Source organism: Urocitellus parryii, chromosome 5 (assembly GCF_045843805.1).
Source record: "Urocitellus parryii isolate mUroPar1 chromosome 5, mUroPar1.hap1, whole genome shotgun sequence".
NCBI lineage: Eukaryota > Metazoa > Chordata > Mammalia > Rodentia > Sciuridae > Urocitellus > Urocitellus parryii.
Window position 1 is genome coordinate 174,154,404 of NC_135535.1, and position 126,877 is coordinate 174,281,280.

General features: G+C 39.4%; 1 protein-coding gene and 1 pseudogene across 4 annotated transcripts; both read right to left on the minus strand.

Annotated features, from left to right (window-relative positions):
- Positions 1–21,377: 21,377 nt before the first annotated feature.
- Slc16a12 (solute carrier family 16 member 12) lies at positions 21,378–101,611 on the minus strand. Of its 4 annotated transcripts, none has more exons than XM_026415234.2 (7): positions 101,562–101,611; positions 39,002–39,249; positions 34,924–35,027; positions 31,619–31,762; positions 29,457–30,036; positions 27,074–27,333; positions 21,378–23,349 (listed from the first exon to the last, which is right to left on the minus strand). In XM_026415234.2, the coding sequence occupies exons 2-7, from the start codon at positions 39,109–39,111 to the stop codon at positions 23,087–23,089; spliced, it is 1,461 nt and encodes a 486-aa protein (XP_026271019.2). In that variant the 5' UTR covers positions 39,112–39,249; positions 101,562–101,611; the 3' UTR covers positions 21,378–23,086. The 4 variants fall into 4 exon arrangements, with proteins under 4 accessions (XP_026271019.2, XP_026271018.2, XP_077655067.1 ...); XM_026415233.2 differs by lacking the exon at positions 101,562–101,611 and adding an exon at positions 101,514–101,538; XM_077798941.1 differs by lacking the exon at positions 101,562–101,611 and adding an exon at positions 101,327–101,346.
- A 570-nt stretch (positions 101,612–102,181) lies between these two features.
- LOC113201470 (heat shock factor-binding protein 1 pseudogene) lies at positions 102,182–111,438 on the minus strand (annotated as a pseudogene).
- Between the last annotated feature and the right edge of the window lie 15,439 nt (positions 111,439–126,877).

Sequence of the window (126,877 nt, forward strand, 5' to 3'; positions counted from 1 at the left end):
AATTTTTATTAATAGGCAGGGTTGCCTCACACTGGGGAAGAAAGACCAGCTTGAGTGGAAGTCCGCAGTGTTTTGATTTTGTTTGTGTTTGAATGCAACAACCAGCTCACAGTTTCCAAGTGGAAAAATATTCAGTAGCATCATGTAATTGTACTATAGGTAAAAGCTTAAAATGAACATTATCAATCATGGCATCCACAAATAAGCCACCTGACACATTAATTAATTCATTCCATCAAAAGAACTTAAACTAGAGAAGTCAGCCCACTTTATGAAAAGCAATTTTCCACATGCTAGGCAAGCCCTCCACTACTTCTTTCAATATTACCCAAGCTGTACTCATACTTGTGATCATCCTACCTCAGCCTACTGAGTAATGGGGTTATAGGTGTGTAGTGCCATGCCTGACCCACACATGCCATTTTAAGGTACCTCTTTCACATCCTGTACCTGAGCTGTATCCGAGTTGGGTTTTTTAAAATGTTTTGTCTTTTGGTTGCATTCAGGGCTTCAATTCATATGATCCCATAGCTCTAAAAAGTTGTTCAGAAAAAGCTTGTTTACAAAATACTGTTCATTACAAAAAACATAAAACCAAATTTAAACTGGCTTTAAAACAATAACAAAAGTAAATCTTGTTTTCAGTCAGGACTTGATCCAAGTGTAACCAAGATATAATTGCTCTCCACTCTCAAAGTCCTTATTTATCTAACTTGACTTCATTCTGAATTGGTTTTGTGGTCCTAAGATGACTATCATATGCTTGCATGTTCCTTTCCATTGGAAAAGAGCATATCTACTCTCATAACCACGTAGGAAGTACAGGTGTGACAGAATAATCTTAGATAACCTTCCCCTTCTTAAATCGGCCATCATGTCCTGTAGGGCAGAGAAAGTATCATACTGCTAAGAGCCACAGCCAAGTAATATGATGCATGGCATTTTTGGTTGAAAGGTGACGCCAGCTAGCCATTGAGATGATATGATTATGTTAAGATTTGAATTCATATGGATATTGGACTCCTGCTGTTCACCTCGGCCTGCTACGGGACTCCTGGAGAGTTCCCATTGGTTGGGGAAGTACAGTAGGAGGGAATTCCGGGGGAGGAACTTGTTCTGGGGTTGCGGGAGAACGCCGTGTGTGTGTGTGTGTGTGTGTGTGTGTGTGTGTGTGTGTGTGTGTGTGTGTGTGGATCGGCTTCTTCCCGGACATGTACGGGGTATTGGCGACAGTTTCAAAAATAAAGTTTGTTCCTGCTTAAGTGGCTTGTGATTTTGTGCCCAGCCAGACTGCGGCATTATACTTATCAGTTAAATCACACAAGAAAGCCAAGAATGGAAAGTTGACTTCTCTAGAACATGCTGCAAGGTACAGAAGTGAACTCACCAAGATATTAGTGTTTGATATTGGCTGCCCAAAATACCAACGACCTGTAGATTGAAATAAAAAAAAAAAAAGGCTTTTCCTTTCTTCCACACTTCTCTCTCCCACAAGTATCTTAAATAGGAGAGCCAGAATTGTAGCTCAGTGGTAGAGAGCTTGCCTAGCATACACAAGGCCCTGGGTTCAATCCCTGACACAGGGAAAACAAACAAAAAAAGCTCAAGTCCTTAACATTGAAGCCCCCAATAAACTTTCTGCTGGAATTTCAGGTATTCTCAGTCAGGTCCTATTTCTGTCCACTTAAGCATGATAGAGGGTGCATCAAGGTTGGTTCCTGGAAGGTCGGGCAAGAAAAGCAGTTATATTTACAGTGTAGCTATGGCTGCCAACTATGATTCAGACAACTTAAAAAAATGAGTGAAACAACCAGAAGCATTTAGCATGTGAATGTGAGTCTGAAGTACTAATGATGGCTGTGTGCCTGAAGTTATGACATATATGCAATAAAATTGGGAAGCCATCACCAACTTATCCACCAGCTTTTTGAAGTCCACAGTCCTTGGACAAAATCAGTCCAAATTCAAGGTGACAAAAAAATGGTTGATAAAAGTAGGCATAGGAAGACTTGGACATCAAGGGACTAAACCTAGTTACCCATGTGTTGAACTTGTGTGCATGATATTCTCTCTCTCTCTCTCTCTCTCAACACACACAGAAATACACGTACTATTATAAAAGGACCACTCTGATACCATCATAGGGTAATGTTTTGCATTTTTCATTTACTAAGTTAGGCACTTTTAAATGTTAATCTTATTTAAATGTCTCAACACTGCAAATGAATAGAGCAAAGCTGAGAGAGGTTAAGTAACATTCTCAAAATCACATAGCTACTGAGTGGTGGGCCTAGGATTTAAAATCAGATTTGACCTAATTTTCAGTCCACTTTTCATTGTATCAGTGGTTCCTAAATCTAACTATAAATTGGAATCATTGGAGTCTTTTTAAAAATCAGATTTTTCCAGGGCTGAGGGGTAGCTGTTGTAAGGCATATATTTAGCATTACTAGGCCCTTGGTTCTATCCCCAGTACCAGCATCCAAAATAAAATTTTCAGGTCCTACCACCACAAACCTAAATCAGAACCTTGGGGTAGGTCCTAGGAGTGGGGGGATGGGAAGGATGGTGAAATGAGAGACATTACTACCCTCTGTACATGTATGATTGCATGAACAGCGTGACTCTGCATGTGTGTAGCCAGAGAAATAAGAAGTTGTGCTCCATTTGTGTACAATGAGTTGAAATACATTCTGCTATCATGTATAACTAATTAAAACAAATTAAAAATTAAAAAGGGAAAGAGAACCAAATAAAATAAAACAGCAATGAAGAGTCAGAGGCTTGAAGATCTTACCTCAGAGTAAGGCCTGACTTATAGCTCTGGAGCCACATAACTGAAATAGAATGAGCTAACCCAGGATTACCTTCCCAAAATTCTACTTCATCAATTCTTTGAGTAATCTTTTTTTTTTTTTTTTTAATTTATCAGAGTTTCCAGGGGCAGTGGTACATATCCATAATCCCAGCAGCTTGGGAGGCTGAGGCAGGAGAATGACAAGTTTGAAGCCAGCCTCAGGAACTTAGTGAGGCCCTAAGCAATTTAGTGAGACCCTGTCTCAAAAAGTAAAAAGGGCTGGGGATGTAGCTTAGTGTTAAAGTGCCCCTGGATTTAATCGCCAGTTCAAAAAAAAAAAAGCATTTATAAAAAAAAAAATTACCAGGGGCTGGAGTTGTGGCTCAGTGGTGGTGCACTTGCCTAGCATGTGCGAGGCACTGGGTTCGATTCTCAGCACCACATTTATAAGTAAAATAAAGGTCCATTGACAACTAAAAAAAAAAAAAAATTACCAGTTTCCCACCGAAAGATCAGTAACTCCCTCATAACGTGTGCACCCACACTGAGCACCATAGCCTTTTACATTACAAAATTGCATTTTTCAGAATCAACTCTCCCTTTCTCCCACAACACCTTTTTCTGTGGCCTTATGATTACACAGCTGCTTTTTTACTTTACCTTAAAGTACATAGTAATGCCAATGCATTCCACATAATTCAGAAGACTCTGATCAGGCCAGATTCAGACAGTGAATCAGAAGGTGATATGCTTCATCAATTACCTAGTTTTTAGAAATCTGCAGATGAGCTATGCTCATAGACAGAACAAATATTTGGGAAACATGGTCTGTATACCATAGCAATTCTCAAACTTTAGTGTTCTTGCAAATCATGTGACAGTCTTATTAAAAGATAGATTCTGAGTCAGTAGGTATCACAGAGGCCTGAGGTTCTGTACTTTAAACAAGCTCCCACTGATGATGATGATGTTCTTTTGACTACATTTTGAATGGTAAGAGTGTACAACATTGCTCCTCAAACTGCACACTGGAATCACCTGAGAAGCTAAAAAACAAAAAATGAAACATTCATGTCTGGGTTCCCTACCCCCAGGAATGACTTAATAGGCATAGGGTGTGATCCAAGCATCATGATTTTTAACTTTCTGAGGTAACACTCTTGTGCAGCAAAGTTTGAGATACTAGGATCTACAAGGGGAGAAAAAACATAATAAAAGTCACTGAGCTAACAGGCTTAAACAGATACTCCTTGCTCTTGAGTATTTGTTTGGTAATTCAGTCCTTCATGGCACTGGGTATACAATAGGTGTACTTAAAGTTTTCTGAGTTGCACTGCACAGTATACTGCCCTACCTCAGAAATCTGCTCTTACCAATTGATTCAAAGCCCCTGAGTCCAAATCCCAGTAAGGTAAATTCATCCTGTCAAGCCTCATAAAGTCCCATGATGTGGGACCAAGTTCTTTTCCTTGCCTATTAGACCGGCCTGCCCAGGGAAGTAGCTGCAGTTGCCCTTCAGGAAAAGAATTTGTCCAAATTGTGAAAGTGCTCTTGGAAAATATTTCTTTGAGCACTAAAACTGAGAAGTCCTTTCAACAAATGATAAATCAGCCAGCAGAAAATGGCTTCAGAGTAAGGAGTAATGGAACTAATGGAGCTCTTGAAGTTATTTGCTGTCCTCTGTGCAGAGCCAGTGTTAGCAGTTGATCATGTGAATCAGTTTCAAAGACAATGTAGGACTAGGGCTGTAGCTCAGTGGCAAAGTGCTTGCCTCACATGTGAGAGGCACTGGGTTCTATCCTCAGCACTACATAAAAATAAATATACTGTGTGTTCATCTACAACTGAAAAAAAAAATTTAAAAAAACACTTTAGAAAAAAAGAGGGACTGGGGTTGTGGCTCAGTGGTAGTGTGCTTGCCTAGCATGTGTGAGGCACTGGGTTCAATTCTCAGCACCACATACAAATAAATAAAATAAAGGTCTATCAACAACTAAAAAATATTTTTTTAAAAAAGACAATCCACACAGTTACTGTTTCTAGATTGATGTTAGATGAAAATTATCACCATTCAAAAACAACATTATAGATCTATGGAACATTAGAACCAACAGCACCCTAAGGAAATGCCTTCTCCAACCAATTTTATGGATATGAAAATCCAGATTTGGACTGGTGATGTGACTTATTAAGACTTCACGGTAGCAGAATACAACAGTTACTATCATGGCATTATGTAAAAATGTGGATGTGTAACCGATGTGATTCTGCAATCTTTGTAATGTTTTGAATAACCAATAAAAAAAAAAAAAAAAAAAGACTTGGGAGAAGCCGGGGTTCTTGGCAGCCGAAACAGGTACCATGGCGGAGAGGCAGGTGATCGGCGACTTGTCTTCGGCCTCTGACAGTAAATCAGATAAAACCTCCAAGGTCGCCGCAGAGTCCCTAGACTCCCGGGACTACGACAGCAACTGCTTGTTCTGTCGGATTGCAAGGTAGCAGGAGACCAGCACCGAACTCCTGCCCTGTGAGAATGAAGACCTTGTTTGCTTCAAAGATATAAAACCAGCAGCACCTCATCATTATCTTGTAGTGCCAAAGAAGCATATTAGAAATTGCAGTGATCTAAAGAGAGAACAAATAGAATTGGTGGAAAACATGGTAACTGTTGGAAAGACCATTCTTAAAAATAACAATTTCACTGACTTTTCAAATATGAGGATGGGTTTCCATGTGCCACCATTCTGTTCCATTTCCCACTTGCACCTTCATGTTCTGGCACCAGTCAGTCAGTTGGGCTTCTTATCCAAGTTGGTTTATAGAATAAATTCCTATTGGTTTATCACAACTGATTATTTGATTGAAAAACTAAGAATATGAAAATACCAACAATGGAAGACTTTCCTAATCTTGGCTCAGTATGAACTAATATTTTGATTTCTAATTTCAATTTTAAGGTTTGTTGGGTTTTACCAGAGGCTGTTGCTGAGTAGCCTTAAAATCTTTTCTGAATGTCTGTTTTCTAAGGTCTATGATATAGTTATGTGAATATTTTTGTCACTAACTTTTTCTGTTGTAATGGATGTCTAAGGATTTTGTGCATCAAATACTGTAGATAAAATTCCTTTAAAATCAAATTATTAATCAAGGGCTCTGTATTTTTTAAAAAGCTCAAGTAATTTCATTTCTCAGTAGTCTTAATAGTGATTTATTTATGCAGATTAAACTGATATAGAAAGTAATTTATTGGAACGTTTATTAGTATGAGGGAAAAAAAGAAATTAGCTATTTCTTGATCATTCTGCATAAATTTTCAAAATAAAGAATACCATACTACCCAGTAATCTCTGCTTGAGGAGGAAACACTTATGTATGTGTTACTTTTTACTCAAATTTTAAATAATATGTTCCAAGACCCTCACTGGGTACCTGAAACCCAAGGTAGAACCAAACCATATATATATATTATTATTATTTTCCTATACATACACATCTGTGATAAAATGTAAATTATTAAGCAAATTAAGAGTTAACATAACTAATAATAAAATAGAATAATTGTAACAATATGTTTTAATATAATCACAGAATCACTATTGTCCTTGGGGCCATTATTAAGTAAAATAAAGATTACTTAAATTCTGTGAAACTAGGAGAATCTGATAACTGAGATTGTTATTAAGTGACTAACAGTGACTAATCATCCATGCATTGTGTACTGCATGGATGATTTGCATCCCAGGTTGGATGGAGCAGGACAGTATGAGATTTTATTATGCTACTCAAAATGGCTGACAATTTAAAATGTATGAGGTATGTATTTCTGGAATTTTTATTTAAAAATTTCAGACTACTGTTGACAGTGGGTGACTGAAACTGTGGAAAGTAAAACCTCAGATGGGGGGGCTAATATAATGTGATTTCTAACAGGGATTTACAATAATAAGCAATTTGGTTATATAACAATCCACTATAGTAGAATACCTATAAGAACATAAAAGAGGAAGAAGCATAAAATATTGTATTAAAACTGGCAGAAACTGTTGCTTTTTATGTCATGCTTTTTGTACCAAAGGAGAATTAGAACAAAAAGTGGTTAGACCTACTTGTATTATAAAAAGGACCTGATTTGAAAACAGAAAGAGAAAGGCTTATATGAGAAATTTTATTTGAATAATGATGTTAATATTATTGTATATCATTTCACAAAGCATGTTTCCTTAGGAATGGTCTTTGGTGCTAATCTATGGTCACATTAGTGAATGTGAATGAAAAAATGAAATAGGCACTGAAAGATAATCCCTAGTGGCTATTGATACCATGTACATGAAAAGAAATGAATATAAAGATTAATGTATTGCTGGAATACTAGTTTTCACTCCTTGTTTTGGCATATTAAACATAGTTTTAAGTAATAAAATACCTATTACAATGCTTAGTTATAACATCTGGAGTCAATTTTGTTAAGTTTGTTCATTAATTTATTTAGCAAACATTTATTGGGCATTTTCCATGTATCAGACACTGCCAGGATCAGGGAATAAAGAAACGAGAAAGGACAGTCTGCATTTAATTGCTTATATAGGAGCCTGACAAAAATCAGTCAGTAGAATTTGGTGTGTTGGGTGTCATGAGGTTTAGAGAAGAGGCTGTGGAGGGGCAACCACTTCTGAGAACAGGTAGTAGTAAAAAAGAGTATTCAAGACTCATTCTTTGGGAGGTAGACAGTGGATTTTAGACTGAGAAAACCACATATTGTTTTTCATGACGTTTACATTCACTATTAATTTACAATTGGCATGAATGTTCTAATTTCAGCTTATTTGCTGAAGGTGGAAAGTGGGATTTGCAGGGATTATGGGTTCCCAAAATTGTATGTTTGTCAGTATTGTTTTGTGAAATAGCTGAACATTTGTATTTATAATAATAGTTACAAGCTTCTATAAATCAGTTATAAAATATGATTAGCTTCAGGGAAGAAATTTTAACATGTGCAGGCTTTGAATGTTTTATTATGTGAACTGGCAATGATATACTTGAGATTATTATGACAATAACATGATAGATATTTAAGGAATTCTAAAATGCTTTATGGATCTCCAAAAATGTGAATAGCCAAGTGACTCCATTTATATAGCTTTACAACCTTGCATAAATTTTCTTTGTTGGAAAACCTTTGGAAATTCTCTTTACTTGGTAAAATTAATAATCAAATGACTACAAATAAAATTAACTTAGCCTTTTTTTGGGGGAGAGGGTAGTCTGAGCATTTAACTCCTTACCTGTCTATAAACATTAATTCAAAGCAACGTTAAGTCATAACCTGTCTTAAAAATGTTTAGTATAGAGAATATGTATATGCATGTTGTGATGTTATTCATATAGTTATGGAATAATAAAATTATTATAATGAACTACTTCAAACTGTGCTTACTTACAAGAAAATGAAATAAAAAATAGAAAAATACTGTGTCAGGGGCTGGGGATGTGGCTCAAGCAGTAGCGCGCTCACCTGGCATGCGTGCAGCCCGGGTTCGATCCTCAGCACCACATACCAACAAAGATGTTGTGTCCGCTGAAAACTAAAAAAAAAAATAAATATTAAAAATTCTCTCTCTCTCTCTCTCTCTCTCTCTCTCTCTCTCTCTCTCTCTCCTCTCTCACTCTCTCTTAAAAAAAAAATACTGTGTCAAAAAAAAAAAAAGACTTCACAACTAATTTATAGGCTGTAGTTTCTGCTCTTGGTTCCTGGGTCAGTAGCACTCTTCCATGATCGACAAGTGTTTGTATCTGTAATCAGTAATATTTATTATACCAGGTTAAACCTTAGTTGACAGTTGATCTGGCCATGAAGTGACCATGCATACATGACATCAACTACAACACAGAACTATTCTGCAAGAATAGTTCTTTTGTGGAATGTTTACTATGGAGGATAAAAAACATAACACATACAAGATGAATTAACATGTAGCATGCTTTTTTATATTTGGTGAATTATAAGAAATTGGAATCCATTTGGCCTTGATGATTAGAGCAGTCTCCTTTGAAGAGTTCAGAGGTAATAATGTTTTTACCCTAATGTAGTGGTCATGAGAAATACCTCTCAGCTCTTCAAATAGAGGAATTATAATTTACCGAGAGTCTCATCTGCAGCACACTGAATCTGTCATTACATTTACATTCTGACAATGCTTCCCAGTGTGGTACAGATGCTAAGGCCCTTTGTTGGGGAGGCAGGACTCCTCTGACAAGCAGCTGGGGCTCCAGGATTCCCTCAGCCTTGTCATATTTTCCTTAAAACTATACCGTTATCTTAGATACTTCTAACTTCTTTTCCTTCTCTGTCTCCTACTTTGAGGACAGGCCTGCATCATGGCTAAGCTGCTTTCCCAGCCTTACTCTGCTCTTGCCCATTTTAACTTATAGGTGTTTCTCCTAATAAATTTCTCACATGTTCAATCCGATCTTAGCTCAAACTGATACCCCTAGTGAGAGAAATGCAATCAGGGCTCTGGCTGTAGGGTAAATCATGTTTACAGAGTCAAAACACCATTTGCTATTTTTCAACTTTGGAGGTCAGTGATTTCGATTAAAAAAAATAAAAGCATAAATTTCTCCGACCTTGATAATATTTGAATTGGAAAACAAAAGAGGAAAAAGAAGTAAGGGAATATGTCTGTCTCTAGGGGTCCCTGGGGTGTGTGTGGACTGTTGTTGCGCATAGTAGCCTCCTGAGGGGGTAAGTCTGGCACTGGGAATCTCCCATGGCACCCCACTCAGGGATTGATAGGGGAATGGCATGCAGGTGAACTTCCCCCTCAAGCTCTGCCAAAGATCACACACAGCACCTGAGAAGGGTGTGACCTGCCAAGATGTCAATCAACCTGCTGACCATCAGGAAGCAAGACTCCGCCCTTGAAACTTTATCCCTGCCTTTGGTGTAGCCCCTTTAATAAACCACAGGAGCCATTTTGTTCTTCATCTAGTTCCAGAACCTATGTGGACTAGATCTATCAGGGGCTTCAGTTTCTGTAAATATTTCTGAGTATTTGGGCTTTGTTATTTACTAATTATTCGAAATTGTAAGTCTTAGGGTGGCTTGGATTATCCTGGGCAGGAAGAAGGACCCCTTAATGAGACACTGGCCATTATTCCCCCAATATATGTCTGAGTCCATTTTGTGCTGCAAAACAGAATACCTGAGATGGATTTCTAAAGAAGAGAAATTTATTTCTCACAGTTCTGAAGGCTGGGAAGTCCAAGATCAAGGCAAGGAAGATTTAATGACACTGATCTCTGCTTCTCCTCCAGAGGAGAGGCTCTCCGTTCCTCACATGACAAGAGAGCCGAAGAGAGAAAGAACCCACGGTTGTGAGCCCCCCCACTTTATTTTTTGTTCTACTTAGTTGTGTGTGACAGCAGAATGCATTTCAATTCATCACCCACAAATGGAGTTCAACATTCAATTCTCTGGTTGTACACAGTGTAGAGATGTACCATTTGTGCAATCATACATGTACATAGGGTATTAATGTCCATTCATTCCACCATCTTTCCTATCCTCATAACCCATCCTCTCCCTCCCCTTTGTCCAATCCAAAGTTCCTCTATTCTACCCATGCCTCCCCCTCAAGAATACATGCAAAAGTAAGTGTTGGAGAGGGCTAGGGTTGTGGCTCAGTGGTAGTGCACTCACCTGGCACGCACGGGGGGCACTGGGTTCAATCCTTAGCACCACATAAAAATAAAAAATAAAGGTATTGTGTCCAATTACAACTAAAATAAAGTATAAAAAAAGTGTTGGAGAGGATGCGGGGAAAAAGGTACACTCATACATTGCTGGTGGGGCTGCAAATTGGTGCAAACACTTTGAAAAGCATAGAGATTCCTCAGAAAACTTGGAATGGAACCACCATTTGACCCAGCTATCCCACTCCTTGGTCTATTTTAAGTCCCAAAGGACTTAAAATCAACATACATTCGGCCTTTAGTTTTGGGGATTGGCTTACTTTGCTTAGCATAATATTCTCCAGGTCCATCCACTTACCTGCAAATGCCATAATTTTATTCTCTTTTAAAGTTGAGTAATATTTCATTATATATATATGTGTGTGTGTGTGTGTGTGTGTGTGTGTGTGTGTGTATACTATCTCACAGTTTTTTTTTTCATTCATCTATTGATGGTCATCTAAGTTGGTTCCACAGTTTAGTTGTTGTGAATTGTGCTGCTATACCATTGGTGTGGCTATGTCACTGTTATGCGGATTTTTAAATCCTTTGGGACTTAAAATAGACCAAGGAGTGGAATAACTGGGTCAGATGGTGGTTCCATTCCAAGTTTGGTGCAGGGTCTCTGGTCTAATTCCTAGGTCCTTGATCCACTTTGAGTTGAGTTTTGTACATGGTGAGAGATAGAAGTTTAATTTCATTTTGCTACATATGGATTTCCAGTTTTCCTAGTACCATTTGATGAAGAGGCTATTCTTTCTCCAATGTATGTTTTTAGCACCTTTGTCTAGTATGACATAACTGTATTTATATGGGTTAATCTCTGTGTCTTCTATTCTGTACCATTAGTCTACAGATCTAGTTTAGTGCCAATACCATGCTGTTTTTGTTACTATACCATGCTATTTTTGTATAGATTAAGGTCTGGTATTGTGATGCCTCCTGCTTCACTTTTCTTGTTAAGGATTGCTTCGGCTATTCTGGGTCTCTTATTTTTCCATATGAATTTCATGATTGCTTTTTTGAGTTCTATGAAGAATGACATTGGGATTTTAATAGGAATCACATTAAATCTGTATAAATTTTGGTAGTATGGCCATTTTAACAATAGTAACTGTGAACCCAAGAGCATAGGAGATGTTTCCATCTTCTAAGGGCCTCTTCAATTTCTTTTTTTTTTTTTTTAAGAGAGTGAGACAGGGAGAGAGAGAGAGAGAGAGAGAGAGAGAGAGAGAGAGAGAGAGAGAGAGAGAGAGAATTTTAATATTTATTTATTTATTTTTTAGTTCTCGGCGGACACAACATCTTTGTTTGTATGTGGTGCTGAGGATCGAACCCGGGCCGCACACATGCGAGGCGAGTGTGCTACCACTTGAGCCACATCCCCAGCCCTTCAATTTCCTTCTTTAGTGTTCCATAGTTTTCATTTTAGAGGCCTTTCACCACTTTAGTTAGGTTGATTCCTAAGTATTTTATATTTTTTAAGACTATTTTGAATGGAGTAATTTTTCTAATTTCTTTTTCAGTGGATTTATCACTTATGTATAGAAATGCATTTGATTTATGAGTATTGATTTTATATCTTGCTACTTTGCTGAATTTATTTATTAGTTCTAGAATTTTCTGGATCAGTGAGATGTGATTTCCTATCCTTAACTTTTTCTTTTCCTGAGATCAAACTACACACACCCAATCCTATCCCAACTACAACCACCTCCTTTTCTGGCAGCTTCCTATTTACTAAGACAAATTTGTTCATTAGACATATTATTTATTTCACTTTAACAAAGACAAAACAGCATCTAATTGTGAGACACATGCATAGAAATGCCATGTATATGTTCCCATTTTCTCTGAACTGAGAGGCTCCTCTACAAAGTGATGAACTAGAATTCTCAATATCCTTTTTCTTATGATGACACCTAAGCAGGGTAACCAAAGAAATAAGAAAGGTGAGAAGTGTAAGCTTTGGGAAAGCCATACCCTGGGAGAACTCAGAGACCTCACAGGCAAGCATGGATTGATACAGGGGATTGGACTCTGAGGACAGTGTACATGATCTAGACTCTAGAGACACATGGAAAAATCACAGCTAACTCTGTAGGTGCTGTCAAAGGGCAGTAGGTGTATCATGCTAATAAAATACATATGAAATCACCAAAACAGGCATATTTATTATTTCCTTTTGCAAATCAGTACTTTGAAATTTAGAGACATTAAATAAGCCGAAAGTCACATACCTAATAAGAAGTAGGAAAGGATTTAAACCCTGGATGTCTGACTCTAGGATCTAGTACTTAACCACTCTATAGTACTTGCTAAATAGTCTTCAACTTTGAGGTGGAGCACAAGGGCAGACAGAATCATATATTTTCAGAGACATAGGTGATTCTAGAGGACGATTCAGAGCTCTGACATTCTACAATCATAGGTCACCAGACACTATTTTACCCAAGGCCCCAAAAACTTCCTGGAAGGAATTGTGAGATGGAATTAGTCATTTGTAATGCTGGGGTTCAAATATGCTCTGAAGCCCCTGAGAGAATGGCCTAAAAAATCAAGGGACTAGATCTAGTGAAGAACTAGATGTTGAAATTCAGAGATTTGTAATAAATTCTTAAAAAAAAAAATCTACTGTGGAAAGCTAAAGAATCATAAACTCTCAGAAGCCAGGACACCTAGTCCTTTGCTCTTGGGAGGAAAGATGCATCCCTGTGCACACACCAACCCTATCAGACCTCTCCCAGGGTAGAGAGCAGTATAAGACATCAGGGAGATGTCAAAACAACATACTTCAAAACATGTTACACATGATAAATGAAGATTCATATTTTTCCCTTAAAAAGAAGGAAGAAAGGGAGAGAGAAAGGAAGAGGGAAAGGGAAGAAGGAAGGAAGGAGGCAGAGTGCTGTAATATATGCAACAACCAGAATTTGCCCCTTAATATCCCTGGGCCTGCCTTGAGCCTCTAGGACTCAACTCTGGAAAGTGGCTCTGAGACCCTAGGGTCTACCACTAAATTTAATTTGACTTGAGAGGGACTTGCTCTCTCTCCAAGCTTTCCTTTTTGCATAGTACATTAACAGTTTCATCAAACGAATAAACAATATAAAAACTAAATCAAACACCAAAACTAAAAACTGTTTGCAGACCATTGTGTATAAAAACACTTTACTTAGAAGGTTTCAGTAGGCAGGAAACCTACAACTTAAAACTTAATATTAGATAATCTCTGGCTTTTAAAAAATATTTTGTTTTAGTTGTAGTTGTACACAATACCTTGATTTTATTTTTATGTGATGCTGAGGATCGAACTCAGTGTCCCGCACATGCTAGGTGAGCGCTCTAACACTGAGCCACAACACCAGCCCCTAATCTCTGTTTTTTTACAGGAGAAAAAGAGGTAGCAGGATAGGGAATTGAGGAAAAGGGAAAGAAAGAAAGAAGGAAACGAAGGAAAAACAGGATGGAGAGAGGAGGGGGAAGAAGTAAAGATTTTTGACCATTTATTGATATTCCTGCTTCTTTCCATGACTCTGGGCCTAGCCTGATTCCCTATGCCTATTCTTCTCCCTCGGAAACAAGAAACATCTATTTTTCTTAAACAGAACAATTTCATTTTTTCTCCTATCCTTATACTCAAGCCACAGACCCACCCATGCATAGCCAAGTTCAGCAAGTTGTTTCATTCAACAGAAAGATATTTCACTTTACATGATCCACTTTTGCTGAGAGCCATTAGCCATGTAGGTATGACAATTTCCTTGCCAGCGTACCCCATGTTGCTTAGAGGAAGGACTCGTGGAAATGGACTTGCCTTGGACATTTGCAGTGACATTGCATGTATGTTTGAGTAAGGTGACCTTGCTCAAGAACCAGGGCGGATCCGGGTTTAGGGCGGATCAGGTTTTAGGGAGTATCCCGCTCCTTGGGTTTAGGGCGGTTCCAGGTTTAAGGTGTACCCTGCCGGGAATAGGGCGTATCCTGCTGATTAGAGCCTGGTGGAGTGTGGATTTGGCCCAGGACGTGAATTTCCCCAAAACGTGTTTGTAGAGGGCCGGTGTGAGTTCGGGAATAAAGAATTGCTGTTTGAATCTACAAGTCTGTGAGTGGCTCATGATTTTGTGCCCAGCCAGACTGTGGCACACTTTCCTTTAAATGGAATTGTAATTACAAATAAACAGCAGAACCCTCCCCCCATTTGGTAGGAATACACATTTTAAAGTAAATTTAATCGCTAAAATTGTCATAATATGAGTATGGTATAATAAGCCTGATGTTTTACATTTCCAAATAGACCCAGAATCACTCTCCTATCACTCAATTTCAACATTTTCTGAAATTAGACTTCTGATATATATTTGAGATTCTGCATTTCACACTTTAACTTAATCCTTTATCAATGCACACCAAATCCATCAACATGTTTGTAGGGCTCATCATAGGGAATAAAAAGGGGTACCCAGGATTGAAATCTGGGTTCTCAAGAAGGGAAGAGCAGGGGCTGGGGATGTGGCTCAAGCAGTAGCGCGCTCGCCTGGCATGCGTGTGGCCGGGAGTTCGATCCTCAGCACCACATACCAACAAAGATGTTGTGTCCGCCGAGAACTAAAAAATAAATATTAAAAATTCTCAAAAAAAAAAAGAAGGGAAGAGGGGTTCCAAAAGTTTATTTACATGAAAGAATTTAGTGGCCACCCCTAGTCATGATTCGTCATTCATATTAACTTTGTTGCTTCACATAGGCAATCAAAATACTGAAAAATTCATCACAATATATTTTTTTTTGTGATACAGGTTATTGAACCCAGGGTCTCGTGCATGCTAGGCAAGTGTTCTACCACTAAGCTATATCTCCAGCCTCTTTAAACATTTTGAGTCAAGGGCTTGCTAAATTGAGGAGGCTGGTCTTGAACACATGATCTTGCTGCCTCAGCCTCCCAGATAACCTGGGATTACAATCATGTGCCTTCGCAGGAGTAAAAGGCTTTGTGTGGAGTGGACAGCGAGCAGGGGATGGGGCTGGAAGAGGAAAAAATAAAAATGTTTGTGCTTAGGCCAGCCTTGCTGAGGTGAACAATTGGACACACCTGCAACTTCTAGAAAGCATTCTCACTAAGTCCAGCAGATGGCAGTGCTGCATAACATCTGTTTTCAAAAGCTTTTCTATCTTTCTGCAGCTCTGGACCCTGTGAGAGAGGGCTAACAAATGATTCCTTTTTAGAGTAGAGAGATGAATATTGAAGTATGACCCAATGCCTTGAAAATTTATCCTTTTAACCTAGAGAAGCCAAATGCAATGCCCCAATCCCACCAACACAAGACAGACACCTTTATGTCAGCTTGTTCTTGGTTCTGCCCTGGCCTCAGATGTCTGGTGGAACTTCTCAGCTTATCATACAAAGTGACTGCCCACCATCATTTCCCCACTCCCAGTCTCTTCCTGAAAAGAGTTGGGGCTGATTCTAACCCCTGCATTTTAGAATTCCCTAGGACCTTTTTAAAATTTCTCTAGCCCATAATGAATCTGTCCTCTCCTAATCTCTAGAGTGTGTTACACCCTCATCAATTAATAACCAACACCAGTAAGAAGCTAAGAAACTGAGTTGATTTCACTTTACCAATTAGACCGTAAACTTGGAGGGGGTGTTGTGTATTTTTAATTCCCCACTGTGTATAACATAGTACCAGCCTGCAAAAAAGTGTTTAATAAAAGTAGTTGTTGGTTTATGTAACTTCGCTCAACAACTCTTAAAAATGCCTGCCAGCATGCTAATTTTCAGTAATGTCCTATTAAATTAGGGGACAGCTAGCTACGGGTCTGGGAAAAAGACTCCAGTCAGGGACTACTTCTATACTGGCCCAAACTGTGGAATAGAGATTTCACGTAGAACATAAACACAAAAACAGCTGTGCAATGCCTATAAACAAAACCCTATCCTTTCATGTTGTGTCATGTGTGAAGATACTTTTCCCAGTGTTCCAAAACTCTCTGTGAGCAGTGCCCCTTCCCAGGGGTTCTACTTATTTGTGCATAACAGAGCTATTTAACTAAATCTGTGTTGAACATTGTAGTATCATTTTTACATTCAGGCCTCAAAAGTTTTAGTTATTTAGTATCTTTCTACCAACTCTTCTTTTTACCACTTTATTCCCTTTCCCAAACCTGAACTGCAATACTCAATGCTCTGGACCTCCTGCTGTTTATGTGACACCTCTCACAAGGTGTTCTCTTTACCGTTGAATTACGAACATCTACTATATTGTTTCTGTTCCAGGTTCAAGAGCAAATTCAGAGCTGAGGTTGTGGCTCAGCACTAGAGTGCTCACCTAGCATGTGTGAGGTGCTAGGTTCAATCCTCAGCATCACATAAAAATAAATAAAATAAAATAAAAAGGTATTGTGTCCAACTACAACTAAAAAAAATATTTTAAAAAAGAACAACTTCAAACAAATGCACCCCAGACTTTTGCTCAGCCCTACCCTTGTTTGTGTCACATTTTCTGCAGCATGTTTTCATTCATTCTTCTTTTCCTTTGTTCATGTGTTCTTTCATTTATTTATTCATTCACTAAGCATTTATTGAGTGCCTACTATGTGTCAGACACAGGACTTAATGGTGAATAAGTCAATATGCTTTCCATTCTCAGCTTGTGGGGTTTCTCTGGAAAGAGTGGAGGATAGAATATTAAAATAAAAACACAAATATATAATTATGACTAACATGTTCTTTGAAGAACATGAGAAAAAATAATGCAGGTGGAGGATATGTAACAGATACGGGCAGTGATTAAAGATTCTCTAGAGAAGTGGCTTTGAAGCTCTGGCTCAAAAGATAAGAAGTGAGCTGGACCAGGCAGCACATGCTTATAATTCCAGTGACTTGGGAGGCTGAGACAATGAGGATTGGAAGTTCTAGGCCAACTGTAGCAATTTAGAGATCCTGTCTCAAAATAAAAGAGGCTAGAGACAGAGCTCAGTGGTAGAGCACCTCTGGGTCCAGCCACCAGTACTGCAAGAAAAAAAAATAGTGAGTGTACATAGGGATCAACATACAAAATGCCCCCAGTCAGAGCTTGGTAATTAGAGGAACTGGTAGACTGAGTGCTGAAGTATGCAGAGAGGTCAGGGATGTAGCCCAACAGGGGATGCACACTCCATGCTACCTTGTAAATAATTGTTTTGGTTTGGATATAAGGTCTCCCCTAAAATCTCATGTGTTAGGTTATGCAGGAATATTCAGAGGTGAAATGATTAGATTATGAGAGCTGTAAGATAACTGACATGTTAATCCATTTGGTGGATTAATAATTTGAATGGTGTTTTAATCAACTCTGCATCACTATGAACAAGACCTGACAAGAACAATGTAAAGGAGGAAACATGGTTTTGGCTCATTGTTTCAGAGATTCAGACCATGGTTGGTCAACTCCATAGCTGTGGGCCCAATATGAGGCAGAGCATCAAGGCAAAAGGGTATGACAGAGGAAGGCAGTTCAGGACATGGCAGCCAGGAAGCAGAGAGAGGGCTTTACTTGCCATGGACAAAATATAAACCCCAAAGTCACACCCTCAATGACCTACTTCCTTCAGTCACATCCTACCTGCTGACAATTATATCCCAGTTAATCCATAAATGGATTGAACCACTGCTTACATGTCACTCTCATAATCAAATCACTTCCCCTTATTTCCCCTTTGAAGATCCTGCATTGTCTCACACATGAGCTCTTGGGAGAAACCTCATATCTAAACCATAACACATAGATTAAAGGATGGTAATTGTAGGCAGGTGGGGCATGACTGGAGGAAGCAGGCCACTGGAGGTGTGCCCTTGGGATTCATATCTTGTCCTTGGCTCCTCACTGTCGCTCTCTTTTCCCCAGCTGCCATGAGTTGAGCAGCTTCCCTCCATGATGTTCTGCCTCACCTCAGGTCACAGAGTCAGCTGACTATGAACTGCACCTCTGAAGCTGTGAGCCCAAATTAGCTTTTCCTTCTCTAAGTTGTTCTTCTAGGTATCTTTGTCACAGCGACAAAAAGCTGACTAACACAGTCATATTCCAGTGTGGGTATTGAATGGTCATACCAAACCTACAAATACTGGGATTTTGAAAAAGGCTTTCCCCTCTCCTGTTTGAACTTTATTTTGCAGTTTTGTTTATTTAGGTACCAGGAATTGAACCCAGAGCCACATCCCGGCCTTTTTTAGTTTTTAGGGTCTCACAAAGTTGCTTAGGGGCTTGCTAATTTGCTGAGTCTGGCCTTGAACTTTCGATCCTCCTACCTCTGCCTCCCAAACTGCTGGGACGACAGGTGTGCATCACCTCACCTGGTCCCTATTTGAACTTTAGATACTAAAGTTAGGTATCTGATTTTTTTCCTATCTCTGTGTGAGCAGGAATCGACACATTTAGAGACACAGAGATCTCTGGTGTCTGCTGGAACAAAGAGGCTTCCCCATTCCATCCCCTCATTTCCAGATTCTTCCCAAGACACACACTTAGACCCTGCTCTGACCCAGTTGCAAAAACAAACTCTCCTGGAATGAGAATAAGTCTTCTTCCTAGGATCATGAGCTCTACCTCTTCCATCATTAGATCCTTTGGTGTGAGAAGACCATACTTGCCATCACAAAAGTAACACTTTTAGGGGAAAGCTTTAAAAGGACTGCATTTATAATGCCACATTAATTCTTTTTAGTGTCAAAACCTTGAACATAGAGTAATTTTCTTTGATTTTAGGCCAATCTTAGGTCCCAGGCCCCTCAAAGAGATCCTAGACTCTTAATCAATTAAGAACAATGAGAGAAATAATGACCTCGAGTGCACTTTCTCCTTATTGTCATCCTAGGCCTCGGGTATATAAGCCTGCAAGAGGGATATAGAGTAGTGGAGGAAGTTTTAACCCTCAATTCAGATTCCAAGTCCATAGCAAAAAAGGGTTCCCAGTCTGCTTTGTGAGCAATGGAGCCCATTAATAGGTGACAGTATACCAACCACCCATGCCCTCTGCTGGTATGAAAAGTTGTTCTTGCCAAGTTCCATTATTCTGGGCAGCAAGTTCAGTTATTCTGGAAGGCATATTCTACCAACATGTTAATATATTCCAACTTATTTCTTTGAAGGGGAGGAATTGTAGGAATTGTAGCTTCTGTGGGATGGGCGCATGGAATTCATTTAAATTTTTTTTTTTTTTTTACTTTTGTACATGTCTGGAATGTTCGTTAGTATTCTATTTTAAATGTCATTCTTTTGTCATTATTTAATACCCAATCCTGCCACCAAATACTTCTGTGTACTATGAGACAGAATCACAATTACTGTCACGGACGGACTTTTAGCGCTCTGGTAACAGGTATAAAAATATATATTCTGGTGGAGTTAAAAAAATTAAAAAGACTCAAACTTTGAAGCATGAGAAGAGAAACTCTGATATCTATCCTGAATTCATACTATTTCATTTCAATAAATACTTTCAGAATTAGATCTATCAGGACCAGGAAGGTGAGTGCCAAATAGACACCGACTATGGCGCAGGCACTTCAGAAAGAACTCACTGCTGACGGGGAAAGCATGCCTTAGATCACTCAGAAGGTGGAACTCACTTTGGGGAAAAAGTATGCTCCCCAATATCTCCATCCCCCAACTCCCAAAGAAAAGCCTGGGTCAGTCACCAGCAAATTAGCTGGAAGTAGTGTCTTTGATGAGATCTCTTGGGAAAAGTCTTGGAAATTTCCAATCTAAAATCTTCCCTTCTGTGCTGGTTGGAAAGTTGAAGCATAATGCAAAGGATTTTTATCTGCCCAAAGGGAGAGCCTACTTCATAATGGCTTCTTGAACTCACAAAAGATGATCCGAGTAGGCACCAAAGGTTCCAGCATTGAACAGTACTCCAATGTTACAGGATCTGGTGCTTCAGTTACCATATCTACAAAACTGTAATGATATAGGTTAGTAGGGATTAAATGAGACAATGCATAGGAAGCACCTAGTAGAGTAGCTAGCACAGCAGAAGTACTCAATAAAGGGTTTGAATTTTGTAGATCGCCTACCTACATCTTAGCATTACCAGAGAAACTCATTCACCATCCTGTCTAAACCCTTTGTCCAAGGAAAAAATTGTTCCAAGCATATGACTATAAACTCATTTTATTTGAAATAGGAAAATATTAGCATACATATCTAATTTATTAGTGAAATTATAATCTGAACAAAGGGCCCAAAAGTAGAGCACAACTATAAAAGTAGGTAATTTTTTCAGCTTTTCTACTCAGTCAATTCCAAAGTAAAATTTACAATGATATAAAGAAATATTCAAGATGTAGAATCATTCTACTACAGTTTTGTTCTTGATCCCATAAAATACATCATTCCCATGAATTCTTCAGTTTTGAAATAAACCATATAAATATATGGAACATTAACAGTAAAATTCTGAGCAGATGGCAATATTGTGGATCTACATTTTTCTGACTGGCTTTCTGAAAATTCTGCTCCAGGAGAGAAAGTAAAATGCAAATTTTATGCATGTACAAAGTCACAATATCCCAAATCATTTTATACAAATCTTTAAAACCTCTCATTATGCTCATTTTTCATAAATACTTTAGAGAAATTATATTATAGAAGCACATAAACAAAAACTTTACTGTGATCACTATGAAAAAATATGTATGAGTATTTATAGCTACTTAAATTTTAAAAAATATTTGGCTTAAAGATTAAAGAAATGATATTTAAGGTAAAGTGCTATTCCAAACATATATAACTTCATTTTAACTTTGATTTTTTTTTTACAGATTTTTTCAAAATATTTTTTAAAATTTCAAATGACAAATTCCATGGATTCAAAAACTCAATTCTCAAACTGTGGAAAGAGATAACAGACAACATTCATATTTCTTTTTGGAAAACAATTATGAAATATTAAATCAAGCCAGTATCTCATTCTGCAGGCAATAAACTAACAATTAATTTGGTGAAATAATCCAGTTCCAAGCAAGGACTCTTCAGCCAACTTCAAATCTTCCCCCTTTCTTTGTTTTAATTCCTGTAACCCTGGCAGGTCATTGGAGAGGCCTCTTGAGGGATAGTGGGCTAAATGGTCTTTGGGGTCAAAATATTTTTTTGAAGTTTGGATTTTAAATTCTTTAATAATTAACCTCACACCCCCACCCCCATTGTAATTATACAACTCATCTGTGTTTATAGATCTGACATGACTTGGGACTTGAGATTACAACTCTGTGAATTTCAAACAGCTAGAGATAAACCGGGGGACCTAGCCTTTCTCGTCTCTCTCCAAAACCTTCCTCTTGGATCTGAAAACTCAGAAATGATCCCAAAACACTGGAAAGTGGGGTATCTGGGGGATGAATAAACTAGTATAATCCAGTGGGTTAGGTTTCTAGTTATTATCCATAAAGAGATGAAAAGCACTAGGCGTTGCACCAAGAACGAACACAGGATCTCACCTTCAGAATATCTCTAGGGTAATATTTTTCAGTTCAAATCCCCCAAGTGCTCTTCTGGGTAATGATGAATCTAATGTCTGATCTGCAAAGAAAATGCTCACCAGAGACCTGCTGATTCAAGAATTCAATTCCTGCTCAGTTGGAATACTGCCAACATTTGTCTGTTCCTAGCAGAAATGTGTCTGCAGTTTAAATGAGCGTTGTTTTTTTTCCCCCTCACTCTGAAGAAAAAAAGTGGGAAATTTTGGCATCATTAATATTTTAGAAAAGATAGAAAGGCTGCCCTTGTGACTTGACAGGTCCTCCTGAATTTACAGTTAGTATGTGATAGTAACAGAGGTGTGTGCCTGGGACAGTCTTAGGAAAGGAGCTTTCCATTTCAAGCAATTTCAAACAGATCTTACCAGCTACCCTTTAAGATGCCATTCCAACCATGGCATTTCATGGATTCTCAAAGTGATATCTACCCATTGGCAGAAGCAAGGGCTAGCTGGAAGACTAAGAAAGGGGTATGGGGACGGGGGTCTCTTTTTATATTAATCATTACCTTTGCAAGAATCTCAAGTATGCTTTAACCACCCTGTTGAAAACCCTAATGAGGAACTCCACCTTGGAAAAGGATTGGCATTTTCACACTCTGCCAGCACACCCAAGATGACCCCCCTCACTTCTGCAAACTGCATAGGATAAGCAATCCCACGTGTCAGTGTTTCTGTTTGCCTTCTGAGGGGGGATGAAGGGGGTGGAGATGGGAGCAGAGTGTTGGGGATTACAGTGCTGCTGCCAGGTCACTTGCTTTGGCTATGCCTTGGAACTACCCTTAATCACAGCCAACACTATCAACTCCTTCCATTCCCCAAAGAGCAATATTACAAGTCCAAATTACAAACGAAGAAACTCTAGGCTAGTCCAGCTTTCTTTATTTTTTTTCTATTTTCCCTTATAAATATGTTAACAAAACAATAATAATGATTTCCCTAGAAGGCAATACTTCTGCCAAAATAAAATGCTTCAGAAATATGCCCAGTCTGGTGGCCTTTCTTCCATCAGCCCCAAAGATTCCCAGGCTGAAGGCCATTGGTCATGTGAGGTTGTAACCAGGAGCTGCTGTAGCCACAGAAGCCCCATCTTTCTGATCTAATTCTCTTGCTACAGAATAAGCCACTGATCCATTGGTCCAAAGCTGCAGCTTGGGATCAGATTCTTTGGCAAGGAATGGCAGCTGGGTTCTTTTCATCCTCTTTACAAGTCTAGCAAAGCCAAGCAACACAGAACTAAAGATCATTGAAAATCCACAGAGAAGGAACGCTGCAGTGTAGCTGCCAGTCGTATCCACCAGCCATCCTGCAACAAACAGCAGCAAAATTACATCCTTAAGTTGAAAATTCAATCACTGCTCTTACCCACTCGCAAATCGAATAATCTGTAAGGATAATAACAATAGATCGCTAGTGCTAACATGACAATTTTGAGACAAAAAGCAGACCGCCTAAAAATATTGTGCATCAACTGAGAAATGCATTCTATTTTTTAGGGCAACTTCTAAAAACAAATTGATTGTCGTTATTAAGTGAGATATTTGGAATGGTGCTGTGTACTTAGTAATCACACAGTAAGAATTAGTTATTAGTAAACCCAGGAAATCTGGTAGAAAAGATAAAAACTTAAGTTTTTATTGTGTATCCTGTGACTTTCAACATCATTCAGATTATTGAAGCTGGGATAATTCAGGGGGTTAAGAAAATATTATCACATTAAGTGTTAGTGGTATTCCCAGCTCCCACGACTATCTTAAATAATATAATAGGCTGTGGAGCAATGTCCAAATCTTAATTTGGATCCAGTTTGAAAATTATACTATATCCCATCCAGTTTGAAAATCAGAATTTCAGACCATCATAGATGTTGCAAAAGCATACTTCTGAAGGTGTACACTTGTAAGCACAGTTTTTACTTCCTTTATCTCTTGTTGCAACAAATTAATCTCAACATCTATCCTGGTTTAAATTTTGAGGAAAACCAGGTGTATGATATGCAAAATATGGACTAAAATGATCAGAGAATAAGTGTGATAAAATTGAACTGTGGTAGATAATTACTTTGTGATTAACAAAAAGTTTTTTTTAATTCCTCCAAATTTGGCTTACATGCCAAGAAATCTACCAGAGAAGTATTTGGTTTCTCCTTTTGCCCATCTCAAATCTACTAGTCAAAAATGGCATTTGTAGAAATTGTTTTATGTCCTATAAAGTTTTCTACAATTCAGCTATTCTCAAACATTTTAGTTATCACCTGATTTACACATGTATTTCTGAAGTACCAAATAGAGACTGAGTGGAGAGTTCTCATTTAAAGATAAATAAACAAGAAAATTATTATGACAGGAACTCACATCTTAATCCTTTAACTTCCATTAATGTGTATAATATCTGATTTGCCAGAATTTGGGGAAAAAGGTCCAGGAATACCAATTTCATTTGGGTTTTGTGATATGTAGCAGAATTATACTGTTCCTAAATGTTGGTAAGCCCTGTAATTAGCTTTGGAGAGAGGACATGGGAATATGTGGAGGGCCGTTTCCAAAAATGAAGACTAAACTCGGAATCCCATATTGTGGAGTTTAGACTGATAAGGAACTTTCACCTGGGGTTTGGAAATAACCTTAAACTGTGCATTCATAATAGCAGCAAATAGCAGAAATCCTGCCTTCCTCAAGAAACTCCCTTCTTCCTAGGCAAGTATTTGGGTCCTTTTCCTCTTGCCTATCTTGTTCACTCTTGGTTTTAATTTAGACAGATAATAATCTAGACCGTTTACTTTCAATCTTTAGTGTGCATGAACATCATAAGAAAGCTGGTTGGAAATGCAGATTCTTGGAATTTACCCCCAAAGATTCAGATCTTAGGTGAAAAGTTCAAAGAATCTGCAACAAATTAATCTGCAACAAATTTTGGCAAAGGTATTAGGAAATTTGGATGCAGGATTCCCAGAATCACTGGTCTACACCATGTGCTCCAGAAAGAAGAAATAGGTTCTGACCTGTTTGTTACTGAATCACCAGTGCCAAACACCATGCTGGTTATAAAAGCAATAAATATTTGTTGGATTACTTGTTTAATGCATGCAGTAAATGTTTGTGGAATTATTTGTTTGATCATGCTCCCAGTTTCTATAGCATTTCACAGATTTTTATTGTTGTTGTACCAGGGATTGAACCTAGAGGTGCTTAACCACTGAGCCACATCCCCAGCCCTTTTCAAAAAATTTTTATTTTGAGACAGGATCTTGCTAAGTTGCTTAGTGTCTCACTAAGTTGCTGAGGCTGGCTTTGAATTTGCTATCTTCCTGCCTCAGTCTCCCAAGCCCCTAGGATTACAGGCATGCGCCACTATACCTGGCTAGCATTTTACAGCTAGATCCTTTACTTGATGACTCCCAAATCTGTATATCCAAATCTCTTCACTCCCTAAAGTACATATTTTATTTGAATAACTCCTTTGAGTATTTTCACCTGTTTATTTCAGATATCTCAATACATCTCAACTTTAAATTTGTTATTTTTCAGACAAAGCCACTGTCTCCAATTTCCCTATGACTTTCAATCATGACATTATTTTCTAAGTCATCTTTCACTTCCTTCTCTCCCCTTCATCCTCCTATGCTGAATTCAGTTTATGTTTTTTCAAATCTCCTCCTTGTCCCCAGAGTTAATTTCCACTTCTCCTGCATCAACCCTAGTTTAAGCCTCTATCAATTGATTCCTGAACTATTACAATGGAATCTGAACTGCCTCTATCCTAAATCACTGGATTAATTGCTAGATCACATCTTTCTAAAATATCCTTTTAAAAATTTATTTCTTTATTCTGATTTGTTATATATGACAATGGAATGTATTACAATTCATATTACATATATAGAACACAATTTTTCATACCTCTGGTTGTGTACAAAGTATATTCACACCATTCATGTCTTCATACATGAACTTTGGATAATGATGTCCATCACATTCCACCATCAATTCTAACCCCATGCCCCCTCCCTTCCCCTCCCACCCCTTTGCCCTATCTGGAATTCCTCTATTCCTCTCATGCTCCTCCTTCCTACCCCACTATGAAATAGCTTGATGCTGGTTGTTTTAATGAATCATAATAATGGCCATTATTTATCAGGTTATAAATATTTAGTATATAAGTATTTATAAAAACTTAGTATGTGCCCAATACTGTTAAAATACTTCATGAACTAGATTTCTTTTTTAAAGTCATGTTTGTTGAGATATAATTTATATATGGTACAATTTGCCCTATTTAGTTTAAAGTAATATGAATTTTGATACCATAAATATAAAAAATGACAACATATAAATATGGATATATAGTACTACTGTGAAGATACAGAATATGTTATCTTGGTACTCCTTTACTTCTTTCTCTCTTTTAAACAAATAGAGAAATTGATTTTAATATATTTTCATTTAACCCAGTGGATTATCAATATAATTTGCAAAGAAAATAATTGTTAGTAAGATATTTCATGTTCATTTTCTTTGTCCTAGTAATTATTTGGAACCTAGTGTCATATCCTTTTTACCATTACCCCCGTGCACAAAAACGTTAATACTCTCCACAGTCTCTGAAGGACATAGAGCCCAGCTTCTTTGCCTGTCACTCAAAACACCCCACTATGCCACCAGCACTTTCTCATTTCATCCTCACTGCCCCCTGTTGGAACCCTATCCTCCCACCAGGTTTCCTTCTGAATGTGCTCTACTCACTTAGAAATCTGAACAGCTGCTCCATTCCATTGCTCCCATGATTAGTGTGGAATGGAACGGAGATGCTAATTTGGGACTTTTTTCTTTCCAGGAAGGCTAAAGTTCCCATATGGTTGGAAAAAACAAGAATGTGGGTAAGATCATGATGTTCTGGGGTGGCTCTTGCATCCTGTTCTCTTTCATTCTTCCTCAACTCTCTTAAAATCTTCATCGTGTATGTCTATGAAGAGGGATTCACTCTTTGCAATCAATAGGACAAAAGTGGTTGGGGGATCTCTGAACACTTACCTGCAATGGGTGGGCTCACCAAGTAGGGCACTGCATGAAGGAAGTACACCACACCCAGCGCTGATGACAAAGAGGTGGTCCCTACTATTTCAGCAGTCACTACTGGGATCAAGGTCACGTAGGCTCCATCAAAATAGCCAAAGGTACAAGAGAAAGGCACCAGGAGGGGGAGACTTCGAAGCATTGGAAGGCAGAGATAGCAGAGCCCATCTAGGCCCACAGCAAAGAGGTAGCAAACATACCGGTAATTCTTCAGACACCTGTGGATTTGAAAAACAGGAATGAGTGCAGGATGCACAGTTGCTATACAGAAGCTTTAAAACCATGGCCATGCAGCAGTAAGCATTGCAATTATTTATAGGGATGGCTCCCCCATTACACATTCCTGTCTTTTTTTGGCATATGCAAATACAGTACTCTATCTTCCCAGGAAGCACAGTATGGTAGAAAGAATATGTGCTATAAAATAAGGAAGGTGGAAGATGGAAATCAGTTCTATCATCTACTCTGCCTACTTTGAACTTCAAATTCTTTCACTCTAAAATGAGAAGGCTACCAATTTCAGACTTACTCTAAAGGTAGCTGTGAAATATGCAGAGTGTCAGGATATTAATACTTTTTAGCCATCTACCATATTGAATCCTTTAGATATGTTACCTATTGGTATCTGCATATAACTCAAGTGGCTATACAAAGGGGAAACTGAAATATGAAGACATTAAAATGAATTGCCAGAGATGACAAAGGCCTTGTACTACAACTAAGTCTTATTTTAAAACTTTCCCAGTGAGTGGAACTTCCATTTTACTTTTCCTCTGTAACTCCAAACCCATCTACAACACCAATTATTTCAGAAACTCTTACAATGTCAACTCTAGCAGCTTGTTTTATAAACACTTTTCTCTTCCTAGCTTATTTGAGCCTCACAAAATGGTATCAGGTTGACCAGTAAACATTGCACTGATCTATTTGACATGTGAAGACCCTTGAGCATCTGAGGGTTAGATGATTTTCCCTGGGTCACAGGACTAATCAAGGGCAGAGCAGGCACAAGAACTTATGTCTTACGTGTCTCAGACTAGAGATCCTCCTGCAGACCTACAATAAGCTGCTTCTCACTGAATTGCTGTTTATAGATTTCCCTTCCTCCGCCCTTTCCTCCTTAGTTAAAAATGTGGAGAGGCTGGAGGTGCAGCTCAGTGATAGAGCACTTGCTTAGCATGTACAAGGTCTTGGTTCGATTTCCAGCACCACACACACAAAAAAAAACTGGAATTACTCCTAAATATTGTATTCATAACACTGGAGAATGGCATTTGGAACCTGATTAATTACCAAAGACATAACTTATAAGAACCTTCATGACATAGCTCTCCCAAGTCATAATTTAAGTATAAAGAGTCCTTCATTTAGGAGACATGAGTAACCTACACACTTCAATCCAAACAGATGAGCATTTGCTGAAGACACTACTTGGTAGTTTTCTTATCATTTTGGTTTCTAAGTCTACTTAGAACTACTTACTATTTTCACTGTCAAACATAAATATGTGGCTACAGATAATGGATTATTATGGTATCTGGCCCTCCTGCCTGGATTCTGCTCTTCTTCCCATTGCAAGTCAATCTCTGGGGTACTTTTTTTTTAATATTTATTTTTTAGTTCTCGGCGGATACAACATCTTTGTTTGTATGTGGTGCTGAGGATCGAACCTGGGCCACACACATGCCAGGTGAGTGCGCTACCACTTGAGCCACATTCCCAGCCCCTCTCTGGGGTACTTAAAAAGAAATTAAACCCATAACACCAGCCAGAAGTTGTCTTGCTTGAGGACAACATTTACTTGGGATGGAATTAAATATGTTGCAAGAACTTGTAGTTACCCTTGGCTTCTGCAACTTAGACTCAACATTGTAAACCATCTAGAACAAGGGTAGGCAAATTTTGGCTAGGTCCAGCCTGCCACCTGTTTTTGGACTACCTGTGAACCCAGAATGACTTTTTTTCATTTAAAAATAATTGGAAAAAATCAAAAGAATGATATGTGGTGACATGTAAAAATCATGAGAATTCTAAATTCAGTGTGCATAAATAAAGTCTCAACAGAACACAGCTACTCTTATTTGTTAACGCGTTGTCTGTGGCTGCTACAACACCATATTAGGTAGCTGTGCTAAAGACCACAAACCTAAAAGATGTTTACTCTCTGTTGCTTTACATAAAAACCTTGCTAACCCATGATCTAGGGAGTGGCCCTCAGAGACCAAGGACCTGCTAAACTTCTTCAGATGTAGGTATTCTATAGTGTCAGGGGTTGAGAGGAAGTTCAAGACTCAAGGTCCCCTAGTGGGGAACTGATTGATTGTGTTTTCATGGATTTTACCTTCTGTCGGTTAGCCATCCAAATGTGATATTGCCAATAATGTCAATCACCCCAAGTATGGACATAAGAAAAGCAGCTTGCTGGTGACTCACTCCGACACTCAAAGCATAAGGCACCAAGTACACAAAGAGAGGGCTGCAGCCGTAAGCCATAAACAGAACAGAGACGGCTAACACAACAAAGTCTGGCATCAGCAAAAAACTGTATTCCTGCTGCAAAGAGCAACACAGGCAGGTCTGCGCCCATTCTTTGGTCAAAGGTGAATAGGGAGCTGCCCGCTTACAGTCTTCTTTCTGAGTTCGACAGTCACATTTCTGCTCTGGACTTGAATGGTCCTCTTTAAGAGTAATTGGCCGCATCAAGGCACCACAAACACAGAGATTCAAAACGAAGCCCCCGAGAATGAGGAGTGCTCCCCTCCAGGAAAACTGTTCAATAAGGAGCTGAACCACAGGAGCCAGGACAAAGGTGCCAATGCCACTCCCTGACATGGCAATCCCATAAGCAAGGGCTTTCCGTCTGCTGAAATACTTGCCAACCATGGCAATCGCAGGAGAGTAACAAAGTGCAAATCCAAGACCTGGGAAAAAGAGAACTCTGTGAGTGCTGGAACATCATGAGCAGCCAGTGGAAGAAGCCATCTCAGAAGATCTGGATTATAGAAAGCCACACCTTCTGCAAAATCCTTTAAAAGCTGTTTTGTAAACCAAGCTGAAAATGAGTCTCCCCTCACCAGTCACCCATAATTTTCAAAATACAGAATATGTGTGACTTTCTTCTTAGAAAAATATAATTTCTTAAGCAACTTTAAATGAAGAAGTTAAAAATCATCATACATACTAAACTGGAATTTATTAGAAAATCTGGATGGTGCCATAAATTATCTGTAATCTTCACTGCCTATGAAGATGTAACACTGATAATATGGACCACTCTGGAGTTAGGATTGAAATAACATATATGACTGCATCATATAGTCAGGAAACATTATGCCAACTTTATTTATGAACATAGCAATCTGCAAATATCCCTTAAGGTCAGCAAAAAAATGTTGACAGTCCACAGATTTCTAAAGGTTTTCAGCTTCTGTTACTTTTTAAATTAAGATCCGGACTTGATTGGTCCTCCTTAAGAGTAATTGGCCACATCAAGGCATCACAAACAGAGTTTCAAAACAAAGCCCCTGAGAATGAGTAGTGCTTTAAGCCTAGATTTCATGGCCTCTAGAATGTCAGAGAAGGGAAAGAAGAAAACCCCTCAGATCTATTTCCATCTACAGTGCAGGGTGGTCAGCAATCTAGAGTTGCCTGGACTTAGGGGTTTCTGGATATGGGACTTTCAGAGCTAAAACCAGGACAGTCCCTGGTAAAAGATTTCTGACCACTTAGTGGTCAGGCCCTTCAGGTTACTAGGGGTGGATATATTTTCTTAAGCTTGATTTACAGCCTCCTGTGAAGGTTACATCCTTCATTGGCCTGATCCATGCACAGTACCCAGATAAGACTGGGTGCTACTCTCCACATTCTTCTGAATGATGAGCAAACTGCTATTCCAATTCCACCAACCAACGCCATCTTGATCTGACACAGTCCCTTAAGTGTGATTTATGGAAAGTACATGTGATGCTTCTCTTTGCATGGAATTCATTATGATTCTCTGAAGCAATGCTTGTATAACATTGAGAATGGTGCTATAAATTATCTGTAATGTAAATTATGTGTAATGTAGGAATGTTCACAAGGGGCTATCTTTTTTAAATTGGCAATTCCTACTTACTAGATAATGATATTCATCATAAAACAAGGGAAACTCAGATTAAACACAGATAGTATTTTAATGTCTTGGCAAAGAAATTAGGAGAATGACCATTGCTGAAAACTTATATCGTGCTGAGTGAAATCTCGTTTCTTCTGAATACAGAACCTCAGCCATATATTAATGCTGAAGAGAAAAGTAATAGTTACTTTTATCCTATGAATGAATTAAGGTGGTGATACATTTTCATTAGGGTAGTGCAATAGCATTTGCAACTCTGTTTAACTGCTAGGTAGGCAGACATAACCTATGTCAGCTAAACTGTGCATTAAAAATCACTGCTCTGTTGTATGCTTGGCAATACCTGAGTGGAAGAGGGTGAGATGAGTGGCACAAAGTGCCCTTACCTGTAAGAACTCCCAGAGTGAGGTAGAGATGCTTCAGGCTGGTGGCAAATGAGCCCAGGATGAAACCAGTAGATGCAAGCAAGCCACCCAGCATGATTCCCACTTGACAGGATAAGTGGTTACTGACAGCACTCCCAAGTGGAGCTTCAAAAATAATTTAAAAAAAAGAGGTTCAACAGAAATGTCTTGTGGACCCTGTGAGAAGGCTGTGGTATTGCATTGGCAGGGCAGAGAACAATTAACCTTTGTTTGTTTACTTATTTTTAAGCAGATACAACATTTTTAGGCCTTTATTTTATATACTTTTATGTGGTACTGAGGATTGAACCCAGTACCTCACACATTCTAGACAGGAACTCTACCACTTGGCTACAACCACAACCCTAACAATCAACCATTAAAGTACCAAGCCCACCTCACTGATTTTACAGCTTTGGAAACTGAGGCCCAGAGAGAAGTGACCTGTCCATGACCGGACAGAGAATAAGCAGCAGAGCCAGTATAAAACTCACGCGGCCCACCTTGCATTTCAGTACCTCTTCCTTATCTTCATTCCATTACAGCCACGGTCCCAGGGCCATAGGGTGTTTTTTAAATAGTGGATCAACTCTTTACTTAAATTACATGTCACTTGAACAAGGATCTTTGATGTACTATTGGCATACACCATCAGCAATGTTGATGACAGTTAATTGATGGAGAAAGAAAGTGGGCAGCCCTGTGCCACCAGCAATGTCATGCAGCAGAAGACCAGGTTGAAAATGCAAGATAAATCCCTCCATCGGGCACTGCATGCAGGCTTGCCATCATGTGGATGAGAGATCAAAGCCTAGAAAATTCTAAGGAAATTGTTTTACATGCATGGTGACATTCTGGTTGGCTTCACTTCATCTGCTATTTACCAGTAAATCTGAATTATGTTGGCCTCAAGGCTTATAGAATATTAGTTAAAGCTGCATGTGGCCAGAAAAGAGGTATATAGCTGCCTGTGGTCACCAAGAAGTACAGCTTAGGGCAACTGACGCTAAGTATGGGGTTATTTCATCTTATAACTCCTTGGTCTCCCAGACAATGGCAAGATTGATGGGTAGGAAAGCTGGGTGGTTTGTTTCCTGAAGAAAAATTCATGCAGACACCAGTACTCTAAGAATAAAATCAGAAAAGCTGATGCTTTGGGCAGCTGTATAATATGATCATTTCTGTACCGAGCAGGTTTAAAATGGAGGTGGACTGCAATGTTCATGTAGACTCAGACATCAGCTATATATATAACCCTTGGAGAAGAGGAATGAGTGAATCTCTGAAGAACATACAGAATTCTCAAGGTTGTCCTACTATGTTTGTTGGAAAGTGACAAAATTTATATCAAAATTTACACACACACACACACACACACCCTCAATGAATAAGGTTCACTTCTCTGTTCATCATATGGCAAATTTTGTCCAGCGGGTGTCCCAGATGTGATTCAGCAGTCTCTTGTCCATACTCTAAACTCTAATGTTCTAGTATTATCTGACCTAGTGAGCAGGTAAGAATATATAATTGGGTATAACAACAGCTCTGGCATTCTGTTTTTAAAAAAAATTCTTTGTTCTTTTTAGTTATATATGGCAGTAGAATGTATTTAGACATATCATATATACATGGAGTATAACTTCCCACTTTTGTGGTCAGACATGATGTGGAGTTACTTAGCTTGTATTCATATATGGGCTCTCACATTCCTGCACAGAGCTTAAATACACTGCTTCTGACATGACCCTCAAAGTCTCACATAGTCATCGGTCACTTAAAGCCATTTACCCCTCTTTGGGGGATTACAAATATTCTCCAAAAGATAACAGTGAGGGAAATGAGTCACCCATATCCTCTGAGAAAGACAGACAGCCTCTTGGCGAGCTGATACAAATGCTGTGACTAACAACATGACCCTCAAATCAAGTGATAGCTGAAGAGGGAAAAAAAAAATGTCAGGCTCCAAAGCCAAAATATATTATTTTTTGGTCTCCTAAGACCTTTTATTAGTTGAAAAAGTCAAATTGGTTTTCTCATGAAATCTGTTTTTAGTTCTACAATTGCTCTCAACTTCTTCCCAAGAAATACATTTCAGCACAATTCAATTGACTCCTGAGAATATACATTTTTTCCTAAAAATAAATATGAGTCAGAAACTAGAATGGAATCAATGAAGATATGAGTTTTTGAATATTACAATATTTCTCTTTTGCCACTGAGACATGACTTGAAGAAATAAGTTTTCTAGAGTACTAGAAACTCTTCTAAGTGAAAGGATTAAGTGAGTCTAGGCCATACACAGATTGTTCCAATTTAATCCGATCTTAGAAACTTTAACAATTGCTAATTGTGATTGAAATTTATAAAAAGAAAAACATCAAAGTTTGTTTTCTCCTTCTATACCAATGCAATGTTGGTTTCCATGAATTTTTAGAACACTCTACATCCTTTAAAAAGAACCTCTGAGGTTTCTTGAATGAAATTATAGCCACAGTGAATGAATATTTTTAGCTCCTGATTATATAATCTTATCCTTCCCCAACACTTTACTAAGCAAGAAGATTTATGCATGAAAAGATAAAATCTGAGAGACAAATTCTGAACCCTCTGGGAAGGGAATGGGATGCAAACCAAGACTTGAGATGTAATGGCAACACTCTTGCCTCTCACTTAGGAGAGCATATAGAAATGACTCATGGTGCTATTCAGTGACTGTTTACTGGATTGGAGAAAAAGGATGCTATGGCATTTGTAAAACAAAAGTCAAGCATGTACAATGTGGTAAACTGCTCCCCAAATCAGGACAAGTTCTATGATGATCAGCATCCTACCTCTTTATGTGGAAGAACCAGGTGATATGTGCCTTTTTCTGTGTATTAATTATTTCTCCCATCTAGCATCAGCCAAAACTATTAATTCCAAAAGCAAGTCTGGTTAGGTTGGCTATAGGTAGGATTGATCTTTTCTTTTAATATAGTCTTAGCCAACATTTTTTTCTTTTTCTTTTTTTTTTTTTTTTTTGGTGGGGGCTGGGGGTGGGTGGGTAGAGAGCTGCTGACACACACCTGTAATTGCAGATACTCCAGAGGCTGGGGCAAGAGCATCACAAGTTCAAGGCCAACTTGGGAAACGTTAATGAGACTCTATCTCAAGGTACAATTTTTAACATAATCCTTACACTTAGAAAAACTGGTAATCAAAGTCATTTTCTCTAATCTGGTCAGAGGTCATGGGCATGACAGTTCAAGGGTATCTGGGAATTGTCTATCCCAATATGTGATACTCACCACAAAGCATAGTCACACAGTCTACAATGGAATGGATCCATGCTGTTTGTGCATAATCCTGAGCAAAATATGTCTGGAACTCCACAAAAAAAACTGAGATACATCTGAAAAATACAAGGCAGGCATATTATACAAAAAGCAAATAAACATGGAATTGACCCAGAACTTTAAAATTTTGATTCAATCAGTTTTTTCAATTTCCAAGAGTTTTACTGACTGATGAATAGCAAGTAGAAATTCAGATGTGAACCGTTTGGGTCATTCTGGAGAACTAAAACAACAAGCATTCAACCCACAGAGGGACTCCTGAAGACAAGTAGATGTGAAGACCCTTGCTCTAGAGAAGGATTTATAGAAAAGACAGCAGGCCAAGAATAACATTATTCATTTTAATACTGTGTTAACATCTACTGCTGCTGCTGCTGCTGCTTCTCTGTTTTGTTGGTTTCCTGTTTTTGGTACAGGGGACCAGACCCAAGGGTGCTTAATTACTGAGCTACATCCCCAGCCCTACTCCTTTTTAAAATTTTGAGATAGGGTCTCACTAAGTTGCCCAGGCTGGCCTCAAACTTGTGGTGCTCTTGCCCCAGCCTCTGGAATATCCAGAATTACAGGTGTGTGCCAGCAGGCCCAACTATCCATAACTCTAAAAGGTGGTTATACAACTTAAAATTTTAAAAATAAAAAGCAATTTATAAAAACAAAACCCAGGGGGCTGGGTTGTGGCTCAGTGGTAGAGCACTTGCCTAGCACGTGCAAGGCCCTGAGTTCGATCCTCAACACCACATATATAAATAAGTAAATTAAATAAAGATATTGTAAAACAAAACAAAACAAAAAACCCAGCAGTTTCACTTCTAGGATTCATACAAAGGTAATAATCAGATCATGATGATGATAATAATAATAGATATACATAAAAGGATATATTTTGGAGAACTATTTATTGTAGCCAAATACTGTAACCAAACTAACTGTTCAAAGAAGGACTGGTTAAACAGATTATGGCATATAAATTAAATACTGTATTATTAAGTATTAAAATGATGGTTCTGATCTGTATGCACTGATTGCCATTCTAACTGGAGTGAGATGGAATCTCAGTGTAGTTTTGATTTGCATTTCTCTAATTGCCAGAGAGGTTGGACATTTTTTCCTATATTTGTTGATCATTTGTGTTTCTTCATCTGTTAAGTGTCTGTTCAGTTTGGCTTAGGTCATATATTGCAACACTTTTTGTAACAGCAAAACCAGAAAAACAATATAAATGCTCAATCAATAAAAATGTGTTAAATAATTATGGATACATTCATATGGTGGAATTGTAAGCAGCTATTATTCAGTGAGGTACAGCCATGTGTGCTAATACAAAAAGATTTCTAAGAGATATTACTAAGTGAGGGGGGGAAAGCACAAAACAGTGTATATAATATGATCCCATTTGATATAAATGAAAAGGACATGCATTCCATGTTCATATAAGGTTGGGAGATTTTGTTTTGTCTTATTTTGGGGCCAACCTTAAGAAACTATTGATGAGGTTAGCTTTAGGCAATGAAACTGGGATTTGGAAAGTGAGGAGAAAAAGACATTTTATTCTATATATTTCCAAATTTTTAAAATTTGGATTGCATGATATTTAGGTTTTAAGTAAATTTAAAAAAAAATTTTTTTAAAGTTGTTTTCCCAGTAGGCACTGATTCTCTGACTGAATGAATCACACTTGGATTACCTACTTGTTTCCCTTGCCAGTTCTCATGGCTGCTTCCTGGTTCAGGACATTTAGAGTCCAATGCTGGCCACACAGTCACACTTTTGTCTTTTAGCCTCATTCAGCTCAGGCATCCTCCTCTCTATATATCCTGATAACCTCTCTTTTTTTACCAAATGCAAACTTCTTTTCTGATTTTTGGCTCAATCTTTGGTAGTTCAGGAAGGGAATCTGTTCTCCATGGCCACCAAATGAGTGACAGGTGAAGCGCATGGCACTGATGTGGCTTGAAACATCTTTGTCTGCCATTTCTGCTGGGCCAAATACTTCTCATTCTTTGAGACCAAACTCCAAAGCCAACTTCTCTAGAAAGCCTGCTCTGAACTTACAGCTCAGAACTTATCTTTCAGTATTATTTTACATTTCATTTTTACTTAAGCACATTTTTATTTTTATTTTATTTATGTCTGAGTTTACCGTATGGTGTCCAACATCTCTGGGATTTGGGAAGCACCTAGCACAGAGCCTCATCCTCAATGAATGCATGGTACATATTGGTGGGATTGGTACCAACTGAAGTTGAAACAAAATTATAATCTAAAAATCTCTTAATGTGTAGTTGTTTCTACATGGATTGGGGATAATATTACCTATGGCCAATTACCAATAGGACACAGGGCAGAAGGTCTCTGTAAGAGGAATTTGGAGAAAACTGTCCCCTTGGCACTATGACAGGACAATTTTGGGGGGGTGGGGTTTCGTGCCTTTATTGATGATGCCTTCAAATAAAGTTATTAATGCAAATGAGTTTCTTCTACTGTCAAAAATGTGTTGCCAGAGAAGAAGCAGAGTACTATTGGGGAGGAAAAAGCACCTGATAGGAAAGAGTTAACATATGCAGATCTCAAGTATTTATTCCAAATAAAAATGAAATGAAATGAGTTGCAATGTATACCCATCTAACTTAAGCAAAGCAAACACCATACTTTTAGAGAGAGAGAAAGAAATGAGCAAATGAGAATGAGAGAATTCCTGTATTTATGTTGTTCCCCTTCTTCAACCTCAAACTCAGCCTCTATCACCACAGACAAAATGTAAAATGAAATTTAAAAAATCAGAATTCCAGGTTGTGAGATTCAAAGGACTCAGTACCTGTTGAACCAAAGGGTTCCCAACTTACATGCTTTTTCTTTCAGGGGTGAATATAGTTTCTAACCCTGCATAAGAGTAACTCCATATGCTATGCTCACAAATTTACTGTAAGCATTATAATCACACTTTTTGTCACTTGGCATTCTTTTTCCTCATCCCTAGATTCAAAGACACATGTTATACCATTATGATCACTTGTCATAGTGCTTTTTGATTTATGAATTAGGAACCACACACCCAATTAGCTTTCCACTTCCACTATTAAATCTTAATGATTAAGATTTATCTTAAGTAACATTTATCATGAATATGACAGATAAGAAAATTCTGGAAAAATGAACTTGCAGAAATCATCTTGCACATTTCTGAAACCATGTCAGCTTATATATTCTAACACATATCAGATATTATCTTAGCTTCTTGGGTGTGGATTTATCAATTCTTTAAAATCTCTAGAATAGTAATTTCATTTTGAAAATACCTTGGAACAAATTCCTCCTCTAATGTGCAAATTTAGACATGACCCATGTTATCTCATGTTTAAATATTTCATATTAATGATAAAGGAAGATAGAGGGCAAAAAGAATTATATCATATACTTTAACATCTTCTAGAGCTGCTGATGAAAATGAATGCTGGTGTGCCATTACTTTTGGTCTAAAAATATCCTAACACTACTAAATATTCTAACACATATCAGATATTATAGAAGAGACCACTCTCCCAAACTCTTGAATATCAGAACTTGCAAAGAAAAAAAATCTGTGCAAAGGAAATACACACACACACACACACACACACACACACACACACACACACACTTTCACAATGATAGTTTCAGAAATAGAATGAAGCATATTTAGAAGAAAAGACAAACCAGGTCTTCTTAACAAACTAAGAATAAAATCCCAGGCAGAGATGATAGCTATTGTCCCAGTATTTGAGAGGGTGAGGTAGGAGAATCCCTTGAGTCCAGGAGTTCAAGATCAGCCTGGGCAGGAAAGGAAGGAAGGAAGGAAGGAAGGGAGGGAGGGAGGGAGGGAGAAGAGAGAGAGAGAGAGAGAGAGAGAGAGAGAGAGAGAGAGAGAGAGAGAGAAAAGAAAGAAAGAAAGAAAGAAAGAAAGAAAGAAAGAAAGAAAGAAAGAAAGAAAGAAAGAAAGAAAGAAAGAAAGAAAGAAAGAAAGAAAGAAGAAAATAAGAAAATCTCCACTTACCTGGTGACCGCCCGGGTGCAGATGGTAACAAGGAAACAGCCAGCCACGATCATCCAGCCCCATCCTCCATCTGGAGGGGAGGTAGACCCAGGTCTATTTACTTTTGCCATGGTTCCAATTCCTTTTTCTTCTTTTCTAAGTTATTCCAACAGCAAGTTATGATCTACGAAGAGTTTGCTGCTCAGCGGCTTCCTGTTGTTATTCAAGGTCGGCATAGAATGCTACCTGGCACATGGGTTACTGGCCATCTACAAACAAAAATGGGGACATATTTGTATTTTATTGCCCTGTCCAAAGGTGGGTTTTTTCATTTGGTAAGAAGTGATTGTTCCTTTCCTGTTTGTACCCTGGCCTTCCCACTGGCCTGGTAGAAACCTGCTACCATGTTGCCTACTGCCCATGGACAGCCACTTGGCAGGAACTGTCATCTAACAGAAGGGGGAAAAAAAAAACTTGATGGATCTTAGAGGTTTTTTTTTTGTTTGTTTGTTTGTTTTGTTTTGTTTTTTGCTGTTGTTGTTGTTGTTTTTATTTTTGCTAACATCCCAAGTGAACTTGGAAGCTGATTTTTCCCTAGTTAAGAACATAGACTAGCTGACACCTTGGCTGAAGCTTTGTGAGGTCCTTGGGGAAAGACCCCACTAAGCTGTGCCTGGATTCTGGCCCCATAGAAAATGCAAGGAAATAAGTTCCTTAAGGCACTCTTCAGCCTCCTTAACTATAGTTAAGGACAAATTTTTTAAGAGGCAAAATAAGAGTTTTGACAGGTACACTTTTTAGTGGATGGAGCAAATAACTCAGTTGTTGATACAATTTCATTATGATTGCAAGTAGAAGTATTAACATCAATTAAACGAAAGATTGTTTCAAGCATGACAAAGTGTGCATTATCAGGTGAACATAGACTATGTACCACCTGGTAAATTATAGGCAAACCAAACTGCATAATAAGCTATGTGTTAATATAAGAAAATGGCTCACAACAGAATTTTGCATGAGTACATCTTTGAAGCCACTGGAACAAACTGTTTGCCGGTGAATTCTGTGAGCAAATACAGAGCATAGGTAGTGAAGCGGAGGCAACAACGGTAATTCCACATACACCACTCAAGATGGCTCACTCTGAAGCCAGGTGCCTCCTCTTTATCTTATTAGCCATCCTGTGAATGTGGGAAGGCTGACAAAGGAGAGCAAGTAGACAGCTGAAAAGTATTAGACATTCATCAAAAATATTGGAAGACCAATATTGATACTAAACCTACTGATTAAAGAAAATAAAAATCATTATTGGAAATAATAATATTAATAACTGGCCTAGGGATTAATAGTCAAAAATACCAGTGTCAGGGCTTGTGAAAACAATGATATAGAGCTACCATTTATAGAATACTTTCCATAAGCCAAAATGCTATTCCACAGCCTCAGAGACAGAATAACCAAAAGTTAACGCTTATAACAACCCAAAGAAAGTAGGTAAGAAACTAGGCTAGAGAGCTTAATTTTCCCAATTACTATTATCACTATTAAGCAGCAGAAGTGGGACATGAACTGGTCTGATTATAAGGCCACTATTCCTAACCCATGCCCCAGCATGGTTTCCATCACATGTCCTTATTCTGTGGTAGAAATTCATAAACATTTTTGCCTGATCCTACACATACAACTCTTGCTGATGACACACTCAAAGGATGAAGTAAAATGCAGGCTGAGGCAGCTATAAATGCATTTTTTTAAAAAATGGTACCATTGCTATTTCCCTGAAAGGTGTCTGTAGATCACTGGCTTCATCAGCCATGGAATTATCTCCAAATTCAAAGCAAAACCAGTCCTCTAAAGGAATTTCTAACACTCTGGAGCTTCAGGATCCATCCCTCCAAAATATAAATCTGTGCTGCAGATAAGTAGCTTTAATAGCCTATTACTTTTTTCCCTCAAATTAAACACTCAGAGATAAGACTAACTTAAAAGAGCTACTATATTCATAGTTTTCACAGACACAGACTACTGTAGCAGGCAGTTGGCTGCCCACTCAAAATCCATAGTTTACCCATTCTCCATTCTATCCTCTCCCTGGTTTTGCTCAGGTAGGTATTTACCAGCTCTTTCCAGTGGCCACATGCTTCAGGGAGTGCTGATCCAATTCCCTGTTTCTGGGAATGGGTTGTGGCTGATCTCCCTCCCTCTGTCAGTGAATGACAAGGGATGAAATGTACAGCAATTCTAGCCAATGGACTTTGGGGGAAATCCTCCAGGAAATGTTTCCTTGTTCTTAAGACACAGGAAAGAAACAAGCCCTTCTTCATCCTGTAAGCATTCTGAATCTGGACCTGATACCTGGGACTACCACAGCCATCCCTTAACCATGAAGGAAGCTAGCCCAGGGACAGAGTCAATAAGCCAAGGCAGCAGAGCAGAACAATGAAAAGAACTGGGACCTCAGTGATGTCCCTGAGCTGCTGAGTTAACTACTTCTGGAGCCACTCGCTCTAGCTTATTAAGTAACAGTACATCTTACTTATTGTTATAACTAGTTGGAATTTTTGTTACTTACTCCAGAAGAATCCAAACTGGTCTAGTCCCTCAGACACTAAGGTTCCAGAGCCAGCCCCAACTGCATGTCCTCTCCATGCTGTGTTCAGTCATCTTGAGGAGTTGAAATTGGCCATAACCATGATATTTATACCACGGAAATCATAAATTGGCAAACTACTCATCAAAGCCTTTATATCCTACCAGAGAACTAGTTGTTACGCATTTACCAGCACACCACTGCAACCTCAGAGTAACATAAGGTGCAACAGCAGTAAACATTTCTAAGAATCATTAAGTAAAGATAAATAACTAAGACAGAATTTAAACATCTACTATGATCTAGGAACTTACCCCAGTTGAGTGGGTAATTTCCCTGTCTTCTAGGGCAGCAACTGAAAAACTATAGCCCTCAAGAAAAATGTGGCTCCTGGAACCCAGCCATACACACTTATGTACATTTGTCTTGGGTAGCTTCAATACTTGCAATGGAGAATGTGTGACTCACAAAATCTAAAACATTTAATATCTGGCCTTTCACAGAGAAAGCGTGTAGGCCGTTGTTCTAGGGTGTTATGTTGCTTTGAAATGATTCCAAATACATAGTTTATTACATAAAGTTTTTCTTTTGGAGTTTGCATTTTTTTTTGTTTTGATGTTTTGTTTAAGAATACAACATCTTATCAGACCCTCATATGTGGGAGCAAACTCCCTCTTCCTTCAGGAATGTTACATTAAACCTCATCAGACCCCCATGTGTGAGTTATTAACCTCAATTACTATGTTTGTCAGCTTTCCATCACTATAACAAATTCCTGACATAATCAATTTATATTATTTTGGCTCACAGTTTTGGAGTTTCCAATTCATGATTGGGCAAATACATTATATTCTGCCTGGGGGGCCTAAAACAATGTAGCACATCATGGCAGGAGTATGTAGCAGAGCAAAACCCCTTGCTTCATGGCCATGAAGCAAAACAGACAAAGAAACCAGAGTCCCCCAATCCCCTTCCAGTGTATGTTCCCAATAATCTGAAGACTTTCCACTAGGACCTACTTCTTAAAGGACTCTCCCAGTAACACCACAAGCTGGGAACCAAGCTTTTAACATGTGGACCTTTGCACAACACTCGAGACCCAAACCATAGCAACTACAGAACTTCAAGATATATATAATCTCAAGGGTTTGACTGACACTTTAAGAACTTAGGCCACGGCAGAACTACACTCTGCTGGCTGCTTCTCCAAAGACTTGAGAACTCAGGCTGTAACAGGGTGACACTATGCTGGCTTCCAAGCTTTGAACACTCACTTGCCCACCAACACCGGCACCACCCTCAAGCACCAGGGCACCTCATGTGACACTGCAGATCTCTGCTGCAATGGTAGAGCCAGTTCCTCCAAAAACTGCTTGTATAAAGATACACCTCAAACTTTAATTACATTTTCCTTTCTACAGAGGTCTGCTCCTGAGTAACTGGACTTCAATAAATTTGGAACTCACTATGTGCTTAATGTACATCTAATGTACTCCCTGTGAGACTGTTCCCATTATTCCCCTCCTCCTTAAGCATTATGAACCTAAGCAAAAATTTTCTTTGTATGGCAATAAACCAGGTAATTCATAGAATAATACTTTGATCACCTCTGTATTTCCCCCACATGCAGCATAGGAAGAGGTGATGCAAGATAAAATGTCCGGGTTTGGGAGAATAGGGTGGACAATATCAATATTATAACTATGTGGCAGAGTTGTAATATTGATATTGTTAGATATCCTACAGAGTAGGATAGAGAAAGGAATCAGCAATCCAAGGAGGATCTGGGTTCTGGCCTGAAGTCTCTACTTCTAAAATGCATGAACTCAGGGCAACTTACTGAGCGTCAGCTTGCTTTACTACAAAATAATATTATTAACTCTCTCAAAATGTTGTCAAATTAAAATGAGATAAATAATGAGGAATATTTGGCACAGAAATGTAGACATTGTTTGACGTGTGACTTAACTTCATTTCATTTGTTCATCATTCATTCATTCAATCAATATTTCTCCAAGTGTCCACATGCTCCAGAAATGATTCCAGGAGCTGGGTTGTGAGCAGTGAAGGAAATGGCTTCATGAAGCTTACGTCACCAGGGGACAGGCAGTGCACAAACGGTGGGACAATCAGTTCTGGGCCTCAGCTTGTTTGTAACAAAAAAATACCCTCTTCTGCCTGCTTCACTGGATTGCAGTTAGAGTCCAATGAAAGCAATCTCAAACTGGCAGCAGTGACCAAACTGAACGTTAGGGCATTTTTGTTGCATCCAGAATGACATTTACTAATTAGTAAAAATGTCAATGACTATATTAACTACTACATGTACATATCAGAAGATTTATCTAAAACCTAAAGATCCAAACATCCAAATACTCCTAAAAAAAATAGAAGCACTAAAGTTTCTACGTTGCAAGGAGTGAAGGGAAAGGGGAAGCCCTGAGGACCGAAATGGAGCAAACTCTATTACATGCCTTTGTGGACATGCCCAAATGAACCCCACCCCGCTTTCATGTATAACTATAATGCACTAATTAAACACTTTTTATAAAAGTCGTCAGCTGGGACCAAGTGGTAGTGTCCCAATTCAGGTAAGATCTGTACTCCCACTTCACCTGTCCCTGATGGCCCAGACTGTCCAACCCCATGCTATTTCACTCATAGACAACTCCTCAGGACCCCGAAGGCAATACAATTTTCAACTTCTGCCTGTATCATGTTGGCATAAATCAAAGCTTTTTAAACAGTCATATGTGAATCACATTTATATTACGCTTTATGTCTAGCATGCTCTCTCTCTCTCTTTCAGTTCCAATAGGGTCGGCATTCAAGATTTGGCTTACACCTGCATACAAATGCAAATAATGGAATAAATAATCAGTTAAGCCAATGCAGTTAGCTTCAGTGTGTCATGAAATGATAGAATTAATTTTACAGTCAAAAAGTCAAAACTTAGAAACCACTGCATTAAGGGCTGGGGTTGTGGCTCAGTGGTAGAGTGCTTGCCTAGCATGTGTGAAGCACTGGGTTTGATTCTCAGCACTGCATATAAATAAAATTAAGGTCATTGACAACTAAAAAATATTTTAAAAAGAAACCTCTGCATTGGTTTGGTCCTAGTCTCAGGTTTTCCATTTAAATAACCTCCTACACTAAGATGTTTTCCAGTGGAAGGGTAAATCTACCTACTCATAAATGTACTGTATGAGAACCACCTTCAGTGGCATTGCCGATTGTTATTAAACACTGAAACAGTGCCATGCAACAGACCCGGAGAGCAGTGTAGTGTTGTGGATCAAGAATCAGAAAATGATTCATATTCATTGAACTGCAATTCTATTTCTGCAAAATGATTCTGAGAAAACAATTTTAGGGAAGCAAACACTAAGAGCAAAAACATTAGAACTGCTTTATGAATAATACATAACACAAAAACAATTTAAATGCTCAACAAATGGAAAGTGTTTAGAGAATTACGATCCAGTAAATAAATGGAATACTATGTAATCCTTTAAACTTACAAACAAGAAGATAATATTCCAATATGGAAAGCATTTATGATGCAACATGAAAGCAAGAATATTCTGAAAGTGTATATACCTTCTGTGGGAAGCGAGGTGAAATTTATGTAGAAATTGTATGCAAGATTATGCAAAGAGGAGCCCTGCGTGGTGGCACACGCCTGTAATCTCAGAGACTCCAGAGGCTGAGGCAGGAGGATCACCAGTTCAAAGCGAGCATCAGTAACTTAGCAAGGCCCTAAGCAATTTAGTGAGATCCTATCTCAAAAATTAAAAAGGGCTGGGGATGTAGCTAAGTGGCAAAGTACCCCTGGATTCAATCTCTGGTACAAAACAAAACAAAACAAGAATATGCAAAGATGAATATAGTTTGAATATAGTTGGACTGGCATGATTAAGTTATTATTAATCTTCAAAACTGTATGTGTGTAAGTATGTGTGTGCGCGCGTGCATGCGTGCATGCATATGTGTGTGTGTGTGTGTGTGTGTGTGTGTATAATGTGTATATACAATTGTATAATAACCCCCAATTTTCTTGAATAATTATTTCAGGTCCACTATAGTATAAAATGTGAGTACAAAAATCTCTTTTATATGGCTTCTCAAAGACTAAAAATAACCATACCATTTGTTGATACTTCACATTAAAAACAAGTTATTACTCAATAAATGACACACAGTAAACACCAAGCTCCTGATGAAATAGAATGTTTCCTTTCTTTACAAGAATATTAAGCATTATATTCTGCCTCTGCTAACCCCAAATGTGTCTCTTTTCATTTGTTTTGATGGAATACTCCCTCTTTGGCATCCTCACAATTATAAGAACTGATTTATGAGGAAATCTCAAAAATTACAATTGTAATTGTAACTGATTTATGAGGAAATCTCAAAAATTACAAATGCAAACAAAAATTTTAAGTAACAATTCCAGTGTTGCTATAGCAACAGCATGATGAACAAAGGACTGTTATAAGGCAGCGTCGACCTAGGTGAAGCCACAGAGCAGGCGACGTCCTCCCTGAACACGTGTGTGTGTGCTGAACTGCAACTCACAGTTGCCTGTGAATACTCACCCTTGAGCCTCACAACCCTCACAGATGACGCTATTTTCATAATGGTGAAACCAAAGCTCAGGGAAGGGAAGGGCCTCTCCTGACAACACTGCATCTGAGCATAGAGGCCAACAAGTAGCTCTGGCTGGCTTTGAGGGGTGCATGGGTCCATCTACACTTAAGATTTCAAAAATTGCTACTGGAATTTCTGTCAACAAGATGTCCAAGCGATGCTAAAGTTTCAGTGCCTATTCATATGGGCAATCACGACAAAAGGAAGAAGGGGCAGCCTGCAGGGTTGGCACAAGGGTAGACTGCTGCTCACAAAACAGCCCAAGTGAGTTTCTCTCAAAAATGTCCAGCAGATGGGGCTGAGATTGTGGCTCACCTGTAGAGCATTTGCCTAGCACGGGCGGAACCCGGGTTCGATCCTCAGCACCACATAAAAATAAAGGTATTGTGTCGTGTCCATCTACACCTAAAAAATAAATATTTAAAAAAATGTCTAGCAGATTTGTATGTATTCTGAAGAAATGTGCAGGTTAGACAAGGTGAATCTCAATTCCCAGAGACTTGGAAGCAGCCTGACAGTCTCCCTGCAACACTGACCTGGGCATCCTTGTAAATAATTAACCCACCTGATATTAGACAAATACATTAGGAAAGGCTACTCTGAGTTAGTAGTGTACTTAAAATTGCAAATTATGGGAGCATTTACCATCAAACAGTTCTTCATTTCACTAATGAACATCCAATTTATTGTATTTTGACACCAATCACTAAAAAGTAATTGCATTCTGATTCTTATTTTGGCTTCAGAAAAATTTTCTGAAGCAACAACAACAAAATACTGTTTACTCTGTTGCTCTACTAAGGTTATTCCTTATAGTACAAATTGGGATGTAGTCTCATTTTACTTTTTCCTTCTTATTTTAAAAAAGATCTAGTCATTCCTAAAGAATTCTTGCTAACACTCAATAACCCTCCTGTAAAACACTCCATTTGTGGGGAAACTCTTTCATGTTGCCCTCAGTGAATTTTTCCAAAGCGATCCCCTTTCTCAGTAGAAAACCTACAAACTTCTTACATCATTCAGTAAGCAGTTAGGTAAAAGGAAAGAGTGGACCTGAATCCCCTTGTTTTTGGAAGGCTTCCAACAAGGAATTTCCTTCCCCAATCCCTTCTATTTCCAGCCTCTTAACCTTTCGCTGTACTTTTCCTTTATGAATCAGTTTGAGCCACAAAAGAGGTAAAGGGGTGTGACAGGAAAACACCCAGAGTGGAAATCAAGATGGCTGGGTCCAAGTGACCCTACTCCTTGGTAAGATGCTGTGTGAGTCACTTCCTCTCTGCCGCTCTTTCCTGATTCATCAGGCTGCTGAATTGCTGGTGTCACCCACCACCCCAACCCAGGTGGCTGATAATCCAGTGTACCTTCCCTGTCATTGAGGTCATCTGGTAGAATAAGCACTCCCAGTCAATCAAATTGGCTTTGCTCTCTGTTATCACTGAAGAGCGGTGAAGTTTACCAGTCTGTTCCTTTTTTATGGCATTTCTAAAAATTCCTGTACTAACAAATCAAAACAAAACAAAACCCTGTACTGCCTCTTGCCTCTTTAGTCATTAAGGCTACGACAAGGAACTTGCAGCTATAGGGAATGAGGTTAGTTCTGCAAGTCAAGGAACCACAGATTGTGTTGTAGGGAAGTGCTCACCATGCAGAAAGGAAAGTAGAAGCCCATTCTGGGAAGAAAGGGAAAGGTTGTTTTTGTTTTTGCTTTTGTTTTAAAGAAAGAGTGATGACCTGCCCAAGTTTCCCAGGGATACATCTTTCACTCCCTGAGTCTGACCAGGGCAGGTATGTGGTACAGTGAAGAGAGTGCTCCCAAGCTCGCCTGTTGATGGAGAAGCTGTCCCAAGGAGGTCACGGGTGAAGATGCAGCTTCACGGAGCCACTGATGAAGACATTTCTCCCATGTTCTCAGTGGAGACACAGAAGATGACCAAGAGCTGAGAGGGCTGTGGCAAAAGGGAAAGTGACTTTCTGGCAAGTAAAGTAGGCCCAGTGGGAATGACAGCTGGTCCTTAAGAAGAACTTAGCAAGAAAGCTGGGGGATTTCTCCAGGCCCTGAGGAAAGTACTTTCATACAGAAAGTACAAACTACAGGTTGTGCCAACAGCAGACAATTCAGCACAACACACCATGAGGATGGAAGTCAACACCTGGACACCAGCAAGATGAGTTTCACTGTATTACGAGGTCCAGGAGATCAGCAGGGGTCCCACTGACCAATACGAGGGGGAATTCTGCACAGGCTCATGAGATCTTAGTGAATAACCAGCAACCTGTATGACAACCACCGTCTCTGCCATTGCCACAGGGCTTCATGTGCTGTCCCCAGACCAGACACTTCTAAAGGGGGAAGTCCCAGAGGGGAGAAACAATGCTCATAAGGAGATTAACCTGGGATTTGACTAAGTAATCTGCAGAAAAGACTGTGCTTAGCTGAAAAAGATTAAATTTGTAAAGACGGCTAAAAACTTTTAAAATCGAGGCACAGTTGATATACAACAAAACACACTATTTTAAAATTACATTTCAATACATTTGACAAATGTATACACTCTTGTGACCACAACCACCACAATCAAGACTGAACATTTTCATCACCCACAAATGCTCCATCAGGCTTCCTTGCCATCAGTCCTTACCAATCCCAGGACCAGGCTACCACTGGTTTACTTTCTGTTAATATGGATTAGTCTTATCTGCCAAGAATTTTATAAAAATGGAATCACATGATGTGGGCTATTTTGTTTCTGACTTCTTTTGCTGATTGTGTGTGTGTGTGTGTGTGTGTGTGTGTCCACACACATGCTAGGGATTGGCTACCCACAGCCTAGCATGTGCTGAACACAGGCTCTACCAGAGTTATCACCCTTTTCCCTCCTGATGATATTCTGAGATTCATCCAGTTTGTTGTATCTAGTTAGTTCCTTTTTTAATACTGAATATAGTAGTCTGTGTTATGGATGTACTAAAATTTGTTTATTCATTCATCTGTTGACGAACATTAGCGTTGCTTCCAGTTTTAAACCATTATGAAAAAACTTCTGTGATCATCTATACACAAGCCTCTTTGTGGACATATGTTTATTCTCTTGAGTAAACATCAAGGAATGAAAGTGCTGAGTCATATGGTAAGTGTATATTTAACTTTAGAAGAACATGCCAAATTGTTTTAAGGTGGTTATATGATATTACTAGTAACTTACTAGAGTTCCAGTTGCCCCAAAACCTGAACAATACTTAGTAGATAATGGTATCTCATTACTGTTTTAATTTGTACTTGCCTGATGACTAATGGTGTCAACCATTTTTCCACATAATCATTAATTATCCATAAATCTTCTTTTATGAATGTCTATTCAGATATTATGCCCATATTTTATTGGATTATCTTTTTATTGTTGAGATTGAAGAATTTATTATATTCCACATACAAATCCTTTGTAGGTGTATGTACTGCAGGTATTTTCTGCCATTATGTGATTGTCTGTTCATTACTTAGTGATATATTTTGAAATGCATAGCTATTAATTGTGGTTAAATGAAATTTGTGATTTTTTTCCTCTTATAGTCAATTGCATTTTTTCGGTATTAGTGGTAAACAATTATAAAATTAGAATTTAAAATATCACTTTGTAGTAGCATGAAAAATATGAAATGCCTGGGAATAAATTTAACATAATATGTACATTACTTATAGACTAAAAACTATAAAACAGCAATGAGATAAATTTATGAAGGAAAGAGAGAGGGGGAGAGAGAGAGAGAGACACTAAGAGACAGAGACCATGTTCATGGATTAGAAAACTTGGAAAATATCATATCTATTCAAGTTGACTGACAGTTTTGATGAAATCTCAACCTACATTCTCTTTTTAATAGAAAATTACAAGCTGATTCTAAAATTTATATGAAAATGCAAAAGGCCTAGAAAAAAACAAAGTCATTTTTAAGAGCAAGAATAGAATAAAGGATAAAAACTTATATCAATTGATTTCTATACTTACCCTAAAACCAAAGTAATCAAGATAGTATGATATTGGCACATTAGATCAATGAAACAGAACAGAGCCCAGATATAGATCTGTGCATTTGTTTGTGTGGGAAAAAATGAATTTTGAGTCTTATATCACAATATACACAAAAACTAACTTAAAGTGGGTCATAGATATAAACATAAAAGCAAAAACTATAAAACTACTAGAAGAAAACAAAGGAGAAAGATCTTCATAATCTGTGGATAGACAGTTTCCTTAGGACACAAACTGCAAAATGAACACCCTAGTTTTGCCTTCATTTAAAATGGAGGCTTATGAAAAAGTTTAGATTTATTATAGCAACCAAAAATTGTGAGATTTCCAAATGGACCCTTCCCTACTGGAAGGACCCTCTGCAGTGGGGCAGTATTCTTTCAGGATACATTATTTGTAGCCCTTAGGGAATCTCATTTGAAACTTGTCTATGTAGACACTCTTGTCTCTGTAGTAGCAAGAAGGAAACAAAAACACTATTTGTGATCATGGAAACTCAATGTCCTCAGACAGCATCTACTGAGCGCATTGCCTGGTCCTCAAAGTCCACAGTAGAAACTAGATTCAACCATATGCACAACCACTCCTTTACCAAATATCAACCTCATTTCCAGCCCACCACATCTGCCCTCACCTACTTATGATATTATAAATTTTTTGCAACTCACTAAAAATATCAGGCTTCATATCTTTTACAAGCTGTTCTTTTTACCTTCAAATTCCTTCCTTCTCCACTTCCCCATCTGACTTTTCTATCACTCCTGTTTCAACTGCATCCACACCTCAAAGCAGGTATCTTCCGTATCCAGGCTCTTAGAGACCTTTGCCCATGCCTGCTTCTTGCACTACCAAGGACATCATTGTTATCTACTTACCTTGATCTATCTCTATCGCTAGACTCTTTAACTCCGCTGAACAGAAACTATCTTCAGACATATTTCCCCCTCAATTCTCCTCACCACCCCCAAACTGCATGTCTGTCTGTCTGTCTGTCTATCTCTCTCTCTCAAACACACACACACACACACACTCACATACACCACTCTTATACACACTCACACAGAGCCTGGTACACAGTAAGAGCTTAATTAATGCCTAATAAATGAATAAAAAGACTTCTGCCTTCACTGAGGAACCCCCCCCCACACACACACTCAAGTCATTAAAAAATAAACTAATCTCCAGACATAAAGCAAGAAAAACATCCATTATAACTAGAAGATGAAGACTACTTAACACAACCAGCTTGTCTCTAAGTAGAGCACACTGAAGCACAGTGTTCTCGTCAGAGAGGCATCGCCAGCTCTTCGAGCTCATCTCTGACTCCTAGGCCAGGGACAAAGTCACAAAATAATAATGATACCAACAGTTACTATTTAGGGCACTTAAACCACTAGGCTCTGAATTCACTGCTATAAATGTTATTCCAGCTTCCATTCATCCCAACCCCATGAAGCAGGTATTATAATCTCCACTTCACAAATAAAGCAAGCAATGTCCTACCAAGATCCCACCTCAGGTCTGACTTCAGACTTGCGCTCTTCATCAAGGCACACTGCTGTTTCTCCATGGCCTCTGTGCTCCATCACGGTGGGGGCCACACCTGTTATGTTTTCCACACTGTGTCCCCATCGTATAGAGCAGTGCCTGGCATATATATTTGCTAAACGTTGTGGATTATAAACCCCTGTGGATATTCATGGAGGATAACTTGCTGCCCAGTCTCTTGACATTGTATTATCCCCTCTTACCAAGAATTAAATGTATGATTCTTCCCCAACCCAGGACTCTAGGCCCCATCTAGCATCCCGATCTCTGACTAGGAAACACAGAGGGACCATGTGTGTAAAGGATGTGGAAGGACAGTTTTCCAAGTATGCTGTGAGGGAATTTCAGCAACTACCTGCAAAGCCCTTATGCCAGAACAGCAAAGAATTCCAGCTTTATAGACTCCTATCCTGGGGGCAAAGTCAGTTTCCAGGAGGGTCTAACGTGAGAGGAAGTTAGGGAAGCCCCGCTCTGCTCAAGTTGTACACTCTGATCCAGGGATCAAGGTCTGGGTCGTAGGATGTCTTTAACTGCATATGGATTTACTTTTGTTGCTCAAAAACACTGCCCATAGGTTCTTTGATGAAGAAAGACTAATGATTCACTTTTTATTTTTTTCTTTTCTGCTTCTCTTTGCTTTGTCCTCCAACAAATCCTGGTAACAGGGGAGTAAATAATTACTGACTTCAACCATAAATTTTTGGATGCCTGTCAGGGACCTTTGGGCACTAAACTGAAACATTGACCTTTGCTAAGAAAGCTACCAAAGTTTCTACACTGTGTGTGATATTTTGAGGATAAGAATACTTTACATAAGACCCAGAATAAACAGCAAAGTGATTTATATGGTATTTGGTCTACAGAAAGGAAGGAAAAGATACAACTCGTGATTCACATTAAAGGCGGAATGTAGAAAGCAAAATTCTCTTCTACCCTTTCAGTTCCTGATACACAGAGCCACGGATTCTAGGCAACATCAGTTTATAACCAGGAACTTGCCTCCAATTTCCATTTTCTGTAGTCATGAAATCTTTTCTCTTATTTGAAAGTAAAATAAGTGATAGGCCTGAGCTGTAGCCCTGATTGATTTTAAAAATATACATATGAAATAAAAAAATACACATGTATGTGTGTATCTTATGACATATATAGATATATCATACAATCGAGTAACCGAGCACCTAGCAAATTATCTGGTACAGAATTCATTCTCAATATTTACGTGGCGTAATGAATAAATTTTTCTGTCTAACTTGGTGCCCTTTGTGGAATTCTTTAATTCTAATTTTGCACTCTTACAGAATGTGGAATTATTAAGTCAGATTATGTGATGTTCAAAGCTTCTTGGCTGCAGAGGAGAACCTGGGAATTTGAGGCACATTTGACAGAGTCTTTTTGTTAGTCAACAGAGAACCTATTATTGAAGAACGGTACAGCCAGTCTAAACCACAACATTTGCCACACTCTGTAATCACTGCCCTCCACCATGTTGTTGAAACAGGAGAGGTAAGGAGTCAAAAATTTTCAGTTGGTTAGAAGTTAACCCTTTATATCATGGAGCATCATGGAAAACTGGTGTTTGAAAGAGAATGCAGGCAGAAGGACACACATCTGTGTGACAGTGTAAGCTCCCTCACAGCAGGGGACACTATGGTTCCCATTTGCTCAGTCTACCTCCAGGATAGCACCTGGAAGAGAAGAGATGCTCAAAAAGTATTTCGTGAATGAACTTCCTCAACTCTCTAGTTCCAAAGATTTTTCTCAAATCACATGGGAGTTGGTACAAGGAGCTTTAGGAATGGGGGCAATAAATCACCAGTGTTTTCTTTGTTCTTTTATCCACTATAACCAGCCTAGCCAGCATTTGGCTCATAAAGCCCTAGGTGAGCAGAGCTCCCTGGGTACACGGGGGCATGTCCAGGCCTGACCCCAGACCAGTCCAAACCTGGAAACAGAGCTTTACTGCCAGGTTCGCTCTTCTTGCTTTTGCGGAGTGGCTAAGAAGGAGTGTGGGCCGCGGGAGGGCTTACCTACAGAGCCTGGCCTGAGGCCCACTGTCTGCCCCACATTACACAGGCCATCAAATTCCACAGGCCCTCAGAGATGTTTATTTTTGTGTTCTGTAGACTCTGCTCACTGCTTGAGCCACAGCAGGTCACACAAAGGACAAGGTGTTGCCAAGGCCGAGAATGTGGTGTGCTCTTTTTTCTGTAAGAGACGGAGGGCCTGACTTTCTTCCTTGAAATGAAAGTTAGAAATACAAAAATTCCCCTAGATGTGGTTGGTTGTCCTTGTTCTTATCCTGATAGAAATAGTTATGACTGAGCCAGTTCATTCCACCTCCTTCTAGTTAGGGACCCAAACAAGTTGGGCGAACTTTGAACGACAAGGGCCCTGAAACTAGTTCTCAATATTTTTTTTGCATGTTTGTGCAATCTATAAGCTTAAAAATATGCCTTTAGCTAAGCCTGGTAATAAGTTGTATTGTTAATATTAAGTTATCTGTTGTTTAAAAAAACATAGGAAGAGAAGAGATAAAATGAACTTCATAATATTTTCAAATAATTTTTATTTTATTTTGTGACTCACTAAGACACTTATGCGCATTTTTAAAAATCATGGCAATTGTGTAGGATATTCTTCAAGCCACTGAGAATACTGCCTGTAATGTGAATTTGCACATGTACTAATTCTGTCATCCCAGGTCTAAGTCCCACAGAATAGAAGCCCCTCTGTTTACTACAGGTAAGACTAGTGCCTTAGAAAACATGATTCTCTTCTGGTTTTCAGGGTGTATTATTCAAGGCCCAGGAGTAACTTGGAAATGGAAGAGACTTCAACAAAGACATTATTTCTAAAGGAAATAGCAATGTTAATAAAATCCAACACAAGAAGTGAAGTCTCCCAGGACGGTAGCAATTGCAAGCCATTACACTTGTAGGACTGAAGGGGCAAAGGGAGAGAAAGCAGTTACTAGAACCTTGGAAAGTTGCTGTAGAAGGTTTTGGGTGAAGGGAAACGTTCCGGCATAGGATCTGATAGTAAAGGAGGCAAGGGAATGCAAACACCAACCTCATGCTCCTTCTGCCTTCTAAGCAGCAGGGGCAGAGGAGGCACTATTGGACCTAACGGGAGTCTAGTTGATGATATGCATTGAGGTCAGCTTCCTAGGGTAGAGAATAGGGCGGAAATTGGATGACAGAACCTGGAGAGACAAACAGAAACTGCGGTAGGTTGGTGTCACCTGTAAGCTTGCTCTGCAGTGTGTTAGGGTCATGGTCAAGTCCTGGGAGATGCAGGCCTTGCTTTTAAACTAGATCAAATCTCTGAAGGTATCAACTCAAATCTTTTGGTATTTCAAATATAAAACTCATTTATAAAGCTTTTTATTTATTTATTTTTTTTTAATATTTATTTTTCAGTTCTCGGCGGACACAACATCTTTGTTGGCATGTGGTGCTGAGGATCGAACCCGGGCCGCACGCATGCCAGGCGAGCGCGCTACCGCTTGAGCCACATCCCCAGCCCCTATAAAGCTTTTTAGACTTGAGTACTCCCTTAGATTCAGCCAGCAATCTCCTTGAAATGGACAACTAAAATCTAAAAATCTCTGCTTCCAATCTTTCTTCCAAGTTGCAGACTTAAATTTCCAGTCAACTATAAGGTACCTCAAAAACACATGTCCAAGAAAGCACTGACTATTCATTTCTGGAGTCACTTTTTTTTTTTTAAATGTTTTCATTCTTTCTAAACTAGGTATGCTAGAAAAATACAGGTGATTTTGATCCCTTCCCAACTCTCACAACAAGACCAACCATTATCACTCTCTCTCACTCTTTTTTTTTTTTTTTAACTCCTCTTGCATCTTCCCTCCCTTTCTAAATTTCCCAGTGCCTTGTACCTGAGCCAAGTCTAAGGCTGTCCTGGGCTGCCTTATTAAATCCTGACTCCATGTTTTATGTATTCAGTGACCTTATTTAGACTTCTCTGCTACTTACCAAGTGAGCTCCTATTCAGGGTCTTGGTACCTCTGTTTCCTTATCTGTAGGATAAGGCCATGTAGAGTACCTGCAACTGGGGACAGACCTCCTTTCCCCATGATTCCATGTGGCAGAACCACAGTAGAGTTAACACTCCTGGACTTCCTCCCTTTTCTCCATAAGAGGAGTTAATTCAGTGATTCATTGGAAGAAACAATTGTGCATGATCCCCTTGGCCCTTCCTCTGGTTTTTTTTTTCCATGTAGGATCTTCCTGTAAGTAGAGAACATTTATGCTTCTCAGGAGTTCCATACTATAAATGAAAAAGGGTCAAATATTCTTGTAAGGAGGTCTGTGGTTGTTTAGGAGCTGCCAGTGATTGAGACTTGAGTAAGTCTTTTTCATGGTCAAAGTACTTGCAACCTTATTTGGCTGGTAGTTTTAAGCCTCACTCCCCAGTCATTGGTAATATTAGCAATTAATAGTGATATTTTGATCTTAATCTGTTTGACACCTGGTTCTACCTCTAAATTAGTTTGGAACTTAGGGGAAAGGTGAATGCTTTTTATTGATCCTTCCTAATCCCAATTCCTATACCTCATGGATTTGTGGAAATGAAATGAGATGACTCACATCATATCATGAAGCACAGGACATGCATGTAGTAAATGTTCAAATATATTTTAGCTATAATACTAGTGTTATTGTTATTTATTGATACCAGAAGTCTAATGGAAGAGATAAGAAAGTTAAATTTTCCATATCGTATGATTACTGTATTTTTAAATCAGGAGAGCATTGGAGAATGATAATTATATTGATTAGAACTTCATAAACTACAAAAGAAGATCATTCACCATTCCCTATGCACAGACTTCATGTAAAGGCATTTACATGTGTCCTGAAGTTGGGTGTGAAAAATATTCTGAATAAGTATTTCTTTGACAAGGGCTTATAAGAGACCCTTAGGCTGCGGTACAATTGCAAATAATAATAGACCTTGGCTCAGAAAGATTTTTAAAAAGAAAAGGAAATCTACATCTCAATAGATGCAGAGAAGCCTTCAACAAAATTCAGCACCCATTCATGATAAAAAACACTGAAGAAATTAGTGATATAAGAAAACTACCTCAACATCATAAAAAAAAACCTAAAGTCAACATCATAATAAATGAAGGAAAAACTGAAAGCATTTCCTTTAAAACCTAGAACCAAAGATGTCCACTCTTACCACTTCTATTCAATATAGTTTTAGAAATTCTAGCCAGAGCAATTAAGCAAGAGAAGGAAATAAAAGGGATAAAAGTAGGAAAGAAAGAAATCAAATTATCACTGCAGATGCAATGATTCTAATCTTAGAAGATCCAAAAAGCTCCACCTGAATTCTGCTAGCGCTAATAAACAAATTCAGCAAAGTAGCAGGTTATAAAATCAGCATATAAAAATCTATAGCTTTCCTAACGTACCAATAATGAATCTGCTGAGAAAGAAATGAAGAAAACAGTCCTGTTCACAATGGCCTAATAATAAAATACCTAGACTGTGTCTAACCAGAGAGGTGAAAGACCTCCAAAAAGAAAACTACAGAACATTGAAGAAAGAAATTTAAGATCTCAGAAGATGGAAAGATCTCCTATGTTCATGGATAGGCAGAATTAATATTGTTAAAATGGCCATACTACTGAAAGCAATATACAGATTTAGTGCAAACCTTATCCAAAGACCAATGACATTCTTCACAGAACTGGAAAAAAAGTCTTAAAATTTAGTTTAAAGAATAAAACATGCAGAATAGCCAAAGCAATTCTAAGCCAAAAAAATCAATGCTGAAAGAATCACCATACCTGACTTCAAATTATACTACAGAGCCATAGTAACAAAAACTGCATGATACTGGCATTATAACAGACACACAGACCAATAGAACAGACTAAGAGAACCAGAGACAAACACACAGATTCAGTCATCTGACCTGTGACAAATAAGTCAAAAACATACACCGAAGAAAAGCCTTTTTAAGAAAAGGTGCTGGAAAAAATGGTTATTTATATGTAGAAGAATGAAATTAGATTCCTAGATCTCACCCTACACAAAAGTCAACTCATGATGGATCAAAAACATAGGAATTAGATCAGAAATTGTGTAACCCCTAAAAGAAAATGTAGAGTCAACACTCCAACATATAGGGGCAGGCAGTCACTTTCTCAATCAAACCCCAAAAGCTCAGAAAATAATGCCCAGTTAATAAAGTATCAAATTTAAAAAATTTCTGCACAACAAAAGAAATAATTAAGAACGTGAAGAAAGAATCTACAGGCTGGGAGAAAATCTTTGCTAGCTACTCTCTGACAGAAGATAATATTTGGAATATTCAAATAACTAAAAAAAATTAACACCAAAACCCCCACAAACTAATAAGTGAGCAAATGAAATAAACAGATACTTCCTAGAAAGAAAGAGAAAGAGTAAAGAAAGAAAGAAAGGCCAACAAATATGTGGGGGAAAAGTGTTCAACACTGTTAGCAAGTAGGGAATGCAGATTAAAACTACATTGAGATATCATCTTACTCCAATTAGAATGACAGCCATCAAGGATACAAACAATAACAATTGCTGGAGAGAATATGGAGAAAAAGCAACACTTTTACACTGTTTCTGGAATTGTAAATTAGTGCAACCACTATGTATATCAGTATGAGGGCTCCTCAAAAGACTAGGCATGGGAGCTCCATATGACCCAGCTATACCACTTCTTGGTATTTATCCTAAAGAATTAAAATCAGCATACTATAGTAATATGTATATGAGCCATGATTATAGCAACACAATTCACAACAGCCAAACTATGGAACCAGCCTGGGTATCTATCATAGATAAGGAAAATATAATAAATAGTATTAGTAATAGGGCACAGTGGCACCTGCCTGTAATCCCAGTGGCTCTAAAGGGTAAGGCAAGAGGATCATAAGTGCCAAGCCAGCCTCAGCAACTTAGTGAGAACCTGTCTCTAAATAAAATATAAAAAGGGCTGGGGATGTGGTTCAGTGGTTAAGCACCTTTGGGTTCAATCCCTGTACCAAAAGAGAGAGAGAAGAGAGAGAGAGAGAGAGAGAGAGAGAGAGAGAGAGAGAGAGAAGTAAATATATACACAATGGAGTTTTATTCAGTCATAGAGAAGAATGAAATTATATCATTTGTAGGAAAATGGGTGGAACTTGAGTACATTATGTTAAGTGAAATAAGCCAAATGCAGACAGTAAAGAGTCATGTTTTCTCTTACATGTGGAAGCTAAAGAGGAAAAAGAGAGGGAAAAAAAAAGAATGGGAGATCTCATGAAAATCAAAGGGAGATCAGTACAGGAAAGGGAACAGAGGGAAGGAAGAGGGGAGGGAAAAGGGAAACACTGGGGAGTGATATTGGCCAAATTATATTGTTGTATGGTGTGCATGTGTGAATAGATAAGAATGAATCCACCATTATGTGCAACTACAATGCACCAATAAAAATATGGAAAAAAATTTTAAAAGAAAAAGAAACCCACATTCCTCTCTAAATAATTCTAAGGACTTTCTTCCCCTCGGTTATAAAACTGCTCACTGAGGCCTTTAAAAATTTGCTACCAATATGAATACGTATATTACATTTTTAAGCCCATTGGAACAGGGCCTTAGGAGCCCTGGGAGGCACTGTCCAACTCAGTAACTAGTATATATCTTGACTTGCAACTTGGTTTTCTGAATCTCTCCTGTTGTGTATTTTGGAATAAACAGTTCTTTAATGGGCTTAAATTACAATTAAATGTCAAAATACAAGGAAAAGCATCTGACACATATTAAAATAGTCACATTAACAAATGTCAATTTCATTCCCTATAATAAACAGATACACTTTTCATCTTAATTTGCTCCTTTCAATAATTTTCCAAATTAAAAAGTAATAGATTTTATATTCTATCCTGACAGCTACATGGTAACAGAGTTGGTACCCCAAAAAATGCTCAGCTAGGGTCTGGGGATGTAGCTCAGTGGTAGAGTCCCCGCCTCGCATGTGCAAGGACCTGAGTTTGATTCCCAGCAACACCAAAAACAAAACAAACAAAAAAAAAAAAAAACCTTAACTAAGTTAAGAATATTTAACTAAGTTAAACTCATTCCCATTGCTAAATCAGAGACATAGTTAGAAAAATTATTAGTACATAAATATCTTTGGTACTATTTACTAATCATAATTACTAGGAAATAAAAATAGCCAAAAACACATATGTATTTCTTGTAGTCCAACAGGAAAAACTATCAACAGAGACCCATGTCTCCATATTTCCATGTCAATTTTCCACTATGATATGGAGACAACAGCAACAAAAAAGCTAAATATTGAATGAGGGAGACTAGCACAGGGAAAATAAGAGCGAAAACTATAAATCCAAAAAATATCATGTCCCTTGAACATTTAAACTAATTTTTTTCTTCACTGTAGCTTGTAGTTAATTCTCTCTTTAGAACAGCGCGCTGAAATCTTTCAGTCAAATTGGACACCAAATGCATGATCCTATACTCTCTTCCCTTTTTAAATGTTTGTCCTAAGTTGCACACAGATGTGTCCAATCCATGGACTATAATAAATCCTTACAAATGACAATCACAAGGACTGACACAGCACACAGAAATGCCTATGTAGAGCTCCTAACTCAAAATCAGAACACCAATATATGTGATATGGACACAACTGTAGAAACACACACATACACTCACACATACTCACAAAGAGAGGAGAAGTGAACACACAAAAGTGGAAAACAGTTGTTTGAGAAAAGTAAGCTTATGAATGTCCTGTTCCTGCCTTTTCTGAATTTCTTAGACTGTCTTTTTATAAAAAATCATAAAAACTACTTTTAAATGGTTGTAACTAAGTGTGTGCAAACTGTTTCACTTTTTTTCCCCATACAACATCAATTCACATGTGTTTTTCTAACTCTTTGGCAACTGACAGTTCTATTCATATATTTATCATTTTATGTTTGCCCTCTTTTTTTAAACTAATCAAGACTGTACCCTCCCACTAGTACTTGAGAGGGTTTTGGGTTGAGATATTCTTTCATATGTGGAAATGTTCTCTTTAATTCTTGTCTGCCCAACTAGTTGAAATAAGTGAAATAAAGAAAAAGGATCTATTTGTGGAATAAACTTTTTTATCATATTTTAAGGTTGGCTATAATTTACTTGAGTTTTTCATACATGTGAGTGTATACGTGTAAAATAAGAACTTATTCCAGCCTGAACTTTTGCTAAAATTTTCAAAATTGTTTTCCTCTTACAAAATGAAGTGAAGCAATATTTGATGAGTAAATAGCACAGAGTGGAAAAGTCCATTCTAGAACAACTGTGCTGGACAGAAGCAGAATGTAGTGTTCTTCGTGCTTTTTAGGTGCACACAAGGAGATCATTTTCTTTCCTTTGATAAACTCCTTGAGAAAATACTGACAATGACAAAATGTCCTCACAGGGGCTTAGGAGAAGAATGAATCATTGTTTTCAAGATAAAAGTTAAAACTTCAATTATACTGAATTCTTTTGGAATCTTTAAATGAAGTGGTCTGAACAGAGAAAATAGACATTTTGATTTCTGCCAAATAATCAATCATCTATAAAATTGAAAATTATAGTTTAATCTGTACTTAATCATTCACATTTTAAATGCACGCTCCTCTAAGAGTGTCATATTCAGTTTCATTTGGTGTCTCATTTCTCAAGAACACACACATACACACACACAGGTTGATGAATGGTGATGGTATCTGCTAAAAAATTCCTCTACTTTACTATGAAGAGCATTCCAAATGTCAGTGCAGTCCATGTATTTTTATTGGGCATTCTACACTAAGTTTGATTTTACAGGTTTTAGACCCACCAATGACGATCAAAAGTTATTTATCCCAGTGTGGGAGGAAAGAGTATCACTGTCAAATCTGTAACCAAGTGTGACAAGTCACAGGTGAGAATCTAACAGCAGTACAGTAGAGAAAGGAAAAAAAGAAAGGGAAGGAGGGAAAGAAAAAAGAAAAAGCCTAGAAAATTCATCAGCTTGAAATCATTTTTTTGCAGAGAGACACATCTATCTGCTTTCTTACAGGACTCCTGACTGCTAAACTGGGCTACAGGGGTGATGTGAAGCTGCATTAGTCCACACATGCTGCTGTAACAAAACACCACACTGGCTGGCCCAAACAACACAAACGTATGTTCTCACGGTTCTGGAGGTGAGATGTCCATTCAGCTTCTGGTGAGAGCGCTCTTCCAGGTTTGGGGATGGCCACCTGCTTGCTAGGTGTTCACATGGCATTCCTTAGTGCGTATGCATGGGAGAAATAAAGCTGGAGTTCTTTGGCATCTCTCTTTATAAGGTGCTATGGTTTTAATATGGTTTCTCCTCCTTGAAACTCATGTTGAAATTTAATCCCCATCATAAGGTATTAAGAGGTGGGACCAGTTGGGACCCTTAAGGGGAGATTAGGGCTCTGCCTTCAGGAATGGACTAATCCATTCATAGAATTAGTGGATTAATGAGTTTAATCTCTAAAGTGTGTTTGCTATAAAAACCAGTTTGACTAGATCACTCTCAAACTCCTTGTCTCCACCTGAGGACTCTGCCTTCAAGGCCATCATCAGATGTGGCTCCTCCACATTGGGCCAGAACCATAAGCCAAAATGAACCTTTTTTCTTTATAATATATCCAGTCTGTGACATTGTGTTTATTATTAACAACAAAAAACAAAGACATAAGGACACTAATCCAATCAGGGACCACCCTTATGACCCTTAATTTATGGGGTTTAATGTTTAACCTTATTTTTTTTTCCCCTTGGAGGCCCTACCTCCAAGTTCAGTCCCACTGGAAGTTAGGGCTTCCCCCTTTGAATTTGGGAGGACACAGATATTCAGTTTATGGCAGACCCCCTCAGCTTACAGGGCAGTTGGGCAGAATCCCTGGTGGCCATGGCCCAGTTGCCAGGGCCAGCCACAGCCACAAGATCAACTCTAGTGTAGCTTAGGAGATTTTTGAGGGGCCTCCCTGAGAGAGATTGGGAATCCCTGCCTTAAAGAACCAAATACATCACTGCACTGTCAAATGCTATGATAATAAATCATGATGACCTCTTAGAATACAGAAAATCACAATCACTAAATAGCACTCACAATGTGCCCGCCCTGCTCTGCAAGCTTTTTATACCAGTCAGTCCTCAAAAGGGCCCTCTGAAGAATGAAGAATTGTAACACCGTGGCCAAGAGCAGTCCTCTGTGACATCAAAATGACTGCATTCAATTCTCAGCTTCTGCCCTTGTATAATCTTAGTCAATTGACTCAGTCTCTATGAACCCATTTTCCTAAACTATAAGATGAAGATAAATATGCAAATGTACAATTCAAAAAGTTCTGCAAACAAAAATTTTTCAAATATTAGCAGCTCACTTATTTGGTGGCAAGATCTTTACTATTTAGAGTTTCTAAGCATCTCTCTTCAGGGAATATCCTTATGTCTTAGGGTACAGTCATTGGTGCTTATTTACAGGCATTCATTCCCTAAGACCCCGCTGGAGGAGTACAAATCCTGCTCTATTTACCATTTCAAAAATCTGATCCTAAGGATTTCTGGAAAAACTTTAAACTCACAGTTGTGAGAATTACACAGTTTAATTAACCCGCTTAAAACAATGCCTGGTGCATCTGTTAAGTGATGTATCATTACTGCCATTTTGTAGATAAGGAAACCCAGACAATGAGAGATCAAATAATCTGTCCATGTCACAGTTGGCACATGGTACATGAAAGGAAACCCAGATAGTCTGTCTCCAAAGCCTGTGTTCTCAACCGACTGCTTTATACCATCTCCACAATTATACATGTTCCATTTATGTACAATATGATGTTTAAAAAACTGATAATTTTAAAAAATATTTTTAGAATTTTTCCCATCTAAATTGGAACTCTTAATCGATGAATAGAGAACAAACAGCTACGAGGGAAATTCAGCTCCACAGGATGATTCTTGTCTTGGAGGACTCCCCAGTTCTGCTAATTGGACCAGGAGTCCACACCTCATTTCAAAGAACCAATCCAAAGCCTGAATATCAAATACTGATTCTTTATCTTTGGAGCTAGGAATTGGGAAATGGAGCCACAGAGTAGGGCTGGTGCTGGGAGGTTCTGGGGAGCCAGTTTCTGCTGTATTTGCAGAAGAACCAAGAACAGAACAGAAAACAATTTCATATGCACCAGTGGTTCTCTACCAGGGACAATTTGGCTCCACGAGGAACATTTGGCAAAGTCTACAGACGTTTTTGGCTGTCATAATTGTGGTCTGCTGTTGGCATCTGGAAGGCAGAGGCCAGGGATGTTGCTAACTATCCTACATGAAGTCCACTGGCTCTTCCTGCCCCGGGTTCCCTGAGGTACTTTAGGACTAATGGGTCACTTATTATCTTATTTAAAAGAAGAGAAGAAAGGAAGATAGGATGGAAGAGAGGGAGAGAGGAGTTAGGAAATAAGGAAAGACGAGGGAGGGTAGAAGAAGGACCCATAAAGACTGAGAAATGAGTCCTCCTCCCTTACCTCAGTCAGGGAAGGGGATTTGGGATTCATAAAAATATCATTAAATTTAGAGTCAAGATGAAGCCCACCACCTATAAGATGCCTAGAGGTAGGTTTTGGCCTATGCAATCCCTGCCAAGATATCACTCCAGATTCTCTCTGGAATCATCAATCTGCTTCCTCACCCTAGAGTAGAACTGAATACATGCACAGGTTCCCAGAGCAGGGGAAAGAGGGCTTCCCATTATCCATGTTGGTAGAGTTTGATGAAAAGTGCATCTCTGGAGTTAATTATTACTATTTGTCCAAGAGTTTGGAGAACACTGGTTTAAAAAGCATTTTCATGATTGACAAAACACTAACTCATTTATGGTCATCTACCCCTGTGAGAAGGTTAAAGCAGTGTATTATGTAGCATGCATGTTATGTAACACAAAATAAAATGGAAAAAAAATTAGCAAATTGAATGCATAAGTAAATTATGTGACTGGGGCATGTGATAGAACAAATCTAGAAACAAAGAGAGACCCGAAATGAATAGTATGGAAATAGGGGCCTCTTGGATGCCTTATTTCTCTCTTTTCTTTTCTCCTTTGTTTCCTAAGATAACGTTAACTCTTTGAAGGAAAAAAAAATATGTTTGTAGTTAGCACTTCAAAGATAAGGAAGGACACAGTAAATAAGTATGTTCCAGAAGAGAGATGTGTGGTTTAGTGGTACTGAATTGATTCTTGCAGATTAAAAGACACTCAAGGATGATATCTAAAACTACAGGATGGAACACAGACCCCTCACTGCCAAGGGGCAGTGCTTCAAAAGGTTGGGGGCCAGCCACCAGGATTCCTTTTCGAAACCCACTGGGAAGGAAGCCCTGGGCTCTGTAGAGACTGTACAAAGGGTCAGATTCCTCTGGATGAGCAAGATCATCCTGGGACAAAGTAATCTCTAAGGCAAAATAACATCTAACTGCATAAGTGAGAATTTAAAGGAAATATCTAGAATGATGTGGCGAAAAATATAACCCAGTGTTTTAATTCTGTAGGTCAACATTATCATAGGAGCAACTATGACTTTTTGACACCTATTTGTGGCCAGTGTTCAGAGTCGGACACGCTATAGTGAGAAGAGAACCAGAGGGTTAGCTTTTCAGCAGCTTGGCAGCCAGGGACCCCAGCCTCCCAGAATGTCCCTTTCCTTTCTGAATTAATTCTGCACCTATAAGAGTGCTAATGAAGACTTGGGAATCATAGCCTCTCACCTTCAAATTGATGGGCTGTGTGAGAGGCTCGTGAGATTTTAAATAAGTTAGCTTTAATATGCTGGGGCTTGTCGATGCCCAGGTCTGGGTTAACAGCACCATCAGCAACAAACCAACATGGTGACAGCGCCTACCAAATGATGCCTTAGAAACCTATGGATGCTCCTTTTTGGGCAGTTTGGGGGACTCCCAGAGAACAACACGTTTCTTTTGTAAAAGAATTTGGGAGAAGAATATGGCCTAGGATGCAGAGACCTCAAGGTGAAGTGAGATATAAGCTTCACACAGAAATATTGAAATCTGGTTGACGTTATTCTGCACAATTATCATGGTGAGTTGAAGTCTGATGTGCCAAGGGACAAGAGGAGATCTGATGTATATGGAAAGTGACTGGGGGTGGAGTATTGGCACTAATTACTTTGCAGTCTCAGGTACGAGCCTTCCTGAGGAAAGAAGCAATATCAAAATTTTTAAATATTGTTTAGTTGTCAAAGGACCCTTATTTTATTTCTATGTGGTGCTGAGAATTGAACCCAGTGCCTCACACATGCTAGGCAAGCGCTCCACCACTGAGCCCTAGCCCCAGCCCCCAAGAAGCAATATCAATGTAAGCATAAATATACTCAAGAAAAGTTTAGATCAATTCATGGATAATATCAAAATAGGTTACCAAGAGAAGGAATATTTGAAAGATGTCACATCTTGAAGCTGACATATGTCTGAGTCCTCCTTTTGTTTTCTTTTGTTTGTGTTGTCATACTTACAAACAAACAAAAGATCAATTTCAAAGTTTTAAAGCTATCTTTATCTTACCTGACCATCACAATGCATACCAAGATATAACTAATAATCTCCCATGGTTATTTCATTGGCCAAGGCATGTTAAACAAGACTCTATAAATGTGATGATAAATGTATATAAATTATCCACTAAAAGTTATTATTGCTCGCTCTTTGAAATTATCCTATTTTTCATGGGTTGACACAGAGCAATTTTAAGAAAAAGAATGTAGATGACCCGTTCATGATCAAAAGGATTTCCAAAAATTAACTGTAAATAGTTTATTTTGTTACGTTTATTACTAAGTTATAAGTGAATATCCATAAAAGTTTATATTCACAAATATTACTGTATTTAAGCCTCAGGACAATCAAGTGAGCAAAGCAGAGAAGGTTAATGGTCATTTCTTGCCTTTGTCTGACCACTATCATCCTGTTTCCTTTAAGCAACAGCATCTCAGTTTTCCTTTGGGAATTTACCCATTCTTTTTTATGTGCCTTGAATCTACATGCACCTGAAGAGGCCTGGCCAATGAGAGACACAAGGACTCATTCAGATAATTAGGAACCAAGCTGGACCAATCAGTCCTGAGACATTTACTGGAACAACTGGGAAGGAGTACCTCCTTCGCATGGGGTTCCCAGGTCACAGAATACAAGCCCAGAACTGCTGGTGGCCATTTTTGTCTTCGTTAAGCCAACCCAGGAAAGAACAGGAGTGAGAAGTAGAGAAATACATATTCTGAAATTGTTTAAGCATCTGAACTTTGTTCTATCTGAATATTGTCTTTGAGGTTCTCTTTAAGTGAATAAATGAAGTAGCTTTGTGGTTTTTGTCACCCTGAGTTTGATTTCTATCACTTTCACCTTTAAGTCCTGAGATTATTATTTTTGTCTTATAAATATGGCTCAGAGCTTCTGTGATTGTCCAAGCTCAGCAAAAATATGTGGCTGAGCCAGAATTCGGACTCTGAGCTATCAACGCCCAGTCCCTGGCTCTGACCATTTCTCAGCTGCTTCTCCGTTCCACATAGTTACACTACCAATGTTTCACAGGTCTAAACACTTTTATCTCTTTTTGCACAAACACTCAACTAATCAGATGGGCCAGTATTCATGTCAGAAGCCTGGCGATAGGAGTTTGTACCATCAAGCAGACAGAGGGTTCCCCCAAGGTAATCTTGTCAAAGCAGACTATAACAAGATCATCAGCTCCTCTAATGTTTAAAGTTCTGGTAAAACTTGAAATTGAAAGCAACCTATGAAATTGGAGGACTGTTAGTCAGAAGAACACAGCAAAAATACAGAAAATCCAAATAATTATATTAGCTCTATTTTATTGACAAATTAATTTAATCACTTGCACACAGCATCTTTTTTTTTTTCCGGAAGAACTGTAATACAATAATGTTTAATATCAAGTTTTGAGCTATCTAATAAAAAATCCTAAAAGATTACAAAATACAGGAAGTGTTTTAAATCAAGCAAAAAAATCTATTGATCCAGCATCACTGAGGACATGTAGCTAACTCACTAATAAAAACTTGTGTTCTACTCATACACACTGTTGATAAGAACATTAATTCATTCAACTTTTTTGAGTGACATTTGGTAGTATCCATCAAAACTTTTAAATGTACTTAACTTCTGACCCAATGCTCCTACATTTAGGAATTTAACAGGAACTTTCCCCCAAACGTTTAGATACATTTGTATAAGAGTGCATAGGCATCATTTGTAACTGCAAAACATTAGCATAATTCTCTATTAGCAGGGAATTAGTTAAATACCTTGTGATACATGCAGCTTCCATTTAATGTAGCAGATTGAACACATGGGTTTATCTCTGCTGTCTCCTAAAATGCCCCAATAGTAATGGAATAAAAGGGAAATAAGCCACAAGGTTAAAGAGAACAGGAGAGAAGTCGACAGTAGACCAAAGATGTCAAACAAATTTTGGAAGCTGGGAAGTGAATGAACAGATGGTATGTGACTTAGCAAAACACAGATCACTGAAACCTAATCCAGCAGGAAAGTTAGAAGTAAGTCAACTTGCAGAGCCCCCAAAAGACCCAGAAATGAAGGAATAAAGAATTTCTAAAGACAGTAAAAATGGGATAAAGTTAAAAATAAAGTTGATGGTAAGTATTTAAAAGCTCCTGTCCCCTCAGACAATCAGGCCTCCCTTTGGAAAGAAAGCTAATGCTGTATTTACTCTGTGGAAATGCTACATACTGTGTTTGGAGTCACAGGTGGTGCTGGTGGGGGAAGGTGAGCACCATGCCCGAATAGGTGGCTTATCAGAGCAAATGGTGAAATGCCCCATCCAATCTCCCCAGCCCCATTTGACTTCAAATACACTAGCAACCAGTTTCCTGGTTTCTGGGGGTGAAAAAAATTCTTTGGAGAAACTGATCAGGCAAAGAGAAAAAGGACTATGGCTTGGAAGTGTTACTCAGGAACCACACCCAATAGCTGTCTGGAGGGCCGCCCACTCTAGAATGTAACTTGCCAACTTAAGTTACTCAAGCCCTTCCTCCCAAGTGGCTCTATAGTGTCTCATTCTGAGACTAATAAACAACCAAATGTTGCCATGTAATTATTAATTATTATGATAAAATGGGATAGTCGATTCGGGAAGGAAAAAAAATGAATCAGAGAAAACAATGACAATCCAGGGCAAGAGAGGACAGATAAGGCTCTGAAAGAAAAAAGTTCAAGAAAAAGAAAATCTATATAGTTAATATCTTCAAAGAGAAAAGGAAAAGATAATGCATAAGTGAAACAAGAATAGAATGCTATGAAGAAAAAAATATTTTGAGAACCAAAAACAAACCCTTGGAATTAAGAATATAATAATAATTGAAGGATTAGAAGATAAGGTCAAAGAAATATCCCATAAAATAAGTAAGAACATGAAGATATAGAATATTAAGAAGACTAAGAAAGTTTATGCATTAGTTTGGGAGATCCAACTTTCTATTAATAGAGTCCCGTACCCAAGAATAACAAGGAGAAATAGGTGGGGAAATGCTATAAAAATATATCCCACATCTGAGTGCTCAATAAAATTAATGTAAAAACCCACAGCCCCCAATCTCACACCATTCACACAAAATTCATTTTCAGGTTTATTATACAACCAAAGATGTAAGGCAATATAATTAAACTTTAAAAAGATAATTCAGGGGGCTGGGATTGTGGCTCAGTGGTAGAGCACTCGCCTAGCACAAGGCGGGACCCAGGTTTGATCCTCAGCACCACATAAAAATAAAGGCATTGTGCTGTGTCCATCTACACCTAAAAAATAAATATTAAAAAAAGAAAAGTTTTTTTTTTTAAAAAAAAAAAAAGATAATTCAGTAGACTCCCCATACCCATATTCTTGTTTTGGTTTTGCCCATTTGGGTTACCCACATCAACCATGGCTCAAAAATGTTAATGGAAAATCCCCCAAATAAGCAATTCCCAAGTTTAAAATCTCCATTTTGAGGAGCATAATAAAACCTCATGCTGTCTTTTTCTGTCCCCACTGCAGGACATGAGTCAGCCCTCTAGCCAGCCTATCTGTGCCACCTGGCCCATGATAACTGAGAAAAAGAAAGACCACAGTCCCGTAACTTTTACTGCAGAATAATGTTATAATCATTTTACTTTGTTATTAGTTAGTATTGTTAATCTCTTGCTGTTCCTAACTGAAAAATTAAACTTCATCCTAAGTATGCATATATAGGAAAAAACACAGTGTATCTAAGTTTCAGTACTGTCCAGTTTCAGGCATCCAGTGGGGTTTTGAAAGTCTCCCCTGCAGATAAGGGGACTACCCTGTCTTCAGGATTTGGAGGTAGGGAAAGAATTCAAAAGTGTGGCTCAAAAAGCTCCGGCTATAAAGGACACATTGTTACATTTGACCACATTAAAATTGGTAACTTGTGCCCATCGAAAGACAGTAGGAAAATAATAAAAAGATAAGACCAAGTAAGGAAGAATATACTTGCAACATATATTACCAACAAAGGGTTCCTATCAAGAATAATCAATATAAAAAAAATAAAGTTAAAAAAAAAAAAGGTTAAGGGGCTGGAGATGTGGCTCAAGCGGTAGCGCGCTCGCCTGGCATGTGTGCGGCCCGGGTTCGATCCTCAGCACCACATACAAAGATGTTGTGTCCGCCAAAAACTAAAAAAGAAATATTAAAAAAAAAAGGTTAAAATAAAGTTGATGGTAAGTATTTAAAAGCCTCTGTCCCCTCAGACAATCAGGCTTCCCTTTGGAAAGAAAGCTAATGCTGTATTTACTCTGTGGAAATCCTACATACTGTGTTTGGAGACACAGTTGGTGCCGGTAGGAAAAGGTGAAGCACCATGCCCAAATAGGTGGCTTATCAGAGCAAATGGTGAAATGTCCTTTATCAATTTTAACCATTAGAAAAAGGATTTGAACAGTCAGTCCACACAAAGGAAAATCTAGTGGTCAATGAATATATGAAAAGCTGCTCAATTTCATTTCTAATCAAAGAAATTAAAACAAAAAGCATCAGAAGTATATATCCCAACCTAAACTATGGGCTTTAGTTAATAATCATGTGTCATTTTGGGTTCATCAATTGTAACTAATGTATCACACCAATGCAAGACATTAGGGGAAACTGTGAGGGGACAGAAAGAAAGAGTAGGTGGAAACTCTGCATTTCCTGTTTGAATTTTTTTTTTTTTTTGTAGTTGTAGATGGACAGAAGGCCTTTATTTTTTATTTTTCTGTGGTGCAAAGGATTGAACCCAGTGCCTCACACGAGCTAGGCAAGCGCTCTGCCACTGAGCTACAGCCCCAGCCCTCTGTTTGATTTTTCTGTAAACTTAAAATGGTTCTAAGAAACAGTCTATTAATTAAATATATACACTCACGATGATATATCACTATATACACATCAGATTGATTTTTTTTTTAATTAAGGATTGGGATTTGAAGTGCTGGCAAGAATGTGGGCAAGTGAACTCTCCTAAGCTATTAGCAGAAGTGAAACTTGATGTGATTATCTTGGAAAACTCTTAGCATGTAAAATAGTTGAAGGCAGCATTCTGTGTGTCCTCTCCTAAATCTGTGGCAACAGAAATGCACATACCAGTGCACCCGAGCTCATGTGTGAGAATGTTTGTTCAGGCATCCCTTGGAAAAACCCAAACTGGAAAAGCCCAAAGGGGCCCAACATTAGTAATTCAAACATGCATTATTTTTTTTTTATTAGGGAAACAGAAGCCATAAGTCACTGGCTTATTCAAGGTCACACAGATGTTTAACCCTGCCTGCAGGGCTGCAGCAGTCAGGTTCCCTACGAATTCCACTGAAGGCTGGAATTCAGAGTAATTCTTAACCACTGCATTACCTTCTTAACTCCTCATCGAAGACCTACGTGAGGTAGAATAACACCTTCCATAATGTTCTTACAATAGATACATTGACATGTTTTGGAGGGCTTTTTAGATTGCACTATAAATGTGAAGTTGGTAGAAGGCAGCACTATTCATCAGACTACATCACTCCACTGCTTAAAACCCTCTAATTGTTTCCACATTGCCTGAGAACACCTGACATCAGTATGGCCTGTAATGCCGTAAAGAATCTAACCCGCTTCACATCTTCAAATTTCACCTGCTACCACAGTTACCCTTGCTCATAATGGACAAACTTCCCAGAATGCTAAACTTGTTTCTATCTCAGGGCCTTTGCACTTGCTCTTACCTGCCTGGAATACTTTAACCTGTCTTCACCAAGCTTGCTCCTTCAAATCATTCAGGTCTCACCTCACATATCTCTTCTAAGATATACTTTCCCCACAGAAAAAATTTTATAATGACTCTGTCACCCCCATTCCTTAATAATGCTTTATTAAATTAGTTTTTTTTTTATTTACTTCATAGTACATTTGTCTCTATTTAAGTTGTTTCATTAATTTGTTCATTGTTTGTCTTCATTATGAACGTGTAAACTCCAGGAGTTGAGGAACTTCTGCCAATCTTATTTGCTGTGGGATTCCCAGAACCTAGAACATGCATAACATACAAAGGTGCCCCAATAAATGTTTATTAAAACTGAAAGTGAATTGAAGACAATGTGATCTTTACTGTGTTGTTTGTCTGTTCATTTCTTTTATAGTGGTAGGGGCATAACTCGGGGCCTCATGCATGCTAGGCAAGTGCTCTACCACTGACCAATATTCCCAGCCCTTCTGGGTTTTTTGTTTTGTTTTGTATTGTTTTGAGACAAGGTCTCAATATGTATCCCTTGGCCTCGAACTTGTGATCCTCCTGCCTCAGCCTCTAGAGTAGCTGACATTACAGGCCTGTGCCACTGTACCATGCTACTGTGTTGCTTTTAATTTATCTACATGGTGACTACTCACAGATCCCCAGTTTTACAACAGCCTAAGTCCCTTGTCTCATTAAGGGGAGTGTAGGGTGATATATGCTACAGTGACCATTTGATGCTGGAATTCAAGCAAAGGTGAGGCTCAGAGAAATATTGGTAAACTGAGAATAAAGTTCTGCCTGCACTCGCCAGCTAATGGATAATATTCCTGAGCAGAATTCAGCCTAGAAGTTTGCAGCATTTCAGAGCAAACTCTCACTGGAGAGTTATCAAAAATGTGTCAAGTGCCTTGATCCCTTAGGATTAGAGAAGCAAATAAACAGTCATCTTGCCTGCATGCGTGCCAGGCATCGCTAATGTCAGTGCCCTTCCATAAGGAGTGTGCATGTAAGTTTCCAGCTGCCAAATCATATTGATTGCCACAGACTGAGGCCACGGGATTCTTATAAATATTAACTTGGCAGAGGATCAGGAATTTCCTGACTTTATATCAACGAGACCTTCATCTGTCCAAAGAAGTTAGCAGTCTGTTTTCCCTTCTCTCTTCACCAAAGATTGAAAAGATGATCAACAAGGATCATCAAAGCTGGCAGGAAACATGTGATTAATTCATTATCAAAACTACAGTCTGACATCAGGATCAGATGGTTCCTGTTTGGTGATAAGTACACCTTGTCAAAACAGACAGGCACTTAGTTCATCTCTCTCTGGTAAATACTCAAAAGCAGCCCCACATCATGAAAACGAATGGACATTAAAGAAAATAAAGTGACGTTCTCTTTGCATATAACAAGTCTTATTATATTACATCAGGAAGATGGATTTCTCATGTAATAAGAAATTCGACCATATCTCTTTTACCTTATTTTCCTTTTACATTGAATATACAGTACTAAAGTGGGAGGTCCTTGATTAACATCACTATTTAAATGTAGCCATGTTTTATTTGGGGAAAAAATTAGGAGGCAACTCACTTAGGAAAGAAAAGAAAACTCACAAATTAGTGTAATGCCATTTAATCCATAGTTGCTATTCCAATCCCGCTCAGAATTATAAAAGGTCCCTACAAAATCCCATTCATTTGCCAAAGTCCTCTCTCTTAATGGCTCTTTGCTTTCACTGTGGGGACACACAGCATGATGCAGCACAGGAGTGATTTCACACAGTGAGGGTAGGGAGGAAAGGGAAAGTCCAGTAAGGCTAGAACATGGTGCCTCGGGAGGTGGGGATTCTAAATATATCTAACTAAAGAGACATGGACAGATGCATCGTAGCCAATGACCTGAAAAAGGGTCAGGTGGGTAAAGACAGGTGTGCCTGTTCACAATATAGATGCTTCTCTACTTACCAGGAGTCAACATATACCCAGATAAACTCAACAGAAAGTTGAAAGTGTGAATTGTAGGGTTGGAGTAGAGCACCTGCCTAGCATGCACAAGACCCCAGGTTCTATCCTCAGAACAACAACAACAAAAAAAGAAGAAGGAGGAGGAGGAGGAGGAGGAAGGGAGGAAGGAAGGAAGGAAGGAAGAAAGAAAGAAAGAAAGAAAGAAAGAAAGAAAGAAAGAGAGAGAGAAAGAAAGAAAGAAAGACCATAAATCAAAAATGCATTTATCCAGGCATAGTGGCACATGCCTGTAAACCCAGCAACTCAGGAGATTGAGGCAGGAGGATCATAAGTTCCAGAGCAGCCTCAGCAACTTAGCAAGATTCTTCCCTCCCTCCCCCCGAAAAAAAAATCAGAAGGGCTGGGGATGTACTTCAGTGGTAAAGCACCCCTGGGTTCAGTGGGGAGTACTACACTGAAGAGTACCACAAACACACAACATAAAAATGCATTTATAACACACCTAACCTACCAAACATCATAGCTGCTTAGCCTAGCCTACCTTGAATGTGCTCAGAATACATACATTAGCCTACAGTTAGGCAAAGCCTATTTTATAACAAAGTGCTCAAAATAATGAAGTGTGTGTGTACACACAGATACGGGCATTTTGCAAACACAATGGGATGCAAACCCATAAAACACAATATCCCAAAACACAGATAACATAATACATTGGGGAGCATGAGTTGTCCCCTCCAATGATATCATAACCAACTCAGAGCTAGGCTTTCTGCCACTGCTCAGCATCACAAGAGTATCTAACTGACATTGCTAGCTCAGAAAAAGAACAAAATTTGAAATTCAAACTACAATTTCTTCTGAATGCATATGGCTGCCGCATCACCTTAAAGCTGAAAATCTTAAGTTGATCATGGTCACAAGTTGGGGACCCGCTGTAATTGGGGAGGACAAGTTCACAATAAAATTGAGAAGAGACTGGGAAGAAAGATACTGTGGGTAGAGTCTACAATTGTCCCCATTCAAATTTGTTGTCCCCACTAGGGCTTGGGCAACTGTGAGCGAAAGGAACCAGGAGCCTGAGAAGAGGATATGGAGGAAGATGAGCGAGCTTCCGTACCAGAAGGCTGGAAGCTAGGGAGGAAGGTGACAGAAAGCCAAAGGACTCCATTTTATTTCTCCTTTGAGAAGTCTGTGAGAAATCTGAGCACAAGGAAGAAATGTTGAGGGAAAGAAACTGTGACCTTATTCAGATGTAGAGTGATGAGGAAATGGAGTTACTCTTGTACTTCCCCATGCACGATTCATTCTCAGCTTCAACTCCTTCTGGCACTAAGTATCCTCAATTTAATCATCTCACCTCCCGTCTCTGTCCTGTATGTGCACAAACCAAGCATGGTCCTAACAGCTCAAGTGCAGGCAGCTCTAACAGTTTCTTTTCTTCTGCTTCAAATCTTTGGCCTTCAAACTAGGCAGCCAGAATCATCATGACAGAACCAAACAAAGAACAAAAAATATGTCCCCACAAGAAGTCACTGATAATTGACTGTAGCAGTCAATCTTGTGCAATTCGTTGCTAAAAAAAAGAAAAAGAAAAGAAGCCCTTAACAAATGTACCTTTCCTTATCACCTGTGCCCTGGTTCATCAAGCTCTCTAACACTAAAAAATAAAAACACTTTGTAACCCCCACTCTGAGCCTGCACATAATCAAACATAGTAATTCAAGAAAGAAAAGAATAACTTATGTTATTATAAAGTAGATACCTCTTATTTTCACAAAAGTAGTAATGAGCTCCAGGAAAAGATTTCTCCCACCTTTTTTTTCAAAATGGTACATGGGAAATCTTGACTGCTTTGTAAGCTGAGATAAACACTTGTTAGGAGCCTTCAACTCTTTGGGAAATTGCAAAATACACAGTTTCACGGAACAGGCAGGAAATACCGTACCCTTTGCAGTTGAAATTAATTGAGGGGACCAGCCAGAACTTTGGTGAATGAACAAACTCAAAGGAGATTTCTTTGCACTAAAAATAGATGTGGAGAAAAAGATGAGCAAGAAAGACACATGCTGAGGCCTGACTATCATGTTTCCATAGTCTTATCCACTTCCAAGGAACTCTTTCTGCCTCACCTGTTACAGGAAAAGGTGGCACCTGGCCTCAAGGGCTGGTGCATCCATGGATGGCCTCAACATGCAGAAGGTGACACAGAAAGGTATTCAGTCCCAAATCAAGAAGCCATGGGAGTTGCTATCACCCTCAGAGGTGATGCAGCTTGATTCTGAGTCTCAAACACTTTCCATTACGCATGTGATATATTCTAACTAACTGCTGAAAAAGGAGAAGATAGAGCAAAAGGACAATTAAAATCATCTGTATCCTGTGACCCGAACAAGCACTGTTTTTATTTGGAAGAAATACTTTGAAGATATATATTTGCAGCCCTGGGAAATGAACCCAGGGCCTGAAGCATTAAATTACAACTTTTGGAAATAAAAATGTGACTTCATATGCATTACAATGGCCACTATAAAAATTAAATCGATGTTGGCAAGGATATGGAGAAATTGGAAACTTTGTTCATTGCTGGTGAAATTGTCAAATGGTGCAGACTCTGTGGAAAACAGTATGGAGGTTACTCAGAATATTAAAGAATAAAATTGCCATATGATCAAAGCAATTCCACTGTCAAGTGTATACATCCAAAATAATTGGAAGTTGGAACTCAAACAGTTATCTATACACCTAAGTTCACAGCAGCATTATTTACAATTTTGCCAAAAAGTCGAAGAATACAAACATGCATTGACGGAGGAACAAAATGTGTTACACACACAAAATGGAATCGTATGCAGCCTGAGAAAGGAAGGAGAATCCAACACGTGCTACAAATAAGTGAAACCTGACAACATTATGCTAAGTGAGAGAAAGCTAGCCATAAAAAGACAGCCGTTGCATGGATCCAATCATATGAAGTATCTAGAATAGTCAAATTCATAAAGGCAGAAAGTGAAATGGTGGTTGCCAGAGCTGGAGTTAAGAGTTTGGTGGGTACAGAGTTTCTGTCTGGGAAGATGACAAGGACCTAGAGATGGATGCTGATGCACAACCATGTGAATGAACTAGTGACATATTAAGAAAAATATCCATCATCTCTGCCCTGGTTTTCTGGTACACTGCTCCTAAAACCCTTGGAATTTTTAGAAAACCTAAGATCTTGAAAGCCATGGGGATCTTTTTGCATGCTAATGAGATGACTGATGGCTGGGGGCTCCTGGAGACCCTTAGAATGGGGGCTGTTTGCCAGGAGGGTTGGAACTTGAGGTACTATCCCACCCCCAACTTCCTGAGAAGGGAGAGGCTGACTGACTTAATCACCAAGGACAAGTGATTTAATCAATCACGCCGAAGTAATTATGCCTTCATAAAAAACTTAAAAGCACAGGGTTCAGAGAGCTTCCGAGTTGGTGGTGTAAGAATACAACCATAGGCCAGGAGGTGGTGCAACCCCAAAACTGCATGGGAGGAAAGCTTCTGCACTTGGGGTTCCTTCAACCTCACTCTATGTATCCTTTAATATATCCTTTGCAGTAAATTGGTAATATAATAAGGAAACTTTTCCTGAGTTCTGTGGGCTTTTCTAGCATAGGACTGAACTCAGAGGTGGGGTTGGGGAACCTCTGATTTATAACCAATCAGGTCAAAGTATAAGTGACATCATAGACTTTCCATGAGCCTCTGAAGTGAGGAAGTCTCTGGACTGGACCCTTAGCCTGTGGATATCTCCGGGTACATAGTATCAGAACTGAGTTAAATTGTAGGACACCCAGTCACTGGACACAGAGAATTGGAGAATGGCTTAGTTTGGAAAGAGAACTCCACACATCTAGCATTGTAAGTGAAATATTAGGAGTAGACTATAGAGGTATACACTTTGTTTTTCCTTTTTAGTACTTAATGACACAGAATTGTACACATAAAAATGGTTGAAATGGGCCAGGCATGGTAGTGCATGCCTGTGATCCCAGCGACTCAGGAGGCTGAGGCAGGAGGATGTGACTCAGTAGTTAAAAGTGTCCCTGGGTTCAATCCCCAGTACAAAAAAAAAGTTAAAATGGGAAATTTTGAAATCTACATTTTACTACAATAAAAAAAAAAGCTTATCATACTATCCATAATTTGCTCTTCTCACTTAATATGATACCCTGGATGTATTTTCACTAATGTTTTTTTTTAACTCTGTCTGATCATTATAATAGTTGCATAGCATTTGATTGTATGAGTATGCTCTAATTGATTTCACCACCCCCTCTATTGTTGGACAATTAGGTTTCCTCTGACTCCTCTCTCCCTAAAATTTAATCACATGATATATCAGGTCACACTACATTCTTTTTTTTTTTTTTTCCTAGAGAGAGAGAGAGAGAGAATCTTTTTTGTAGATGGACACAACACAATGCCTTTATTCTTAAAAGGTGGTGATGAGAATCGAACCCGGGTCCCACTGGGCTAAGTGAGCGCTCTACCGCTGAGCCACAATCCCAGCCCCACACACTACATTCTTAATAGTCCTTCCTTTGGATTTACTATGGTCATTCACAAATGTTCTGAAAATCTGACACTGAAATCAGAGAATGTCATATTTCCTTACCACTAAAAATATTTATTAACCACTAGTATTTGGAATGTATTAATAATTAACAACAGCACACATAATGATTAATACTGAATATTAAATATTTATAAAATGCTGGTGCACTTTGAAACTTACTGTCAAGGAGGAAAAGTTAGATGTGTTCCTAATCTAACATGATTCAATGGGTAATATTCAAAGTAATTAACAAGAAGTTGACAGAGGCACTGAGCCCTCCGGGCCAGGCCTGTTGAACAACAGGCTGGAAGGACCAGTGGACACCAGCTATTAGCTCTGAAGGGCACCACAGAAACTGTTCAATGCAGGAGTACGTGGTCAATTGGGAATTCTAAAGGAAGTTTCCAGAGATGCCTTGTCTTTTGTTGGTTAACCAACAGAGGAAAGGCATATTTGGGAAACGCAGAGTCCACTGGCTGTGTTGGAATATGGTTTGTCTCCTCTGAAACTCATGTGAAGTGTAATGGCCATTGTGAGGTATTAAGGGGGTGGGAACTTAATCCGACTATGGTATTCAGAGGTGGGGCCTTGGGGGACACTTAGGATTAAGTAGTCATCAGAATGCACCCTCCATGATTGAATGGTGGCTTTAGGAGAGAGGGGAGGGGGCACAGAACACGCATATTCAATCCCTGTCTCTTGCCATATGATGCCCTTCACTGCCTCAGGACTGTGCCAGCAGATACATCACTAGATGCATCTCTTTGACCATGGACCAGAATGATGAGCCAAAATTTTTCACCTCTCCTTATAACTTACCCAGTGTGTAGTGTTGTGTTATTAGTAACCGGAAACAGACAAAGACAGACTGGTTAAGTGTGATATCCCCATGAAAAACCTCTAAGTAGAGAGTCCAGCAGCTCTATTGGATAGATTGGACTAGAGCCCAGGAGAGAGATCTGGTGTCCAGATGCTATGGTTTTAACGTGGTTTGTCCTCTAAACGGTTCATGTGCTGGAGCTGGGTCTTCAATGTGATGGTGCTAGAAGATGATGCTTTAAGAGGCGGTGCCTAGTGGAAGATAGGGGCACCCCCTTGGAAGGGATTAGTGCTCATGTCATGAGTTGTCTTACGGGACTGTATCAGTTACCAAGAGGGCAGGTTGTTATAAGTCAAGGCCACCCCTTGTACTTGGCTTCTTTTGCTTTCTTCCCCTTCCACTTCTCTGTGATGTTGTAACATAGCCAGAGGTGTGCATATCAGACCCCAGTGCAGTGCTGTTTGGCCTTTCCAGCCCCAGAATCACAAGTCAAATAAACATTTTCCTTTATAATCATCCAATCTCAGTTATTTTGTTATAGCAACATAAAATGGACTAAGACATCCAATGAATATTGAATGCTGGGACAAACAGTTGACCACCGAAATCCTAGAAGAGTAGGCCATCTCAGACTTCTATGAACAGATTCCGATTCAGCAGGTTTGGAAGGAGCTGGAAATTCATACTTCTGACAGACTCAAGAGTGAAGCCGATGCTGATCTAGGGACCACTATTTGAATAACACATTGTTCTGAAGGTTGGTGTAAAAGAAGGGAGACTTCTCTTTTAGGAAAATAGAAGATTTCAAAGAAATTTAGAAAGCATGGCCAAAAAATTAAAAAGAGGTCCAGGAGAGCATGGTGTCATCAAAGATAGAGAAACAACACCATCCACCAGGTAGTACCTTAAGAAGAGCAGCGCTATGCCTCTCATAATCAGCTCACGCTGCTACACCAAAATGCCATAGGCTGGTGGCTTATAAAACAGACATTTACCCTGTGACAGTTCTGGAGACTGGACACCTGAGATCCAGTACTAGCAAAGGGAGGTTCTGGTGAGTGCCTTCCTCCTGGCTGATGGTTGCTTCCCTTCCCAGTGGGTGCTTCCCTTCCCAGTGGGTGCTCACGTGCCCTTCCTCCATGGGGTGCACTTGGTTAGTGGGGAGAGATTTCCCTATGACCACTTAGGACTGTTAGAACTCCCAAGTCTCTCCAGTGGCCAGTCCCCCAAATCAGGGATGTTGATTTGCCAAAATTGAATGAGCTCCAGGTACACATTTGAAGAAGGTCCTGAAACACAAACCCATGCCACAAGCATTCATCTCCTTAACATCCTCTCATTTGCTTGGGGGTAAGTGCCAGAAAGCTCCAGTCCCTGCCGGCCACCTGCTCTTTCTCTCACACCACTGATTAATTTTGCCTCCTTTTCAGACACAGCAGAAGTTCCATTTGTTGAAACGAAAGATAAGTGCAGCCACCAATGGTTCTTATCCCTGTTTTCCCACAAGAAGCTCAAAGAAAAAGGCATACGGTTTCCGGTTTCCAAGGTCCAGGCTCTCAGGCTTGTTATTGCAGTGATCTCATCAGAGTCACACTGCACAGAGCCCTGCTGGAGCAGGACACTGGAAAACCAGGCCTGAAAGGCACTTCCTGAGTGAAGCCCCCTGGGGACCTGGGGCTGGTTCATGCTCACCAGCCCCCACCCAGCCCCCCTGCAGGGAACCCACTGCCTGCAGCCCTCTCAACCACACTAGGCCATCCTGAGTTGACCACACTAAGTCACCACAGTAGTAACACGATGGAGAAAGTGGGATTTTTTTCACGACAAAGTTTTTATTTTCAATTGAACAGCAAAACTAGAAAAAAACCAGGTGCTGCTGTGAAGAGCCAATAATACTTAATAAATATGGTTATTTGTCAAATCAGGGCAACAGACCAAGTAGATTTTCAAAAATAAGCTACCTCTTCTTATAATTATAGTAATCTTGTTTATCCAGAAATCATTAATCCAGAAATATTCTCTATGTGGAAAACGTCTCAACACCAACAAAACCAAAATCTGTTCAACTTATTCAGAGATCAGGAGCACACCAATGTGTCTGATTAATTTACTTTTACCTGGAGATACATTTTTTAAAAAAATATTTTGCTTTTTGGTTGGAGTTGAACACAATACCTTTATTTTAATGTGGCGCTGACGATTAAACCCAGGACCTTGCATGTGCTAGGTGAGCACTCTACCACTGAACCACAACTCCAGCCCCCTGGAGATACATTTAATATAATTATTCTAATATAATAGAGATAATTCTAGTTTACTTGTTTTCTAAGGCAGCAGCAGATTAGATCATGAACTCCAGGACAGGGATTTTAGTCGATTTTGATTACTGATGAACTCCTAGCACCAAGAAAGAACAAAAGTATCTGCTGTGAAGTGTCTGTTGGAGCTGGAGAATATCATGCTAAGCGAAATAAGCCAATCTCCCCCCCCCAAAAAAAAACAAAAGGCTGAATGTTTTCTCTGATATGTGGATGCCAATTCACAATAAGGGAGGGGGCTAGGAAAAAATAGAGGTACTTTAGATTAGGCAGAGGGGAGTGAAAGGAGGGAGTGGGTATGGGTATAGGAAAGATATTAGAATGAATCAGTCATTATTACCCTATGAGCATATATAACTACAGACTGGTGTGATTCTACATCATGTACAACCAGAAGAATGAGAGGTTATACTCCATTTAGTATAATGTGTCAAAATTCTGCTGTCATGTATAACAAATTAGGACAATTTTTTTTAAAAAAGGAACAGTTTACAAACTTTATGCCAAGAAAGTTTGTAGACAATTCTTGAAATATGCAATTTACCAAAACTAGAAGAAATGAAATAAGACCTGAATAACTTATTTAAAAATGTATCTGCTGAAAGGTGAGAGAATGGGTCAATCCTTCCCATGTGGCTACAGTCCATCGCGTCCCCCCACCATCGTGCAATAGCTCAGCTACTTCATACTTGAGCCCCCCGGGGTGTTTGATTGCATGGCCTGCTTTCAGTGCTGTAACAGACCATTAACTTGCACTTGTTTGCTCACATAACAGATTTTTTGCAAAATGTAAATATTCGCTCTGTGATCTTGCTTCCACGGGTTATTTGATTCACGCCCTATTTTTACCTAGTTTCCTACCAGGTCAAGGGCACATTATTTGGATCTGATTGAGTCCCCTGTTATTAGGGCAAATTGGTAGAATTAGCTGAAAAGTGAAATTTTAGCTGTGTACCTGTGTTTCTTTCTTTGCTCTGCCTACACTGAACTCCATCTGGACCAGAACTGAGTGCAGTGTCTGAGTGATTGTTTCTTTTCTTTTTTTTTTTTTTTAATATTTATTTTTTAGTTCTCGGCGGACACAACATCTTTGTTGGTATGTGGTGTTGAGGATCGAACCCAGGCCGCACGCATGCCAGGCCAGCGCGCTACCGCTTGAGCCACATCCCCAGCCCGTGATTGTTTCTTAATATGCCTGGCCTATTTTAGGCACTCAATGGCATTCTAGTTTTCAATTTGAATTACAACACCTCCTTTTGGATTAATATTCTGGTTAAGTTAACAAAGAGTTTTGTGGCCATCCTGATACTTCCAGCCAAAGCTAGGAATCCAGTAAATCCATAGTAAGGAGGTGATCCAAGAAAAATCCAGATGCTTAGGGACCATGTTTGTTTATTTAATTCAAAAGGAAAATGGCTGAGTTGTAAAGGGTGGAGGACCAAATAGAAATGTACGTTCTTACAATCTAGAATACCAACTTTATTGAATAGAAGACTGTCATTTAGCTTTGAAGTCAAGAAGTTCCTGTCTGGGCACCTCTGAGAAGTTTGACTCCCTGGCTGGCAACTTTCTGATCCTTTGTATTTATACAGTGCTTCACAGTTCACAGAGCCATTTATCAGGCTGTGGTCATTGTTCAAAGGACTCCTTCATGGACCGACTGTCATATTCCCACAGTCCTAAAATAACCTAAATTGTAAGTTACTCCATTGACTTAACAACTTTTTGATAAAAAAGGAAAATTAAGAAACACTTTGTTGATACATACCTAATGCCAATCACATTTCAGAAACATTAAAATGAGAAAGGAAAAGGGGGGGGGCACCTTAGGCGAAAAACTGAGACTAGACATCTAACCTTGAATCGACCTGCCCAAAGCCACTCAAACAAGTTACCTGCATAATTAGGTATCTTCACTCCTTTCGTGCAAAGTAGCTGGGCACCAACAAGACCAGACATTAAAGAAAAGAGGACGGGCCTCCCCACGACCTCTCCACTACTGAGGAACCCTGTTCTCTGCTTGGGAAGTCAGAGCAGTGCAGGCAGAAAACCAGAGGGTACCATTAGCTCTCCTATGCCAAAAGGGTGGGCTGTGAGGCCATGCTGGTTCCTCGCTGCTAAACTTGGGAGTTCCCTGGTCCCCAGAGCTGGCATGCCACAAGTCTCACCCAGGTAGGTGCCACAGAGGACAAGGCACTCCCGCCCCCCAGCAGCTGTTCTGCCTGGCTGGACGATGATGTCACAGCTAGCTTCCTTAGGTGATTTGAACAGGTAGAGACAATTTCCTGGAGGCACATTGAACTGTTCTCAGTTAAAGTAGGGGAAGCAGAATACTCTTTTATTTTCTTAGTGATAATTTTAAAAATTCAAATCTGGATAAAAGAACCCAAGCAAAGCAAATTAAGAATATGCAACTTATGCCTAGGAAGATTGAAATCCAGGCTTTCCCATTGATTTGCTGTGTGACCCAGCATAAGGGCCTCCTGGGTCTCCAATTTGGGCTTACACATCACAGGGCTGCTCTGGGGCCCTCCCTTAAATGATACAGTTGCCACAGCACTCTCTCCACCTTCCCCAGGACTCAGTAGTCCTTGCTTTGTGGCCCCTGTGGCTGGGAGCATCCTGGGCAGGTGGGCCTTTCCTTTTTCCTATTGTCATACCTAACATATAAGGTGACTAAAATATTAATAGGTGTTACTTTGTACACATTATGGTCACAACTGTAATTTTTAAAAATCTATTTAAGAATAATGGCAGTTCATTCCTCTGATTTTCTATTGCCAATAGCTTCATCTTCAATACATCTTGGTGGGGGCGAGTATAGAAAGCACTGGTATTTTAGGAATTGTCCAAAGAATTCCCTGGGGCATCAAGTCATATGAATGAAAATCTTTTCATCTCCAGTACAACTCTAAAACAAATATCCTACATTCATACTGTGTCAGCAAAACCCTAGTATCTCCCACGTCATGTTTCCTATCAATTTATTCCAAAATATTTAAGAGTGTAGCAGGGGTCCTGCTGTGAGGACCAGAACTGTGAATGGAAAGCAGATGTGTCCCGAGATAGGCCTACAGGGAGTCTATGTGACCACAGGATCAGAAATCTCGTAAGAAGTAACTCACACAAAGGGAGGAAGGATTAAGATGTACAAGTTTAGTTTCTTCTCAAGACTTGATGGATTAAGGGGGAGGAGTTGATATGGGCTGGGTCCCTTCAAAATCTAGTACAGACTAAATCATATAAAAACTATTTTTATTATAGTTATAATAGAGCTCAGGGGGAAAATAGGTTATATAATATGAAAACAATTCAAATTTTCTAGGAATACTTTATGATCCCAGTCACATAAAGCATTATGGAAAGACAAAATTCATAATCCCAAGCTAACCCTATAAGTGTGTTCTTTTTATCATTCAAAGAGCTTCCATGGATTAATCAGGCAATCTGTATTTTCCAAAGTTCAAAACCTTGACCCAGGAGTTCCTTCAGGGAATCTATCATAAAAACATGAACCAAAATATGGAAGAAGCTCCTGTCACAAGGATGTCCGAAACAAGGCAATTTGCAACATCAAAAAAATAATGTCGCCTAATTCCAAACTTCATACCTCACTGGTGGGTCCCATGGTCGCAATGCCTCAATACAATAAAAATTCAGGTTTGACTTCTTCATGAGGTTCAAAAATAAGACAGGAAATTAATAAGCATTTGAAAAATCCCTCTTCTATTTCAAAAGCAGAAAAATGCAAAAATCTCATATTTGGGAACAAAGAAACTATGGCAAGAAAAGCATTAAGTGATTTAAAAGCAAATACACACTTAGATTTTGTAAATCCCCTGTGCAGCGAACTGGAGAACAAGACAATCAGAAGCAGAAAAAAAAAGAGCAATTATCTGAGGTCCTATGCACAGATGCCACTATGCTGTCACACAAGGCAAGAAAACAGGACCCCTGGATAAAACTAAGCTCACACCTGTTCTCTGCCCCTACCCTACCCTAGTGATTCATGTTCTCAGCTTAACTGGCATTTAGAATATAGAAAATAAAGCATTTAGCAAAGAATCTTAAGTATAGTTATGGCTCTACACATGCTGAGTGAGTAATGAAGAGCATGCAGGTAAGCCTGTAGCCAAGTGCCTGCAACAAAAGTGCTCAGGAAGAGGAAGTGGAAGTGGTGTTGCTATTATTATTGTTGTTGTTGTCGTTAAATGAATAATTCACATTTATATTCTTACTTAGAGTTTATGTAAAACACTTTCAATTTCTGCAACAATTCCAGAAAACTGAGGGTCACAGAAGCTGGGATTTTGTCCAAGTTCATGCTGCTCACAAATGCTGAAGCTGGGAATTGACTGCCATCCGAGGCTCTTTCCCCTCCACAAGGCTGCCTGAATGTCATAATAATGTCCTCTTGTCCCCTCTCTCTTAGACTTTGCAGCTGATTCTCAACATCCCATCCACTCAAAATGGATAATCAAGAATTATGGAGCTGGGTGCTGTGGTGCACACCTGCAGTCTCAGCAGCTCGAGAGCCTGAGGCAGGAGGATCACAAGTTCAAAGCCAACCTCAGGAAAAACAAGGTGCTAAGCAACTTCAGTGAGACTCTGTCTGTAAATAAAATACAAAATAGGGCTGGGGATGTGGCTCAGTGATGGAGTGCCCCTGAGTTCAATTCTCAGTACCTCTAAAAATAAAAATATAAAATTAAAAACAAACAAAAAAAAAGAATTATGGTAATCCTGGTCCCCTTGTAGGTGGATGAGCTGATTTAAGGAAAAAGCAATTGCCCAATTCTTACCAATGATTTGAGGAACAGTTGTCTTCCATTGAGCTTCCAGGAAAGGCTTCCTCACTGCCGAGGAGACATGACACAGTGTCCTCTCCCTATCCACTCTACGTTTCCTAGCTCAGTGTGACCCTTCACACTGTGGGAGCCATCTTGAAACTATGAGGAGGATCAGGTTGAGAAACCAACCAACAAATGGCAGGACCAGGGCAAGAGATCACAGAGAGGCAAAGCTAAAGCCCAGTCATTCATTCTGCTTCTGGACTTTCTATTACATAGAGAAATACTTTCCTTACTATGGAAGCCAGTCCAAGGTCAGGGGCAGTTGGGATATCCCCAAATATCCTCACTGATGCATTTTCCACTCATGCCACTTATGTATCAGACCTGGTACACATACAATCCCCTTCCTTGGTAGCTCTGTATCTTCCCACGCCGGGCTTTCTAAGCTCATGTTGGGTCTCATTCCAATTTCCTGGAATCCTACATGGGCAGAGCAGAGGAGATGATGGCTTGTGCAGCTGTAGGGTCAGCACACTTGCTGGTTTCCCATCGCCTGGCTAACTATAGAAGCAGGGCACACCACACTGAATTCCACCCAAGCTTCCGGCTCATCCTGTATGACCCCGACCCCCTCAAGTCATAACAAAGCTCCACATCTGGAGGCCTGATGGTCTTCAGCTGCCTCTCTCTCTGCCTGAAGAGTGTTCTGTTGCACAGAATCAGGAGAAAAGGAAGCGGGGAGGAAGGAAGGGGAGGAGATTTCATTTGATCACGTCGGTCGTCTTTTCCTTCCTAAATAACAATGATGGGCCATGAGATAGATCTCAGGAGTGTTTCTCCAGGAGTATTCCCTCTTCTCTTTTCTACAACTTGAATCTAGACTTTTCCCTGAGTTCTCCACTCAGTTACCTGTGAAATCTGTTTGTTTTGCTGATTCATACTTCAAGTTCTTTTTTCAAAAATCACAGGGCAAAGCTCATCAGCTGCTCTTTGACAATGTGTTATCGAGTCCATCAAGCACTTTTTACTGACGGCCAGTAAATCAGCTAATCTAAATTTCCCCAGACCCATACACCCTTGAGTTAGAGTTTTCTAAAGTTTAAATCAGCCCTTAGGGTCACCAGGCACTATCTTCCAATGGCAGGCAGAGCACAGTGGAGATTATCTCATGGCCCATCAGGTCACCTGCAACCTGTCAGCCATGCCATCCCCAAACCACACCATCAACCTATCACGACACATGCCAATCTTCACTTCTGAAACCTAGGGTGGTTGTGAAAATAAAGTACCCCTCTCTAAGCCTGACTTTCTCTCCTCCACAGGTCTCCAATTCTTTAACTCCTACTGCACCTGGCTTTCAACCTCCTTGGGATGCGTCCTTGCTGCTCCATCTTCTCTAATCCTATCACCCGGCTCTCTTGTCTTTCTCCTTGGAGGTGAGAGCTCATCAGTCATCACTTCAATTGCTCCCTTGCTGGCATCTCTACCCCACACTACCAATCCCTAATTCCACATCAATTCAAACATCCAAAAATTTCCACTCCTGTAACTGGTAAGGCAAGTTTGGCTAGAGGAAACCTCCCGACCTTGCAGATGATGAATTCCAACAAAAATAAGTTCTGGGTGTGACTGGGCAGCAATATGTTGTACCTGCTGCTTGCCCGTTGGTTATTTGATGTCCTAAGCACCCTGTGTACTTGTCGATTTCAGCAGCATAGCAAGATGGTCAGTGGCTCCGTGACCTGGTTCTGACACTCAGTAGCCGTATAACCTCAGGCCAGTTGCTTAATCTCTCTGTATTTTAGATAATAATTCCATCTTTTCAAAACACACTAGTTACTATTTTACAGACAGAACCTGAAGCCTTTGGGATTCTTCTCCATTTCTTTTCCTTCAGTTTATCCCTCCAGTTTATTCATATCCACCTACATTCTTATTTCTTTTCTTCCAGCCTCAAAAAAATGACATGCCCTTTTGTATTTAGTTTCTCCAGGAGTATTCCCTCTTCTCTTTGCTACCTCTTGAATCTAGACTTTTCCCTGGGTCCTCCTTAGCCTATAAATTTGCCCAAGTGTCTTTCTTCTTAAAAGCAGGAGGAAGAATGTGAAGGAGAGAAGACAAGAAAAGAGCAGAGAAGAACCCCACCCCCACCCCCCACTGCCGCAGCCTCACAACCTTTTCCGGCTGTCACCAATTTCTTTCTTCTCTTCACAAACCCAGCCTCTTCAGGATCTGTCTACACCATTTCCTCACCCCTAGTCCTCCCTGTGCCACCTCAGTGGAATGGAATTTGCCTCCTGCCTCCCTCAGGCACCACTCAAGATGTTTTTGACATTATCACCAATGACTCCTCATTTCCTGTGGTTACTCTGTCACCCTTCATTAACTGACCCTTCTATAGCACTTGGCAAGTTCACCTTGCTCTCATTATCAGAACTGTTCTTCCCTGCATCTCCATGAGGGGAGTGCTGCGGACCTCTTGTTCTTACTTCCCTTGTGCTAGATTCTTTCCCTCTGACTATATGATGTATCATTTATTCATTTATTCAATAAACATGTTGAACACTTACCATATGACAGGCACTGTCTTAGTCTGTTTTCTGTTACTAAAAAACACAATACTATAGACTATGGGTAAGTTATAAAGAAAAGATTTATTTTGGCTCACAATTCTGGACCAAAGTCAAGGGGCTGTATCTGGTGATAGTCATCTTGCTGTCAGAGTCCTGGGGCCACACAGGGCATCTTGTGGGAGAGACAGAAAATATGCAAGAGATCTAGCTAAACTGGCTTTTTTAGAGCAGACCCACTCTTGAGATAACTCATTCATCCATTAATCCATTCATAACATGAATGGATTAATCTGTTCCTGAGGGCAGAACCCTAATCGCCTTTTTCAAAGGTCCCATGTGGTCCAACCTCTTTTATATCTCATAGTAGGGATTTAGTTTCCACATGAGTCTCAGAGTAGACAAACCTTCTCCAAACCACAGCAGGTACTATGATGGCTGCTGGGGTCAGTTAAGCAGGAACAGCTTAAGTGCCACTCAAGAGGATACTGTTCACAGCGCAGAAACACACAGACCTGTAAATGGCACTCTCAGAAGGTGCACAGTGGCAGTAACACTGTGAATAAGACACAGACCCTGCCCTTACAGTTGGCCCAGTGAAAAAGACCATCACATAGGTAGACAATTAGAATATAAAAAGAAAGGTGCAAGTGTGTCAATCTCCATTGCTGTGACCAAAATACCTGACAAGAACAACTTTGAGGAGGACTCAGTCCACGGATGGCCAACTCCATTTTTCTGAGCCCAAGGGTAGGCAGAGCATCATGGTGAAAGGGTATATGGAGGAGAGCTGCTCAGCTCATGGCAGCAAGGACAAAACATAACCCCAAGGACACCCCCTCAGTGACCTACTTCTTCCAGCCACTCCCCACCTGTCTACAGTTACCACTCATCACCTATTCAAATTATTAATCCATAAAATGGATTAATCTACTGATCTGGTTACAGCTTTCCTAATCTAATCCCTTCACCTCTGAATATTCCTGCATTTTCTAACACATGAGCTTTGGGGGAACACCTCATATCCAAACCATAGGACCAAGACCTACCTTGGGTACCGCATGAGCACAGCCTGGTTATTCTTCATAATTCTTTTTTTTAAAACATTTATTTTTTTAGCTGTAGATGGACACAACACAATGTCTTTATTTTTATGTGGTGTTGAGGATCGAACCCGGGTCCTGCCCATGCTAGGTGAGCGCTCTACCACTGAGCCACAATCCCAGCCCCTCTCCTTAATTCTTTAACTTGCTTTATACCTTTCTTTCACTTTCCCCCAGGTAATTATACTCAGACATGTGATTTCAACTGATTCTATTGGCAGATGATGTCAAAATTTGGATTTCTTGCCCAGAATATCAAACTGCCTATCAGATATCCCCTACAGAATACCAGGCATCAAGAATATAACTATAGGGCTGGGGATGTGGCTCAAGCGGTAGCTCGCTCACCTGGAATGCGTGCGGCCCGGGTTCAATCCTCAGCACCACATACAAACAAAGATGTTGTGTCCGATGAAAACTAGAAAATAAATATTTTAAAAATTCTCTCTCTCTCTCTCTCTCTCTCTCTCTCTCTCTCTCTCTCTCTCTCTCCCTCACACTCTCTCTTTAAAACAAAAAAAATAACTATAAATAAAAGTCTTACCTGGAGGCACTAACTTTATTTCCCACCTGCATTCTGTCAACAGACCCTTAGTTCATCCCTTTCTGGGGCCTTTCTTCAAACTTCCTTTAGGAATTATCTGAAACACAGCTGATTTAATCATGAAACCCCCCACTGCCTCCCAACTCTTGCTGTGTAGAAGCTGCCAAAGCAATATTGAAAGTTCTCAGTGTAATATACAAGATCCTAAAAGCTCCAGCTCCTGCCTGTCCTCTGGTGTCATCTATCACCAGAGCTATATTCCCTGCATGTCAACTCGAGCAGCGCTGGGAAGAACCTGATGTGCTTTCAACCCCAGTGCACTTCTCCACCTCGGAGTACCTGTACATGTCGCTCTTATGGCCAGAATGTTCACCACAGGAATCTCTCTACTTCTTTGACAGCCTGACCAACCTAGGCAGACTGAATTGCCTCTGGCTCTGACCTCCAGAGCAGGTGGTCACAAGACTCCTCACAGTGCTGTGATTCTCTGGACAGGCACCTGCCCTCTCTGAGAGGTGGACAACCTCTGAGTAAAGGGCCCATCTATTATCTGCAGGCCGTCAGCACCCGGCACAGCACCTAGCGTGTGGTGACACACAGTAAACACCTGCCTGGTGAAGAGGTAAACTCACTGAGTTATTTTAACATTGTTTAATCACAGCATTTTTACTAGAGACTTTCAAGGTAAATAATTTTATTTCATTGAATTCAAATGTCTCTTCTGCAGTTTCTGCTTAAAACTACTAAAAAAATAAATTGATACTTCACCATAACATAGCCTGCATTTATAGTCAACTAGCTATTGTAGCATGAAAGAATTTATAAAGAAAGCAGACTATACCAGGAAGATTCTGAAAAGCAAATTTGAGCACATTAGCTCCTTAGAATTGTTTGAATTTTGTTTTCAGTACTGGGAATCAAACCCTTGCATATGCTACGCAAGCATTTTTTGCCACTGAACTGGATCCCAGGCCACCACCACCACTACCCTTTTTTTTTTTTTTTTTTTGAGACAGGGTCTGTGTTGCCCCTGCTGGCCTTGAACTTGGAATCCTCCTGTCTCAGCCTCATCTGAAACTTTAATGACACCTTCATATCTAATAAAATTAGAATTTAGAGTTCACTGAATTATATATTATATAATATATATAATATACAAATATGTACTTTTTTAATTTTGAAGATAAAGAAGTAAAAAGAAAGTAAGAAATGTGTAGGTCTTTATCTTTGACACAATGACCAATCCCTTTATCATTGGAACACTCTAATAAGTAAAATACTTTTAACAAGTATCATATTTATGAGCATTTATTTATTCTTTACCTGAGGACTTTAGCTTTTTCTAAGAATGTTTATGAGTTCTTAAATTTAGTTAATATACTGTTGCCTAGTGATCCTTGTCACTAAATTTGCCAGATAGCTGGCCAGCATTGAGGGTAGGTTATGGGTCAATGAAGCACAGATTCATGTGGAACCAAGACCTAGCCCTGGGACCTTGTGGGGTCACAACCAGAAACCAGCAGACAACATTTTAGTTCCACCAGGGAGAACTGAAACCTGGGGGTGATCTCTTTAGTTTGAAAGTTCAGAAACTATACACTGGGGATGGAACCCAGAAGTGCTCTACCACCAAGTTACACCTTCAGTCCTTTTTATGTTTTTATTTAGAGACAGGGTCTCACTAAATTTCCCAGGCTGGCCTCAAACTTGTGATCCTCCTGCTTCAGCCTCCTGAATGGCTGAGATTTCGGCATGCACCACTGAGATCAGTCACAATATTTATTAAAACATTTTTGTGTTAAAGAACACCACAGTGACTGAATGGCAAATCCATAAAGTAACCGTTCAAGTTCATCCTCTTGTTCTACATTTCAATATGCATACATAAGGGGCCCTACAAATGTGTGCAGGATAGAGGGTTTTCAAAGAAAGGAGCAATGTCCTAGCCCTCTGCTCTGACTCCATCTGGCTACCCTCCACCCTGATCACACACATAAACACTCTTTTGACAGTTAGGCAGACGCATGTGGTAAAAAATATAAAATTAAAACATGAAAACAGAGCTTCATTGACCAAATGTGTGCTGGGTTCATGTGAGTATAGAGAAGGGTGTCTGGTCCAACAGGCCAGATTTTGTCTTTGACCCGTCTTCACCTTTCTCTATTAACACCCTTCAGGAAGGAAGACATATGACTTGAGCTGAGTCTCTATACAAATAATTTCCAATCTACATTTCTTTCTCTGAATCAATCTAACTGCTCACTTGGCTCCCTCCCACCACAAGCACCAAAATCTATAAAGTAAATAAGACCAAAGTCTCACTGTGCTTTTTCAATACAAACGCACAACAGTGGCTACAGATAATTAGTGGCTGCCAGGCAGGACATGAACCAAATTCAGCAGGGGCGAGGGAATCAGAGATTTAGAAACACGGAGCCCAGTTGTAACAAATTTGTCTCAGCCAAGAAATCCAAAATCTTACTTGGAAACCCATGATGTCAAATCCAGAGCACCTGCTCATATTGCAGGGGGGCCCACCAGAGAGAAGCCCTAAGCTGGAAGCTGAAGCTCTCCTCTCACCTTCCCATTGTCCCTGTGCCCTGTAACAGCCCCTGGAAAGCTCCTTGAAACTCCTAGAAGTCTATGAGTCAAGATCCATGAAGACACCACAGTCTTTAAAAAAAAAAAAAAATGCTACTTTTTTAGTTATACATGACAATAGGATTCATTCTGATATAATTATAAAAGCATGGAATATAATTTGTCCTAATTTGTCCCCAGATCTTTCCCTCCCCCTCCCTTTCTCCTTCCCCCGTTCCCTTCCCTCTGCTCTACAGATCTGTTATTTACTTAGTTTTTTTTTTTTAATTAGAAGGCACCACCTTTTAACAACAACAACAAAAAAATAGTCAAAGCACGATTTGAGAAAGCCAACTGATAAAAGTGAGATGCTTCTTGATAGGTTTCTCTTGGTTCCACGTCAATCACTTTACCACATCTTCTCACAGACGATAAATACTAATGACAGAGAACAACCTAAAATCAATCAGACTTCGTTAAAGTCACACAAGACAAGGTTAAAGCTTCTTTCTTACCTAATAGCCCTCTTTAATATCTTTCTACGTAAAAACCTTTATACTCTGAAAATCCATTTTAATACAATTAAATAAAACGAAAGCAGTCTGATCATTAAGGTTGACCATTCAATTCAGGGAAACACATCTGTGTTATTTTAAAGGAAACAGATTGTTGTTATAGAGTGAAAGGTCAAATTATTGTCCTCAGAAATATACCTGTATGGGCTGAGGATGTGGCTCAAGTGGTAGCATGCTTGCCTGGCATGTGTGCAGCCCGGGTTCGATCTTCAGCACCACATACAAAGATGTTGTGTCTGCCGAAAACTAAATAAATAATTAAATAAATTCTCTCTCTCTCTCTCTCTCTCTCTCTCTCTCTCTCTCTCTCTCTCTCTCTTTAAAAAAAAAGAAAGAAAGAAAAGAAATATACCTGTATGATAGCACCAAGAACACACAAAAAAATGTTGGTCAACTAATTTGTTGGTTGACTCTAATTATTCCAATTTGATGATGCCCTATGGTCTGAATGTGGTTTGTCCCCCAGAGGTTCACCATTGGAAGCTCCATCCTCCATGTGGCAATGTTAAAAGTTGGTAAGACTCTTAAGAGGTAGGGCCTAACGACATGTGGTTGTCATTGGGAGCATCACCCTTGGAAGTGATTAAGACTGGTCTCCCAGAGTGAGTTAATTTCTGATAGAGTGGATTGGTTAAAAAGGACAAGACTGAATCTTCCTCTGGTTTTGTCTCTCCATGTGATCTTTCCCTCTAGTACACATTCCCACCATGATACCACCCACCACAATGAGACACAGCCAAGGGGGCCCTCACTAGAAGCCAGAGAGAGGATGCTACTCAATCTTGGACTTTTGATCTCCAAAACTATGAACTAAATGAACTTCTTTTCCTTAAAAAGTTCTCACCTTCAGGAATTTTGTTACAACAATAGGAAACAGACCAATAAGGTTGATTTGATTGTTTTTGATACTGTATACAATTCCACAGGGTGTAAAAAATCAGTAAAAATTAATTTAACCATTAGGAAAAAATTCCCCCATTCTGAATGGGCACCGTATAGAGTAAATACAAACAAACAAACAAACAGTGAAAATAAGAAAAAGTATCATTTTTTTTTCATCAGATGTTAAAATATTATGTAACTATTTTTTTTTCAATAAATTTTTTTTCTGAAAAAGCATAAAATTACTAAGTATCTCTCAACCCTGAACATACATGAGCTTCACTAGGGAGTTTTAAAAAATACAGATGCCCTGATCTTATCTCAAACCTACAGAACCAGAATTTTGGGGAGTGAGCCTTGGCACTAGTATATTTTTCTTTCCCAGGTGATTCTAAGGAGTATCCAGCATTGAGAACCATTGAGTCAGCTGATTTCTGGCTACTAAGTTATCAGGTATCCATATGAACAAACCACATCTTTTTGATACCAGTTATTCCTTTGAGTTTGAACTACTCCTATTCATAGCTATTTAATAATGAGAGTTAAGCTTGGTTCGGGATACCTTTCTGACTGACCCATATCTGACTGAAGAAGCAACACTATTCTTTATTAAAGCAGATTTAACTTGATTGTGAGGGAGGGTTTTTTGGGGGGTTTTTGGTGGTTCCTCCATGGGACATAATGTGGCTGTTTTGAAGTTACAGATTTCAGAGAACTGAAATTGCTATTTCAAGAAATACAGCTGGTTTCAATAGATAAATATGAGCTCATTTCTATGGAAAGTATTTCATCAAGCAAAGCAGAGTTACAAAAACAATACCAGTTTGTCCCCAAAATAAGGAATTACACTCATCGTTTGTAATATGTCAAATAAACCACAAGATGGTGAATCGTGCTCCGGACTATTTTGAAAAATTATATTCTACAAATTATTGAGGTGATAAATTTGAAGTATTGGTGGAGTTAACATCTTATGTCACTACTCTGTTGACATATACAAACCAGGCAGTTGTAACAAGAGTTTGGAGGGGAGAGTGTTGCTGATTTTTATAGGGATTTGGAAACCTGAAAACTAAGTTCAAGTCTCCTCCATAAGCTTAAGTGACTAATTCTATATTTCCCAAGAGGCTCATAAACAAGAATTTCTAGCCAGATGCAGAGAGGTGAGCCATTTTCAAGATATACTGGAAACTGAAGCAATCGAAGTCACTCAAACAGAATTGAAAGTTGATCAATATATTTCAAACATTTTATTTCAACTTTAGTCAGATAAATGAACATAAATGCATCCACAGATCTTTGGATATTGAGTCACAGTTGGAGTTCTGAGTTGCCTTTATTGGTTAAACCACACCCATGATTTCTTACTCCCATTTCTTAAAACAGGACTGTGAAGACAGATATAAAATGCTTGAGTGCAAAATCTTTCTAGATTTTTACTGTCCTTTCCCAACCCTTTATAGCTGTGTATTCTATACCTAAGAGTAGTAGTTTGTTCATGTGGCTTTTTAAAAAGCCTTATAGTCTTTTTCAGTTGAGATAAAATTCACCTAACGTAAACTTTGACAATTCAATCATTTTAAAGTGTACAATTCAGTGATTTTGTATACTCACAATGTTCTGCAACCATCACCACTATCTGGTTCCAGAAAACAGCCATCATCACATGCATAAAAAAAAAAAAAAAAAAAGAACGTTTTGCCATTATCTGTCATTCCCACTTCCCCCTACCTCCCTCCATCTCCTGGCAACCACTAATTCATATTTTATCTCTTTGGATTTGCCTTTTCTGGACATTTCATATAAATGGAATCATACCACATGTGGTCTTTTTGTATCTGGCTTCTTTCATTTAATGTTTTCAAGGTTCATCCGTGGCACAGCATGTATTGATTTTTTTTTTTTAAATGTGGCTTACATTCATGGGCTGCTACAGTTTGGATGTTGAATGTCTCACAAATTTCCAAGTGTTAAAGATTTGGTCCTCACGGTAGTGCTATTGGGAGGCAGTAAAACCTTTGAGAAGTGGGTGGGGCCTTATGGGATGTCCTTAGGTAATAAGGGGTATGTCTTTGAAGGAGATTGTCAGACTCCACCCATCCTTTCTTTTTCTTTTTGCTTTCTGGCCATAAGGTGGAAGTTTCCTCCACCATGCACAACCCACCATTGCTATGCAGCACTCCCACCAGAAGGGCAAAGCAGCAGGTTTGCCCAATATTGGACTGGAACCTCCAAAACCATGAGCCAAAATAAACCTTTTCTCTAGAAAAGCTAATTATCTCAAGTATTTCATTATAGCAACCAGGAGCTGACTAACAAACACAAGGGCCCATATGGCAAATTCACTCAGCTTTCATAGACACAAACTCGTTGTTGGCATTCACGTTAAATTAATTTGTGCAATATTTAATTACACTGAAAAATTACAACTGGCATAAACAAGACTGTGACCAAACAGCACCCTAAGTGCATTCCTGAGCTGTAAAGAGAAAACTATGCAAATTTATTGTGATTGCTATTGCTACAATGATCTCTGTACTCTGAGCAACAATCAGTATATTTCAGAGGAGAAGGGAAACACTGGTCAGACAATTGAGTTGTTTGGGTATTGATCAGTGGTCCATTACCCAGGACAGAGGAGGAGGTGTGCAGAAGGGTGCAGAGCGATAAGTATCTACTAGACAACCCAACACAACCTCAATTGGTCCCTAATAAGAAGTCGTCTATCTATCTTCAAAAAGAATCAGGTGGGGTTGGGGCTGTAGCGCAGTGGTATTGCACTTGCCTAACACGTACAAGCCCCTGGGTTCTTCCCCAGCACCACAAAAAAGAAACAGAAGAGGTAAGAATGTGCTCCCATAAAGAGAGTTTATTCTTTCCCCTCTATGAAAGCTTTACCATGCTACTGTCTTTCAAGAAGTAGCTCAGACATGTTCTCTATAAAGTCTTCCCAACCCTCAACTCCCCACAGTGACTGCATGCTTTCCCCTGCCTTTTAATATGGAAAGTATTTACCTATCTCTTGTGCTAGTTATAACTGCTAGTCAGTCATAGAATGTTCTATATTCCAAATCAGGCTGAAAGCTTCTTCAGAGGCAGGTTCTGTGTCTGTAAACCCCTTACTGCCACCAGCACAGAAAAAAGAGGTGCTCAAAATATGGTAGAAGTATAATAAACTAATAAGTTTATTAAATAATTAATTAATGACATGTAACTTTGTACTCGGCTACAGCAACTCATCCCCCTTATCAATACAGAAAAAGGCAGCAGGATGAGAATTTGATGGGACAAAGTGGTGGGTGAATGAAGATAAAAATCAATTTCCATGCGTACCCAGCAGCCATCAGAAATTATGACTTAATGTGTTTAACAGAGACCACCTTTAAATAGGACACTGTTAGTTAATAACACTTTTAGCATCCTTTGATGTACAGCAAATTTAAAACAGACACAGAGAGAATCTTTGTGTTCAAAATCTCTCAATGCCTTCAACTGTGGATTTGGTTTTTCTCAGTTAAATTACATTACTTAAATGGGTGAATTTATATATATATATATGGGAATTCATAAACTCAATAACTTCTGATTCAATAATTTCTAAAAGCAAAGCAATTGGTTAGGTGAGAAATGCAAAAAACAAACCCAAATGCTGCACTGAATCACTGAATGCTGTAGTTGCTGCTTCTTTTTTTGTTTGTTTGTTTTGGCTGTATACGATGAAAAGATTGCCAAGTTCATTTTGATAAGCATTTGTTAAAAACAACAAACATGCCTGAGCTTGCAAACCATGCCATTTTGAAGAAAATGCAAATGAGAGAATTAGAGAACATTGAAAACTGGAATGTCTAATGAAACAATCACAGTAACAGATTTACCAATAAGTCAACACTGTGCTGCCTAAGAATTCAGAGACGAGAGGGGGACAAAATGTAAAGTGAGACAAAATAAAAATGAAATGCCACCTTCATAAATAAATAAAAAACCAGCTACATTCTGCAAGCTAATGCAATTACTGTCTCCAACAGTAACATGGTAGCACTCACACTTTTGAGAAAACTAATCCTCCTATGCTTCATTAGTCTTAAAGTCACCAAATGATGTCCCTACAATAAAGGAAAAAGACTCCAAAGGAACATATTTTAAACAGCCGAAGGTGAGCACTGCTATTCATATATAGTAGCAAGTCAATTTGTCAAAGTCAAAGCAACTTCTGCTGAGTTGTTTGTTTTGTTTTTGTTTTTACTTCCCATGTTTAATCAACAGAATCATGGGATTGGGAGGAAGGCAAATTGGAACATTTGTGTTCATTTCCCTGCTTTAAGCGAAACTGCAATTCTCTTTTATCTGCCTAACAAAATTCTGGAAAAATTCTAATGGATGAATTATGACATGAGCTCCACAGGATCAAAGTTCTTTGTTTTGTTCACTGACACATCCCAAATGTCCAGAAGAGTATTGTGCACATAAAGTACTCAATAAATATGTTACTTAATTTGAATTAAATTTTATTTTATTTTTTTTTAAAGAGAGAGTGAGAGAGGAGAGAGAGAGAGAGAGAGAGAGAGAGAGAGAGAGAGAGAATTTTTTTTTATATTTATTTTTTAGTTTTCGGCAGACACAACATCTTTGTTGGTATGTGGTGCTGAGGATCGAACCCGGGCCGCACGCATGCGAGGCTAGCGTGCTACCACTTGAGCCACATCCCCAGCCCCGAATTAAATTTTAAAATGAGAAAAATATGCAGTGTAATGCAATTCTAAAATACTAGAAAAGTCAGTTTTATTTTTTAATTGATTTTTTTAAAATGTAGATGGACTCAATACCTTTATTTTATTTTTTAAAATATTTTTATGTGGTGCTGAAGATTAAACCCAGTGTCTCACATGTGTGAGGCAAGCGCTCTACCACTGAGTTACAGCTCTAGTACCAATTCCTTGAAATTTTAAACCACAACTTCTGTTATAGGTCATGGTATTAATCATAATAAATAAATGGTCCTCCTATAAGCCACTTTTCTCAAGTCAGCTCTAACACCATAAATCATGTCTTTATCTCTAAACAAACATCACCATCCAGAGTACAGAATCAGAAGAAACTCCAAGGACAGATTGGTGTAGACTTTCATCTATATTTTGATTACTTTTCTTCCTTTGGGATTCACCTGGGCTATATTTGCATATTCATCTTCATAAAGAAGAATTGAAAATATCACTTAAAATTAAGGATGCCTATTTTTCTTTCAATTATGCTACAAAGGCAGTTTGACTAAATCAACCTCTCTTATCTATTTCAGAATTCTACCAGATTTTTTTTAAAAAGATAAATAAAAAGCAAGGAGAGGAAATGATATGAGGTGATTCTAGTCATATCATTTTTGTTCAAACGTGTGCAGGCAATATGCCTGGAAAACAGAACTAGGAGGAAACGAGAAGGCCCAGATTCAAGTGCTGGTTTTCCCTCTATCTTAACATGACTTTAGCCTATCCTGGAGATCTGGATCTAAGTGTCCTGGGCTGTGAAAGATGAAGGTTTGATTCTAGTAGATGATGACCTATGAAATCCTTGATTTCTAAGATCCTGTGATTATAAGTGATCAAGCCAGATCACTAAGTAACTCTTTTCCATCTTTCATTCCTTCAACAGACACAGGTTGGACACCTTAAGAGAGTTAGACACCATTAGCTGTAACCTGCCATGATTCTGGCAGGGAGACAAATTATGCGAGGGGTAGGGAGCGGCTGTCGGATTTTAAAAGCGAGGGAGCTCAGACACCTTGGAAACAAATGTTTCTTCATTTGGCAGGCCTTAAGATCTTCCTGGCTGAGAGACTGGAGCTCCCAGACCTCAGCAAAGAATCAGGTAGGGGAAAGAAACTAAAGACAGACTCTTCAAAATGGAAGGGTTTGGTATAGAATGCTGAGTTGTGAGTTCTCATTGCAAAGTATCACCGATTTTTTTTCCTCCCCAGATAGGAAACAACTGGAGAAACTACGTTTAATCCTTTGAGAAATTTGAAGGCCAGTGTATTTTTAAGACACCACAAAAAGTAAATAAACATTATTTCAGGGCTTGATGGTTAAAAAATGCAGAGAACACTGAATGCAGGAGAAAGCCGTTCTCTTTTGTATCGGGAAGTCTGCATTTGGAAACAGCGGGATATGGAGACCAAAGGCTCTCCGTCTCCAGTCACCTGTCCAGAAATTACGCCAAAGCGCGGCGGGGCACAGACGGAAAGAATGGGCACGTGTCTCGGTCCTAACCCAACAGGCGTACAGAGCGACCCAAGTTGGGGTCGGAGACTCACGGCGCGCGCTGGGTACTGGGACAGCATAGAAAGAATGGAGCGTCCCGGTCCTCGGCCAGCTCCAAACCCATCCCTATCGCCCCACTGTCCCGCCACCCAGGAACCCTGTCTCGAAGGATGCCCGTGTCACCTGAGCCACCTCGCCCTTGGCACAGCCCACTCTGTCGGAAGAGCGAAGAAGGTGAGCGCAGCAGGGAGCTTCCCGGCCCGATTCTAGGGATCCGGGCTCCAAGTCGCTCTTAAGACCCAGTCTGGGACATCCTGGTGGGGCCAGATTGCAGAGTCCCTCGAACCATGCAGACGGTCCCACTCCCTACCCGATCTCCTGCCGCGCCGCCCTCAGCCTGGTCCCGCTGCGGCCTCACCTCGCGGGGACCGCTGCAGCCTTGGCAGTGGAGCGCCGACATGCCCCTAGGGCGCACCCGCGCGTCCCTGAGTGATGGCCTCTTCCCTAGCCTCAGGCACCGCTGTCCGCGCTTCAGAGGGGCGGGGAGCCGACAGGGCGGAGGCAGCTGCGGGACTGAGGCCCCGGGCCCTGAGGGCAGCACCCGGGGAGGAGTGCGGCGCGGGGAAAATCCCACTGCTCAGCGCCCAGAACGCACTGCCTGGCTCACACCCGCCAGCTCCCCTGGGAACTGTGCCGGGCGGGCAAAAGGGATTTATCACTGGGATCCGCTCTCTGTTCTGGGGCTCCGCCAAGGGTGAGGGGCGCGGGGGAGGAGGGACGCCTCGTGGTTATGTAATGCATCAGCTCGAGCTGTGTCCCGAGCCAGCTCGCTCCAGGACTACCCGACTCTCCCTGGAACAACCGTGAGAGCCCCTGACCTAAACAAGCCAAGGGGGCTCAGTATTTTCAAAATGAACTTTTCCCCGAGGGGTCAAAGAGCAAGATCAGGAAAAGGGCACAAGTACTCTTAGGTGTCTCTGGTGGTGATCTGGCTCCTGCTAACCATTTCACAGCACAGAAAACTAATGCGCCAGAGCTTTAGTTAACAGCGTCGAACGGACCTACATTCAACTCTGCGAACAAGCCCATAACTTCGGGCGGTCCATTTATCTGAGCCTCAGTTTGTTCATCTGTACATTCATCTGCACAATGAAGGAAAATAATAGCTCCAACTTCACTTGGTTGCTGAGAGTGAGATGCAGAGGCCCAGTACATAACATGCCCCCAGTAAATTAGACTTAAAACCTAAAGTAGTCGTTCTAGGAGGTACTCCACATAGGCAGGTTTTAGGCTAACCTTTCCGTAAAATGCTCTTCTTATCAGAAGCAAACCCTCTGAACTGATAAGTTCTGATTCCAACTTATTGGGGTCAGCATTCCCGCTACTCATAGTGATCCACTGACCAACAACACCTGAGAGCTTGTTAAAAATGCAGGCTATCAGGCCCCACCACAAATCTTCTAAATCAGAATCTGCATTTTAACAAGATTCCTTAGAGGCTCAGATGTACATCGAAGTTTCTAAATAAATTTGACTTTTCTCGAAGAAGGGAAATAGAAAGTCACTGATACTAGCACTGTTTGCCACTTAGGGTTTTTTGTTTGTTGTTGCTGCACTGGAGATTGAGCTCAGGTCTTGGTTCATGCTAAGCAAGCACTCTGCCACTGAGCCACATCTCCAGCCCCACTTGGGATGTTTTCAGATTAGTGAAGTTCTTTCTCATTTTTCCTTCTGGTCATTTTACCTTTTCCCCTCCCCTCTCTTTCTTGCCCTTTAATTATAAATCTGAATTTAAGTCCTATTTTTCATTTGCAAAAACCTCTAAGCTAAATCTAAGCGAGGGCTAGTGAACATATGTTTAAAATACACATAAGAAGGAAGGAATACAGCTAGTGAAAGAATTCATTAGCATTGAAAATGAAACTCTAAAACAGGGCAGACTTGAGCCCTGAACTCTCAGTTGTCAAGGTCTTTGGGTTAAAGCCTCGAATACCTTTGCATTTCATAAAATACTTCTCTCAGTTAAATAATGTAGGACACCGGTTTTGTTTTATTTTAAGGATAGAAGGAAAACTCACTGGTTTCCTTCTCAGTCACCATTTGCAGGGCATCAAACAAAGCCCAAAGCAAATATTTTGCTTCTTCCATTAAGTGCTGTGTGGTTGTTATTTTACTCTGAGAGTGTTCAGATTTGTTTTGCCTAACTCTGTCTCTGACAGAGTCTCATCCTTTAAGAGTTTGATAATTGTGTGTGGGGGTGGGTGATGATGATGATGGGGAGGAGGAGGTGAAGGAGGAGGAGGAAGATAGAGAAGAACAGAATAGTGTAAAGGAGATAGGCAGAGCCTGATATAGAAAGTTCACTTCCTGTGGGGTCCCCCACATAACAGCTGTCAAAATAGCTGCTGCTGTGGATATGGGCAGAGAAAAGGAATGGCCTTTCTCTTAGGTTGGAGGAGTGGAGGAACTGGAAAGGACAGAAGAAAGCCCTTAAGCTCACACTCTGGGAGAAAAGTAAAAGTAGAACCCTAGAATCCAACCAGGCAGGAAGAGAGTTGCAGTATCTGTTCTAAATTGCACTGTCCAATAGAGCTTTCTGTGATGAAAATATTTGCACAGTCCAACAGAGCTCTGAAATGTGGCTCTTTACTTTTACATTTTAATTGAATAATTAAATTGTAATTGGGTGGGATTTTTTTTGGGGGGGGGGTTATTTGTTTATTGGTTGGTTGGTTGATACGGGAGACTGAACCCAAGGGCTTCACCACTAAGCCACATCCTCAGCCCTTTTTAATTTTTTAATTTTGAGACAGGTTCTCACTAAGTAGCTCAGGGCCTCCCTAAGTTGCTCAGGGCCTCCCTAAGTTGCTGAGGCTGGCTTTGAACTTGTGAACCTCCTGCCTCAGCCTCCCAACAGTTAGGATTATAAGCAGGTGCCACTGCACCAAGCTTTAAATTCAGTTTGTGTGTGTGTGTGTGTGTGTGTGTATATATATATTTTATTTGCTTGTTTTTAATGCTATTTGGCTGCACTAGCCACATTTCAAAGTGCTTCATACCAATGTGTGGCTGGCATCTACTGTACTGGGCAGCCCATAAACCATTTCTGGCCACTGATGCTTACAGGCCAGGATTTTGGTAAGGAGGTGAGTACAGATAAGGAGATTTTCCAAGACCTAGTGATCTGTTCAAAGGCCAACAGTGGAATAATAATTAAATCTGAACCATTGAGCCCTTGTGAGAGTTCACATGAGATAATCCATAAAATGTACTTAATGCAATGCCCTGAACATAGTAAATATGTTATAGTTATTAAACCATTCTATTACTTAATGGTCTTTCTAAATTTAAAAAAAAAAGTTGAGGGTGATAAAGATTATTTGTTTGGTCCAGCTTTAGTTCTTAACCTCTCTAGGTCTTCTGTGTACTTCCCTACAAAAATCTAGTGTTATCAAAATGTATTGGTAAGTCAGGTTAGCAAGACCCCCTTGTGCCATATTTGATGACCCTGGAGATCTGACCAGGTTCCTTATCCTCTGTCATCCCCCATGTGATTTCTGATTACTCTGACCTACCTTCAGCAAGAATCCTGTCAGGTCACTTTTACCACAATCTCTTTTACTTTATTTATTTATTTTTGCGTTACAAGAATTGTAATGCGGGGCTGGGGATGTGGCTCAAGCGGTAGCGCGTTGGCCTGGCATGCATGAGGCCAGGGTTCGATCCCCAGCACCACATACAAAACAAAGATGTTGTGTCCGCCGATAACTAAAAAATAAATATTAAAATTCCCTCTCTCTCTCTCTCTCTCTCTTTAAAAAAAAAAAAAGAATTGTAATGCAACACAATCTCCTTTATGCATGATATTTCCTCCAGCCCTTCTTCATCCTTTCCCTTAGCTGTCAATTTCCATGCTGTATTTGGAGTAGAACCCATTCTCTTTTACTGCAGCTCCCTCTGCTTGTCAATGGTCCTGAATTGTCATCCTTATCATGGTCTAATAAGTGTCACTGAATAATTTTTTTCTTTAGCAGGGGACATGGTACTATAGTCACATCATTATTTTTTTAATATTTATTTTTTAGTTTTAGGTGGACACAATTCGTTTTTTTTTTTTTAATTTTTATGTGGTGCTGATATTTGAACCCAGTGAGCCACAACCCCAGACCCACATCATTATTAATTAAATAACCTTTTTCTGATGTGATCAGCTGATCCGGCACCTCAGCTACCATTAATAGCTGCCCTCCATATCCCTCCCTTCCCTTTTCTCCCTAGAATTGAGTGCTACCTGTATTATTCTAGCCTGGAGGCATAGCATATTTGGTCAAATCCCTACCATTTGCAGGCAATAAATAACAAGTATCTTAACTAAAATCCTATTGTACCACCGGTGCAATTAATTTTCAGATGAGGTTCTGAGAAGCATTCACCTTAGGGTACATCCATTATGGAAGGAATTGTTTGCTCTTGTTATTTGGTCAGCAGAAAAAGAGAGAAAGAAAAATAAATAAATAAAAAGAACATTGGCTCCAGATAAGGAGAATTTGGAGTGTTTACATCAGAATGAAAGCTACCAAAAGGTTGGAGGTTGGGATGGAAGCTTAAGGCTTTTGCCTAAATGGAATTAGAAATTTCATTTTTAAGACTAATAAGGATTTTAAGAATAACTACAAGCAGCCTAAGTAAGGCGTAAGTATTTTATTCTGTCAGCTACACAAACTAGGGCAATACATAGACATAGTGAAACTCTTATCTGTATATCAAGAAACATAGATTTCTGAATAACTGTCCTCTTAGACTACTGTTCATCTGACTTCTTTACATCTTGGCCTCTGGACACCTTTCAAATCCACTCTCTTGACTGTTTTCTTTGACTTCCTTTTTTACTACTTCACTTATCAGCATTTTCTTAGAAGTCAGCGCCTATTTGTTGATTCTATTTATTATTTGTTGATTTATTTTTGGTGGTGCTGGGATCAAACCCAGAGCCTCATACATGTCAGGCAAGTGCTCTTCCACTGAGCCACATCTGCAGCCTCTGCTCTCCTTTCTGGATACATATCTCAATTCCCCTTCTCATGACTGCTGTCAGCAACACTGCATTTCCAGTTCTGACCTCCCTCTGAACTCCACTTCTTGTCACCAGACACCCAGTGGATGTTTCCACTTGCATTCCCCCCCACCCCCCACAACATCACTTCAAATTTTAAAATGTCAGGAACTGAAGTTATCACAGCCTTGTTCTCTTAGCTCCTCAGTAACTCAAGATTCTCCTTTCCAACCTCACTGTCTTGATCTCTGATGCTAAAATTCTCCATCTGTGATGACTTGAAGTCATGGAATCATTTCAATCCATTTTTCTTCTTCCTGGAATCATGGTATGACTGAAAGATGTTGACTTTACAATCAGAGGACCAAAATAAAAATCTTTCTACCACTTTTGAGCAGTATGAGCCTAGGAAATTTCTTAAGGTCTCACCCTCAGATTTCTCATCTACAAAATGAGGCCATTATTATCATTCCAAAAACATTGATTGAGCAGCAACTTATCCCAACCTCTGTACCAACTAGGTTACTGTCAATCTCTGAACTACTGATACTTTGGACTTGGTGATTCCTTTACTGTGAGGCTGCCCTGTACATGGTAGAACAATCCACAGCATCCCTGGTCTCTCTCTACCTATTAAATTCCAATAGTAACCCCATCATCAAGACAATCAAAATTGTCCTCTGACACTGCTAAATGTCCCTATGGGGTGAGCGCAAAACTGGAGGAGGACATAGTGCCTTCTCTGAGTGCTTCAGGGATAAACCCAGAGATGACAAAGGGAAAGTGGCTGAAGCTTGACCTGGACCACCACTGGAAGGACATGGATGTTGTTTTAGTCAGCTTTTGTGCTGATAAGAACAACTTTAGAGGAGGAAATGTTTATTTGAGGTCTGAGGCTATAGATAGCTGGCTCCATTCCCCCTGGTTCAAGGTGAGACTGAACATCATGGCAGAAGAGTGTAGAAGAGGGAATCGGCTCGCATAATGATCAGAAAGCAGAGACACCACTCACCAGATACAAACACCCCCCAAAGCCACACCCTCAGTGACCCTCCTCCTCCAGCCAGACCTACCTAAAGCCAGTCACCCCTCAGTTAATCCCATCATGGATTAATTCACTGATTGGATTAAGGGTCTCATAGCCCAATCATTTCTCCTCTAAACCTTCTTGCATTGTCTCAGACAAGAGCTTTTGAGGGGAACCTCGCATCCAAACCATAACAGAGGTCCACTACTGGTTCATAAAGCTCCTATCAAAGTGAGGTGTTCTCTGAAAAATCACAGGTGAAAGAACATTTTTTTTTTGGAAAATGAAATTTAGATTGTCTTATTTTGAATTACTATTTGTTAGAAAATATTATTCTTTAATTTAAACATCACTACGCTTCTTATATTACATTTTCTTAACAGTTTTATCTCCCCGTCTATTGATATGGCTCTGCAGTCTCAGATTCCCTCATGCATGGCGCACTAGAACAGCCACGGTTCCATTACTTTAGTTTCTCCCTGCCCGTCTCCACAACTAACCTTCCTGACACTGTTTGTGCCCAGCATTCTTTCTACCAGAAACTCTGGTGGTTCCTATTTCCCATATTTACTTCACTGAAATAAAAATAATTTTCTGGTTGGCTTCTTTCATCCAGCCTTCCTTATTACCATGCTCCTGGACACTAACCATCACCCTTTGTTCACAGCCTTCTTATTTCATGAAATCACAGTGCCTAGGTTTTACCCACATTCTTTCCCATGTCCGCATGGCCTCTCCTTTCCCTCTCTTCTGCCTGTAGAGATCTGACAACATCCTTCAAGGTCAAATTCCAATCTCAACTTCTATTGGTGTCTGTAACTTGTTTTGAAAGGCATCAAAAGTATAAGATGATTAATGGGTAGAGAGAGATGGATAGCTGTGTAATAAATCAAATTTACTAAAATATTGACCTAGAATCTAGGTAAAAACATAGAGATATTCATGGTGGAATTCTTCCAATTTTTTCTATTTCAAACTTTCATAAGAAAATTAAAAAAAAAATAGTAAAACTAAAAAAATAAGAAAATGAAAAATAAGTATCCCAATTTTCCCACAAAGCTCCACCCCCCATAAATCTAGCCATAGTCATCAAGAACCCAAGTTTTGGCATCGGATCTGGGTTTAAGGCTCAGCTCTATCTCTTGCTAGCGGGGTGCCCTTGAGTAAGTTACACAACAACTCAGAACTTGAGTTAGTGCATTTATTTCCCTTCTTCATAAGACCTTGGTGAAGGTTCAATAGGATTTAAGCTTGAAAAGTGCTTAGCACAGTAATTGAAGCATAGCATTTAATAAATGTTACTTGAAAATACAAAATCCCTCCCTTGAACACATAGAGAATAAACTATTTGATGACAGGAATCTTCTGACCCATTTACCACTCCCGAAGGCCCACAGAATAGAAAGGTAATAAATCTTTGCAGAATGAGTGAATGCCAGTTATGTGTCACCTTTATTGATCACCACTGTTGTTCTTCTCTAATAGATCCATTCACTTAGTGTTTATGAAGCATTTATCATGAACAAAGCCAGCAACCACTGGCAGAACCCACATGTAACCCAATACTTCATCCCTGACATCAATAGTGTCCTAGCTGGGTGCTGCTGTGCCGTTTAAAGTGCTCTCTGGGCCATCTAAAACCCTTCTGAGGATATGTCTAGAACAGGAATAAATGTGTGGAGAACGAGAGAGGAAGAAAATTTACTCATCTAGTCCTCCTGTCACCAGAGCAGTTCTAGTAGAAGGGGACCTTGATTCGAGACAAGTGAGGTCCTTATCATATGTGATAGAAAAGAATTTCAGCGTGTGCCAGTCAGAGATAAAGACAAATTTATCAAAGAAAGCAGATGTACATTCAAGAGAGATTGCAGGTTGTCACAAGGGAGAGACATTTTGATGGTAAAGCAAGCAACACATATTCAAGGGAGAATGGACCATCTTCAGAGAGAGAGACCGCAAGCCATTGGTTTGGGGCGTTGATATTTATATAGAGACAGGAGCAAGGGGCTAGACCAGAGGTGGAGTCAGAGGGTAGTTACTTAATTTTGTGCCAGTTTTCCCTGTGCTTGCTATTACTTGCCCTCCGGTTACTTTTTGCACGCAAAGGCATGGGTCAAGGGTGCCAGCCAAGGGCACAGGCTGAGGATAAGTTCTGGGTTGCTCAGAAATGTTTATTTTGCATTTTATAAGTTCCTTAGCGTTTCCTGAATTCCAGCTGCTCATGGGCACTTCTCTTTTGAGACTCAGTCTCTTTTTCTATATCTCCCAAGTTCTCTCTCGCTCCAACCAGCTCTGGAATATGAAAAAAGGAAAGTGATAAACTCCCCATGGTCTGACCCACAAACTTTCTGTCCTACCTTTTCTTGATCTCATTGGGTCAGCACATGGGCTTTTTCTTCTCCTCCCCCCCTCCTCCCTCCTCCTCCTCTTCTTCCTCTTCCTCTTCCTCTTCTTCATTCACTAACATCAGGCTACTTTCTAGTTAATGTATTCAGACTCATCTCTTCTGTCTTTTTCTTTTTCTGGAAATATGTGCTTGGTTTTAGCATTTTGTTTCCCCAAATTTTATTTAAATAAAATTAATTAATTTCTTTAATGTTAAGAGCAATTACTTGGAGGGAGAGTTGTGAGGATATTTTTTGAGTACCTATCATGTCCCAGGCCTTATGTGTTATTTTATTCAACTTGCACAATACGTCTTTTCCAACTGAGGAAAAAGTGGCTCAGAATGGTTAAAGAATTTGTCCAGTTTCAAACCAGGACTGTCTAATTCTGGGGCAGATTGAGTGTTTCCATTTTCTTTGCAATGTGACTTTGTAGCTCCTCCTAACAGGAAGTGGGGCCCATTTCCACACCCTATAAATTGGATCACTCCTTGTCACTAGTTAGATGCAGTGCAAAGCTAACAACCAACCAGTGTGCTGAAACATCTGGTCTATAGAGGCCCTGTGCACAGTACAATGGCATTTTAAGACATGACTTCTGTCTTCAAGGAATCTGTAAGCTAACTGGAAATATAAATAGCCATGTAAATGAGAGTGATTGAATAACAATAAAGGGTTTCAAGAACAACAAAGAATTTCTTACCATAAGAGAGTATTTGGTCCTTTCCATAAAGGACATCTACTTTTGCTGGGACAATGAAGAAAAGTAGATTGCTTGGGAGAGAAGTTGGCAAGCCATAGGTGGAGCTCGTGCCCCTTCTTGGAGCATTTGAATAAGCAAGTAGGAAAGTAGTCTTGGTTGAGCAAACTGCATACAATAATATTTGCAGTGGAAAAGTTCGAGGTGTATTTGGAAGTGAGTAAATAAGCCATTTCAGTGAGAACTGGGAAAATCAATAGGACAAAGAGACTGATTAGATATGGAGTGGAAGAGCCTGGGAGAAGCCCCTGTGACTCATAGCCAGGAGGAAGTGGATCATTAACAGCTTGTGAACTATTCCATATTGGACACGTGGAACTTGGGGTGGCAATGAAATACCCAGCTAGTATTGGAAATTCAGATCAGGGTCCATGGGGGGAAACTCTGGGCCAGAAAAAAATTAGTGCCTCAGAGGTGAGATGAAGCTAGAGCAGCTGCACAAGGACTGGCCCTTGGGGAATACCTGCAAGGTCTAGTGAGGGAGATAAGGAAGATACAGGATGGAACAAATACTGCATGGCTTCTGTAAGTATGATAATCACAGAGGGAAGGGCAGGCCGTGCACCAGCAAAAGAGCACATAGTCTCATTCTTTCTTCTTCATTTTTTTTTTCCTTCACAGGAACCACCAAAATTTTTGTGTTTAATAACAAAGAGCACAACTGACCAAGTTCCAAACCTGGAGGTCAGGAGAGAGAGATCACTCTAAAAACTAATTGCATAGTATGTGGTAAGAATGCACTATACCATAAAAACTTGTTTACACATAGTAGTTAGTTGCAAAAATGTCATTCTGTCTTCTCTTGGCTTAGAAAAAGGTGTTCCAGTGTAATTAGCAACCTACAACTCTTTTGTGTAGCAGGTATCATGTTTTCACCTTCCAGTTCTTCTACCCCAGCCCAGTGTCAGGAGGTCTGATATTTTTCCACAGATCATCAAGGTGACTACTCGTACCATTAATTCTTCCAAATATGTGCTTGTATGTGGCCTGAAATTTATCTTGCATCTGCTGCAGGAGTGTCTGCACCACCATGGTGAAGTCATGCACCATCTTGAGATCAGTCTCGTCCATGTCCTCAGTTCCCAGTTTGGCTACAATGTCTCAGACCATCACCCACACTTCCATTTGTCCACCAACAAAGGCTCTTTCAAGAAAGAATGAGTGATAAGTGTTACAGGGCTGGGCCTTCCAGGAAACTGAAGCAATATGAAGACCTCCCCACTTTAAGCCCCAATTCTTTTGGTCAATCAGAAAGATTTCAGACAGGTCGCTCAGATTAACAGTTTATTAGAAGGGATGGGAAAGGGGTAAAGGGAACACTCTCAAAGGAGAGAGTGGGTCCACTCGAAGAGGAGAGGGACAATGTGCCTCTCTTGTTGAGAGCCACAGTTTAGTCTGAATGAAGCCTGGCATTTTGCTAGAGGGAATGGTTGAAAGGTGACCCTGCTCCAGGAATAGGGTGGCTCCAGGATTAGGGTGGATCCTGCTGGGAATAGGGTGGCTCCAGGATTAGGGTGGATCCTGCTGGGAATAGGGCGGCTCCAGGATTAGGGCGGACCCTGCTGCCTCAGGGTGCCGGCTACTTTGGAGTATTGCGGGGTTCCGGGAGAATTGGCGTGTGGAACCCGGTGGAGGGAGTGTGGTGGAGGGAGTGTGGTCCCGGGAAGTGTGTGTAGAGTGCCATTGAGAGTTTGGGAATAAAGAGTTGCTGTTTGAACCTACAAGGCTTTGTGGCGGCTTGGTTATTTTGTGCCCAGCCAGACTGCAGCACTCTCCTATACCCCAGTTTTATTTGGGATCCAGAAAATTCCACACAGTAGCACCCCTTGACTTGACTGACAGCAGGATAACATTAGACTTTCGAGTCCCCACTGCTAAGACAATTTTAGATTACTTTGGCACATGCTAACTTGTTCTAATTGGATTCTTAAACATAAATTTTATGGTCAGGAGGAATTTTCCTTTTCTCCCTGAGTTCTGGGATCTGGTCTGTTAAAAAGGTCACAAAAGTTTCCTCCTTCAAGCTAACTTGGGTTCCTCTTATCAACATTATTTGGGGCCTCCATTTCTTCTACAGGTAACAGGTAGTTTGCAGAGAGTATTGCGGGTTCCGGGAGAATTGTCGTGTGGAACCCGGTGGAGGGAGTGTGGTGGAGGGAGTGGCATTATCTTGTCCTCTTAAGCCAGGTAGGGCTGCAGGTAAATTGCTTCTTGTAAAAGAAAGCATGTGGGGGTCAGCACAGTGGGCTCATTTTATAGAATTATTCCCTTCAACTCATGTTCCCACCTCTTAAATCTGATCTTTTTGAACCCAGGGGTGCTTAACAACTGAGCCACATCCCCGGCCTTTTTTTTTTTTTTTTTTTTTTGAGACAACTCCTTAAGTTGCTTAAGACCTTACTGTGTTGCTGAAGCTGGCTTTGAACTTGCTATCCTGTTGCCCCAGCCTCCTGAGCTGAATTATAGGGGAGGGTGTCTGTGCTTGGAAAGATCAGACCATTTTTGTAAGTCATTTGAAGGGAGGGATGCTAACATCTGCTAACAGCAGAAACACAAGTGAAGACCAAGTAAACTTGTTTGAAAAAGGGACATAGCCATCTTTGCTGGGGTTGATTTACCCTTTCTGACTCTCTCTGTTGATCTTCTCAATGAATTAATTAGCAAGTTTCTACTTCACCTTTATTCATTCAGAAAATGCAAATTGAAGAAAGTATTTGATCAGGATAAAGCCAAAGCAAATGAATAAGACATCCAGATAAATAACACTGGCCAAATCCTCATTACTGTCTATGCTCTAAGTACATCTTGTGTTATCCAAATTACACATACAAAATACCATTGTATCTGCTTCCTTCCACTGAGACACAAGTTTACATGTTCATCTTAATTAGTTCTCATGGTTCTAGATAAGACTATGATAACATCACTAAGTTAATAAATCACAATTCATTCAAGCATCTTGAAGAACCAAAGAGCTTCTAGCAATATAAATAATAACTATCATTAATTATATTTTATTCTAATAGAATGTGAAGTGTGGAGAAGCATAACATGATAAAAATGCTAGCTTGTTTTTGTTTCTGCAAAGTTTAGAAACAGTAAACTGAATCCCAGTGGCTTTAGAGTATTTTCCATCCAATTTGAAGTTTTACTTATTTATTTATTATTACTATTATTTTAGGACTGGGAATTGAACCCAGGGGTGCTTTACCACTGAGACAAATCCCCAGCCCCCTTTTAAAAAATTTTTTCTCATTTTGAGATAGGTTATTGCTAAATTGCTTAAGGCCTCGCTAAATTGCTGAGGACAGTTTTGAATTTGCAGTCCTCCTGCCTCAGCCTCCTGAGCTGCTGGGATTACAAGTGTGCACCATCACGCCCGGCTCAATGTGAGTTTTTTTGTTGTTGTTTGCATTTACCACGTTTGGTTCTAAACTATCTGGCTCAATGAGAACCAAAATGGTGCCCATCACATTTGCAGTCGTATTCCCAGCACCTAGCATGGTGCCTGATGTATATTTAGGATTCAATTATTGGATGAATGAATGAAAGGATTCAAAGTTTTCAAGGTGTGGAAGTCCCTAAGATAAACAAGTTAAAAAATTAGCAAGACCAGATAGTGACATCTGCCATTGGCTTTCCTCTTTGAATTTCAGTTTGACACAAAAATTAGCCAGGTGTGATAAACATTCAAAGAAGTAGCACTTTCTTTGGAAAAAAAAAATATTCCCTGGTTCCATGAAATGAACACTGAATGCATTTGAAATGGACCCCAAATTTGCAGTTCTTACTGAATTCACTTGAATGTTCCTTCATCCACTCATTCAAATTCACATATTTATTGTGTTTCCTATGTGATATTGGACCATTCTTTTTAATTTAATAGTAAAATCTGTATGTACTTCTTTTATTAGATTCATAAAATACTAATTTCTGACTTGCCCAGGATTTCTTGTGACATTATCCTGTATCTGTTTTCCAACACACTGTTGTGTTGGTAACCATTCATATTTGACAGCACCATCCTGGTGCCTGCTTGTAACACAGGACAGTCAGGGCAGCAGAGCTTTGGTCTTCTCATTAGCCTTTCTGCAATAATCCTCATTTTCCACATTAGGTCCACAGTACAGTCATTATTTGTATAAATCACACACTTTCAAATCATCTTAGCATGAATATTGCCAAGGATCATGGCTCATCTCAATCCCAAATTATTTCAACAGTTGTGTCAATAGCTATCAGACATATTCCCCACTTTTTGTAGCTATTTTATGACTAAATGAAAGGAATATAGATTTTTGTGATAACATTGAGCAATTCCTTAACTTCTCTGAGTCTATCAACTCATCTGTAAAATTAAGGGATTGAATTAGGTTATCAGTTAAACTCCTAGACAATGATACAAGGTTAGGTCTCCAATGAGCTTGGATTGACCCTCAAAGCATTTAAAAAAATTCTCATTCATTGATAAACTTTTTAAATTGGGAGAGTTTCTATGAAAGTCTGGATTCCTGGCTTCTTTTGAAAAATCAAAATCTGAGTTCCCTGGAAAAATCTAGTCTCAGGGACTCCCTGCCTGGTTTGCCCATTCTTTTATTCACAAACATCAAGGGAGGAAGGTACAACTTACCCACCTCACTTCTGATAGTACTTGAGGATGGTCATGCCCCATGCTCTGTCATGGCAAAGTTCAGCAGGTGACATAGAACCAGGTCCAGGAAGGGAAGCCCTTTTATTAGTCTAGAAAACTCTGTAAGGAAACAGGAAAACAAGAGACCCCACTTGTACCCTACCTTTGCTTACCACTCATGCTGTGGGCGGCGGGGGTGGGGGTGGGGGGTGGGGAAGATAACAAAGTGGTTTGCCTGGTCATCTCATTCCTCTCAGTTGTTTTTTTTGTTTGTTTGTTTTGTTTTGTTTTAATTTACATTTCCAGAGCGATACTTCCTCTTTTGTTGACTCCAGGATAAGGGGTGTGTGTGCGCGTGCCTGTGTATGTGTGTGTGTGTGTGTGTGTGTGTGTGTTATAGTGAAAGGAGGAGTTGCTTTTGGTTGTTAAAAAAAAGAAAGAAAAAAAGAAAGAGAGAGAGGGAAGGAGGGAGGGAGGGGGGGAGAGAGAGAGAGAGAGAGAGAGAGAGAGAGAGGAAGGAAGGAAGGAAGGAAGGAAGGAAGGAAGGAAGGAAGGAAGGAAGGAAGGAAGGAAGGAAGAAAATTGTAGTCTATTGTAGCCTAAGCTGAGAGAACACCTGTTCTTCACCTAATGGCAGTCCTCACCTGGCCCCTCTAGGCATCTGAGTTTCCACTAGGTATTCCCAAATCCCCTTTTGCCTTCGTAAATCTATTTCCAAGATAATTCCCAAGATCAAGTTTCAAGGCTGTCAAACCTATGTTAGCAGGTATATTCTGCCCCCAACCTTCTCCTGGTGGAAGATCCACCAGGCTAAATACCGGGATCCCCACTTAGATCCCAGAAAATTTCCCAGCACCTATAAGGCAGTCAGTAAATGTGGAGTGAAGTGTTCAGGGTTAGCAATTATCTCTGAAAGGGGCCCACAGTGATTAATAAAGCAAATTAGTATTTAAGAGGGCACAGACCGTTCCCTTAATTATAATATCGTTATGCCTTATGTTACCCAATAGAGAGGGATAGTCAGTTTAAATTGCTTTGTCTTAAATATTTTGACTGAACCCAATAGAATAAAGAACTTGCTTCTTTAATGCTAGGTTTTAAAACCCATTTAACGGATATCCAAGATTTTAAAGGGAGCCAGGGTCGGAAAGATGAGACAACAGCATCCTCTTGTGTTCACCACTGGAACTTCCAACACCTTTATCTGCTGATGGCCTGTGACCAGTCAATAAATAACTGCTAGGGGCACTAGGTTTGATGCATCACAGCAGAACACACAGGGGTCCTGCCATGTCGATAGAGAAACTGTGGAATAAATCTGACCCAACGTTCCTATGTATATAGTAATATACCACAGTGAATCTCACCATCATGTGCAGTCACAAGACAATAATTTAAACAAATTATAAATAAATAGAAAGATCAGTAGAGGGAAGGAAATGGGGTGGGAGGAAGGGAAGGGGAAAAGTATTGGGGACTGAATTAGAACAAATTATATTCTATGTTTTTATAATGATATCAAAATGAATTCTATTGTCATGTATAACTAAAAAGAACCAATAATAATAATAAAAGGGCTGGGGATGTGACTCAGTGGTAGAGCATTTACTTAGCATATAGAAGGCCCTAGGTTCAAACCCCAGTACTGCCAAAACACGAAAAATAAAATACAATAAAATTAGCTATCAAGCCATGAAAGGACACCCAAGAAACTTAAATGCTTTTTTAAAAATTTTCTCTAGCAGTACTGGCATTGAACCCAGGCGCACATAACCACTGACACACATCCCCAGCCCTTTTTAAATATTTTATTTAGAGACAGCATCTCACTAAGTTGCTTGCAGCCTTGCTAAGTTGCTGAGGCTGGCTTTGAACTTGCGATCTCCTGCCTCAACCTTCCCTAGCCACTGAGATTACAGGTGTACACCACTATACCGTCACTTACTTTTTAAAAAAAACAGGGTGCTAGGGTGAGCAGCCTTAAATGCACTTTACTAAGCAAAATTAGTCAATGAGAAAGTGCCACCTACTGTTTAAATCCAACTGTGTTGGTGTTCTGGAAACAGCAAAGCTGTGGAGATTGTAAATTATCAGATCAGTGATTACCAGAGCTTCAGGCAGGTGTGGGCAGTGGGGAGAGATGAATAGGTGGAACATAGGGCAATTTTAGGAAAAGAAAACTGTTATGTATGATACTGTAATGGTGGACACATGATATTTTTTATTTATTTCAACCCACAGAATGTACAACACAGAGCATGAACCCTAATACCAACTTCAGACTTTGGGTGATAAGGACATGCTGATTTTGGTTTAACTGTAACAAATGTGCCTCTCCAGTGTAGGATGTTGATTGTGGGAGAGGATGTTGGAGGGGAGAGCATATGGGACTGTCTGTACTTCCTGGTTAATTTTGCTGTGAACCTAAAATATCCTTATAAATTAAGTCTGTTGAGAAAGTCTGGTATTCAAATTCCAGCAGAATGCAATCCGAGGATTCTTGTGCTTGTTCATATTCCTTGTCATCCCGGGAACAGGAATATTCATAATAATCAAAGGCAGGTGACAGAAAATCCAAGTGATAAAGAAAAGCATGCTTTAGGAGGCTGTTGTATTTGAAAAGGTATCAATAAGTAATTATTTCTGGAGAAGAGATTGAGAAAACTGTCTCATCTGACTTCAGACTTCAGAACAAACTAGTAATCCTAACAAATAAGCTGTCTGGATGAACAGAGAACAAAGGTTGTAGAAATTTCCCAAGACTGCATAAGCCCACCAAACAAATATTTGCTGAACACCCAGATGAAAGGCACTGGAACTGAAGTAGTAAATAATATTATGGAGTTATAAGGAAGAATTTCATGCTCCTCTAACTTTGGATGTTTCCAATAGGGTTTAAGTACTTATAATTCTCTGCAAGATCATGTGGCCATGGTGTTCTTATCAGAGCTCTGCGCAGAGAACAATCTTTTTTTCAAAACCTCAGCACCCTTAGGCCCCAACTTCCTTAACAAGACTCCTAAAGCACAAGAAAAAAAATCAAGAATTAATAAATGGTATGGATTCAAACTTAAAAGCTTCTTCTCAGCAAAAGAAACAATCAATGGGGTGAAGAGAGAGCCAACATTTTGGGAGCAAGTTTTTGTCACACACACATCAGATAAAGCACTAATCTCAAGGATATATAAAGAACTCAAAAAACTTAACACCAGAAAAACAAACAACCCAATCAATAAATGGACTACGGAGCTAAGCAGACACTTCTCAGACAAAGATATATAATCAATGAACAAATATATGAAAAAATGTTCAACATCTCTAGTAATTAGAGAAATGAAAATCAAAACTACTCTAAGATTTCATCTCACGCCGGTAAGAATGGCAGTTATCAAGAATACAGACAACTGCCGCAGTCTGGCTGGGCACAAGATCACGAGCCACTCACAGCTTTGTAGATTCAAACAGCAATTCTTTATTCCCGAACTCACACACCTCTACACACGTTCTGGGAAAATCCCAGTTCTGCCGCCGCACAATTCACGTCCCAAATACTTTCTGAATTCTACGAAACCTCAACGGGAACTCAGGCAGCAGGAACGCCCTATTCCCAGCAGCAATAACCTTAAACCTGGAACTTCCTTAAACCCAGATTATCTTAAACCGGGAACGCCTTAAACCCAAATTATCCTAAACCAGGATACTTCCTAAAACCTGCAGGATACACCCTAAACCTGGATCCACCCTCGTCCTTGAGCAGGGTCACCTTTCTCAAACACACATGCAATGTCAGCGAATTTCCAAAGCAAGTCCATTTAACATGGGGTACGCTGGCAAGGAAATTTCGATGCGTCATTCCTACTTGGCAATGGCCCTCAGCAGACAACAATAAGTGTTGAAGAGGATGTGGGGGAAAAGGCACACTCATACATTGCTGGTGGCACTGAAAATTGGTGCAAACAATCTGGAAAGCAGTATAGAGATTCCTTAGAAAACTTGGATTGGAACCACCATTTGACCCAGGTATCCCACTCCTCACCCTATACCCAAATAACTTAAAAAATCAGCATACTATATTAATGCAGCTACATCAATGTTTATAACAACTCAATTCACAAGAGCTAAGCTGTGAAAGCAATCTAAATGCCCTTCGGTAGATGAGTGGATAAAGAAAATGTGGTATATATACATAATGGAATATTACTCAGCATTAAAAGAGGATAAAATTATGGCACTTGCATAATTTACTTGCAGGTAAATGGATGTGGTAGGAGAATATCATGCTAAGCAAAGTAAGCCAATCCAAAAAAAACCCCCCAAAACCAAAGGCCGAATGGTCTCTCTGATAGGTGGTTGTTGATCCATAATGGAGGTGTGGGGGCTTGGGAAAAATAGAGAACCTTTGATTAGGCAAAGAGGAGGAGAAGGGATATGAGGGCAGGAAAGATGGTGGATTGAGATGGACATTATTACCCTAGATACATGTATGACTGCACATATGGTGAGACACTACATCATGTACAATCAGAGAAATGAAAAGTTGTGCTGCAATTGTATACAATGAATCAAAATGCATTCTGCTGTCATATATACCTAATTAAAATTAATTAATTAATTTTAAAAACCCTCAATACCCTGAATCCCATTCCATAAGACCGTCAAAGGATTGGTGTATGCAATTTTGCCTTGTCTATCATTTTAGAACTAGTCTATCTGGAAAATATTGATAATAATAGCTTGCATTTTCTGGACTATATACATTTGCAAAACACCTTTCTGCATTTTGCGAGTATCCACTCATTTGGTCTGCTTAATATTCACCCAATAAGGTGAATATTATTGTCTTCTTCAAATTCACAGATACAGTCATCTTGATCCTTGACAAAGATGTCAAAAACACATTGGAGAAAAATAGTCTTTTAAATAAATAGTGCTAGGAAAACAGGATATCCATAAATAGAAGAATGGAATTAGATCCCTATCTCTCGCCCTGAACAAAAATCAATTCAAAGTAGATCAAAGACCTAGGAGTTAAATCAGAAACACTGCAACTGCTAGAATAAAACAGAGCCAACACTCCATACCGGCACAGTCACTGATGGCCTTAATAAGACACCTCAAGCTCAAGAAAACTGGAAATCAGTCGATGGAATAGCATGAAAGTAAAAGACTTCTCACAGAAAAGGAAATAAGTACATGAAAAAAGAGTCTACAAAATGGGAGAAAATCTTTGCCAGCTCCTCGTCCAACAGATTAATATCCAGAATATCTAAAGAACTCAAAAAACTTAACACCAAAAGAACAAACAACCCCGTCAAAAGTGGGCAAATGAGCTAAACAGGTATTTCTCAAAAGAAAAAATACAAATAAACAACAAATATATAATAAAGTGTCCAATATCCTTAGCAATCAGGGAAATGCAAATCAAAACTATACCAAGATTTCATCTCACCCCAGTTAGAATGGCAGGCATCAAGGATACAAATAATAATTGCTGGTGAGGAGGTGGGGACAAGGTACACTCATGCATTGTTGGTGGGACTGCAAATTGGTACAACCACTTTGAAAAGCAGTATGGAGATTCCCCCAAAAGACTAGGAATCAGGGACTGGGGCTGTAGCTCAGAAGTAAAGCATTGACCTAGCCTGCCTGAAGGCCTGTGGTCAATCCCCAGCACCATGAATTAATAAATACCCTATGTCCATGTAGGATTATACCACAATGAACCCCAGTTTTATATATATAATTATTGATGGGAGATCAGTAGAGTTGAGCAAGAGGGTGGGGGAGGGAGAAAGAGAGAAAGGAAAGGCACTGAGAATAAGACTCAGCAAATTATGCACATGTGCAAATGTGGCATAATGAATCCCACTATTAGGTATAATGATAATGCAGCAATAAAAAAATATTGTCTCCTTTGAGGAGACAAGGCCCAGGTAATTCTGTTACTAGGCATCAGCTCATGTGGGGGAAGCAGTCTGACCACTCTGTCTACCATCTCTAAATGACAATTACTAGCACTAGAGCTTCCAAAAATAGTTCTGCAAGTTGTTCATTAAGCAAGGTTGCTACCCAAGGAGGTGCGTGTGGATAGAAATCCGGTCCCCACCCAACCTGCTAAACTGGATCTGCAGGGCCTCAACTGCCCAGAGGTCTTTACCTTGTTATCCCAAAGTTGCCAGCTGAAGTCTTTGTGTGGATCATCTCATGTAATTCTGTCTATCCTGTTTTCAAAATCCCGCTTCTTCCTACACAGGCAAAGAGCTCTGTATTGCTTATATTTTGGAAAATTCAGGTCACTTGAATTATTCGTAAATTTAGCTATGAACAACACCTGTCAAAAGATGATTACTTCTGGACTGGGGCTGTGGCTCAATGGTAACGAGCTTGCCTAGCATCGTGAGGCACTGGGTTCGATTCTCAGCACCATATACAAATAAATAAAATAAAGGTCCATCAACAACTAAAAAATATATTTTTAAAAAAAAATGATTACCTCTTGGGCAACTTTAATTAAGCAGCTGTGTCAACTAACAGAGAATGTATAACTTGTAACAGGCTGGTAATAATATCAAAACTTAAACTATCTTAAACTCATTTTAGTAGTAATATTTTTGTCTATTCATTTAAGAATTCAGTGGATTTACTAATTCACTTGCTGTATTTTTTTTGAGGGCCAGGTAAGAAGAATTTAATAAATAAAGAAACTGTTGTTACCCTAAAGCAAAACCTGGTCAACTGAGGGAAAAATACAGGAAATGGAATTTGCTTATTGTTTCACATTATATAATTTTTTTTGGAACCATGGATTGAACCCAGGAATTCTCAACCACTGAGCTACATCCCCAGTCCTTATTAATATTTTAATTAGAGACAGGGTCTCACTGAGTTGCTTAGAGCCTTGCTAAATTGCTGAGGCCAGCTTTGAATTTGCAATTCTACTGCCTCAGCCTCCCAAGCCACTGGGATTACAGATGTGTACCACCATGTCCAGAACATTATATACTTCTTTAAGGCTTATAACATGTCAAAATCCATATTGGGCACTAAAGGTACAAAGAGGCTGTGAACTATTGTCACCAGATAGGATAAATGCTCCTCATACCAAAATGTATTTTAGCTAAGTCAAGTAATATTGCTAGAATTTCTGCACAGAATCTTTTCAAAGCACCCTCTATGATAGTAGTCCCAGAGAGATCCTCAAAATGGAATTGCCTTTTAGATTGTTCAAATCCTTGATAAGCCCTGGGCTTGATTGTATTGACTACCTTAATAGTTTAATACATAAATACCAACATGAGTGTGAATTTTTAAATACTCAAAGTTAACATAATGTTTCTCAGATTATAGTGCATTTCCACAGACATTATTTCATTTGAAACCCATCAGATTCAGAAAGAAAGATGTTACTTATTTTTATCCCTTTGTAGAGGATTAAGTAAACCCAAGAAGGTTGAGTAAGTTGCCTAGGATCCTTTAGTTAATGAATAGAACCAGGTTTTCTAAATCAAGTCACATAGATTTCACAAGGACAAAACAAAATCCCCTATAATTTTTTTTATTCAAACCTTGACAGGAGTACTATTCACTGATGGTTGAATAAAAAATTTATGGTATAATAATTCTTTCAATACGAAAGAAATATTTTTAAACACATCTGAAAAACATTACTTTCTAGAGACCACAGTTGCCTGTAACCCACATATAATAACTAGACCCATGGCATAGTGTGTGATGGGGCACGAAAGAAGCCACAGAGGCTAGTTTTTTAGGTATGAGTCGGCTTTGCAATGAAAGCAGTCCTTGAATTGATAAAATTTCACTTTAGTTTGGTTAGTTTCACTAAGCAGCTTAGGCAACAACCAGGAAAGTGATGCCATCTAGTGGTAAGATCAGGGCAGAGGCCATGTATCTTCAGTAGAAGGCAAAATGCTTAATTATTCAACCATGAAAATAAATGAATTACTGACACATGCTACAAATACAGGTGAACCTTGAAAGCATTGTGGTAAGTGAAAGAAGCAAGATGCAAAATAAGTATGATTCCATTTACATGAAATATTCAGAATAGGTAAATCCATAGAGACAACACATTGATGCTTGCCCAGGCCTGGGGGAGTTGATGCTATTGGGTGCAAGGTTTCCTTTGAGTAATGAAAATGTTTTGGAATTAGATGTTCCAAATGTTCTAGATACTGTGAAAGTTGTAAATATACTAAATGCTTCTACTAAAGTGTTAGTTTTAAATGCAGTAAATATGTAGAGCATATTAATTGGTCATATCTACATTTACACAAAACATACAATAGAAAATATTTGTCCTATCATTTGTCCACTGAGGGAATGCCCTAAGTGCTACAAAAAGATGAAGATGTGAAAGCCAGTTTCCTTAGAATTTAGAGTTTAATAATGAAGCTTCATAATTAAATAAAAATACTAGAAGTGAGAACGTGCTAAAGGCACACAGGAGACCAGGGATACGACACTTCTCAGTAGGGGCCCAGGCAGGGTGATCTTGCAGGAAGAGTGTGAATAATGTGGTTTCTGATCTGGAACTTGATGAGAACCAACATATTGGGTACAGAACCTTGGCCTAAATTTAAAAGCCCCTCCAGCACAATGGTATGCAATTTGTTGCTTGCTTCAGCAGGGAAATCTGGGCATCAATATTCAAGAGCCCTAGAGGCTCCTGGAAAACATCTAGAAGTGAATTCCCATCATGCTGCTTTGACTGAGATCTAGGGGCCATCTGTGGAGTCCTTCCCCTTACACAAGAATTCAAAATAAATCATGTAAGGTAGAGCATAACTCTTCACTCCTTTAGTGTGGACCACACATAGAGGCTTCCAAAGAGTATAGTATCAAAAAGGCATTAAAAAGGGAAAATCTACAGAGGAGAAACCTGACAAACACTACTTAAGCCAAGTGATCAAGATTAACATTTTCCCAGTTGTGATAGTCTGTGCCCTTGACATAACATGATTAAAATGGCACTTTAGATTGGCGAATGTTGTATGCCTGTAATCCCAGCTGCTTGGGAGGCTGAGACAGGAGGATCACAAGTTTGAGGACATCTTCAGCAACTTAGCAAGGTGTTAAGAAACTTGGTGAAACCCTGTATCAAAATAAATTTTTTTTAAAAAAAGGCTAGGTATGTGGCCCCAGTGATTAATTGCCCCCTGGGTTCAATCTCCAATACCAAAGTGGGGAAACAAAAAAAGAATGGCACTTTCCCTTTGTGACCTTTCTCCTCAAATCCATAACCTCAACCTAATCATGAGAAAACATCAGACAAATCCCAGTTGAGAGACATTGTACAAACTGCTTGTCCAGTACTTCTCAAAACTGCCAAGGTCATCAAAAACAAGGAGAGTGTGTGAAGCTGTCACAACTAAAAGTCATCTAAGGAGACACAATGACTAAACAATATGATATCCTAAGTGGAATCCTGGAGCAGAAAAAGGTTACTAGGTAAAAATTATGGAAATCTAAATAAAATATGGACTTCAATTAATTGTAATGTACTAATGCTGGTTCACTGATTGTAGCAAATGTACCATGCTAATGATGTTAATGATAGGGAACACTAGCACAGTATAGATAGGAACTCTGTTCACATTTTTCTCTGAATTTAAAACTGTTCTATAAGAACATATTTTAAAATGTATTACAAGCCAGGTACAGTGGCGCAAGCCTATAAATCCAGCAACTCCGGAGGCTAAAGCAGGAGAATCACAAATTTGAGGCCAGCCAATGCATATTAGTGAAGCCCTGTCTCAAAATTTAGAAAATTAAAGAAGAGCTGGGAATGCAGCTCAATGGTAGAGCAACCCTGGGTTCAGCACCAGTAATGGGAAAAAAATGAATATTGACACAAAATAAAAGCATAAATCCGTATTGCACTTCATGCATTTAGAGAAGTATGACATAAATAACACTTGTCTACCTGAGACTCAGTGTATTTCTCCACTGGTGAAGCCACCTCTTGTTTACCTCCTCCCTTGTCTCCTCCTCAAAGAACTTTCTCTTGAACTTCCTATTATTCCATGTATGGTTTTATATTTCTAGTATGTAAGTATGTATTAATCTGCAGATACCCAATCTATGGTGTTAAAATGCTATATTCTCAATGAATACCTGAAAATGCAAGTAAAATAGTGAAAAATTGGAAAAATATTTTCTGAAATGACACGAATACTTATCTTAGGGAAAAGGGAGTAGGGTAAGAAGAAACTGTGACTTTCATTGGACATGTTATGAAATAATTACAAGGGGCTTGTGTTATTTTTATAACTTTTAAGTTGGAAAAAAATGAAAAGAAGAAACATGGTTTCATCACATCATCCTGCTCAGAAAAATTAATATCTTCTTTCACGAACCAAAGCCCTGCAGCTAGAAGCTCTAAGTGTTTACTGATGCTGAAATACTATGAGTATTTGCTTACCTTCAGCATTCCTTCCTGCCCATTAATCTGGTGGCTCTTATCCTTTATAGTATAATCACTTTATATTATAATCACTTTATATTATAATCACTTGGGGAGATTTTTAAAAATTTTGAAGACCTGGCCTCTCACCCTGCAAATTAATTGGCATCTCTTGCAGACAGGGCCAAGAAATCTGCACCTTACAGGCCCTGCACCTGTTTCCTGTGCTCACTAATAACTACCTCCTGGGCCAGAAGTTTAGGCAGACTCGATTGTCACTTGATGGAAGACATCAGGTGGCTCCTGACATGGATGACATAAGTTTCCTGTGCTGTGGGGAAACTACTGAATGCCAAATAGAAACAAAGTGCTTGAAAAATTAAATGATGTTTATTTTTACAATACAATTTGTGGACAGAAATGAAGTGTCTAGGTGAAATATTTGTCGGGTCCTTGGTATTGTAGTGGGTCCTCAGTGGGTCCTTAATTGGTATGTATTGTGTGGATGGGTCAATAAGTAAAAGAACAAATAAAAACATCATTTGTGAGTCCCTACAAAGTAAGGAAAGTTTGACTAGAGGAGACATGCTTTTGTTCAAGACTGAGTACCTACTGTGCACCAGGCCCTGAGCTATATCCTAGAGTCACTAATTTTCCAGTAAGAAATAGACAAATTGTGGCATTTGCAGGTAAATGGATGGAGTTGGAGAATACCGTGCTAAGCGAAGTAAGCCAATCCCAAAAACCCAAAGACCAAGTGTTCTCTCTGAGAAGTGGATGCTGATCCATAATGGGGCCAGGGAGGGAGAAGCATAGGGAAAATGGAGGAACTTTGGGCAAAGGGGAAGAAGGGGAGGGAAGGGGACATTGGAGCAGGAAAGATGGTGGAATGAAATGGACATCGTTACCCTAGGTACATGTATGACTGCACATATGGTGCGATGCTACATCAAGTACAGAGAAATGAAAAATTGGGCTGCAATTGTGTTCAATAAATCAAAATGTATTCTGCTGTCATATATACCTAATTAAAATAAATAAAAAATAAATAGAAACAGACTCTTTGGTCTTTCACAGCTGAAGGTGGGGGAGGCGTATATGGGCAACATGCATTTTGCCCTCCTGCATTTTTCTCTTTTTCCCCCTAATCTTTCCTAATGAGGAAAATGAATAGTCTTGGTGTGGGAATATGTGCCAATGCTGGTTCTCCAAAGAGCCAGAAAATGAAGTAAGCATCCTAATGAGAGGACAGTTCAGTGAGCCAGAAGAGGATGGAGGCGTGAATCCTCACATCTGCCCTCCAGCCCTTGTGGACATTTGGCAGTTCACTCCCACTGTCCTGGACAGCTGTGCACGTCTCTGGAGTCCTTACTTCTGAGGAAGCATTCCAAACCTTCTGTGTATTCCACAAAGCACAGAGTCGAAATAAATTAGGTTTAGGTCCCTTCAAATTTCCC

Bases quoted from the DNA above. Each gene is read 5' to 3' on its own strand.
- Slc16a12 (XM_026415234.2), bottom strand. From the start codon at position 39,111: ATGGCAAAAGTAAATAGACCTGGGTCTACCTCCCCTCCAGATGGAGGA. The intron at 35,028-39,001 runs GTAAGTGGAGAT...TGTATTTTTCAG, and splicing joins TGCACCCGGGCGGTCACCAG to ATGTATCTCAGTTTTTTTTG. The intron at 30,037-31,618 runs GTAAGGGCACTT...TCTTTTTCCCAG, and splicing joins CACTCTGGGAGTTCTTACAG to GTCTTGGATTTGCACTTTGT.